The following is a 144,179-nucleotide window of genomic DNA, read 5'->3' as shown; positions in this document are numbered from 1 at the left end:
CGAGGGGAGGCAACTGAGGCAAAGTGGTAACCAAAACGCGAGAAATTGCTCGAACGAGACTAAGCACCCCTTCCCCGAACACACGCAAATCTCAAATTCGAATCCAACTTGAATCCAGCGGGGGAAAGCGACAACCAAAAGGGAAAAGCAATGAAAGCAGACAAAAGGCCGCGTCCGGCACCTAAACTAGTCTTGGACGTCTTCTCACCAGCGCGGAGCTAAGTGCTGCCACTGGGCGTGGGAGGGAGCCCCAGGGCCTGAGGCTGGCACCCCTGAGACTCCGGGGCGTGTACAACCCCACTCATTATTACGTGAGAGTGTCACGGGGCGGCGAGCTTCATAGGAACTGGGCCTTCTTCACAGGTACTGGCCTTGCTTCATATCGCAGATGAGGGCCCCGCCTTGCACCACACTCTAGTGCCATCAACGACGACCGGAAACCAGGACGCCGCCGATGGGGTAGAGCGGTCGCCAGTGGTTCCCCCGACGACCACGGGTCCTCCGCCAGGGGCAGGCCCTGAGGCACCTCCCCAGCAGAGGGCCTACCTCCTGAGAACACCTTGCTCCGAACGCCGCGGTGGTGATGTCAGATCTCGGCCCCTCTCCCGCAGCCCCCTGCGCCCTCCTCCCGAGGGGTAGGAGACTGTGGGAGCGGGGAAGCTGCTTGCTGTGGCGACCTGCACCTCCTGTGATCCATGGTTAGCGTATGCCTGCTCCTGAAGAATTAGCGGTACCCGATAATCGTTGCCTCCAGCGTGGCCAGTGGGACCGTCCCGGGGCTCCTGGAAAGGCTCAGCTTCTGGTGCCTCGTCCCCCCAGCTTGGGCTGAGGCGCGAGCCTTGTTCGCTCTCGTGAGGGTGTCCTTGGTCCATCATGAGGGGCACGTATTCCTCTGGCGCCGTCATCCCGAAGGCCACGCCGTAGTGCTCCGCGTGCCACGCGGTCCTGCCTTACGCGCCCACCGTGGGGTGGCAGCGCGGCTGTCCACTGGGGCCGCGGGTCGCGTCGAGTCCTTCTTCTTCGCGGACCGGGAGCGGGGGCAGCGCCGCCGTCGGTCCGGTGCTGACAGCTTCGCTGGCGTTGGAGTAGCCTTGGAGCCCGCGGGCGCGTGCAGAGCCCCTGCGCGGGCCGCCCTGGGCTTGAGATGGGACCTGGGTGCAGAAGGGGTGAGCCCCCGAGGCGGCGAAGCCCAGGAGGTCTGCCACCCGCTCCAGCAGCACGTCGCGGCTGCCCTCCAGCAGCCTGCACTACATCAGCTCTCGGGCCACCGCGAGCGCGGCCCTCGAGTTCGTCTGCTCCCGGCGAGTGTACGGTGTCGTGGTCGCGGCGTGATTGGAGGCCCTTGCGGCCGACCGCGCCTGCCGTGGTGTGAGAGCTGTCGAAGCCTGTCCGCGTCGCCCGCGGCCCGCAGCGCCCTGCGGACCGCGAGCTGCCTGGGGCACGGGGTCACCTGAGGCGAGCGGCTCTGCGCAGGCGGGCCACGCTGCCCATGGATCTGGGTTGCCCGCCTGGTCGCCGGACATGGTGATGACGACGCGACGGGGCACGAAGCTGTAGAAGGTGGATTCCGGCGCACCCCTACCTGGCGTGCCAAATGTTGGATTTCGGGTTCCGGCAGACCCTTGAGGTTCGAACACTGGGGTGCGCGTGGAGATTTCTCCTCCTACCTACCTGCACCCCTCCACCTCGCTAAGATCTAAGCTATGGAAAGAACAACATGTGAGCACAGGGTTTATACTGGTTCGGGCCACCGTTGTGGTGTAATACCCTACTCCAGTGTGTGGCGTGGTGGATTGCCTCTTGGGCTGATGATGATGAACAATGCAAGGAAGAACGGCCTCGCGAGGGTCTGTTCTTGGCTGGGGGGACGAACTGCTAGGAGGAGTTCAGTCACCCTTCTCTCTCTCTCGAATTTCGATCCCCCCTTCCAACTATGGTGGCTAGTCCTATTTATAGAGGCCTTGGTCCTCTTCCCAAATATCGAGCGGGATGGAGGCCAACAATGGCGGGCAAATTTGAAGGGGGACAGCTAGTACCAGCTATCCTGACAAAAGTAGTCTTCGCTTGCACAAAGTTCTGGTGGTGGCTCCATCTTGGGTTCCACAATGACCTCCGTCTTGCAGTCCTCCTGGTCTTGGTCTTCTTGCACCGAAATGGCAACCTTTGCCTGATGCCTCGGTACTCCGCGGCTGCGCTTGCTCCTTTTGCACCAAAGAGGAAAGGAGGACACTGCGCGGGCTGGCGCCCGCCTGGCGCCCTTGGTCGTCACGGCTTGCGTCACGGGCACCTCATGAGGTACCCTGCCTTGATCTCTCCGCCTCCTTGCGAGCCAGCCTGACGAGGATATGCCTGAGGAAGCTCTGTGTCGCCCGCCCCGCGAGGCTTGGCCCCTCGCGAGGGTCTTGGGTCTGTGTTGATGAAGATGGGCCGTGCTGGGCCCACCTTTGAGCCACGCCGCAGGCCGCAGGCAGGCAAGTCTGGGGACCCCCGTTCCCAGAACGCCGACAGTAGTTTTGCCCCGGTCTTATACTGCCACTGCTGTAAGCTTGCCTGAATGGTGCCTCTCTGCTGAACCAGGCCTGCCTCAACTCTCCTCTGCCATGCGTCGCTACCGCGCCGGGTCACCACTCCAGCCATGAGCCGCAGTTTCCGACGAGTGCCTTGAGGGTCCCTGGATCCATACCACGCCGAGCTGCTGGCGTCTGTGCAGTGTTGCGAATCGCTAAAGATCAGTTACGAAGTACTCCAGTACTCATTCAGCACTGCTTATATAAAGAACAAGTTGACAGGGACACCCAAGTTCGATGCGCTTCTAGAGGGGCATGACTCACTTAAAAATTGGATGGATGCGTGGTTACTTGTTTGGATGTGAAGGCCATCATCAAATCAAATTGTTGTGCAGTCACTTCATCCGGAAAATAAATCAGGTGCTATCTATTCTCAGTATTTTTAGCACGTATTAATACTTCAGAGAAACCAGTTACTTGGTCTATGATATTTTCTCGCAGGACCATTGTTCCTTAAAAAAAGGTGTAGCAAAAAGGGCCGTGAGCAAGTATCATTTTTGCACTAGCACTCATTCTGTGCAAGTTGCCACCCCCGCTACATCAAACACGCCAGCTGACTCGCCCGTCCGCACCACCTTACAATGCCACGGACGACTCGCCCGTCCGCCCTCGTGGCCGGTTCACGTGTCCGCGCCAGCTTACAATGCCGTGGCCAAGTCGCTGTTCAAGCCGGCTTACAGACGTCGCGGCCGACTCACCCGTCCGCACCGGTTTACCACGCCCGACCGGTTCATCCGTGAGAAACTTCAATTTCACCTAGCGATAATCAATTTCATGGCAGATTATTTCCGGCCTGGCACATCAGGTGATATCCATCTAAAATATATTTTATTGGCACATATTATTTTTGTCAAAGAGCAGTTTATCTTTGTCTTGGTCTGCAATATTATTGATGCAGAACAATTGTTCACTACATCAAAACGACGTGGTTAACTCGCCCGTCCGCGATGGTTTACGACACCGCCGCCAGTTCATCTGTTTGAGTTGCCTCTGATGTTGAGGTCATTTTTTCCGTCCATCTCTCGCGGCCTGGTCTACATCAACACACCGGGCCGCACTTGTCTGGATGAGCTGTTTATTGAGTATGAGCAAGTCACTACTTGGGAAGCCCAGATTTCTTTCAACAAATTGGAGGCAAATTATCATATACTATCAACCGCCGTCTGCACTAGATGGCTCAATAGGCAGGCGCACAAGTCGCCGCTGCTACAGTTTGGTTAACTTCAAATCGCCAGTTTGGAAGGAACCATTAGCCGAGTTGCTAACACGGCTCATATGGGATCATTTATAACCCGCCGCAGTCACCTCAATCTTCTGTGGATTCACATCATGCTATCAACATCAGCAAATCTCGCCAGTTTCAACAAATTTAAGAACCCTAGGACGATGGTGGAAAAGATAACCCGGTCCTGGAGGCTACTGTTATATTGATGACAATTTAAAGGCTGTCAGAAAATTTCCGGCTTAGAAAGTATATGACAGTTACATAATCCGGCTCAATGAAGTTATGGGCATCAGAAAGGATTCCGGTTTAAAATCCAGCTCAAGGGAAGTCAGTCTCACTAAAACTCTCAAATATCCGGTTTACAATCCGGTTCAAGGAAAATCTATTCTCCCACAAAGCTCTGAAGCTCTCAAATCCGGTTTAAGAATTTCCGGTTAAAAAAGGAATTAACTTCTCACAAGTTTGAGTTGAAAGGCCGTCAGAAAATTTTCGGCTGAAAATGAAGATTCCGGTTTACAATCCGGTTCAAGGGAAAGATGTTTCCCACAAAGCTTTGAAGCTCTCAATATCCGGTTCAAAATCCCGGTTCAAGAAGAATTTATCTCTTGCAAAAAGTTAAAGGTGGCCGAAGAGGACCTGCTGCCATGATGTGCGGTTCAAACATGGGTATCCTACCTTATTGGCTTATCATATTATTGATCACTTGGGGGCTTGGTCGTATCCGAACCATAGCTACACCTCTTGATCAGCGCAATGCCACAACATCACTTGGGGGCTTGGTCATATCCGAACCATAGCTACACCTCTTGATAGGCGTAATGCCAGAGCATCACTTGGGGGCTTGGTCATATCCGAACCATAGCTACACCTCTTGATAGGCTCAAAGCCAAATCAATCCAGGGCCAAAGAGAGTGTTGTAAAACAACAACTCAAACATAGGCACCCACTGAGCACAGCTCAAAAAGTTACTTGGGGGCTTTTTGTGCAAAGCAACAAAGAGTTTGAAAGGACCCTTGTAATTGGCTATCAAGCCACGGCTTGGAAGCCTAGTGTATTCAACTAAAACCCCGGGTTAACCTGCCTTCATCAAGTAAGCCACTCATGTCCAGGTAATCCTGGTATGACCCGCCGAACGTTTGACAAGTCAATCTTATACAGACCCTGAACTTGTCAAAGTTAAAACCACGATTGGTTAATTGTAGGCCCATCTTAAAAGGCTTTGTCAAATGGTTTAACTCAGTGGCTTGGCAGCCCATGAAAAGCCTCGATTTAGAGCCTGGCAGCTCGTAAAAAGCCTCGCATGTTCTTTTTGAGTTCTATTTGCCAAGTTTTTTCGCCTTTGTTGAGCTTCATAATATCTTCTGATAAACTGGCGTCCTTGACTCGGCTTGGCTTTCAACTACAAGTTGTCAGTACGTGATCAGTTATAATCCGGTGTTCATTTACCCGGTCTGGTTTTGACTAACAAGTTGCCAGTGTTATAAGGAAAATCCGGTGTTTGTTATATCTTGGTACAGTTTATTATCATAATCCGACAAATTAAGGAAGGAGTTCTCAATACTCAAGATTGGGGTTACTACCCTCACTACAAGAGTTGGTTAAACCAACGAGGTGATTCAATGTCATAGGATAAGAATGCATTCGGGTGGCCACCCACCCTGGCTTTCGACGTTAAATCACCACGGCCTATGTTATTTACACTTTGTGCAGGATTTGCAGAATTATGACATATAAATTCAAGCTCATCATCAAAATTGATGCTTCAAAAGGGTTATCCATTTTGGATTTTCTCAAAGGCTATCAGCCGCCGGGTTATAAAAATTCTGGCTTACAATGAATGCACATTAAGTCGCCATCGGCCAAGAGCCGCCGAGTATTGAAACTCCGGATTTACTCATCAACTGGTAAGATATCCATATCTTTCATAGCCAAAATTGGCTGGATTTTCATGATGATATTGAATGATTGAGGTTTTTAAACCGGATTATATTATTCAAATCTTCAAATAGCCAAACATGGCTGGATTTTTATTATTATGATGGTTATCAATAACCAGTATTATGATTAAGATTTTCAAAGTCGCTTCAACGCAATGGTTATTATTTATCAATGGATGTGATTTATTCTACAAAGGAATAGTCCCAAATCGCTACAGGCTTATGACCCGGCACTTGGGGGATACATTATTCAGGTTGAGCTTACATCAAAATATGCAAGTCTCATGTCGCTGCAAGCATGCACCATGACACTTGGGGGCTAATGCAAAGTCATTTTGACTGGCCTTATTCAAGACCCGACTCATCACATTGTAATGAGCCAGCCCTTGGGGGTTACCAATTGCTCCTCTCAAACAAATTCAAGGTACACAAGTCTTAGAACCATTATATTGAAAGGTCCATTTCTCAGTTGGTAAAGCACAAAGCTCTTAACCTTGTGGACGTGGGTTCAAGCCCCATGATGGGGGTTACATTATATGATGTTCTTTTCAAAGAAGTATATATAAAGTACCAGCTCAATATTATCTTACTGAGCTGGCCCTTGGGGGCTACACGTTATTGTTCAAATTTACATGATCATATCTACAAAGTCCCTGCTCATCATTGCATAATGACCCGGCCCTTGGGGGCTACACTGGTTGAAGTTTTCATGAGCATAAAGCAATTACAAGTCCCGGGTTGCTGCAAGCATGACAACCCGGCACTTGGGGGCTACATGTGTGGAATATTCAGTTTATATGATTGAGATGAATAAACCGGATTTCTTCAAGGTTGCAAAATTTATTGGAGCAAGTCTTAAACCATCACTTTGTTCTGCTCAAGACTTGGGGGCTACAGTTAATATGGATATGAGGGAGAAAAATCTTCAAATTATCAGTTTTGAGCAAATCAGGAGGATCAATTACATAAACCGGTGTCAACAATAATTATGACCCGACATCGTATGTTTTATAATTCGTCAGTTTTTGGTAATGATAAACCGGCAAGTTTTACATCTTCAAGTCGGCTGATTATCAGATGAGTATTTTAAGACCAAAACTATTTAACCCGGCGCCTTGGAAGCCGACTCAAGTAGATTATTCTTCACAATATTTTTCTGTGAGGAACCAACATCAGCAAATTGAGTATGAAGCTGGCTTATTGACCTGGATTTTCTAGAAGAATGAAATGACAAGGACTTAAGGATGATTAGGTGCCGGTTTACAAGAGTTCTTAACTCGGAGCACAACCTGTCAAATTGGTACTTGTGTTTATTTTGCAGTATAAGTTTACCATGGATGAATCCAAGCTAAACTTGGGGGCTAATGTCGGGGATATACCCCGCGGCGTAAACCGACCGGAAGTATAACCCGTCAGGACTTGGTGGTATATTTGAAGACCCCGCTGACACTTGGCAATTTACTGGTGGCCCGCCCTTACCTAGCAGTTTACAAGCAACCCGCCTGGTCATTATGACTCACTGGTGACCCGACGGGCGGGTAAGATGGATGACAAGGCCCAAGGCCCAGAAGGCCGGTTCATACTATGGTGGGCCGGTTTAAGAGGAAAGGCATGAAGAATATTTCCCTTACAAGGAGTCAAGACCCGGACTTGTATCCGGTTTGTATTAGAGAAAGACTAGTCCTAATCCTAATAGGACTCCACATGTAACCCGCCCCTTCAACATATATAAGGAGGGGCAGGGCTCCCCAAAGGGGGGAGGCGAGAAGTAAGAAAACAACAATCTTAGGGCTAGACACAAAGAGGAGAGCCGGTTTACGGCGCCTCCCTCATGATGATAATGAGACCTAGCCTCAAACAGCACGTAGGGCTATTACCAGATCATGTTTCCCGGGGCCCGAAGCTGTCTAAATCCCTGTCTTGTGTTGCATCTCTCGACTCCGCTCAACCCCTCTCAAGCTACCACATAGATGCGTTAGCCTCGCGACTAAGTCCTAACAATAAGGACATCTGCCGTGACAATTCCGCGACAAGACCCGTTCCTCCATCGCCGAAGACGGCGACGATGAGGAGGAGAAGAGAGACTCTCCCTCTGATGGAGGGAGGAAGAAGAGGGTGGCCTCCACAATCCTGGAGGCGGAGGCGCCCAAGAAGGGAAAAGGCCCGCGCGCGGGCAGCTCCGCATGGGACGCCGATAGCAGTCCGGGGCGACGCCCCCGTCCCAAGCCTCGGGCCGCATTGTAACTGCTAAGACTCATACATGCCCATAAATCTAACCTCTCCTATTTGTTGTATTGACATGATAAATTATGCTATTGTAGTCCGGCCCACGACAGCTCCCAGCGATCCTCATCAAGAGGCTCGTTGGACTCAAAGGAGATGGCCAGCGAGACACCGCCGGCCGCTTATTCTCCCAACGCCAAGGGAGACGACAAGGTGCTCTCCCAATGGACCTTCCCAGGCCGGGGAGAGGCTCAGGAGGCGCCAGAAGGCGAAGCCTCCATCGTCAAACACTAGGGGGAGCCAATCCCCATGGAGACTGGGGGTGAGGGTCGTATTCAGTTTGGCCCTCAACCGGATTCGATTTCGGGGACCGATATGGCTCCGGAATCTAGCACACAACCTCTTTCGAAAGAAGGGGGTATGCCTATTCCATCGGTGACCCCTGTCCAACTAGGGGCACCAGATAATCTGCTGGAAGCGCTACGAGGCGCTTCCATTGTGGATGAGCATCGTGTTCTTATGGGCACGGTGATTGAGAGGGTTCAGTCCGCCAAGAGCAGACTAACCGAAGCCTGCAACAGCCTGCTGACGGGTTTTGAGGTAAGCGACGCAAAAAGAGAAAATCCCAATATAGACAGTAGCCCCTGATACACTGTCCGGTGTTCGGAAAGAAAGCCGGACAAAGGATCAATCCATTATTGCAGGAAACTAACTAAATTGTTTGTAATGAATACACATGCGTCGCTGTTGGCCGCCGCCTCAAATACTGTCGAGGTCTCCGAACTGAAGCGAAGACTAGAGCAGGCCGAGAAGGAGCTCGGCCAGGTGAGGAGGCAGCTTCAAGAAAAACAAGGTATGTGCTAACCCGTTATGTATTTGAAAAAATGCGTTTGACCGAAGTGTCGTGATATTTATAGAAGTGACGACCAAGGTCGAGGCCCTGAAAACGGCCCTGGTCGAAGCCGAAGGAAAGGCTGTCAAGGAGCAGGCCGCTCGGAATTAGCTCAAGGCCCGGGTCAACGAGGTCCAACAGGAGCTCGAGGACGCGGTGAAGAAGTGTGAGGCCTTGGAGCGCAATGCGTCGGTTCAAGAGACCAAACTCGCCAAGGCTCGTCAGAGTGCGGAAGCAGCTCGGAATGAGGTCCAGAGTGCCCTCTAGGAGATCCAGGAGGCGAGGAAGATTACGGCGGGTAAGGCATTCAATATGCAAAGAAAGAATGTGAAGATGAAATATCATTTACTTACCCGGACTAGGAGTTCTCCAGGGGTTTTTACTGATCTGCCACGCAGTGTGGCTGACGCCGCATAGTTCTTCTGAGCCGAAGAAGGGAGCTCCACGAAGAAGCTATTTTTGTTGCAATATCTCACGCCAGAACATCCGGTGCCCTTCAGCGATCAACTAAAACAGCTGGCCGAGCTGCATAGGGTGGCCAAACTGGCCATGAAGGATTTAATAATCCGATTGTGGCCAGCCGAAGCTATACCCGACAGTTACTTCAGCCTCGTGAAGCGACTGGTGGATTCCTATCCTCGGCTGGACATCGTCAAGTGGTCCGTCTGCATCAAGGGCGCACGTCTGGACTTCTCCTATTGCAAGGTCTGGTGGGCGAAGCTGGACGCTATCAAATTAGCGATCGAGGGGCCGCCGGAGGGCAAGGAGCACCGCACACCCGAGCGATACTTCGGCGATGTCTTGGAGGGGTCCCGCATTGTTGCGGATAATTGGGCGAAAGACACTTTCTTTGAATGAATGTATTCGAGCTCCCTCTACCTTGTATGATAAAACAAAGTGATTATGCAATATAATGCTGGTTATGTTTTTAAATTTTTACTGCTTGTGCGGCCGTGTTGTATGAAATCTGAGGGTTAACTAGTCATCGGCTTCTGCCCCCATGTAGGTAGTATGGAGGTGTTTGGGATGGAATCTAAACAATCTTGATCCAATTAGATGGTCCTTGAAGGAGTTGTTTAGCGCAACGAACCAAGCAACCAGACTATGCGGCAATAACGCCCTCACTTAGCCAGAGGAGTTTGACAATAAAAACATGGACGCAACCCCTAGTTTCCGAACTAGAGTGCTATAAGCGTCTGATCGGGAAGTACCGATCCTTCGCGCAACGCGGAAGAAATCTCCAACGATTTGCAACCTCCAAACAGCTGACCGGCTCTCGCTGCATCATGCCAGTCAGTTTTCGGCTTTCTCTACTGAGGTGCTCCTTTGGATAAACCAGGGCACAATCGCAGTAGTTCTCCCTTTACTACCTTAGCCGATATAGATGAACGTAAGGTAGCAAGCATAGGAGCCGGGCAACCCAACTATTGACCAAAGACATGATTCAGAGCCAATGCATATACTTATAAAAAGTGTTTGGACTTTTGTTGCCGTAGTGTGGGGTGTTATTAAGCCCCTGGCAAACATCAAACATACCTAAGTGTACGGGTGCTACCTGATAAAGTTACCAGAAAAGACAAAACAGAAAAAAGAAGAACAAGTGATAAGCTAGGGCCGTAAAATTTGAGCCGCAAACTGTTCTTATTATAATTTCATTGGTGCGTTAAAGCATGTTTATACAAGTAATGCAATAAGAATAAGGCTAGTTACTATGCCTTGACCAAGGGAGGGCTGCGCGTGGGTCCTGAAAAACAGGTAGAGTGATCGTTAACGAAACCACCTAGAGAAGTCCCCCATATGCCTGTGCTTCTTGCCACCTTGGTGTGTTTGTCCTTCGAGAGGACCGATGACCAGACTACCAAATGGGGCCTGTGGGGTTGAGACCTGAAAGGAGGCAAGTGAAAGTATGTGTGTATCCGATGTTGGTTGAGCCATACTATGGACCACAAGCTAGTTGTGCCTCCGTCGATGCCCATGGGATTTTGAGTGCGTAATTATGTACGCGCGGCACGAATGCCACCACTTGATCGGGGCTGAGACGGAGGCTGGATTGCTAGTCGAGCTCCTGACGAGCCAAGCTCTCCTGTTGCAGAGTAGTTCGGACCCTCTTAACGGTGTCCGTGGGCTCGGCAGCCGAATTAAGGTTCTGCTTGAGAAGGCCCCTCTGCACTTCTGCTGCTAAGGAAGCTGTGTGCTCTTCTGTACAGAGGAGTGTTCCGTATTTCCATTGACCGTTATGACGCCGCGTGGGCCAGGCATCTTGAGCTTGAGATAAGCATAGTGTGGTACTGCGTTGAATCGAGGAAACACAGTTCGTCCGAGCAGTGCGTGATAGCCGTTGCGGAAGGGGACATATCGAAGATTAAATCCTCGCTTCGGAAGTTGTCCGGAGATCCGAAGACAACCTCTAGTGTGATTGAGCCCATACAGCGGGCCTCTACACCTGGTATGACTCCTTTGAAGGTAGTCCTGGTGGGCTTGATCCGTGATGGGTTAATGCCCATTTTTCGCGATGTATCCTGATAGAGCAGATTGAGGCTGCTACCTTCGTCCATAAGGACGCGAGTCAGGTGAAACCCATCAATTATTGGGTCTAGGACCAGTGCGGCTGAGCCACCATGACGGATACTGGTCGGATGATCCCAGCGATCAAAAGTGATCGGGCATGACAACCATGGATTAAATTTTGGGGCGACTGGCTCTATCGTGTAGACGTCCCTGAGCGCACGCTTGCGCTCCCTCTTGGGGATGTGGGTAGCGTATATCATGTTCACCGTTTTGACCTGAGGGGGAAACTTCTTCTGTCCTCCTGTGTTCGGTTGCCGGGGCTCTTCATCGTCATCCTCGCTTTCCGATCCCTTTTCCCAGTTCTCGGTGTTCAATTTTCCAGCCTGTTTAAAAACCCAACAATCTCTATTTGTATGATTGGGTGGTTTGTCTGGGGTGCTGTCGGCGTTCTGGGAATGGGGGTCCCCAGACTTGCCTGCCTGCGGCCCGCGACGTGGAGGAGCCAGTGATACATCTCCAGCGTATCTGTAATTTTTTATTGCTGCATGCTATATTATCTACTATTTTGGACATTATTGGGCTTTATTATCCACTTTTATATTATTTTTGGGACTAACCTATTAACCGGAGGCCCATCCTAGAATTGTTGTTTTTTGCCTGTTTTGGGGTTTCGAAGAAAAGGAATATCAAACGGAGTCCAAACGGAATGAAACCTTCGGGAATGTGATTTTCTCATCGAATACAACTCAGGAGACTTGGACCCTACGTCAAGCCAATTAACAAGAGGCCACGAGGTAGGGGGGCATGCCTACCCCCCCCCCAGGCACGCCCTCCACCCTCGTGGGCCCCCTGTTGCTCCACCGACGTACTTCTTCCTCCTATATATATCCACGTACCCCCAAACGACCAGATACGGAGCCAAAAACCTAATTCCACCGCCGCAACTTTCTGTATCCACGAGATGCCATCTTGGGGCCTGTTCCGGAGCTCCGCCGGAGGGGGCATCGATCACGAAGGGCTTCTACATCATCATCCAAGCCCCTCCGATGAAGTGTGAGTAGTTTACTTCAGACCTACGGGTCCATAGTTAGTAGCTAGATGGCTTCTTCTCTCTTTTTAGATCTCAATACAATGTTCTCCCCCTCTCTCGTGGAGATCTATTCGATGTAATCTTCTTTTTGCGGTGTGTTTGTTGAGACCGATGAATTGTGGGTTTATGATCCAGTCTATCTATGAATAATATTTGAATCTTCTCTGAATTCTTTTATGTATGATTGGTTATCTTTGCAAGTCTCTTCGAATTATCAGTTTGGTTTGGCCTACTACATTGGTTGTTCTTGCCATGTGAGAAGTGCTTAGCTTTGGGTTCGATCTTGCGGTGTCCTTTCCCAGTGACAGAAGGGGCAGCAAGGCACGTATTGTATCGTTGCCATCGAGGATAACAAGATGGGTTTTTTATCATATTGCATGAAACTATCCCTCTACATCATGTCATCTTGCTTAAGGTGTTACTCTGTTTTTAACATAATACTCTAGATGCATGCTGGATAGCGGTCGATGAGTGGAGTAATAGTAGTAGATGCAGGCAGGAGTCGGTCTACTTGTCTCGGACGTGATGCCTATATACATGATCATACCTAGATATGCTCATAACTATGCTCAATTCTGTCAATTTCTCAACAGTAATTTGTTCACCCACCATAGAATACTTATGCTCTTGAGAGAAGCCACTAATGAAACCTATGCCCCTGGGTCTCTTTCTCATTATATCAATCTCCATCACTTTATTATTGCTTTGCTTTTTACTTTGTATTTTACTTTTCACTTTGCATCTCTATATCAAAAATACCAAAAATATTATTTATCATCTCTATCAGATCTCACTTTCGTAGGTGACCATCAAGGGATTGACAACCCTTAAGCGCATTGGTTGCGTTGAGCTATTGTTTTTGTCTAGGTACGAGGGACTCACACGTAGCCTCCTACTGGATTGATACCTTGGTTCTCAAAAACTGAGGGAAATACTTATGCTACTTTGCTGCATCATCCTCTCCTCTTCGGGGAAATCCAACGCAGTGCTCAAGAGGTAGCAAGAAGAATTTCTGGCGCCGTTGCCGGGGAGTCTGTGAAAATGTCAACATACCAAGTACCCATCACAATCCCTATCACCCGCATTACATTATTTGACATTTGCCTCCCGTGTTCCTCTCCCCCCAATTCACCCTTGCCGTTTTATTCGCACTCTCTCTCTCTCTACCCTCCGTCTCTTTCTCTAATTGCCTCTTTTTGCCCGTTTGCCTTCTTGTTTGCTTGTGTGTTAGTTTGCTTGTTTGTCGCGATGGCTCTTCCTAGATTCGGTGATCTTCACCTTAAAAGGTTAGAGGAGAGCGAAAACAACGTCAGGAAGTTTATGGTTTTGCAATTTGAGCATAATAATTTCTTTAGAAATGAGCTTAAGGAACAAAATGGTTTTATGAGTTATATGAATAAAGAGCTCGATGATATGTCTAAAGAATTTTATGGTATAAGATCCAAAATTGCTCGTCCTGAAAAATTAACTGCTGAAATTTCGGATATGCAAGCTACCTTAGTCAATAAGGTGGCCACTAAACCGGATTCCTATGAAAATAATGATGAAGATCTAAAAGTTATTGATGTGTCCCCTATTAAGTCTTTGTTTTCCAATATGAATCTTGATAATTATGGGACTTAATATGATCCACCTTCTCCTAGAAGCCGTTCTAAGAATTTGGAATTTGTTGATCTTGATGCTAAATTTGATAAAAGTGGGATTGAAGAAATTAAAACCCTAGATGTTGCTAAACCCACTATATTGGATTTCAAGGAATTTAATTATGAAAATTGCTCTTTAATTGATTGTATTTCCTTGTTACAATCCGTGCTAAATTCTCCTCACGCTTATAGTCAAAATAAAGCGTTTACTAAACATATCGTTGATGCCTTGATGCAATCTTATGAAGAAAAACTTGAAATGGAAGTTTCTATCCCTAGAAAACTTTATGATGAGTGGGAACCTACCATTAAAATTAAAATTAAATATCATGAGTTTTATACTTTGTGTGATTTGGGTGCTAGTGCCTCTACTATTCCCAAAACTTTGTGTGATTTGCTAGATTTTCATAATTTTGATGATTGCTCTCTAAACTTGCATCTTGCGGATTCCACTATTAAGAAACCTATGGGAAGAATTAATGATGTTCTTATTTTTGCAAATAGGAATTATGTGCCCGTAGATTTTATCGTTCTTGATATAGATTGCAATCCTTCTTGCCCTATTATTCTCGGTAGACCTTTCCTTAGAATGGTTGGTGCAATTATTGATATGAAGGAAGGGAATATTAGATTCCAATTTCCATTAAAAAGGGCATGGAACATTTCCCTAGAAAGAAAAGAAAATTACCATATGAATCTATCATGAGAGCCACTTATGGATTGCCTACCAAAGATGGCAATACCTAGATCTATTATTGCTTGTTATGCCTAGCTAGGGGCGTTAAACGATAGCGCTTGTTGGGAGGCAACCCAATTTTATTTTTATTCCTTGCTTTTTTCTCCTATTTATTAATAAATAAATTATTTAGCCTCTGTTTTGGTTGTGTTTTTTGTGTTTATTTAGTGTTTGTGCCAAGTAGAACCGTTGGGAAGACTTGGGGAAAGTCTTGTTGAACTTGCTGTAAAAAACAGAAACTTTAACGCTCATGAGAACTGCTGTCATTTTTATTTGGAGAGCGCTACTTAGTTAATTATTTTTGAAGATGATTAATAGATAAATTCCTCACGTCCAGAAATTTATTTTAGAATTTTTGGGGTTCCATATCTTGCGCTAGCTACAGATTACTACAGACTGTTCTGTTTTTGACCGATTCTGTTTTTCGTGTGTTGTTTTCTTATTTTAATGAATCTATGGCTAGTAAAATAGTTTATGAACCATAGAGAAGTTGGAATACAGTAGGTATAACACCCATATAAATAAATAATGAGTTCATTACAGTACCTTGAAGTGGTCTTTTTTTTTCTTTCGCTAACGGAGCTCACGAGATTTTCTACTTTAAGTTTTGTGTTGTGAAGTTTTCAAGTTTTGGGTAAAGATTTGATGGATTATGGAACAAGGAGTGGCAAGAGCCTAATCTTGGGGATGCCCATGGCACCCCCAATATAATATAAGGAAACCTAAAAGCCAAAGCTTGGGGATGCCCCGGAAGGCATCCCCTCTTTCTTCTACTTCTATCGGTAACTTTACTTGGAGCTATATTTTTATTCACCACATGATATGTGTTTTTCTTGGAGCGTCTTTTATGATTTGAGTCTTTGATTATTAGTTTAACACAATCATCCTTGCTGTACACACCTTTTGAGAGAGCCATACATAATTTGTAATTTGATAGAATACTCTATGTGCTTCACTTATATCTTTTGAGTTATATAATTTTGCTCTAGTGCTTCACTTAATCTTTTAGAGAACGGTGGTGGATTTGTTTTATAGAAACTATTGATCTCTCATGGTTCACTAAGATTATTTTGAGAGTCTTAATAGCATGGTAATTTTCTTAATAATAAATATGCTTGGTATTCAAGATTTGCAAAACTTTCTTTAGAGTGCGTTGAATACTAAGAAAAAAAACGATGCTTGATAATTGTTTTGAGATATGAGGATGGTGATATTAGAGTCATGCTAGTTGAGTAGTTTAGAATTTGAGAAATGTTTGTGTTAAAGTTTGTGATTCCCGTAGCATGCACGTATGGTGAACCGTTATGTGATGAAGTCGGAGCATGATTTATTTATTGATTGTCTTCCTTATGAGTGGCGGTCGGGGACGAGCGATGGTATTTTCCTACCAATCTATCCCCCTAGGAGCATGCACGTAATACTTTGCTTTGATAACTTCTAGATTTTTTCAATAAGTATATGAGTTCTTTATGACTAATGTTGAGTCCATGGATTATACGCACTTTCGTTCCTTCCACCATTGCTAGTCTCTCTAATACCGCGCACTTTTCGCTGGTATCATACACCCACCAAATACCTTCCTCAAAACAGCCACCATACCTACCTATCATGGCATTTCCATAGCCATTCCGAGATATATTGCCATGCAAATTTCGACCGTTCCGTTCATTATGACATGCTCCATCATTGTCATATTGCTAGCATGATCATGTAGTTCACATCGTATTTGTGGCAAAGCCACCATTCATAATTCTTTCATACATGTCACTCTTGATTCATTGCATATCCCGGTACAGCACCGGAGGCATTCATATAGAGTCATATTTTGTTCTAAGTATTGAATTGTAATTGTTGCGTTGTTAGAAAAATAAAAAGTGTGATGATCATCATTTTTAGAGCATTGTCCCAAGTGAGGAAAGGATGATGGATACTATGATTCCCCCACAAGCCAGGAGAGACTTTGGATGAAAAAAAAGAGGCCATAAAAAAGAGAAGGCCCAAAAAAATGATAGAAAAAGAGAGAAGGGACAATGTTACTATCCTTTTGCCACACTTCTGCTTCAAAGTAGCACCATGATCTTCATGATAGAGAGTCTCTCATTCTGTCACTTTCATAAACTAGTGGGAATATTTCATTATAAAACATGGCTTGTATATTCCAATGATGGGCTTCCTCAAAATGCCCTAGGTCTTCGTGAGCAAGCGAGTTGGATGCACACCCACTTAGTTTCTTTTGTTGAGCTTTCATATACTTATAGCTCTAGTGCATCCGTTGCATGGCAATCCCTACTCACTCACATTGATATCTATTGATGGGCATCTCCATAGCTCGTTGATACGCCTAGTTGATGTGAGACTATCTTCTCCACAACCACCATTCTATTCCACATATAGTGCTATATCCATGGCTCACGCTCATGTATTGCATGAAGATCGAAAAAGTTTTGCAAATGTCAAAAGTATGAAACAATTTCTTGGCTTGTCATCGGGGTTGAGCATGACTTAAATACTTTGTGTGGTGAAGATAGAGCATAGCCAGACTATATGATTTTGTAGGGATAGCTTTCTTTAGCCATGTTATTTTGAGAAGACATAATTGCTTTGTTAGTATGCTTGAAGTATTATTATTTTTATGTCAACATGAACTTTTGTCTTGAATCTTTTGAATCTGAATATTCATACCACAATTAAGAAGATTTACATTGAAATTATGCCAAGTAGCACTCCGCATCAAAAATTCTGTTTTTATCATTTACCTACTCGAGGACGAGCAGGAATTAAACTTGGGGATGCTTGATACGTCTCCAACGTATCTATAATTTTTGATTGCTCCATGCTATATTATCTACTGTTTTGGACATTATTGGGCTTTATTATCCACTTTTATATTATTTTTGGGACTAACCTATTAACCGGAGGCCCAGCCCAGAATTGCTGTTTTTTGCCTGTTTTAGTGTTTCGAAGAAAAGGAATATCAAACGGAGTCCAAACGGAATGAAACCTTCTGGAACGTGATTTTCTCACCGAATACAACTTAGGAGACTTGGATCCTACGTCAAGCCAATTAACAGAAGGCCACGAGGTAGGGGGCGCGCCTGCCCCCCTCCCCCCCCCCCAAGGCATGCCCTCCACCCTCGTGGGCCCCCTGTTGCTCCACCGACATACTTCTTCCTCCTATATATATCCACGTACCCCCAAACGATCAGATACGGAGCCAAAAACTTAATTCCACCACCGCAACTTTCTGTATCCACGAGATCCCATCTTGGGGCCTGTTCCGGAGCTCCGTCGGAGGGGGCATCGATCACGGAGGGCTTCTACATCATCATCCAAGCCCGTCCGATGAAGTGTGAGCAGTTTACTTCAGACCTACGGTTCCATAGTTAGTAGCTAGATGGCTTCTTCTCTCTTTTTGGATCTCAATACAATGTTCTCCCCCTCTCTCGTGGAGATCTATTCGATGTAATCTTCTTTTTGTGGTGTGTTTGTTGAGGCCGATGAATTGTGGGTTTATGATCCAGTCTATCTATGAATAATATTTGAATCTTCTCTGAATTCTTTTATGTATGATTGGTTATCTTTGCAAGTCTCTTCAAATTATCAGTTTGGTTTGGCCTACTAGATTGGTTGTTCTTGCCATGGGAGAAGTGCTTAGCTTTGGGTTCGCTCTTGCGGTGTCCTTTCCCAGCGACAGAAGGGGCAGCAAGGCACGTATTGTATCGTTGCCATCGAGGATAACAAGATGGGGTTTTTATCATATTGCATGAAACTATCCCTCTACATCATGTCATCTTGCTGAAGGCGTTACTCTGTTTTTAACTTAATACTCTAGATGCATGCTGGATAGCGGTCGATGAGTGGAGTAATAGTAGTAGATGCAGGCAGGAGTCGGTGTACTTGTCTCGGACGTGATGCCTATATACATGATCATACCTAGATATTCACATAACTATGCTCAATTCTGTCAATTGCTCAACAGTAATTTGTTCACCCACCGTAGAATACTTATGCTCTTGAGAGAAGCCACTAGTGAAACCTATGGCCCCTGGGTCTCTTTCTCATCATATCAATCTCCATCACTTTATTATTGCTTTGCTTTTTTACTTTGTCTTTTACTATTCACTTTGCATCTACATATAAAAAATACCAAAAATATTATTTATCATCTCTATCAGATCTCACTTTCGTAAGTGACCATGAAGGGATTGACAACCCCTAAGTGCGTTGGTTGCGTTGAGCTATTGTTTTTGTGTAGGTATGAGGGACTCGCGTGTAGCCTCCTACTGGATTGATACGTTGGTTCTCAAAAACTGAGGGAAGTACTTACCCTACTTTGCTGCATCATCCTCTCCTCTTCGGGGAAATCCAATGCAGTGCTCAAGAGGTAGCAGCCAGCAGGCTGTACGGCCCATCTTCACCAACAAGGCACCCAAGACCCTCGCGAGTTGCCAAGCCTCGCGAGGCTGACGACGCAAGACCTCCTCAGGAGTGGCCTAGTCAGGCAGGCTCGTGAGGAGCGGAGATATCAAGGCGAGGCGAACCTCATGAGGCTCTCGTGACGTGAGCCATGACGATCGACACCAGGAGGGCACCAGGCTGGCGCCAGCACGCGCAGCGTCCTTGTTTCCTCTTTGGTGCAAGGGAGGCAAGCGCAGCCGCGGAGTATCGAGGCCTCGGGAAAAGGTTGCCATTTCGGTGCAACAAGACCAAGATCAGGAGGACTGCAAGACAGAGGTCATCGTGGAGCCCAAGAAGGCGTCACCACCAGAAGCTTTGTGCAGCCGAAGACTACTTTTGTCAGGATGGCTCGTACTAGCTGTCCCCCTTCAAATTTTCCCGCCATTGTTGGCTCCCTTCCCGCTCGATATTTGGGAAGAGGACTAGGGCCTCTATAAATAGGACTAGCCACCACCATGGGAGGGGAGATCGAATCCTGGCACTACAAATTCATACGCACAAGAACACCTCAACCTCAAGAGGCAGTTCTTCCCTTGTACTGTTCATCATCAGCCCAAGAGGCAATCCACCACCACCACACTGGAGTAGGGTATTACACCACAACGGTGGCCCGAACCAGTATAAACCCTGTATCTTTCTGTGTTGCGAGTTCGTCGAGTTCGTCCGCAAGATCTTAGCGAGCTAGAGCATAGATTGGTAGAAGGGAAAGACTTCACGCGCACCCCAGTGTTCGAACCTTAAGGGTTAGCTAGAACCCCACATCCGACATTTGGCGCGCCAGGTAGGGGTGCACCGTAGCTTCCTTTCCGTCAGTCCGTCGCTCCGTCGTCTCCATGTCGGACGCCCGCCGTGCTCGAGTTGTGCGTCGGGCTGCACTCGCCGCCAGCGTCGCTCAGACGGCTCCCGTCGGTTGGCCACCTCGCCGTTCTCTGTCCCCTACCACCAACGCTGCCACCGGCCCGGTGGGGAACGAGCAGCAGGCATCCTCGCTGCATCCTTCAGTGGGGTAGGACGGCCGCACCGGTACTCCATCACTCACCCCTGCTGGTTCGTCATCCCACGCGCACCATGCTCCCATGGAAGCACGGGCCGCGCTCATCACGGCGAATGAGCTCCTACGTTACCGCCCCATCGACAACCTCTATGAGGAGTGGCTCGACCGCGTCTCCGAGCTCGTCCGTGCCGCAGGGGGCTCTCCGACGCCGTCCCACTCTCTGCCTCCCCCTCAACCAGCCGCGGGCGACGGGGCTCATAGCGTGCCTCCACCGCCATGTCCCCAAGACATTGCCTTGGCACCAAGGTGCGCACCTTCGCGGCGTGATCCACCGCGCCCGGCGCCCGCGCGTGGATAAAGAAGCTGCCAAGAAATCATGCGCCCACGAGAAGCTGCACCGGCGTTCCCCACGCCACCTCGTCAAGACCGTGTACCGCCTGCAGCAGCGCAGCGCGGACCTCGTCAAGACCAAGCTCCGCCTCAGAAGCGGGCCCCGGTGACCACTGCTGGCTGCCATGCCTTCACCCCCGAACTGTGTAGCGTCGCCTGGCCAGGCAAGTTCAAGCCAGATCTACCTCCTCGATACGACGGCACCGCCGACCCCGCAGAGTTCCTGCAGCTCTATGAGTTGAGCATCGAAGCGGTCAACGATGACAAAAAAGTCATGGCCAATTGGTTTCCCATGGCTCTCAAGGATGGGGCCCGCTCCTGGCTCCTGAACCCGCAACACGGCTCGATCTCCTCCTGGGACGAGATGCGCAACCGCTCGTCACCAACTTCCAGGGCACTCGCGACCGGCCACCGGCCGCGGGCGATCTACGCCGCATCAAGCAGCAGCCAGGAGAGACCCTCCAGAAGTACATCCAGCGCTTCAACAACACCCGCCTCAAGATCCCCAAGGTCACGGACGAAGCCATCATCTCTGCGTTCTCAGATGGCGTCCGTGATGTCAAGATGAAGGAAGAGCTGGCTATCCACGAGGAGATTTGCACATCTCATGAGCTGTTCAACCTGGTGACCAAGTGCGCAAGAGCTGAGGAGGGGCGCCTCTCTCTCCTTGAGCTGCCAGCTGCAGGAGTGGAGGAGAAGAAGGCCAAGGCCAAGGACATGAAGCGCAAAGAGGCAGTAGTGCTCACAGAAGAGCCCGACACCAAGCGAGGCAGAGATCAGCCCGAGTCATCCAAGAACGGCCGTCTGTTCTGCGCCTTCCACAACCTGAACACCCACAACACTAGTGACTGTCAAGAGCTTAGAGCCATATGGGAAGGGCGCTTCGGTCGACGCCCCGAGCGCAACGACCAGGGCTACGTCCGTGGAGGAGGACTTGGAGGCGGACGCTGGGACGACCGTGGCCCACGCCAGGAGTGGCGCGACCGGCCTCGTGAGGACCGCTGGTAGGACCAACCTCGCGAGGATGCCTGGTGGGACCCGCCTCATGAGGATCGCCCCTAGGGCAACGCCGGTCTTCCCTCTTTGCCGCCACCAAGAAGGAACGACGACCACCACCAGGACGAGGGGGCTGGGGGCTTCTAGGAGCCGCGTGCGATCGCTTGCATCTCGGGCGGTGCTCAGGCCCCAGCCTCTCAGCGCATCTTCAAACCGTTTGCTCGCGAGGTGAACGCGGCGCTCCCCAAGCTCGAGGCCATGTGCCCGCTCAGGTGGTCACAATGCGCCATCACCTTCAACTTGGCCGACCAGCTCAAGTGCGTAGCCACCACTGGCGCACTCCCTATGCTGTGCTCCCTAGTCATCAGCAACGTGCAAGTCACCAAGACTCTCATCGATGGCGGCGCAGGGCTCAACGTCTTGTCCGTCGACACATTCGACATCCTCCAAGTGCCCTATGAGCAGCTCCAGCCAACCAAGCCTTTCTCGAGAGTGACTGACGGTTCCACCACACCAATAGGGCAAGTCCGCCTGCCTGTCACCTTCGGGGAGCGCAAGAACTACCGCACCGAGCTCCTCGACTTTGACATCGCGCCCATCCGCCTGCTGTACAATGCCATCCTCGAGTATCCAGCCCTGGCTAAGTTCATGGCAGTCACTCACCATGGCTACAACATACTCAAGATGCCAGGAAGCGGGGGAATCATCATGGTCCCGTGTGAAGAAAGGGATGCGGTGTGCTCCCTTGAGCGCGCCTTCCAAGCCGCAGCAATCGACAACCCTGACAGCAGAAGAGAAGGCCCTCCGGAGACCATCCCCAAGAAGAAGTTGCCGCGTCGTGCAGGACCCCAAGAAGATGGCATCGCGTCAGGAGTCTCATCAGGATCAGCGCCCGCTCCAGGGGCGCCTCCCTCCACCACATAGGAAAGCATGCCCGGCCCCTTCCTCGGGCAGGGCTCGGGGGCTCTCTCCTGGAGAGCCTCAGACGTTGCCAACCTCATGAGGGAGGCGCTTGGGCACCACTTGGAAGCGTGCTTTACGGCACACTTTCCTCAAGAGAGCACAGGGCGAGGAGTGCCCACCACCCAGGAGTTCATCACCAAGACCACCCAAGAGCTACAAGACGCGAGAGCCATGCGCGGTGACGGCCGCTCACCGAGCGCGGCTCACCATCCAGGCGAGGGTGCTGAATTGCGCGTCTGCATCGATATCCCAGGGCTCAACAGGGCTGCATCTCAGGAACGCTTCAGGCCATCACGTGTGGGCTGCTGTGAGGGTCCACCGCACAGCTACGTTTGCATGCCCTTCGGCTTGCTGAGCGTAGCGTCGGCCTATCAGCGCGACGCCCGGCATGTCCTGGCGGCTCAGGAGGCCAGGTCCCATGCTGCTCTGGGGGAGATGGGGACAGTCTTCAGGGAACCTCCCAAGCCCCCAGAGCCTCCCGAGGCTCAGGGTCCCGGTGGTTCATGAGGAGCCATTCCTTCAACGCGTGGCTTCAGCTGCACCAACTCTACTTCGTCTACAGGACCAGGGGACATCTTCCAAGTTCATTTAAGCTGGGAGCGCCCCTCAGGTTGCATTATTCCCAGGCCACATGGGCCCGTCCCTGTGGCATGTATCCCTTTTGCTATGTCTTAGGCTTACCTTGTTGGGGGCGCCCATCGGGCTGCATCATCCCCACGCTGCTCGGGCCAGACCTAGTGGCATGCATCTTCCTTCATTTACCCAAGTCGATGTGCTCTTCATGATTAACCTGACAACTGCTATCACCTGCTCGATCATCACCTCCCTCGGGGCCCCTACACAGGCACGGCGCTGGTGCATGGGTCCGTCCCTACCACGACCGACAAATCTGAGTGGCCGGGCTCTGGCTCGCGGCACGCACCGTACACGTCACCTCACCAGGCCCTCAGTGCCTTCACTTCATCCGGACCAACCAGCGACAGACAGGTGGCAGTAACGGCAAACCATGTTTCTTCTTGTGCCTATCCACAGGGACCCCGCGGGAAGGATAGCGGGTGGCACCACGAGTCTCCTTTTCTCTCGTGCGATTCACTTGTGCATTAAAAGGGGGGCTCCTGAGCATCGCGACTCAGGAGCTCTTACTGGCTCTCCAACCCTCACCCCCTGGCCTTGACCATGGCATCATGACCTGGCATACCAGCGGCGGCTGAGCTTGCTCGAGGGCCGGGACCTGAGGACGTAGAGCACTAAGAAGAGCTCGGGAGAAGGAAAACTCGTACGAACCGACCTAGCTATGTCACGTAAGTTGGCGCGTAGCCCTAGCACAACATCAGGAATCACCGCGAAGTCAGCAAGATAAGTCTCGCCCTCGGATCGACTAAATATTTGGGCCTAGTGGTCGCTCACACTATGCCGCACCCCATTGCGGCCAAGGCATCTTCCTTTCTTTCCTTACCATGGCCGGTTGGGCACTAAGGGGGAACTCCTGAGCATCGCGCCTCAGGGGCTCTTATTGGACCTCGGGCCGCACACCTCCTGGCCTTGACCACGGCATCATGACCTGGCATACCAGCGATGGCTGTAGCCGCCTTGGGACCAGGACCCGTGAGTGTAGAGCAACAAGCTATCGCAAGGAAAGAAAGGGGGGACCGAGCCTTAACGAGACACGCGTTCACCAAATCTTCATAACAAGGAAGATAAGTACAAAGGAATTGCAGATCCTTACATGCCCCCACAGGGTGATTCATGATTCTTCGCAGGAAACAAAAGCTGATGCTAAGGGGAATCCTATCTACATCCTTCCATGGCGGACGCCATCATCAATAGTGGGCCACGGGAGGCTGGCGCCAACCCCATCCAGATTGGCGGCGGCGGCCGGACGCTGCAGCCCTGCTCCGAGCACCACGAGAGCTCGGGGGGGACGTAGATGTCTTCGCTCGTCTCCGGAGTCTCGTAGAGCTTAGGAGAGCTGCTGGACTCCCAAGGGCTGCTGCTGCTGGAGTGGTCGCGAGCGGAGCGCGCATCAGCCTCACGCTCTTCTCCGGAGCAGCACTCCAGGCGGCGGCCCTCGGCGTCGAAGACCTTGAAGAAGAGCGTGGAGGTGCCATCGTGCTCGAAGTGGATCGCGAGGGCGCCCCTCGCACAACAGACTCGACCGATCTCCCCCCAGCCGCGGGTCATGAACATCTTGCCGGTGGGGACCGCTTCGATCTTCGCTCCGGTCACTGGAGCGCTGCAGTCGGTATGCTGCAGCCAGAGCTCGAGAGCCCCCCTCGGTGGCATCACGTCAGAGAAGAACCGCGGGAAGCGGATCCAGGAGCTCGGAGGCATCGGCGCCCACAACACCAACTCGCGCGAGGAGTCCGCGGCGTGGACGGCACGCGTAGCCGTGGCACGACAACACCGGATGCAGCGTGGGCGGCGCTGCTCGTCGCTTTGTCCTCCCGGGCCCTCGGTTTGGGCATACAGGGGTAGCGGGTACCCTGGTGGAGGCCGCTCGCCCAAAGGTCTCATCACCACTTGCATCGCCATTTTGTCACATCGATGGATCGACCTCTTCTTCGGCGGGAGCAGCTCCGGGACATCCCGGGGGGCTTTCCCCTTCTCTTCGACGGAGAACCTTCTGATAGGCGCCATTGGAGCAAGAAGTAGAGCAAGGAGGAAGAAGAAGCAAGCAAGCGAGGAAGAGGTGGGCGACGGGGGCTCCGCCCCCCCTCCATTTATAGCGGAAGAAGGCCAACCAGCACCTCCAATGATCGCAGGTAATGATGGATTCCCTTGAATTTCGTAGGGACTTGTCAAGTCGAGCAGTTGCCGAGGCAACGTGGGGAAGCGGAGACGCCCACGTCCAATCAACCGCCACACGTCAACCGAGGCTGCAGGCTTTGGGGGCCCACAGTGCTCCGAACTTGACCCTTGGCTTCACCGCGAAGCCAAGCCCGCACGCACCTTGGGCCCGGGGGCTACTGTCGGCGTTCTGGGAACGGGGGTCCCCAGACTTGCCTGCCTGCGGCCCACGGTGTGGCGGAGCCAGCAGGCCGTACAGCCCATCTTCACCAACAAGGCACCCAAGACCCTCGCGAGGGGCCAAGCCTCGCAAGGTAGACGTCTCAAGACCTCCTCAGGAGTGGCCTGGTCAGGCAGGCTCACGAGGAGCGGAGATATCAAGGCGAGGCGAACCTCACAAGGCTCTCGTGACGTAGCCATGACGATCGACAACAGGCGGGCGCCAGGCAGGCGCCAACGCGTGCAGCGTCCTTGTTTCCTCTTTGGTGCAAGGGAGGAAAGCGCAGCCGAGGAGTACCGAGGCCTCAGGCAAAGGCTGCCATTTCGTTGCAAGAAGATCAAGACCAGGAGGACTACAAGACGGAGGTCATCGTGGAGCCCAAGATGGCGTAACCACCAGAAGCTTTGTGCAGGCGAAGACTACTTTTATCAGGTTGGCTCATACTAACTGTCCCCCTTAAAATTTGCCCGCCATTGTTGGCTTCCTTCCCGCTCGATATTTGGGAAGAGGACCAGGGCCTCTATACATAGGACTAGCCACCACCATGGGAGGGGAGATCGAATCCTGGCACTACAAGTTCATACGCACAAGAACACCTCAACCTTAGGAGGCAGTTCTTCCCTTGTACTGTTAATCATCAGCCCAAGAGGCAATCCACCACCACCACACTGGAGTAGGGTATTACACCACAACGGTGGCCCGAACAAGTATAAACCCTGTATCTTTCTGTGTTGCGAGTTCATCGAGTTCGTCTGCAAGATATTAGCGAGCTAGAGCATAGATTGGTAGAAGGGAAAGACTTCGCGTGCACCCTAGTGTTCGAACCTTAAGGGTTAGCCAGAACCCCACATCCGACAGGTGCCATGAATCTAGCTCGGACGATCAAGTATGCGGTCCAAGCTGGATGGGCCTGAATTGTTCCCTCGGAATGGCTTCTTCCGTTGACCGGACTTAGAGCCACTGAATCCGGCATTAACCGATGTATCCTCGATGTTGTCACTATTGTTTCGATGCATGTATCTGTTGCATCGAGACTTGTCTTTGTTATTTTTAACTTCAGGGGTGCCGGTATCGCTTGCATTGTTTTTGCTATGGGCCAACCAACTGTCCTCGCCCGCACAAAAGCGGGTCATGAGTGTCATGAGGGCCGCCATGGATTTTGGCATTTCTTGGATGAGGTGGTGAGCGAGCCATTCGTCGCGGATGCTGTGTTTGAAGGCTACTAGGGCTTCAGCATCCGGACAGTCGACGATTTGGTTCTTTTTAGTTAAGAACCTAGTGCAGAATTTCCTGGCGGACTCTCCGGGCTGCTGAACTATATGGCTTAAGTCATCAGCGTCCGGAGGTCGAACATATGTGCCTTGGAAGTTATCGAGGAAAGCCTCTTCCAAGTCCTCCCAGCCGCTAATAGAATTTTCAGGTAGACTGTTGAGCCAATGCCGAGCTGATCCCTTGAGTTTTAAAGGGAGGTATTTGATGGCGTGGAGGTCGTCGCGGCGGGCCATATGAATGTGGAGAATGAAGTCTTCGATCCACACCGCGGGGTCCGTGGTTCCATCGTATGATTCTATATTCACGGGTTTGAACCCTTCTGGGAATTCCTGATCCATGACCTCATCAGTGAAGCAATGAGGGTGTGCGGCGCCTCTATATCGGGCCGTATCGCGACATAGCTCTGATAGAGTCCGTCTGCGATTTTCAACCTGTAAGTGCATCTAGTGCCACCCCTAGTTGGTTTTGGAGTATTGACGACAAACCTAGTTGAGGGACTAATGTGTTTGTGAGAATTGCAGGATAACACAGGTAGAAGTCCCTCATTGATTCGGTTTCCCTACCAGAGATGACCCCTAAAAATGTATGAAGACATTGAAGTCAAAGGTGGTATATGAAGATATTCACATTGAAGACTATGACAAGAGAAGACACCGCATGAAGCCTATGGAGCTCGAAGACTTAGATCTTTCCTAGTTCTTTTTCTTCTGTGTTGAGTCATAGGAACCCCCATACTGTTAAGTGGGGTCCAAGAGAACCAGTCAGAATGACTGAAGTGATGCTTAAACAAAACCTATGTCTTCGAGTGAAGACTTTGAGAGCGAATCTTGTCCAGAGTCGGACAAGTCACATTTGCTTGTAGCCCAAGTAAACTTGTCGTGTGAGTTTGAAATCTGACTGTTGGAACACGTGTCAGTTCCTTAGTGACCCAGGGTCATTTCGGACAAATCAGGTCGGGTTGCCAAGTGGCTATAAATAGCCCACCCCCTACAACCATAAACGGTTGGCTGCTCAGATTCAGAGTACGGCTTTTGTCGTTTGAGAGCAACCCACCTCGAAACCTTTGAGAGAGAATTCCTTGCGAGGATAAAGCCCTAACCACCCAGAGCCAAAGAGAATTAGGCATCACTTAAGTCTTCTTGTCTGTGTGATCTGAAGACTTATTACACTTGAGGACTGTGCATCCTCCAACCAGTTAGGCGTCGCGTTCTGAGCATCCAAGAGACATTGTGGATTGCCGGTGAACTAAGTCTGTGAAGGTTTGGGAGTCTGTAACACCCTCGATGTGACTATATCTCCCACGTGTCGAGGCACAACTTAGAGGCATAATCGCATTGAAGGCATATGTCGCAAGTTAGGCAATCTTCACAAACATCCCATGTAATATAATTAATAACAGGGGAGATAACATAGTTGGCTTACACTTGCCACGTCAATCAAGTACATAAATAACATTACATCATCCAAACACTCATGGCCCGACTACGGCGTCAAAATAAAAGACAACCCAACAAGCGACATGGTCCCAATCAGCCCCAACTGGGCACCACTACTGATCATCAGGAAAAGAAACATAGTAACGTTGAGAGTCCTCGTTGAACTCCCACTTGAGCTCGAGCGCGTCACCTGGAGCGGAATCATCTGGCCCTGCATCTGGTGTAATAGTAATCTGTAAGCCACAGGGACTCAGCAATCTCGCACCCTCGCGATCAAGACTATTTAAGCTTATAGGTAAGGCAAGGTAAAAATATATGTGCAGCTGCAGCAAGCGACTAGCAAATATGGTGGCTAACTTATCCGCAAAAGAGAGCGAGAAGAGGAGGCAAAGCGCAAGTGAGAAACTAGAGAACAACCTGCGCAAGCATTACTCCAACACCGTGTCCACCTCCCGGACTCCGCCGAGAAGAGGCCATCACGGTAACACACTCGGTTGATTCAATTTAATTAAGTTAAGGTTCAAGTTGTCTACAACCGGACATTAACAAATTCCCATCTGCCCATAACTGTGGGCACGGCTTTCGAAAGTTCAAATCCCTGCAGGGGAGTCCCAACTTAGCCCATGACAACCTCTCACGGTCAACGAAGGAATAGACCTCCTCCCGAGATGTTCCGATCAGACTCGATACCTCGGTTCTTCAAGACATTTCGGCAGGTTACAACAAGACCAGCAACACCGCCCGAATGTGCCGACAAATCCCGATAGGAGCTGCACATATCTCTTTCTCAGGGCACACTCAGATTGTCTTAGGTACGGGTAGGCCAGCCCAGAGTTGCCCCTGCTGGCGTGGACCAACACTCAGAGGAGCACTGGCCCGGGGGGTTTAAAATAAGATGACCCTCGGGCTCCGAAAACCCAAGGGAAAAAAAGGCTAGGTGGAAAAAGGTAAAACCAATGTTGGGCATTGCTGCAAAAGCTTTAATCAAGGCGAACTATCAAGGGGTTCCCATTATAACCCAACCGCGTAAGGAACGCAAAATCCGGGAACATAACACCGATATGACGGAAACTAGGGCGGCAAGAGTGGAACAAAACACTAGGCGAGAGGCCGAGCCTTCCACCCTTTACCAAGTATATAGATGCATTAAGATAACATAGCAATATAATGATATCCCAACAAGTAAATAAATGTTCCAACAAGGAACGGTCTCCAATCTTCACCTGCAACTAGCAACGCTATAAGAGGGGCTGAGCAAAGCGGTAACATAGCCAATCAACGGTTTGCTAGGACATGGTGGGTTAGAGGTTTGACATGGCAATTTGGGACGCTTGAAAGCAAGTGGTAGGCATCGTAGCATTGGCATAGCAAAAGAGAGAGCAATCTAGCATAGCAAAGATAGTAGTGATTTTGAGGGTATGATCATCTTGCCTGCACAGTTGTCAGAGTTGACTGGATCCTCGAAAGCAAACTCAACGGGCTCCTCGTTAGCGAACTCGTCTCCCGGATCTACCCAAATAAGACAAACAAGCAACAAGGACACAATCAACCACGTGCAAGGATTAAACAATATGATGCATGATGATATGCTATGCGGGATGCGATGCGGGATGCATATGCAAGATATGACAGGAAATGCATGAACCTGGCCTCAACTTGGGAATCCAAGTGTGCCACTAGAAAGATGAGATGAAATCGCTTGAAAAAGATATAAAGAACGCCGGAATCGGAGTTACGGTTTGGAAATGGCAAGCGATTCAAATATGACACCGGTCTGCGATTTACAGCAAGTAGCCATCTAAATGCAATGAGATGAACATGCTACAGCACCCAAACATGACAACAAAAAAACATGGCAGGGATGCATTCAAGATGCTTAACAAAATTCTAGCACTGAGCTACGGCCAATTCATCCATTAACAGGTTCAAACAAGCATGGCAAAAATGCATATGGCAAACAGATCTCAGACTTAGTGAAGTTAACACTTGTCTGGAATTTCAGATCAGGTAGCACTCTTCGGAGCAACAAAACTACATACTACAGGACCTGAACATGGGAAAGTAAAGCATGGCATGGAGCTACTCAAAGAGCTTAACAAAAGTCCCTTAGTGACCTTTAGCCAAAAGGGACCAGAAAATACCATTGCAAGCATGTGAACATAGCAAAAATATAATTAGTTTTTAGACTTAGTGAAAACTGGCACATGCTGAAACATAACTCAAGTAGGCATGTTTACGAGCTCGATGCACTCACTACGTTGAAGTCATGATAAGATAAGCATACATTCATCAATAATACACAAAATCCAAGCTAGACATGGCAAGAACAATAGCATAGCATGCACGGATCAACTACAACATCATCGGCAAAATTGCAAACAAGTTGACAATCTGCCCAGATTCACAAAGTAGCAAAAGTAGAGCTCGATTGACTCAAGCTAGGGTGCCCCATAATTGCAAACAAAGACATGGCTGGATAGAGAACTACAAGAGTAATAAAACATCCTTACTGATCATCCTCAAAAGAGGCACGTATCACTAGGAAACAACATGAACATATGGCATCATGAACTAAACAGCTCAAGGACTTAGTGGAAATGCTAAGTCCCTGAAAACAGAATTACCAAGTGCCTCACTTGGCAAGCTTGCACTAGTCACCACACACATCACAAAAATACATGGGTTGCACCTCTGGAGATATGACAAAACCTTTAACAAAACATATGTAGAGCATCAGGGCATATCATGCACACATTAATCATGGCAAAAATGACAAATGTGAAAATGGAGTAGCAGATCTGACAATTATCTCAAGTACACCTCTTCTAACAGCATTTCGGGCATCAAGATGAACTCAAATGAAAATGATGCAATGGAATGAAATGATGTACTCTCTGAGGTGAACATTTTGATATGCTATATGCATGAGTCAGAGCTACGGATGCAAAGTTACGAGGTTATGAACATGAGCACTTGGACTAGAAAATTCCGGGGACTTAGAAAAAAACACCACCAGATCTAGGGTTTCGGTGGCACGCGAACCGAGGTGGCTCCGGCGAGGACTGTAGCTCCGGCGAGGTCGGCTCGTCGCCGGGGAGAAGAAAGGGAGGCGAGGTCGGGCTCTCCCCGGCCGGTGCTGACGGCGGCGGCGGCGGGCTTCGAGGAGCGGCGGGGCGGCAACGACCGCGGTGGCCGGAGCGGGCGGAGGGGAGCTCCGGTCGCCAGCGTTGGCGAGGGAGGCGGCGATGCGGCGGCGGGGAGCAGGGAGGCGCGGGGCGGCGGATGGGCTTCAGGGGCCCGATCTAGGCCTCCCGGGCCGGCGGCGGCGACGAAGTGGGGCGGCGGCGCGGACCAGTGAGGAGGCGGCACGTGGCGGCGGCGGGGTCGATCCGGATGTGTCCGGCCCGCGGGAAATTGTCCGGCAGCGCGTGGAGACGAAGGAGACTAGGGTTTCGGGGAGGGGATCCGAGATTTGGAATGGGGGTTCTTTAAATAGGCATAGAGGGGGCTAGGAGAGTCCAAATGAGGTGCGGTTTTCGGCCACGCGATCGTGATCGAACGCTCCAGATGATGGAGCAGGTTTAGGTGGGTTTTGGGCCAAATTGGAAGGGTGTTGGGCTGCAACACACACCAGGCCTTTTCGGTCCCTCGGTTAACCGTTGGAGTATCAAACGAAGTCCAAATGGTACGAAACTTGACAGGCGGTCTACCAGTAGTAAACCAAGGCCGCTTGGCAAGTCTCGGTCCAATCCAGAAATGTTTAATCCCCACACATGAAAGAAAGCTAGAAAAGACCACCGGAGGTGAACGAAGCGCCGGAATGCAAAACGGACAACGGGGAAAATGCTCGAATGCATGAGATGAACACGTATGCAAATGCAATGCACATGATGACATGATATGAGATGCATGACAACGATAACAACACATGGAGACGAAAACCCGAACCCGAGAAAATAAAATAACTTAACGCCGGAAACGGCAAGAGTTGGAGTACAAATTGGGAAAGTTACATCCGGGGTGTTACAACACTCCACCACTATGAAAGGATCTCGTCCCGAGATCTAGGACTGAAAGAACGCCGGGTACTCAGAACGGAGGTGATCCTCGCATTCCCAGGTAGCTTCGCGGTCGGAATGGTGTGACCACTTGACTTTGAGAAATTTGATTGACTTGTTGCGAGTCTTGCGTTCAGTCTCTTCAAGAATAGCTACGGGGTGCTCACGATAGGAGAGATCTTCTTGGAGCTCAATGTCCTCGAAGTTGATGGTGCGGTCAGGAGTCTTGAAGCACTTTCGGAGCTGAGAGACATGGAACACGTCATGAACATTTGCAAAGTTTGAAGGAAGCTCGAGTTGATAGGCGAGGTCGCCTCTCTTGTTGACAAGCTTGAAAGGTCCCTTATCTTGGGGCAAGCTTCCCTTTGATACCAAAGCGACGAGTACCTTTCATAGGAGAGACGTGGAGGTACACATGATCTCCGATCTCGAAAGCCAAATCACGGTGCTTACTATCATAGTAGCACTTCTGACGGGATTGGGCTGCTTTGAGGTTATCACGAATGACTTTGCACATTTCCTCTGCCTCTGTGATTAAGTCATTACCCAAAAGCTGACGTTCACCGGTTTCAGACCAGTTGAGAGGGGTACGGCACTTCCTGCCATACAGAATTTCAAATGAGGCCTTGCCCGAACTTGCTTGAAAATTGTTGTTGTAGGAGAATTAAGCATAAGGAAGACAATCCTCCCACTTCATGCCGAAGGAGATCACACAAGCCCTGAGCATATCTTCAAGAATCTGGTTGACACGCTCGACTTGACCGCTTGTTTGAGGATGGAAAGCTGTGCTGAAGCGGATGTTGGTGCCCATGGCCTTCTGAAAAGAATCCCAAAACTTGGAGGTAAAGATGCTGCCACGGTCTGAAGAGATCACTTGTGGAATACCGTGCAGAGAGACAATACGAGAGGTATAGAGTTCCGCCAATTGAGCTGCAGTGATCGACTCTTTGATGGGCAGAAAGTGAGCCACTTTAGTGAGTTTGTTGATGACAACGAATATAGCATCGTTGCCACGCTTGGACTTTGGAAACCCAGTCACAAAGTCCATTTCAATGTGGTCAAACTTCCATTCTGGAATGGCAAGAGGTTGGAGGAGACCAGCTGGCCTTTGGTGCTCTGCCTTCACTCTTCTGCAGACATCACATTCATTTACGAATTGAGCAATCTCGCGCTTCATTCGAGTCCACCAATAAGCCAGCTTAAGGTCCTGATACATCTTCGTGCTCCCAGGGTGGATGGAGAGGAGAGAATTGTGAGCCTCGTTCATGATCACTTTACGAAGTTCACCTTTGGGTACAACAATACGATCCTCGAAGAAGAGAGTATCCTTGTCATCAAGGCGGTAGCACTTGTACTTGGGTTGACTCTTGGCAATCCCAATCTTCACCTTTTTCACCATAGCATCAAGAAGCTGAGCTTGGCGAATCTGGTCTTCCAAGGTAGGAGAGACTTGAAGGTTGGCGAGGAAACCTTGAGGAACAACTTGCAGATTAAGTTTGCGGAAAGGTTCACAAACCTCGGGTTGATAAGGCTTGAGAATCAGACTGTTGCAGTAAGCTTTCCTGCTCAATGCGTTAGCAATCACATTGGCCTTGCCTGGAGTATACTCGATACTCGGATTATACTCTTGAATCATTTCGACCCATCGAGTTTGCCTGAGGTTGAGATTAGGCTGAGTGAAGATGTACTTGAGACTCTTGTGGTCAGTGAAGATGTCCACTTTTCTTCCCAATAGAAGATGTCTCCAAGTCAAAAGAGCATGCACCACTGCCGCCAACTCAAGATCATGAGTGGGGTAGTTCTTCTCATTAGGCTTCAACTGGCGAGAGGTATAAGCAACAACTTTCTTCTCTTGCATCAATACTGCGCCAAGACCTCAGAGAGAGGCATCACAAAAGACCTCGTACGGTTTGGATTCATCAGGCAGAGTCAGAACTGGAGCAGTGATCAATTTCTCTTTCAAAGTGTTGAAAGCAATGTCACACTCCGGAGACCAAACGTACTTGACGTGCTTCTGGAGAAGATTAGAGAGAGGCTTCGCGATCTTAGAAAAGTTTTCAACGAATCTTCGACAATAGCTTGCGAGACCGAGGAAGCTACGGAGTTGCTTGACGTTCTGAGGAGGTTTCCAATTCACAATTGCAGACACCTTCTCGGGATTCACGGCAATGCCCTTGGATGAGATGATATGACCAAGATAAAGAACCTCATCGAGCCAAAATTCGCACTTGGAGAACTTGGCGTAGAACTTGTGTTCTCTGAGCTTATCAAGCACCAAACGCAAATGCTTGGCATGATCTTCCTTGTTCTTCGAGAAAACCAGAATGTCGTCGAGATAGACCAAAACGAAGTCATTGGTGTAGGCGTTGAAGATGAAGTTCATCATGCGAGAGAACGTCGGAGGAGCGTTGGCGAGGCCAAAAGACATGACAGTGTATTCATATGAACCATAGCTTGTCCTGAAAGCCGTCTTGGGAATATCTTGCTCATGGATTCGAATCTGATGATAACCCATACGGAGATCAAGCTTGGAGAATACTTGGGCACCTTTGAGTTGTTCGAACAGCTCATTGATGTTGGGAAGTGGGTATTTGTTCTTGATGGTCTTCTTGTTCAATGGACGGTAATCAACACAAAGTCGGTCTGTTCCATCCTTCTTCTTCACAAAAAGAACACCACAACCCCATGGAGAAGAACTAGGCCGGATGAGACCCATTTTCTCTTGAATATCGAGTTGCTTCTTCAGCTCCTTCAACTCTTCAGGTCCGAGCTTGTAAGGACGCTTGCACACAGGTTCTGTGTCAGGCTCAAGATCAATAACGAATTCAACTGGCCGGTGCGGAGGCATTCCTGGAAGCTCTTCTGGAAAGACGTCTTGATATTCGCAAACGACTGGAATTTGCGAGATAGAATCGAGTTCACCCTTCTCATTGAGAGAAAACAGACGGATGGTATTATCCCGAGCGGCAAAGACAATTATGTCCTCAGACGAATGAGTCAACTAAATCTGCCTGGCAGCACAATCAAGATGCGCTTTGCGCTTAGAAAGCCAATCCATCCCGAGAATAAGATCAATATCCGAGTCACCAAGAACCGTTGGAGAAGATAGAAATTTGTAGTCACCCAAAGTGATAGTAACATCCGGAGCAATGGAGTCAGCATGCATGCGCCTACCGGGAGAGACAACTGCTAATGGACTAGGCAAAATTTGCAAATCCAAACCATGCTTAGATGAAAACGGTCTCGAGATGAAACAATGCGATGCACCCGTGTCAAAAAGAACCTTTGCAGGAACATCATTAACAGCAAGGTTACCCATGATCACATCTGACGAGTCCTCTGCCTAAGCTGCATTCATCAAATTGACCTTGGCGTGCTTGGGGTTATGCTTTACCACAGCTGAACTTGCCGATCTGACAGGAGGAGGAGGAGGAAGACGCCTCTGGTTGAAGCACTTGTTGGCATAGTGACCCTTCTATTGGCACTTGTTGCACGTGACCTCTGAAAGCGGACGGTGATACGGAGCACTCGATCTTGGAGCTTGAGATGAAGTCTTGTTCTGAAAGCCAGGGTTGGGTGGGTGGGAAGAACCACTGCCACCTTTGCTCTTCTGCTGATACGGCTGACGAAATGGAGGAGGAGGAAGCCAATACTTCTGCTGCTTGGCCACTTGAGTAGAGGAAGAAGGAGTAACATCTCTGACTCGCTTCTTGGAAGCATCACACCTCAACTTAGCGGCCTCTTGCTTCAGTGCCATGTTGTAGAACTCATCGTACCTCAAGGGCTCAAAGAGAACAAGAGCTAGCTGAATTTCTTCTCTGAGACCACCCCTGAACTGATATATCATGCTCTTCTCATCCGGGACGTCCTGCTTGGCAAAGCGGGCAAGCTTCTGAAACAACTTGTTGTAGTCATAGACAGACAAAGAGCCTTGCTTCAGGTTGCGGAATTCCTCAAGCTTACTTTCAACCACGCTCTGAGGGATATGGTGAGCTCAAAAATCTTGACGGAATTCATCCCAAGTGATCACACGTCCACCTCTGGAATCCTTGTACTGCTGGAACCATTCTGCAGCTTGATCTTTGAGTTGGAAGGAAGCGAACTTGACGAAGTCCTCAGGCCTGATGTTACTGCACTCGAAATGCTTGCACAGATCCACAAGCCAATCGTCAGCATCGGTTGCCTCAACACAATTGCTGAAAGTCTTTGGCCCGTTAGCAAGGAACTGGTTGAGTGTAGCAAAGTGATTCTGATTGTTGCCTTGATTCCCTTGGTTGCCTTGATTGCGCTCTTGAAGAATTTGCATGATCAACTGCTTGTTAGCATTGGTTGCGGCCATGACAGCTTGCCATGCCTCCGGAGGAGGTGGAGGTGGTGGCGGTTCAGGATTCGGAGTCATGCGCGTTGGAGGAGCCATCCTGAAGAGGTTGACATCCATTAGCACATCGATAGACAAATATTGCAGCTGAATCCAACGGAATGAAAATTGCAACATATAGTCTTCACATCCGAACAAAATGAACGAATGGATTCCTCTTGAAATGGTCACATATCCCTAAATTGAGAAGCCACTTAGAATTAAGGTAGAGAAATAAATCAACAAGGTACGGATCAAGAACGAATAATCGGTAAGAAATCCCAATCTCAAACCAATATCCGTGGAAGAAGAACTAGAGCTACAAGAATTCCCACCTATGAAACTCCCGAACCTTTTCGGTTATGCAATCAGGTGTTGGGGATACAGGGGAAGCATAATATCTCACCCAATTCTAGCAAATCCTACATCCAGTTGTATCCATCCTTCAACACATAACCAAGAAAACTTCGGAAACCATCTACCTCAACCTTCGAAAAGCATCCGTTATACAAGTTATGGCGATACTCCCGAACTCCCGCCCCAGTACTGGGTGGCGTCGAGGTTATCTCACCAATGAACTGCATAAAAGAGTTTTTCGATGTCGGCGTACTAAACTCAGGTGTACCAGAACTACAACGATAAAATTATGATGACAACACCTCAGAGCTCAACTCCCCGGGACACTTCCACAAAACCCCTGACAGGAAGCACCAAGACAATGTTCTCATCATAAAACCATCGGAACTATTCCAAGATACCCGCATGATCCTAAAAAAATTTAGTGAAATTTGAGAAGAGAAGAGTTAAAACTCTACGTCAGGATGCCTTACCAGAGCGATGAGGAGACTGGGAAGTAAAAAGAATTCCTAAACTCTCCGATATATAATTCCTAAATGACTCAAAACATTTTTCTAGACACAACTCGGCCACTAAAAACAATCAAGCAATGGGGCTCCTAAGGTCGGGGAAGGCTCTGATACCAACTTGTAACACCCTCGATGTGACTATATCTCCCACATGTCGAGGCACGACTTAGAGGCATAATCGCATTGAAGGCATATGTCGCAAGTTAGGCAATCTTCACAAACATCCCATGTAATATAATTAATAACAGGGGAGATAACATAGTTGGCTTACACTCGCCACGTCAATCAAGTACATAAATAACATTACATCATCCAAACACTCATGGCCCGACTACGGCGCCAAAATAAAAGACAACCCAACAAGTGACATGGTCCCGATCACCCCCAACTGGGCACCACTACTGATCATCAGTAAAAGAAACATAGTAACATTGAGAGTCCTCGTCGAACTCCCACTTGAGCTCGAGCGCGTCACCTGGAGCGGAATCATCTGGCCCTGCATCTGGTGTAATAGTAATCTATGAGCCACAGGGACTCAGCAATCTCGCACCCTTGCGATCAAGACTATTTAAGCTTATAGGTAAGGCAAGGTAAAAATATATGTGGAGCTGCAGCAAGCGACTAGCAAATATGGTGGCTAACTTATCCGCAAAAGAGAGCGAGAAGAGGAGGCAAAGCGCGAGCGAGAAACTAGAGAACAACATGCGCAAGCATTACTCCAACACCATGTCCACCTCCCGGACTCATCCGAGAAGAGGCCATCACGGTAACACACTCGGTTGATTCAATTTAATTAAGTTAAGGTTCAAGTTGTCTACAACCGGACATTAACAAATTCCCATCTGCCCATAACCGTGGGCACGGCTTTCGAAAGTTCAAATCCCTGCAGGGGAGTCCCAACTTAGCCCATGACAAGCTCTCACGGTCAACGAAGGAATAGACCTCCTCCCGAGACGTTCCAATCAGACTCGGTACCTCGGTTCTTCAAGACATTTCGGCAGGTTAAAACAAGACCAGCAACATCGCCTGAATGTGCCGACAAATCCCGATGGGAGCTGCACATATCTCTTTCTCAGGGCACACTCAGATTGTCTTAGATATGGGTAGGCCAGCCCAGAGTTTCCCCTGGTGGCCACCAGCAGCTGACAGGTGAACCAACACTCAGAGGAGCACTGGCCCGGGGGGGGGGTTAAAATAAGATGACCCTTGAGTCTGCAGAACCCAAGGGAAAGAAAAGGGGCTAGGTGGCGAATGGTAAAACCAATGTTGGGCATTGCTGGAAAATCTTTAATCAAGGCGAAATATCAACGGGTTCCCATTATAACCAAACCGCGTAAGGAACGCAAAATCCGGGAACATAACACCGATATGACGGAAACTAGGGCGGCAAGAGTGGAACAAAACACTAGGCGAGAGGCCGAGCCTTCCACCCTTTACCAAGTATATAGATGCATTAATATAACATAGCAATATAATGATATCCCAACAAGTAAATAAAAGGTGTTCCAACAAGGAACGGCCTCCAATCTTCACCTGCAACTAGCAACGCTATAAGAGGGGCTGAGCAAAGTGGTAACATAGCCAATCAACGGTTTGCTAGGACAAGGTGGGTTAGAGGTTTGACACGGCAATTGGGAGGCTGACAAGCAAATGGTAGGCATCGTAGCATTGGCATAGCAAAAGAGCGAGCAAACTAGCATAGCAAAGATAGTAGTGATTTCGAGGGTATGATCATCTTGCCTGCACAGTTGTCAGAGTTGACTGGATCCTCGAAAGCAAACTCAACGGGCTCCTCATTAGCGAACTCGTCTCCCGGCTCTACCCAAACAAGACAAACAAGCAACAAGGAAACAACCAACCACGTGCAAGAATCAAACAATATGATGCATGATGATATGCTATGCGGGATGCGATGCGGGATGCATATGCAAGATATGACAGGAAATGCATGAACCTGGCCTCAACTTGGGAATCCAAGTGTGCCACTGGAAAGATGAGATGAAATCACTTGAAAACGATATAAAGAACGCCGGAATCGGAGTTACGGTTTGGAAATGGCAAGCGATTCAAATATGACACCGGTCTGCGATTTACAACAAGTAGCCATCTAAATGCAATGAGATGAACATGCGACAGCACCCAAACATGACAACAAAAAAACATGGCAGGGATGCATTCAAGATGCTTAACAAAAGTCTAGCACTAAGCTACGGCCAATTCATCCATTAACAGGTTCAAACAAGCATGGCAAAAATGCATATGGCAAACAGATCTCAGACTTAGTGAAATTAACACTTGTCTGGAATTTCAGATCAGGTAGCACTCTTCGGAGCAACAAAACTACATTCTACAGGACCTGAACATGGCAAAGTAACGCATGGCATGGAGCTACTAAAAGATCTTAACAAAAGTCCCTTAATGACCTTGAGCCAAAAGGGATCAGAAAATACCATTGCAAGCATGTGAACATAGCAAAAACATAATCAGTTTTCAGACTTAGTGAAAACTGGCACATGCTGAAACATAACTCAAGTAGGCATGTTTACGAGCTCGATGCACTCACTACGGTGCAAGTCATGATAAGATAAGCATACATCCATCAATAATACACAAAATGCAAGCTATACATGGCAAGAACAATTGCATAGCATGCACGAATCAACTACAACATCATCGGCAAAATTGCAAACAAGTTGACAATCTGCCCAGATTCATAAAGTAGCAAAAGTAGAGCTCGATTGACTCAAGCTAGGGTGCTCCATAATTGCAAACAAAGACATGGATGGATAGAAAACTACAAGATTAATAAAACATCCTTACTGATCATCCTCAAAAGAGGCACGGATCACTAGGAAACAACATGAACATATGGCATCATGAACTAAACAGCTCAAGGACTTAGTGGAAATGCTAAGTCCCTGAAAACAGAATTACCAAGTGCCTCACTTGGCAAGCTTGCACTAGTCACCACACACATCACAAAAATACATGGGTTGCACCTCTGGAGAGATGACAAAACCTTTAACAAAACATATGTAGAGCATCAGGGCATATCATGCACACATTAATCATGGCAAAAATGACAAATGTGCAAATGGAGTAGCAGATATGACAATTATCTCAAGTAGCCCTCTTCTAACAGCATTTCGGGCATCAAGATGAACTCAAATGAAAATGATTCAATGGAATGAAATGATGTACTCTCTGAGATGAACATTTTGATATGCTATATGCATGAATCGGAGCTACGGATGCAAAGTTACGAGGTTATGAACATGAGCACTTGGACTAGAAAATTCCGGGGACTTAGAAAAAACACACCACCAGATCTAGGGTTTCGGTGGCACGCGAACCGAGGTGGCTCCGGCGAGGACTGTAGCTCCGGCGAGGTCGGCTCGTCGGCGGGGAGAAGAAAGGGAGGCGAGGCCGGGCTCTCCCCGGCCGGTGCTGACGGCGGCAGCGGCGGCGGGCTTCGAGGAGCGGCGGGGCGGCGACGACCACGTGGCGGGGCGGCGACGACCGCGGTGGCCGGAGCGGGCGGAGGGGAGCTCCGGTCGCCGGCGTTGGCGAGGGAGGCGGCGATGCGGCGGCGGGGAGCAGGGAGGCGCGGGGTGGCGGATGGGCCTCGGGGGCCCAATCTGGGCCTCCCGGGCCGGCGGCCGCGACGAAGTGGGGCGGCGGGGCGGACCAGTGAGGAGGCGACACGTGGCGACGACGGGGTCGATCCGGATGTGTCCAGCCCGCGGGAAATTATCCGGCGGCGCATGGAGACGACGGAGACTAGGGTTTCGGGGAGGGGATCCGAGATTTGGAATGGGGGTTCTTTAAATAGGCATAAAGGGGGCTAGGAGAGTCCAAATGAGGTGCGGTTTTCGGCCACGCGATCGTAATCGAACGCTCTAGATGATGGAGCAGGTTTAGGTGGGTTTTGGGCCAAATTGGAAGGGTGTTGGGCTGCAACACACAAGAGGCCTTTTCGGTCCCTCGGTTAACCGTTGGAGTATCAAACGAAGTCCAAATGGTACGAAACTTGACAGGCGGTCTACCGGTAGTAAACCAAGGCCGCTTGGGAAGTCTCGGTCCAATCCGGAAATGTTTAATCCCCACACACGAAAGAAAGCTAGAAAAGACCACCGGAGGAGAACGAAGTGCCGGAATGCAAAACGGACAACAGAGAAAATGCTCGAATGAATGAGATGAACACGTATGCAAATGCAATGCACATGATGACATGATATGAGATGCATGACAACGATAACAACACATGGAGACGAAAACCCGAACCCGAGAAAATAATATAACTTAACGCCGGAAACGGCAAGAGTTGGAGTACAAATTGGGAAAGTTACATCCGGGGTGTTACAGAGACTACCTTGAAGACTTACCAGAGTGATTGGGCGAGGTCTGTGTGACCTTAGCTCAAGGGGAATACGGTGAGGACTGGGTGTCCTGAGCTGCGTGTTCACGACTGGGTGTCCGGGACTGTGTGTCCTAAGGCTTAAATACCTAGCCGCCCTAACCAGACGTACAGTTGTCACAGCAACTGGAACTGGTCCAACAAATCATTGTCTTCAGCGAGTCACTGGTTTCATCTTCCCTTCCCTTCACTTACTGTTACTCCTTGTGAAGTCATTGTATGTTCGCACTATCTTTTGTCTTCACTGAGTGACTGTGTGTTCTGTGTGGCTTCACAATATCTTCCTTCCTGATCCTTACTACATTGCTGCTATTAGTAATTGTGCTTTCACTCTATTGAATACTTGACTATGGCTTGCCTAGTGTAGTCTACCTTCCGCTGCAGGGTAATAGGTTTATTTCTATCGTTTGTCTTCATAACTTCCACGTTTTGAAGACTTTCATAAAAATCACCTATTCACCCCCCCCTCTAGTCGATATAACGCACTTTCAATTGGTATCAGAGCAAGGTGCTCCCTTGTTCTGTGTGATTCGGTTTATCCACTTGGAGTTTTAGCTATGTCGACTGCAGGGATAATTAAAGTCTCCGCTGCGTGCCCCATCTTCGATGGAACTGAATATCCCTACTGGAAGAATAAGATGCGCATGCATCTTGAAGCCATTGATGTCGACCTATGGTATGTCGTCAAGAACGGCGTTCCCAAGGCTGGAGAAGGTGTCACTGCTGCTGATGTCAAGAAGTTTGTTCAACTGGACTGTACTGTCAAGAATATCATCTGTGGTCATCTGACCAAAGGACAGTTTGGCCGTGTGAGTGCTTTGGAAACATCTAAGCTGGTCTGGGACTGGCTCTCCAAGGTCAATGAAGGCGTCTCAACCTAGAGAGATCAGAGAATCAGTGTCCTTCGCAACCTCTTCAACCGCTTCAAGCGAAATGACAATGAGAATGTCCATCTCACATTTGACCGACTCACTGACATCACAAATGAGCTTCAAGCCCTCGGCGCTACTGAGATCACCAAGCATGAAGTCGTCAAGACACTACTGAGATCACTTGATAGTTCGTTTGACACCCTAGCCCTGATGATTCAAGAACGTCCTGATTTCAAGACACTCGATCCGTCTGACATACTTGAGAGGCTCAACACACATGAGTTTCAGCTTTCTGAGAAAAGATATATCTACGGTCCAAACTATGGGCGAACTCGTGCCTTGAAGGCAAAAGCTGTCTCCTCATCTGAAGAAGAATCTGACAGCAGTTCGGATGATCCTGAAGACATTGGAAGGGAACTTGCTATGCTTGTGAAGAATTTCCAAAAATTCACCAAGAAGAAAGGTTTCAGAAAGTCTTCCCGATCAAGCTCAAGGAATGATGAAGCTTCTGCTCATGACTACAAGAAGAAAACATGTCACAAGTGCAAGAAACCTGGCCACTTCATCTCTGAGTGTCCGCAGTGGGACAATGAGAACAAAAATAAGAAGAAGAGCAAGGAATATGACTCTGACGACAAGCAGAAGAAGAAATACTCAAAGTCTTCTTCCAAGTCTTCCTCAAAGTCTTCATCACACAAGAAGAGCTCATCTGGCAAGGCACGTGCGTTTGTTGGCAAGGAAATGGATTCAGAGGAGGAGTCCGCTTCTGAGGAGGCGGAGGTGGAGTCTGAGGAGGAGTCCGATTCAGGCGTCGCAAGTCTGGCTACAGCATACGTTGCCAAGTCCATCTTCAACACTGAAGACAATGACTTCATCACCGACACCGATGCAAATGACAAGGACTACTACGCTTCTACCTACTGCTTCATGGCACGTGGTGCCAAGGTAAACACACGCACTACTCACTATCAAACATCTAGTGACGATGACTCTGATTGTGGTTCAAAACCCAGCTACAAAACACTTGCTAAAATTGCAACTGAACAACAGAAAGCTATGGAACATATTCAAAAACTGTTAGACAGAAGCGATGATCTGTTAGGTGCTGAAATGACTCGATCTGAGTCCTTAATTGAAGACATAAAAAATCTTCATGTTAAGTATGAGGAACTTGAAAGTCGTCATGAAACGCTCTCAACAACTCATGAAAAGCTTTCCTATGATTATCTTCAAAGGAAGCAAGATCTTGAGAAATTGAGAGCGGCTCATGAAGATCTTCAAAAGGAAAATGAGTCACTTCGCGCCGAACAGATCAGCTCCGCTCAGGAAGGATTTGAACCACCATGTCTTAAATGCATTGAGCGTGATAATGCTATTACTGTTGTTGAATGTTCTACTGCTTCTACTGTTGCAATATCTTCAACTATTGATGTGGGAACTAACCCCTCTGCTGAGGATTCCACTGCTATTGCTAATGAGAATGCTAGGTTGAAGACATTGCTTGAAACAGGGATGTACAAAAGTCTTAAAGGGCATCAGACACTATGTGATGTCCTCAAAAAGCAGATCTTGAACCGAAATCGGAGGAAAGAGGGTGTTGGGTTCGTAAGGAAAATGAATGCTGATGGCTCTTACTGGAAACCTGAGCAGTACCCCAAAACCACATGGGTTTCTGCAAAGGAATTTTCAGCAGATCCATCCACTCTATCTGGGTTCACTTGTGCAAACCCCATTGTCATTGATGAATCCTTTGATGCAAACTATAAACTGTTTAAGAATCAGAATGGTGAAGTGTTTGCCAGGTACATTGGTACTAACTGCAGGAATGGACCGCCTATGAAGAAGATCTGGGTTCCGAAAAAGTGTCTGGAGAATCTTCCTGTGAATGTCATCATGACACCTCACGTGAAGAAGACAAACCTCAGACCAAAGGCTTCATACGGTCCAAAGGCTTCATACAGACAGAGGACTCACCTGAGTCGCACTAACGCAAATGTTTTGCAGGGAAACCATACTCAGGCCTATGAATATGAGAGCGGTTCATCAAACCGCCATGTTCATAAGACCAAGAACGATTCTTCTTATTCTTATGAGTACTATTGTCCACCTGTAAGACTGTTTGCTAGGGCTCTAAAGCCAAAGTTCTCAGATGCTGCACTTAGACTTATTGCTTCTAAGCCACCCTTGAAGATGTGGGTGGCTAAGAAAGCTTAACTCTCTTTTGCAGGGAAAGGTCTCCAACAGAAAACCAAAATCGTCTGACGCTATTGCTGGGGACCTTAAACATCTTGTAGGGCGCAAGATCAAATGCCCGAATGGTCTTACTATGTACTTCGTTCCTGAATCGCTTGCTACTCTCCCTGTTAGTCCTAATCTGGATCTAAGCTTTCATAACCCACTGGTTCATCAAATGTTTTTGCTTCACAAATCTCTTCGTGAAGCCTATCCCCCTAACTGCACTGTAGGGTACGACACCAGCATCTTCAGAATGGATTATTGATAGTGGGTGTACAAATCACATGACTGGCAAAAGAAGCCTTCTTATGGACTCAACCTTAGGTCCATCCGACAAGAGCCACATCACATTTGCTGACACTGGTAAAAGTAAGGTATTGGGTCTAGGTAGAGTTGCAATCTCAAGGGATCAACACATGGATAAAGTCATGCTTGTTGAATCCCTTGGCTTCAAATTAATGTCTATCTCAATGCTTTGCGATTTAAACATGATCGTAATATTTGGAAAATATCGTTGCCTTGTTCTAATGGAATCTGACAAGTCTCTAGTATTTGAAGGGTATCGAAAAGATGATTTGTACGTGGTAGATTTCTCAGCAGGACCACAGCTTGCCGTATGTCTTCTAGCAAAAGCTTCAGAATGCTGGCTCTGGCATCGGAGGCTTGGGCATGCTGGCATGAGGAACCTCGACACCCTGGCAAAGAAGAAGCATGTCATAGGCATCGAGGGCGTCAAGTTCAAGAAAGATCACTTATGCGGTGCCTGTGAGGCAGGAAAGATGACGAGGGCCAAACATCCCTCGAAGACAATCATGACTACTACTCGACCCTTCGAACTGCTTCACATGGATCTTTTCGGTCCCACTCATTACTCAACTCTTACTACTACTGCTTGTCTCTATGGCTTTGTCATTGTTGATGATTATTCTAGATATACCTTGGGCATCACACATGAATTCTCAGCCCCATACACGCCACAGCAGAACGGCGTCGTCGAACGCAAGAATAGAACACTCATTGAGATGGCCAGAACGATGCTAGATGAATACAAGACTCCAAGAAAATTCTGGCCTGAAGCCATTGATACAGCATACCATACAATCAATCGTGTTTATCTTCACAAGCTTCTGAACAAGACATCTTATGAGCTCCTTACTGGCAAGAAGCCAAATGTCAGTTACTTCAGAGTATTTGGCGCCAGGTGCTGGATCAAGGACCCACATCACTCCTCAAAGTTTGCACCAAAAGCACATGAGGGTTTTATGCTTGGATATGGAAAAGATTCGCACTCCTACAGAGTCTTCAATCTCTTTCATTATAAAGTGGTTGAAACAGTGGATGTGCGGTTCGATGAGACCAACGGTTCACAAAGAGAGCACCTGCCAAATGTGCTAGATGAAGTTCCATCCAGTGAATCAATCAAGCTAATAGGAACTGGAGAAATTATACCTTCTGAAGCTCATCCTGAAGAAGAACTTATCATCTCAGCACCTGATCAACCTGAAGATAATGCTCAGCCTGAAGACATTCCTTCTAACAACGACAATGATCAGCAAGAGGAAAATCTTCGCCCTGTACATCCTCGTGTTGCCAATGAAGTGCAGATTGAAAGAATAATTGATAGCATCAATGCACCCGATCCACTCACTCGTTCAAGGGAAACTCAGCTAGCAAATTTCTGTGGGCACTTCGCATTCGTCTCAATAACAGAACCCAAGAAAGTTGAAGAAGCCTTCATGGAACCTGAATGGATTCAAGCTATGCAAGAAGAGCTTCAACAGTTTGAGCTGAATAATGTATGGGAATTGGTCAAGCATCCCGATCCTCGGAAGCACAACATAATAGGCACAAAATGGATATACCGCAACAAACAAGATGAGCACGGTCAAGTTGTCAGAAACAAAGCTCGTCTCGTTGCTCAAGAATATACTCAAGTGGAAGGCATTGACTTCGATGAAACATTTGCTCCTGTGGCTAGACTTGAAGCCATACGCATACTGCTGGCCTATGCAAATCATCACAACATACTTCTTTATCAAATGGATGTGAAGAGCGCCTTTCTCAATGGCAAGATTGAAGAAGAAGTGTATGTTGCACAACCACCTGGCTTTGAAGATCCAAAACATCCTGACATGGTATACAAGCTCAACAAGGCACTGTATGGCCTCAAACAAGCCCCTCGGGCCTGGTATGACACACTCAAATACTTCCTGAAGAGCAAAGGCTTCATACCTGGTTCCCTTGACCCCACTCTCTTCACGAAGACATATGATGGTGAACTGTTTGTGTGCCAAATATATGTGGATGACATTATCTTCGGCTGCACCAATCAGAAGTATAGTGAAGAGTTTGGATATATGATGCAAGAGCAATATCAAATGTCTATGATGGGAGAGCTGAAGTTCTTTCTCGGTCCTCAAATACGACAGAAACGCAACGGCATCTTCATATATCAAGAGAAGTATCTCAAAGATTGCCTGAAGAAGTTCGGTATGCAAGACTGCAAAGGCTTCACGACGCCAATGCCAGCCAAGCATCATCTGGGTCCTGACAACAATGGTAAAGAGTTCGATCAAAAGGTATACCGCTCCATGATTGGTTCTTTACTTTATCTATGTGCATCTAGGCCAGATATTATGCTTAGTGTTTGCATGTGTGCTCGATTCCAAGCGGCACCAAAGGAGTCGCATCACTTAGCTGTGAAGCGAATTCTTCGATATTTGGCTCACACCCCAACTCTAGGATTATGGTATCCAAAGGGCTCAGAGTTTGATCTGGTTGGATTCTCGGATGCTGATTATGCTGGTGATAAGGTGGATTGCAAGTCTACATCATGCACATGTCATTTTGTGGGACGATCACTTGTATGTTGGTCTTCAAAGAAGCAGAACTGTGTATCTCTCTCCACTGCTGAATCTGAATACATTGCTACTGGATCTTGCTGCGCTCAGCTTCTGTGGATGAAGCAAACACTCAAGGACTATGGCATTCATCTGAAGCAAGTGCCACTCTACTGCGACAACGAAAGCGCCATCAAGATTGCCAACAACCCAGTTTAGCACTCGAAGACAAAGCACATTGAAATTCGTCATCACTTTCTCAGAGATCATGTTGTGAAGGAAGATATTGATATCATACACGTCAACACTGAAGAGCAATTGGCAGATATCTTCACCAAGCCCTTGGATGAGAAGAGATTTTGCAAGTTACGGTGTGAGCTAAATATCCTAGAATCCTCAAATGTCCTGTGATCAGGCACACATCCTAACCCTTATGCATATTGATGACTTAGATGTGCAACACACGAAGTAAAGTATATCTTCAATCAATGAAGACATACATTCTAAGTGTGAATACATTAATGTGGAATTTGACTTTGGAGTGCCACGATAATTGTGCGCCGTGTCTGGGTCTAATACTTCCTATACGGTGGGTAACGCCACCACCAAATGTTCTATTTGAAGTGTTTCTCTCATGGAGTTACCTTGCTATGTCTTCACATTTGGTTTGGCTTCAATCTCCACATGTCTTCATGATTATCTTCACTATGTTGATTATATATATACTAGTGTTCTGTCCTCTACAGCATTCACTTATAGCTATGTCTTCTTGTTGAATATTTTGAACTAAGTGAATGTGATCGGACCCTAACCTCTCTGTGCTTTCTATCTCAAACTCTATCTCTCCAAATCATATGCATTCTATTGAAACTGTCGAATGTCTTCTCTGCGTCCTTGTCAGCAGAAGATACAGAGACAAATCTTAAGTCCACTTTCAATGCTCATTCCTCCACATGAAACCCGGAGAAGTAGGAACGACCACCCGACAATCCAGGCGTGCGTGGGACGTGGAACAAACCCCAAAATTCTACATGATGGCCACGTGTTCCTCAGATGCGAATCGCCAGGGGCACCTGTGTAATAACGCAGTGCCGCCCCTGTACCTATAAATACATACTTCACAGCGGTCATTATCTCTTCTTCCACTCTCGCACGAACCCTAGCGCCACCGCTAGCCCTCGACGACGCCGGCGACGAAGCGCTTCGCTGCCGCAACCTCTCCGACGCCGTCTTCACACCGACCGCGGACATCGTCCTCTCCACCGTCGCCGTAGGTGTCCTCCGTTGCCAAGTTAGGGCATGGAAGATCGAACTGCTCGGCCTCCTCTTCCACTCCGTCTAGCAGTTCTTAGTGTGGTAAATAAAACTTCCTTTTTACGGCACCGTTGATCCTATGGCTTTGTCACTTTCTACCACAAGCAGTTTCTATTCACACAAGTTGGATCTCTCTCATACTGCATCTCATAACATGCCTAGTATATTCACTTATGCTTCACAAAGTAGTTAGATTCCTCACTTGTACTGATCTCTGGATTAGTACAAATATGGAACCAACTCCTTATCTATGAGTGAATGTCTTCGCACGATGAGGTCAATGTCTTCTAAACTGATTTATATTCAAAATCTTCTGAGAATGCATATGACCTCTTCCCCTTCCCTCGCACCTTAATGATGTCACAGGTACATGTCCGTGGGAGAATCCCTTGGTTCTCATAGTCTGCATTCATTTGCAGAATTCTTACAACATCATATAGATTCTCCCGAAGCCAGTTCCTGTCTATCTAGCAAGCGAAAGCCCTTGAAGCCTTTGAACGTATTGAAGCCTTTTAGTTTAAAGTTCATGGCTTCAGAGAAATCAGCAAGGAAGGGTGGCAGAAAGCGTCATGGAGAAACATCAAGAGATCTTCCAGATGACCTCTCAGAACTGTACAAGACAGATCCTGAAGAGGATTACAATCAGCGCAAAACACGAATCCAATGGATTCGACGCTATTGGGCAGAACAGTGGTTCAAGTACAGATTCGTGACAAAGGAATATGCTGAAAAGAATGCCATCAAGCGACCATGGGGAGACATCCTCTACAAAAATCTTCAACCCAGGACCAGAGATGAAGCCATTGTACAAGGCTTCTATCCCTGCATGGTCTGTGGACCACAGCCTGCGGATCCTGACCCATCATCCCTGCTATGGTGTCGTGACGACATTCTGTTCAAGCGCAACTTCCAGTTTGCCCAGAACTCGGCGAAGCAAAACAAGAAGACATTGGGACTAGACTTCAACCCTGGTCCTTCTGCTCCAAGGGCTGACGGCACACGTGATGCAGAACCCAATGTCGTCGGTCCTTTCTACAACCTTGAAGGTCTCATCACCCATATCTTGGTTCAAGGGACTGTACTGAATGAGCCTGCAGCTGATGCTGAATCAGATGAAGCGCCTGCAGCGCCGAAGCCAAAGAAGTTGAAGAAGCCTAAAGCTTCAAAGCCTGCCCCTTCACCAAAAATCTCATGGGCGAAGCCACTGGCAACTGCACCTCCTGAAGACAGTGCGCAGTCTGAAGATTTATCAGACATCTCCAAGCCCCAGAAGGTCAAGATGCCTCTGCCACACACCGGCCAAGAGCTAACAGCTGCTGCCATTCTGCGCAATGATGCCATTGATCTGTCAAGTGATGAAGATCTTGCAGATGACGCTCTTGAGAAACTCATCAAGGGCAAAGAAGAAGCAGAAATCTTCAATGATCTGCCTCTCTTTGATGTAACAATCATCCACAACTTCATTGATGAATGGTTTGACACGCCAAACATCAGCTTTGACGATCTGCAACTACCCATTGGCCTCAGTGTCGCCTTCCATGGCGCCATTGCTTCAGAGATAGCCATCGTCCAGCGCATTGTTGAACTGAAGCAGAAGATTGACTTTGAGAAATCTCAGTTCAAGAAGCATATGGCCAAGCTCAGCGTGCAAGACGTGAAGAACTTCAAGATTATGCTGCACGAGCTCAAGGAAGCCTTTCTAAAGAAACGTGCAGAAGCGCAGGGTTCTCGTTAGCGCGTGAAGGTCTTGGCTGATAGGTGTGCAAGCCTACAATGAGGCTGAGAAGCACAAGGCCCTTGGGCGTCCTGGCATCGACCCCAGGATGGCTGCCAAGAAGACGAAGAAGCCCGCTATGGCTGAACCTGAAGCACCAAGGCAAGAAGCAGATCCCCTTGTCTTCCCAACTAGCATGACTGGCCCGAAGCCAAAGGCCAGGTCAACCGCTTCAGAACTGAAGAAGACCAGGACTGCTGAGGCTGAAGCAAGGAAGAGAAAACATCCTGAAGCCTCTGCTACTGCCCCCGCCAAGAAGAAAAGAAAGACCAAGAAGGAACGGGCTGCTCCCACAGAGCCCTTGATTGTTGAACCCATTTCCATGGTTCACCCCGACGCCGATCCACAAGAACGTCAACTGACTTTCCATGAGCCTGCTTTCACAGAGGCTCATGAAGCTGAAGACTTTCCAGGAGCTGATCCCATCGCTGCTGAAGACATTGGTCACCATGACCATGTTGAAGATGATGCAGCCCTTCCTCAGCTAGAAAACCAACAGGTATCATCGCTTGTGCTAATGCACAGCGAACTCATCAGCATTGGTCGTCCACTGACGGCAATTGCACAGGATGCTTCATGGGTAGATTGCCCACAAGAGAATGAAGACTTTGAGGCCCAGCCAACAGCAACTCCACAGGCGTCACCCGCGTTGCGCAGGCTTCGCAAAGGTCCAAGGCCTCAAGTCTCTGTTGAAGACAATCCGGCTGCATCAGCCGCGGAAGAAGAAGTCCCACAAGTTGCCACTCCCCTATCCCACCAAGAAGCGGTTCTCGAGGAGAACGTGATCGTGACCGACCCTCCTACTCGTCAAGTGCAGGATGAAAATCTTGAGGCTGCCACCAGCAACACCACTGAAGCCACTGACGCTGTCCTGGCTGAAGCTAATGTGGAGCCCTCACCAACAAAAAACACCAGAAGTCAGCGAAGCCACTGATCCCGCTGCTTCTGTTCCTGCGTCTACTGCTGGTCCCCAGTTCGACTATCATGTTGAGCACAGGCCTCGGGTACAGAAGCCAATCCCAAGATTGCCAAGGTTCCCAGGTCCTGCATCAGCACCTGGCTCCTTCAATATCAATGGCTTCAGAGCAGACAACACATTCTTCAATAGCTACAGGAACCCCTACTCAAGGGAAAGAATATCATCTGATCGGTTCTGGAGTTATCCGCAGCGAAGCTATTACTCATGCGTTCTTTACAACCAAGGTCACATCTTCCCACACAAGCGCCTTGACATTGAAGCAATAGTTGGTCTGCCCTGTCTGGAAGAAGCTCTGGATTGCTTCAAAGAGGTTGGACTACTGCCGTTCGTCACTGACCAAGAGGTTTGGAATGAAGAGTTGCTGCTCCAATTCTATGCCACACTTCACATCCGCGGGTATAGCAGAGATCCGAAGACTTGGGTCCTGGAGTGGATGACAGGAAACATTCATCACGAATCCAAAGCCTTTGACATCATTGAGCTCACTGGTTTGCCCACTCCTGGCAATCTCTACAAGCATGGCTGTCAGCTTCATAGTGAAGCTATTGAGAGCATCTTTCAGAAGACTGAACCTAATATGAGTCAGATGCTCAGTATGATGAAGCCATTGCCCCAAGATGCTGCTTATCCCATGGAGTTCTTCGTTGAAGACCTTGAGTATCTGCCAAGAACCATTTATCACATCATAAGGCAAACTCTCTAGCCAATCAACAGACATTCTCCCCATGCCAAGCTGGAAGGTGCAATGAAGACTTTGGTCTTCTACATTCTTCATGGAAAATGCTTCAATACACAGGATTTCTTCATTCGCCAACTTGTTGCATCTGGCTCTGATCTATTTGGTTTGAAGTTCTATGCCCCTTGGGTGATGCGGCTGATCAAACTTCACTCCGCTATCTCATATCAGCCCTCTTCCCGCAATCATCGGATCTTTTTGCCTGATGTGGATATGTCTATTGAAGCCATCTATCCTGAGCCTGCCAAGGAACCTCTAAGTCTTCAGAATGCAGAGCATCAAAGTTTTTCTCAGAACGTTGAAGGCGTTGAAGCCGTAACTCGTGTGTATCCTTTGGCTGGCACTACACGTGCACCGCATCCTGCTCTCACTGAAGCCACTGATAGCACAACTGCTCCACGACCCAAGAAGCGCACTCGTGTTCTCAACGACCGAGAGCTTCTTGTGGCACTTCATCAGAAACAGGATAGGCATCATGACTGGCTGAAGCGTCAAATGCAAAGCCTCTTGGTGGATGTTAATCGCATTCGCAATCTTGCCACCAAGAATGCTTTTGTTCCCATGAAACCTCTCGCCGCACATGGAAAGGGCTGACGCTGATGTGTTCTGAAGATGATCTTCAAGAGGATGGCTTCTCTGAGCGATTCAAGTTTGACTCCACACCTCCTCGAAGGGCAGTGCTGCGACAAAATCCATCCCTTGAAGACTATGAGTTCTCTTCCTCTGCTGCAACTGTGAATGCCAGAGTGATCGAGGATGAAGGCAATGCTACTTCACCGCCACCTCCTTCAGCACGCTTCAACTCTACTCCAAGCTCTTCTGCACCACCAAACACCACCAACGACCCTGCTGCTTCACCTACTCTTCATGGGAACGAGTAGATGCTCTATGTCTTAAAACCTTTTTGGTCCTTACTGACAAAAGGGGGAGAAGCATATGAGTTTGATAGTCTTCAAGCGGGTCCATATGGGCGGGTGCTTTATATTTTGCTTCGTGCTTACAACTCTCATTTTGCTACATTTGGTTCTTTGAGTTGTAACACTTAAACTCGATGGTCGTCTGCTACTTATTTGCCACCTTGTGTTGCAATGATAAATTCCGCATGTGCGACGATAAATTCCGCACTTAGATCATTCCGCAGACGTCCATTTTCCATTATGCATGTCATTATCTTCACATACTTTCTCATGCATAGTGGATTGTCATCATAAGTTGAAGTGGATCTCCACAAGTACAACCTGCCATGTGCATTTGCATTCCAAAAGCAAATTACTTATATGCACATCTTCAGGGGGAGCCCTTGCAACTTATGAAGACAATTCCTTATCCTTTAAAATTTCACAGATTATATTCCCCGTTGAAAACTTCAACTAGTTTGTCATCAATCACCAAAAACGGGGAGATTGTAAGTGCATCTAGTGCCACCCCTAGTTGGTTTTGGAGTATTGACGACAAACCTAGTTGAGGGACTAATGTGTTTGTGAGAATTGCAGGATAACACAGGTAGAAGTCCCTCATTGATTCGATTTTCCTACCAGAGATGACCCCTAAAAATGTATGAAGACATTGAAGTCAAAGGTGGTATATGAAGATATTCACATTGAACACTATGACAAGAGAAGACACCGCATGAAGCCTATGGAGCTCGAAGACTTAGATCTTTCGTAGTTCTTTTTCTTCTGTGTTGAGTCATAGGAACCACTGTACTGTTAAGTGGGGTCCAAGAGAACCAGTCAGAATGACTGAAGTGATGCTTAAACAAAACCTATGTCTTCGAGTGAAGACTTTGAGAGCGAATCTTGTCCAGAGTCGGACAAGTCAGCTTTGCTTGTAGCCCAAGTAAAGTTGTTGTGTGAGTTTGAAATCTGACCGTTGGAATAGGTGTCAGTTCCTTAGTGACCCAGGGTCATTTCGGACAAATCAGGTCGGGTTGCCAAGTGGCTATAAATAGCCCACCCCCTACAACCATAAACGGTTGGCTGCTCAGATTCAGAGTATGGCTTTTGTCGTTTGAGAGCAACCCACCTCGAAGCCTTTGAGAGAGAATTCCTTGCGAGGATAAAGCCCTAACCACCCAGAGCCAAAGAGAATTAGGCATCACTTAAGTCTTCTTGTTTGTGTGATCTGAAGACTTATTACACTTGAGGATTGTGCATCCTCCAGCCGGTTAGGCGTCGCGTTCTGAGCATCCAAGAGACATTGTGGATTGCCGGTGAACTAAGTCTGTGAAGGTTTGGGAGTCTACCTTGAAGACTTACCAGAGTGATTGGGCGAGGTCTGTGTGACCTTAGCTCAAGGGGAATACGGTGAGGACTGGGTGTCCTGAGCTGTGTGTTCAGGACTGGGTGTCCGGGACTGTATGTCCTAAGGTTTAAATACCTAGCTGCCCTAACCAGACATACATTTGTCACAGCAACTGGAACTGGTCCAACAAATCATTGTCTTCAGTGAGTCACTGGTTTAATCTTCCCTTCCCTTTACTTACTGTTACTCCTTGTGAAGTCATTGTATGTTCGCACTATATTTTGTCTTCACTGAGTGACTGTGTGTTCTGTGTGGCTTCACAATATCTTCCTACCTGATCCTTACTACATTGCTGCTATTAGTCATTGTGCTTTCACTCTATGAATACTTGACTATGGCTTGCCTAGTGTAGTCTACCTTCCGCTGCAGGGTAATAGGTTTATTTCTATCGTTTGTCTTCATAACTTCCACGTTTTGAAGACTTTCATAAAAATCGCCTATTCACCCCCCCTCTAGTCGATATAACGCACTTTCACAACCCAAGCATGACTAAGTTTGTCATGTCCGAAGAGGTGGCTGTTGTCACATGCCGAGGCACGTCCTCGTGATCCGTAGATTGATCTGGTATCTCCTGCTTTATTGTCCAGGTTTTGCCGGAGGTCATGTGTATGGCCGTGGGCTAATTTACCTTTACCTGTGCGATGAGGCGGGGCGGGCTGGTGTTCGGCGTGAGTTTCCGTTTTTTCCTGACCGTGTGGTGGTCGGTCAGCCACATTGTACGATGGTGGTATGTGTTCCGGCGCCTCCTCGTCAAACTGAGGTAGCAATTTGCGCTTTGGGTAGCTTTTGGTTGGGCGCTTGAGGCCGTATTCTTCGGCTGCTAGGACATCGGTCCATTTATCGTTGAGCAGATATTGGTCAGCTTGAAGCTGTTGTTGCTTCTTTTTCAGGCTCCTTGCAGTGGCTATTAACTGGCGCTTGAAGCGCTCCTGCTCAAGAGGTTCCTCAGGCACGATGAAATCATCGGTGCCGAGGCTTACCTCGTCCTCAGAGAGCGGAAGATAACTTCTATCCTCTGAGTCTTCATGCGTGGCCTGTTTACCAGGGCTGACCTACCCATCTTCTCGTTCGTCTTGTTCATTAGTTGTATCAACGGGGTCTTGGTTGTTTTCGGCACCTTCTGGATAGTTATCTTCTCCTGTGGCGGTGTTGCTGCCATTACTGTGGCATGACTTAGAGTGGCGCCGCTGATGCCGGTGCTTGGATTGTATTTCGAAAGGTTTATCCTCAGCTGGATCTTCCTTGTCATCGCCGCTGTTCTCCTTTGGTGCATCCACCATGTACACATCGTACGAGGAAGTGGTCGTCCAGTGTCCGGTGAACGGCAGGTCTTGGGCCTATTCTTCTCCGGCATCGCCGTCCATACATTCGATGTCATCAGAGCCGTAATCGAGCATGTCGGTTAAGTCTTTGACAGTGGCTATGAAGTGGGTGGCGGGTGGGAAGAAAAATTCTCCACTGTCAGCCCCTAGTTCAGACCGGATATAGTTCGGATGTGAGTCCTTTGTCAAGGACAGGTTTTTTTAATGAGTTTAGCACGTTGCCCAAAGGCGAGTGCTGGAAGATATCTGTGGCGCTAAATTCGAAGATCGATAAACGATCCAGTTCGGCGTCCGCGTGCTCACATTGTTCGGAACTGACGGCTGGAGGCGAGTCCGGAGTTTCGGTGGAACAGGTATCGTATGAATCAAGTCTATGTGCGGCTCCAACGCTGGGGAATCTGTTGCCTCCGTGGCAGGGTTGAGCCTCTGGTCCTTGGATGGCGTAGTCTACTCCAGATTTAACGCCAGAGCAGTTATAGGAGCTATCTCCTGGATGCGGTCTGACGACAGATTTAGGTCATGTTCGTCAAGGTGACCAGGAGCAGTCGCCGCGGTCTCGAATCCGGCGAAGATCAAATCTCCACGGATGTCCGCAACGTAATTCAAGCTCCCAAATCTGACCTGATGGCCAGGGGCATAGCTATCGATCTGTTCTAGGTGGCCAAACGAGTTGGCCCGCAGCATGAAGCCGCCGAACACGAAGATCTGTCCGGGGAGGAAGGTTTCTCCTTGGACAGTGTCACTATCGACGATTGAAGGGGCCATCGAACCTTTCGTGAACGGCATAGTGGAACTCTCAATGAAAGCACCAATGTCAGTGTCAAACCCGGCGGATCTCGGGTAGGGGGTCCTGAACTATGCGTCTAAGGTCGATGGTAACAGGAGACAGGGGACACTATGTTTACCCAGGTTCGGTCCCTCTCTATGGAGGTAATACCCTATGTCCTACTTGATTAATATTGATGAATACGAGTATTACAAGAGTTGATCTACCTCGAGATCGTAATGGCTAAACCCTAGAAGTCTAGCTTGTATGACTATGGTAATGAATATTCCTCTCCGGACTAAGCCCTTCAGTTTATATAGACACCGGGAGGATCTAGGGTTACACAAGGTCGGTTACAAAGAAAGGAATCTACATATTCGGTCTCCAAGCTTGCCTTCCACGCCAAGGAGAGTCCCATACGGACACGAGTGCAGTCTTCGGTCTTCGTGTCTTCACAGCCCATCAGTCCGCCCATGGCTAACAGGCCAGATGCCCGAGGACCCCTTAGTCCAGGACTCCCTCACTCTCCACCCCTTTGTCCGGGGGCTACTGTATTATTACGGACTAGATTTTCATGATCTAGATCCGGATTCTCTCCTCCACGTCTCAGCGTTTATCATCACGTGCGAGGCCTTCCTCTGAATCCCCACACACTTCGGCCTATGGCTCAAGACCTTTAGTGTGAAGCCAAAGGTAGTCGATGGGGAACAGGCTGAGTGTGGCGGTGCTGTAGTAAGCAAGATTACCAACACTCTCTGGCCGAAAGGCTCTTTCATCGAAACTTCCAACCAATGGCAGCGATAGTGGTTTTACATCATGGAACCCCATAGTACCAAAGTGGGCAGCTATACCTGCATTCTGTTTCGGCCCTCCGTTGCAGCTTGCATCATGGATCAATAAGGGGCTGGACTGGGGATCATTTGATGAAGTGCAGACTCTACAGAGCCGCATCCGTACCCTCCTTGAGAAGGACATCGATCTTGTTGATGTGATTCTAGTAATGCTAGTCCGCCAAACTCTGACATGCCAACGTAGGCCTCTCGGCATGTGGGAGTTTAATCTGGAAGGACCACGAACCCTCCAACACTTCTTCTTCATTAAGCACAAAGGTATGTGGAAGTTGTTTTCGGGAAACAAAAACATTGGCCGGACACCACTAAGGAAGCCGGCCTCGACTGCAACTGTCCAGATATCCCGGTAAGCACTTGACTTCCGAACACTTTGTATTTAAGTATGACGTAATACATTACTGAGCAAACTATCTTCTTTCAGGGCTGGATAAAGAAAGCGGAACTAATTAGGTGTTCGGCCCCCCTTCCCGAAGGGTCAGCGGATCCCGTATTAACAAGGATGCTGGTCCCGGCTCCATACCAGATGCCTGTGAAGGAGAGCAAGGCGGATAGTGGGAGGACCAAAGATGGCCTCCATCCCGAATGTACATTAGACATTATGTCCGGGGGAATCAAAAGTCCATCATTCGATGACAAAAATGAAGGGGAAGTCAACGTCTCTTCCCCCCATGGAAAGAGAAGGGCCGCCTCCGAAGATTGGGAGGAAAAGGCTCCTAAGCGAGGCAAGATGCCTTTGTCGGGTGGCTCGGGCTTGGAGGACGACATTGTCGCGTAGTCCCATGACGAGGACAAGCCTCAGGCCAAACCGTAAGTGAACAAGGATGCTTTAAACATGTCCCGTTCCTTTCTTGTAACATCTAGAATATATGTTTTTTGCAGTTAGGCACAAAGTCTTCTTCAACAATCCTCTTCCTCGGGGGACCTTCTCCCGGAGATGATGGAAAGCGAGACGCCTCCACCAGTCTCCTCGCCCAATAGGGCGGACGACTTCGAGGTGTCGTCTCGAAGGGTCTCCCCCAATCAACAAGGGGTGCAAGGGATGACGAAGACACTACCCGAAGGTGATACTTCGGTGGCCCAGGGTCCGGAGACCAACAATGGAGGTCCCGAACAGTCCGGTCGACAGTCGGATGCGAATAAATGGATTCCTTCAAAGGGAGGCCGTACTCCTTCAACGGCTTCCGAAGACCCAGAAGCACCGGATATCTTGACAAACATGCTGCAGCAGGCGTCCGTCTCACAGGAACATCATACCTTGATGGGCAAAGTGGTTGAAAAGGTCCTGTTCGTGAAAAGCGGATTGAATGAGGCCTTTGTGGGCCTGCTAAGAGGCTTCGAGGTTTGTACTGTAACATGTTAGATTGTGTTTTATTCGCAAAATACACCTGTGTATAGATAGTAACCCCTGAGACTCTAATTGGCTTCCCGAGGGAGGCGATCAGAGGGTCAAAAGATATGGCCAGAAAATAATCTGATTAATTGGAACACAGGCTGTGACCTTCCCGGTAACTGCCCGGACTATAGAAGTTATGGATTTGCAACACAAGATTGATGAGGCAGATAATGATATTGTGCTTACCAACATGCGACTTGACAAGGCGCAAGGTATGTTTTTGGGGCAGCCATACTATGCACTTGTTTACAATATAAGGATGATGCGAAGAATTGTGTAATAAGATGTAAGTATCTACAGATGGTGCTGCCGCAGTCGAGATCCTTCGAGCTGAAATAGCCCAGGCCAAGTAGTAGGCCCGGATTAGTAATGCGGCTGCCAAAAAGGCATCTGCCGAGTTAAAGGCCGAACAGGCTGCTTGCCACCAATACGAGGAGAAAATATCCTCGATGACGCGTGAATTAAAGGAGGCCGCTAGCCGCTGCGGATTTCTCGAGAGGGATAATAAGGCCAGAACGGCTGATCTTGACAAGGACTTACGAGAGGCAAGAGAAGCTCGGTCCGAATCTAGAGCGTCCTGGGAGGAGATCCAACAAGCTGGGGAGATCGCGGCTGGTAAGCCCTTTTTATTGCAAACTAAGTTCGGCGATCCGAATTATGCCCCGCTTAATCAAGTGTGGAGTTCTCCAGATGCTTTGTTGGATTTGCTGAAGAGTGCTTATGTTGCGGCGCAGTTTTACCAAGCACAAGAAGGTTATGCAACGGAGAAGCTTTTATGGTCGCAATTTGGTGCGTCAAAGTGCCCATTGTTGCTAAATGAGCAGATGACCCAATGGGCAGAACTACACCGGATATCCGACGCTGCCATGAAAGATGTCATAGTCCGGCTGTGGCCAACCGAGCCAATTCCGGATAGTTATTTTGGTTTGGGGCGGCGACTTGCTGCCACGGTGCCGCGCATCGACGCCGTTAAGCGATCAACGTGCATTGAAGGTGCACGGATGGCCTTTGCCCATGTGAAAACATACTGGACGAAGATGAAGGCCATCGATGTAGCAGCGAAGAGTCCACCCAAGGGCGAGGACCATCACACACCAGAGCATTATTTCGAAGATGTCTTAGAGGCTGCCTGGTTGATAGAGGGTCAGTGCTCGAAAGATATGATATTCGAGTGAGATGTATTGACATTGTGAAAAACGGTATTATGAAATAATAAGGTTTATTTTAGAGTTGCTTAAAAGCTTTGAATCCTCCTGTGCGGCCGTTTTTATATAATCTGAAAGATTTCCAGTCGTCGGCTTCCGCCCCCTCGTAGGAAATACGAGGGTGTTCAGAAAAGCAATTGATCACTCTTAACCCAACGTCTTGGTTGAAAAAGGAGGTGTCAATGCGGTGAACTAGGCAATCAGACTATAGGGCCTTAACACTTTCACTTAGCCATAGGAGTTTTATGGTGGATCTACAATATAGATCCTGTTATGTACGCAGTTATCCCAATGCGGTGCGTTACATGTATGACCCGAAAGAAGGTCCTTCGTATAATACGAGGGAATCTCAAAAGATCCCGTTAAGTCGTCGAGCGGTTGACCAGCTCTCGCCGCATCATGACAGTTAGTTTTCAGCTTTCTCTACTGAGGTGTTTGACCAGATGAACTGGAAACACAATCGCAGTAGTTCTCCCTTTACTACCCTAGCCGATAGAGCGGAACGTAAGGTAGCAAGCACAAGAGCCGGTCAACCCAACTATTGACCCAAGACATGATTCGGAGCTAATGCATATAAGGCCGAGCTCGCGACGCCGAAGTATGCTATGAAGCTGTTCGGACTTTATTAGCAACTTATTTTGTTCCTATGCCAAGCCCCTGGCAAGATATGCCGGGGTGGGTTTGTGAAACAACCAAAAGGAGCAAAATTCGGTTCTTTGTAGAAAAGTGAATATCGGATACTAACTATATTCACTAGAACTTAAGTGACATGCCAATTGTCATTTTATAGATAATAACGCCACAACCCCAGCTATTTGACACGCTAGGGGTCGGCGGCTGAGGAAACAGGCACTTTACAGGCTCGAAAGATAGATAGTGCGGTCTACAAAAAGTTATTTTGGACCTCCTGTCGCACGTCTGCGTCGCCTTTCCCCGATGGAGGGGCTCCTTAATAGGAGTAGCCTTTGGGTGAATTTATGAACCCGGACTCTGATACCGTCCATGAGATGACCAGCCTTTGCGCTACCTGTGGCGAAGGATGATGGAAAAAGAAAGAGTAATTTAGAAAAATGAAAAAGGAAGTAGTTTATGGGAGTACTTGTAGATCCGTCTGTGTTGTGCTTCCATCGATGCCCAGGCTATTTGAGGTGCATAGTTATGCATGCGTGGTACATATTTCGTAGGTATATGAGGCGGACAGCAGAAGCCGAACTGCTAGTCCTTCTCCGAACTTGGTCGCTCCTGTTGAATGGAGACTGGTGGCTTAATGGCCAACAAGGTATGTGGTTTAATGAGACCGCTTTGTACTTTGACTGAGGGCGCCGTAGTGTGATCCTCAGTCCAGAGGGAGTGTTTCTCCTGCTCCCCTGTAGAGTTGTATGTCACGTATACCATGTTCACTGTTTTCACTTCAGGGGGAAATTGCTTCTGACCCCCGGTATTTGGTTGGTGACCCCCTTCATCGTCGCTATCGCCCGGCGGCCTCCTCACTTTGTGTTCGGCGTTGAGCTTGCCGGCCTGCTTGAAGACCCAACAGCTTATGTTGGTATGATTAGCTAGTTTGTCGGGGTGGCCATGAATCTGGCAGGGCTAGTCCAATATCTTGTCTAAATTGGATGGTCCATCTTTATTTGCCTTGAATGGCTTCTTCCGTTGACCGGATTTGGGGCCGCTGAATCCGGCGTTGACCGTTGTGTCATGCATTTTTTCGTTATCACTGTGGCACTTGTTTTTATTGCGTCGTGGTTTACCATTGCTGTCCCAGACTTTGGAAGTGCCTGGATCGCTGGCACTGTTGCTTCTACAAGCGAGCCAGCTGTCTTCTCCCGCACAAAAACGGGTCATCAGAGTGGTAAGGGATGGGATGGATTTTGGTTTTTCTTGACCGAGGTGGCAAGCAAGCCACTCATCCCGGACACTGTGCTTGAAGGCCTCTAGGGCTTCCATGTCCGACAATCGATGATTTGGTTCTTTTTAACTAAGAACCTGGTCCAGAGCTTCCTGGCTGAGTCTCCGGGTTGCTGGACAACGTGACTTAAGTCATCGACATCTGGTGGACGGACATATGTACCTTGGAAGTTGTCGAGGAAAGCCTCTTCCAAGTCCTCCCAGCTGCCAAAAGAATTTTTAGGCAGACTGTTTAGCTAGTGCCGAGCTGGCCCTTTGAGTTTTAAAGGGAGGTATTTGATGGCGTGGAGGTCATCTCCACGAGCCATATGAATGTGGAGAATAAAGTCCTCGATCCACACCGCGGGGTCAGTTGTTCCATCATATGATTCGATATTTATGGGTTTAAACCCTTCTGGGAATTCATGATCCATTACTTCGTCAATGAAGCAAAGAGGGTGTGTGGCGCCTCTTTATTTGGCCGCATCGTGACGTAGCTCCGATGGAGTCCGTCTGCGGTGTTCGGCTCGTGCCTGACTAGGCTTGTCACATCCGAATAGATAGCCATCGACACATCTGAGGTACGTCCTCGCGATCCGTAGATCGATTGGTATGCCCTGCTTTATTGTTCAGGTCCTGCCGGAGGTCATATGTGTGACCACGAGCTATTTTATAATGAGGCGGGGCGGGCTGGTGTTCGGCTTGAGTTGCCGCTTTATCCCAACCACATGGTAGTCGGTCAACCTCGTTGCGTGATGATGGTATGGGCTCCAACGCCTCCTCATCGAACTGAGGTAGCAATTTGCGCTTCGGGTAGCTTTTGGCTGGGCGCTTAAGGCCGTATTATTTGGCTGTCAGGACATCAGTCCATCTATCATTTAACAGGTCTTGATCAGCTTGAAGTTACTGCTGCTTCTTTTTCAGGCTTCTTGCGGTGGCTATTTGCTGGCGCTTGAAGCGCTCCTGCTCGAGAGGTTCTTCAGGCACGATGAAATCCTCGTTGCCGAGGCTCACCTCATCCTCGGAGAGCGGAAGATAATTACTGTCCTCCGAGTCTTCGTTGATGGCCTGTTCGTCAGGGCTAACTTGCCCATCTTCCCGTTCTTCTTGTTCAGGAGTTGCTTCAACGGGGTCTTCATTATCGTCGGCACCGTCAGGAGTATTATCTTCTCCTGTGCCGGTATTGCTATCTTTTGCACGACGTGACTTAGAGCAGCGCTGCTGACATCAGCGCTTAGGCTGTGTCCCAGGAGGTTTGTCCTCGACTGGATCTTCTTTGTCGTCGTTAGATTCTTCAGGCGTATCCACCATATATATGTCATACGAAGTGGCCGTCCAGCGTCCGGTGAACGGCAGGTTTTGGCGATGCTCCTCGTCTGCATCGCCGTTGATACCGTCGATGTCTTCGGAGCCGTAATCGAGCATGTCTTTTAAGTTTTCGACCGTGGCTATAAAGTGGGTGGCGGTGGGGAGCTAAATTCGCTGTCATCAGCTTCTAGTTCGAACCGGATATAGTTCAGCTGTGAATCCCCCACTAAGGATAGATTTTTTAATGAATTCAGCAAATCGCCCAAGGGTGAGTGCCGGAAGATGTCCATGGCGCTGAATTCGGCGATCGATAACTGATCATGCTCGACATGTGCGGACACACATAGTTCGGAACTTTTAACCGGAAACATGCGCGGACGCACACAGTACCACTAGTTGCATGAGTTACTCATTGGTCAACTCAGCTAGCAGCATGTTCCCAAGCTCCCTTGCCACCTGATTACCTGACACTACTTCTGAAGCACTCTTGACACAAGACGAGTTGGCAAGATCAGATGAACTTTGTGAGCTTCAACAACAAGAAGGTACTTGATGGAGTCAAGTTATAGTTGCATGCTTCTTTATATGTAGTCTCACAGTTTGATATGCACTAACACTTCCTATGTTCGTTGTTGGACTAGCACCTAGGCGCAAGAGGAAACAAACATCAGGGATAATGCTCGATAGGTTGACTAAATATAGAGGAGGAAGAATGGAGATCCATTTTGAGGCAGGTTTAAAAAGGCCAGGTGATGCTACAGAGTCAGCCAAGTTAGTATCAGAGGCAGCGGTTGCCGTTAGGTGTCATGTACGTATCCTCCCAACATGGATTTAGTACAGGAATGACAAAGACGAAACCTAGTTCAACACCTTCCTCGACCATTTATGTGTAAGTATGGTTATGTATGGAAACTAGTAATATCGTTTTGCTTTGTCCCATACTTTCTAGGTTGTTGATAATGAGACTCCCATAATTTCCAGCAGATGAGGTTCAAGTTGGATAGCCAAGATGATGCAACCAGACAAGCTTCCACCCATGTTTTCAAGTCTACTCTGCGACAGTATCGGTATAACTTGAGGAAAACTCACTTTGAAGGCAAGGCTAACAGTGAACTTGACCAAACATCTCCAGTGGAAAATATATCGGATCAAGACTGGAGAGGCCTCGTTAAACACTGGTGTGATCCAAAGTATCAGGTACATTATATATATGTGATCAGATCACATGTTGAAGTCCTATTTACGCATGTGCCTCACAAATCTATCTTCTTGTAGGTGAATTGTTCAAAGAACAAGGCCAACCATAGGAAAGTGAAATTCCAACACACGACAAGATCTCGTAGCTATATTGCACATTGGGAGGCTCTTGTAATTAGCTGTTGTTTCACTCTTTTCGTTGTACCATATTATCAGATCTATATTGACTTGTTCCAAATGAAGAGGAAAGCCCGCAAGGACCAAAAAGTACCTGAACCAAATGTTGTGGAAATCTTTAAGGACTGTCACACCAGCAAGACAAAGGGCATGACAACACCAGTCAAAGCCGTTGTTGTAAGTCATTAATCCTCGTGCCTTTTAACTACTACTTACTGTGACTTGTGCCTTAAACTGCATGGTTTGCAGCCAATGTCTATTACTCTTTTCAATTTAATACACAATTGTCTTAGTGTATCATTGCACCTTACAAGGTTTAAAAGAGAGGAGTGATGTTCCTTTGATCTTGATCTGCAATCTAGTTCCGTGCTGGACTTGCCCACACGATGTTACAATTGCATGTTTGTCTATTCTTGGTTATTTTGTGATATGAATGATGTCATACTATGATTACCCTATTATAAACTTTGTCTCTTTATCCTTAGCTATCAATACAATGTAGAGGAATAGACAATACATTAACAATGATATATGGTCATATGTTTGGAACCTGGTTTTATTATGTACTTTGCAGTAAAATACAACTAATATTTTACATGGGTTCACCAGAATAAGTTCTGTATATAGACCAAATCTATTTTGTTTGGTTTTGTTGCCTCCTTAATATCTTCTGTTCTGGAACTACTAATGAAAAAACTCAAAATTTTCAGCAAGCTATGGAAAAAATGGTGGAACCGCCACCTTCTGAAGGTGGCGAGGCAACTATAACCGCAATGTCAGCTCTTGCTGCAGTGGGTCAGTACCTGTCCACTAACAGTGCCAAAAGCATGTTCCTGCGTAATACTGCGTTGGTTGTTAAGGCAATCTTGTCCAAACTGCCTCATGATCAAGATATGCAAGCTCAAAACAATGTTATATCTGCACTCCAGACACAAGTCCATTCCCTAACAGAGACCCTTCGTGAAACAAGGACAGACATTGTTCGATGTCGTCAAGATATGCATGGTTTTGAAACCAGACTATCAGACATTTGCTATGTTGTCCAGGAGCCTAGGGGGAAATGAAGGTGAAGGTTATGGTGCTCCATCGGACAATACAGCATGAAAACGTAATAGCCAGGTCAAATGAACTGAGCTTCTAAACTTCTGGTGGTGCATTTATTTGCCAGACTGTTAACTTTTATGCCAACCTTTTGTTTTATAGTTGTAATTTGTTTTGTTGCGATACAAAATTTGTTCTTAATGGGCAGCCATCGGCTGAAGAAAATAGCAAGCCATTTTTGTATAGTGCAGGATGTTCCCTATATTTGCACTGGTGGCGATCTTTGATGCCCAGTGGATGTAATATGTGCAATCGCCTTAATAGCCTATTGTTAGTTTCGGGCTTATTTATTTCCTAGTCTTCTTTTTTCCCTAGTTTGCTAGTGGTTGCAACAACCATGGGCCATATACGGACCGTGGTAACCTTGACCCTGCTATAGGTCATAGGATCCATGGGCCTCCTATAGGTCGCCAATAAATGGGCCTGCAACAAGGCCGTAGAATTGGTGGTCCTCGGGACGTCGGATAAATGGGTCTACATTGGCCGTAAATAGGCGTAATTGGTATCGGCCCAGCACAGTAACGGGCCGTTAACAGGCCGAAGGACAACAAAGGCTTAATTCTGTCACAGTCATAACGGGTCGTTAATGGGCCAGAATATAGGACGGGCTGGAAACGGCGCAACGGGTTAACAGGCCGACTCTGTCCATGGGCCAAATTTGGCCCATTAGGGGAACAGGCCAGTAACGGGCCGGAAGTAATCGAGGGACGGAAAGGAGCCCAAGAATGTACGGGCCGTCAGTAGGCCGAAAGCTAACATGGGCTGGAAATGGTCCATGTGAATCATGGGCCGTTAATGGGTACAGAGCAATTTACTGTTCATTATGGGCTAGAGTCACCGTGGGCCTCTAAAGGGCCTAAAGATACGAATGGCCTCATATGGGCCGAAAGATGTCGTGGGCCATACATGGGCCGAAAGTGAAATGAGCTGGTGTTATATTCGACGGCCCACATGACGTTATTGGGCCGATTTCGTGTAGGCCCTAACGGGTCGTGAGTTACCAGGCCGTAAAATGGGCTATTTGCGAAGAGACCATTAACAGGCTTTTCATGGGCCAGCCAGTGAACTTTTGACCAAGTCAAACGGGACGGCCTTTGTAAGCTAAATGGGCCAGTGGTGGGCCGTCGCACGTGTCGACATATCATAGGCGCCTATCTGACCCACTGACAAGCTGACACGTGTTTCCTCCGGCCAATTAGAATTTTGCACATGGAAAATTCTCATTGGTCCGGGCTTTTAACGGGTTATTGGACCCAAATTAACAGGACCAGATAGCTTAACAGCGACCCGTTATGGTGGATACCATGTGCCGTTCACCCTTGACGAAAGCACTTCTTTGACGCGTGATTTATCATCATGGAAGTGGATAGTTCCATGATGATAATTTTGGTAATGTCATGGAACACTTCTACGACAGCACATGTATCACTATCTTGATTCTGTCATAAAATTGTCATGGATGTACATGCATGACAGAAAATGTGACCTACTGTGAAAAACATGTATCATCACGGAGGTGTATTTTTTTGTAGTGTAATTGGCTTGAAAGAAGGTCTATCATTTTACTTAACGACATCTTTCCAAAAAAGTGATATGACTTCTGACAACCTATAAGGCATGTCTGTCAACTTAACCTTGAGGTACTTGTTCTCAAATTAACCTCTGGGCCTTACAAGAGTGCTGCGATGTGTTAGCGTTAATTGCAAGATCAGCCAGCAAGCTAGCAGTGAAGTTGCCAACATGCTCAAAGTGCACGCAACATTGAGTAGAAAGAAACATGCCCAGGAAATTAATGTGTGCTTAGGGAGGCCTTTGCTCAAAGAGCAAGTGTATATAAGGTACAGTCGGCAGGCTATAAGGACAAGGAGCGAGAAGCAATACAGGCTGCTGGATATACTATAACTAGGTGTCCCACGGAGGTAACATTCAAAGTTATTCTCACACTATAGAATGGTATAGGAATGTGGATAGATTTGGTTGATTTTATATGTTGAATAGTATAAAATATTATGAGTGCAGATGCTCCACCGCGAGGTTCCTTGCTCCTTCTCGGTCGTCGGGAATCTATGTTCTTCCACTCTTATTTTAGTGAGCTTTGTTCATCCTTTTTCCAACATGCGAGACATCTAGCATCAAGGTGCACATGTCATGCAAGAAAATGGAGATAATCAGATAAGCAGTGCGTAAGTGAGTCGTGCACTTCGACGGCACCTACTATGCAATATTTTTTCTCCTCGATGGCACGTGAATAGTGCATGTACTCAACGACGGAGCACGGGATGGTATCCATGTACATGGTCAGCCCTTTTGGAGAGAGTACTAAATAACTTTGATGTGTCCCGTCAACTCGCAGAACAACGAGAAGCTTGCTTACTACGCCTTCTCCCTCGCCGACGCGTGCGTGGTGGCTCGCGACACGAGGAGAAACTTTTGCTTACAAGTGGTGGATGTGTAGTAGTTCATTTGGTGTTAGATTGCTACAAGTAGTACTACTGTAGTACCATCATTATTGTTCGACTACCGAAACAGGCGAAGAGCTAAGCGCAAGGTCACCTACTAACCTAGTATAGTATACTACTATAGCCAAAGCTGGTCCACCTTTTTAGAGCATGGTTAATTAATATAGGCAGCTCTTGTAGCGGCACATCATTTAGAGCAGGTACTACTCTCTTCCTAGGAACTTAAAATGCAGGAACAGGAAAATTGTGAGGGGGGTGTCTGTCGGATGTGGGGTTCCGGCAAACCCTTAACGTTCGAACACTGGGGTGCGCGCGAAGTCTTTTCCTTCCACCGATCTACGCTCTAACTCGCTAAGATCTCGCGGACAAACTCGACGAACTCGCAACACGGAAAGACACAAGATTTATACTGGTTCGGGCCACCATTGTGGTGTAATACCCTACTCCAGTGTGGTGGTGGTGGATTGCCTCTTAGGCTGATGATGAACAATACAATGGGAAGAACAGCCTCCTGAGGTTGAGGTGTTCTTGTGCTTGGCTAACTTGTGTGGGTGAGAGTGATCTAAAATCCCCCCGTCGTCGTCGTCCTCGTCGTCCGCCTATGGTGGCGGCTAGTCCTACTTATAGAGGCCCTGGTCCTCTTCCCAAATCTTGAGCGGGAAGGGAGCCAACAATGGCGGGCAAATTTCAAGGGGGACAGCTAGTACAAGCTATCCTGACAAAAGTGGTCTTCGCCTGCCAAAGGATCTGGTGGTGACGCCGTCTTGGGCTCCATGATGACCTCCGTCTTGACGTCCTTCTGGTCTCGGTCTTGTTGCACCAAAATGGCAACCTTTGCCTGATGCCTCGGTACTCCTAGAATGCGCTGGTTTCCTTAGCACCAAAGAGGAAACAAGGACGCTGTGTGTGCTGGCGCCCGCCTGGCGCCTGCCTGGTGTTGATCGTCATGGCTCACGTCATGAGAGCCTCGTGAGGTTTGCTTCGCCTTGATATCTCTGCTCCTCGTGAGCCTTCCTGACTAGGCCGCTCTAGAGGAGGTCTTGTGTCGTCCCCCTTGCGAGGCTTGGCCCCTCACGAGGGTCTTGGATGCCTTGTTGATGAAGGGGGGCCGTTCGGCCTGCTAGCTTAGCCACGCCGCGGGCCGCAGGCAGGCAAGTCTGGGGACCCCCGTTCCCAGAACGACAGTACCCCTCGGGCCCAAGGTGCGCTCAGGATTGGCTTCGCGGTGAAGCCAAGGGTCAAGTACGGAGCACCGCGGGCCCCAAAAGTCTGCGGCCTCGGTTGACGCGTGGCAGTTTAATTGGACATGGGCGTCTCTGCTTCCCCACGCTGCCTCGGCAACTGCATGACTTGACAAGTCCCTGCGACATGCAAGGAAAACCATCATTACCTGCGATCGTGGGAGGTTCCAGTTGGCCTTCTCTTGCTATAAATGGGGAGGGGGCGAAGCCCCCGTTGCCCATCTCTTCCTTGCTCGCTTGCTTCTTCCTCCTCGCTCCACTGCTAACTTCTTTTCCCTCGCTTCATTACTAGCACCAATGGCGCATATCAAAAGGTTCTCCGCCGAAGAAAAGGGGAAGGCCCCCCGAGATGTCCTGGAGCAACTTCCGCCGAAGAATAGGTTGATCCATCACCGTGAAGAAGCGGCGATGCAGGTGGTGACGAGGCCTTGGTGTGAGCGGCCTCCCCGAGGGTATCCGCTACCCCTGTATGCCCAAGCTGAGGACTCAGGAAGGTGGAGCAACAAGCAGCATCGCCGGCGCCGCGCCTGGAGTCGCCGCGCCGCGGCGATGCGTGCCGTCGCCCCAGGAATCCACGCCGCGGACTCCTCGCGCGAGCTAGTGATGTGGGCGCCAATGCCCCCAAGCTCTTGGATCCGCTTCCCGCGGTTCTTCTCCGACGTGATGCCGCCGAGGGGGCCTCTCGAGCTCTGGTTGCAGCACGTCGATTGTGGCACTGTGGCAACGGGAGCAGAGATCGAAGCGGTCCCCACTGGCAAGATCTTCATGACTCGCGGCTGGGGTGAGATCGCGTGGGTCTGCCGCGCAAGGGGCGCCCTCGCGATCCATATTGAATACGACGGCGTCTCCACCCTCTTCTTCAAGGTCTTCGATGTCGAGGGCCACCGCCTGGAGTGCTGCTCCGGAGAGGAGCGCGAGGCTGATGCGCGCTCCACTCGCGACCACTCCAGCAACAGCAGCCCTTGGGAGTCCAGCGGCTCTCCCGAGCTCTATGTAACTCCGGAGACGAGCGACGACAGCTACGTGCCCCTGAGCTCTCGCCGCGCTTGGAGCAGTGCTACCGCGTCCCGCCGTCGCTGCCGCTGATCTGTATGAGGTTGGCGCCGGCCTCCCGTGGCCCACTATTGATGATGGCGTCTGCCACGGGGGGTGTAGATAGGGTCCTCCTTAGTTTTAGCTTTTGTTTCCTGTGAAGAATCATGAAGCGCCCCATGGGGTCATGTAAGGGTCTGTAATGTCTTTTGTGCTTATCTTCCCTGTTATGAAGATTAGATGAACGCGCATCCCGTTAAGGCCCGGCCCCCCCTTTCTTTCCGTGCGATAGCGTGTTGCTCTATGCCGACAGGTCCCGGTCCCTAGGCAGGCTATAGCCGTCGTTGGTATGCCAGGTCGCGTGCCGTGGTCAAGGCCAGGAGGTGTGCGGCCCGAGGTCCAGTAAGAGCCCCTGAGGCGCGATGCTCAGGAGGTCCCCCTTAGCGCTCAAGCGGCCATGGTAAGGGAGGAACAGGAGTTGACGTGGCCGCAACGGGATTGCGGCAAGGCGTGAGTATCCATAAGGCCCAGACATTTAGCCGATCCGAGGGCGAGACTTATCTTGTGAACTTCATGGCGATTCCTGGCGTTGCGCTGGGGCTGCGTGCCAACCCGTGCGGCATAGCCAGGCCGGCCCATACAAGTTTCCCTCCTCCCATGCTTTCCTTACTGTTCTGCGTACTCAGGTCCCGGCCCTCGAGCAAGCTCAGCCGCCGCTGGTATGCCAGGTCACGATGCCATGGTCAAGGCCAGGGGGTGAGGGCTGGAGAGCCAGTAAGAGCTCTTGAGTCGTGATGCTCAGGGGCCCCCTTTTAACGCACAAGCGAATTGCATGAGAGAAAAAGAGACTCGTGGTGCCGCCTGCTATCCTCCTCGCAGGGTCCCTGTGAATAGGCACAATAAGAACATGGTTTGCTGTTACGGCCGTCAACCTGCCGTTGGTTGGTCCAGATGAAGTGAAGGCACTGAGGGCCTGGTGAGGTGACGTGCGCAGGGTGTGCCGCGAGCCAGAGCTCGACCGCTTAGATTTGTCGACGTGGCAGGGACGGACCCATGCACCAGCGTCGTGCCTGTGAGGAGGCCACATGGGAGGCGATGATCGAGCAAGTGATAACCGTAGGCAGGTTAAGCAGGGAAAGCAAATCAGCTTGGGTAAATGCAAGAAGATACATGCCACTGGGTCCGGCCCGAGCAGCTTGGGGATGATGTAGCCTAAGGGGCGCCCCCAGCAAGGTAAGCTAAATACATAAGAAAATGGGATACATGCCGTAGGGACGGACCCACACGGCCTGGGAATAATGCAGCCCAAGGGGCGCTCCCAGCTTAACGAGCTTGGAAGATGTCACCTGGTTCTGTAGACGAAGCAGAGTTGGTGCAGCTGAAGGCGTGCGCTGAAGAAAGGACTCCTCATGAGCCACCGGAGCCCTGAGCCTCGGGAGGCTCTGGGGGCTCAGGAGGCTTCCCGAAGACCGTCTCCATTCCCTCCAGGACGACGCGGTGTCTGGCCTCTTGAGCCGCCAGGTCACGCCGCATGGCGTGCTGATAGGCCGACGCCACGCTCGGCATGCCGAGGGGCATGCGAACGTAGCTGTGTGGCGGGCCCAAGCAACGGCCCATGCGTGAAGGCTAGAAGTGCTCCTGAGAGGCGGCCCTCCTAAGCCCTGGGACGTCGATGTAGACACGCAGCTCAGCACCCTCGCTTCGGTGGTGAGTCGCGCCCTGTGAGCGGCTGTCGCCGCGCATGGCTCTTGCGTCTTGCAGTTCCCGCGTGGTCTTGGCGATGAACTCCTGAGCGGTGGGCACCCCTTGCCCTGCGTCCTCCTGAGGAAAACGTGCCATATGGCATGCCTCCAAGTGGCGCCCAAGCGCCTCCCTCGTGAGGTTGGCAAGGCCTGAGGCCCTCCAGAAGAGAGCCCCCGAGCCCTGCCCGAGGAGGGCGTTGGGTGCACCTTCCTATGCGATGGAGGGAGGCGCCCCTCGGACGGACGATGATCCTGACGAGGCTCCCGCCGCGACGCCATCCTCCTGAGGTCCTGCACGGCGCAGCTTCTTCTTCTTGGGGATGGCCTCCGGAGGGCCCTCACTTCTGTTGTCGGGGTCGTCGATTGCTGCAGCTTGGAAGGCGCGCTCGAGGGAGCACACCGCATCCCTTTCTTCACATGGGACTGTGATGACCCCGCCACTTCGAGGCATCTTGAGGACGTTGTAGCCGTGGTGGGTGACCGCCATGAACTTTGCTAGGGCCGGATACCCGAGGATGGCGTTGTACGGCAGGCGAATGTGCGCGACGTCGAAGTCGACGAGCTTGGTGCGATAGTTGTCGCGTGTGCCGAAGGTGACAGGCAAGCGGACCTGCCCTATCGGTGTGGTGGAGCCGTCGGTCACTCCCGAGAAAGGTTTGGTAGGCTGGAGCTGCTCATATGGCACTTGGAGGTTGTCGAAGGTGTCGACGGACAGGACATTGAGCCCTGCACCGCTGTCGATGAGGGTCTTGGTAACCTGCACATTGCTGATGACTGGGGAGCATAATATCGGGAGGACGCCGGCGCTGGCCGCGCACTTGAGCTGATCTACTGAGTCGAAAGTGATGGCGCATTGGAACCACTTGAGCGGGCGCGCGGCCTCAAGCTTGGGGAGCGCCGCGTTCACCTCACGAGCGAACCGTTTGAAGATGCGCTGAGAGGCTGGGGCCTCGGCACCGCCCAAGATGCAGGCGATTGCACGCGGCTCCTGGAAGCCCCCAGCCCCCTCGTCCTGATGATGGTCGTCGTTCCTTCTTGGCGACAGTGGAGGAAGACCGGCGTTGCCTTGGGGGCGATCCTCACGAGGCTGGTCCCTCCAGGGCCCCTCGCGAGGATGGTCCTGCCAGCAGTCCTCACGAGGCCTGTCGCGCCGTTCCTGTCGCGGGCCACGGTTGTCCTAGCGTCCGCCTCCCCATCGTCCTCCACGGCTGTATCCCCGGTCGTTGCGCTCGAGGTGTCAACCGTAGCGTCCCTCGTGTAGGGCTCGGAGGACTTGGCAGTCGCTGGTGTTGTGGGTGTTCAGGTTGTGGAAGGCGCGGAACAGTCGGCTGTTCTTGGATGACTCGGGCTGATCTCTTCCCCGTTTGGTGTCGGGCTCCGCATCTAGCACTACCGCTTCCTTGCGCTTCATGTCCTTGGCCTTGGTGAAAGTGCAACTATCCCTAGGTGGTTTTGGTAATTCATAACAACATATAGCTCATTGAGCTAATGCTATTCCAAGATGATTATTTCAAGAAAGCTCAATGATTGGCATGGCATGGATGTGAAAGTGGAACCCTCAAAATGCTAAGGACAAAGGATTGGCTCAATCTCAAAAGCTCAAAACTCTTCATTTTATATTTTAGTGATCCAAGATCACATTGAGTCTTTAGGAAAAGCCAATACTATCAAGGAGGGATGAGGTGTTGCTTAATGAGCCTCTTGCTTCATGTGCTTAGTGATATGCTCCAAAACCCTCAACTACTTTCCCATATCCACATATGACCTAAACCCTAAGCCAAACTCGGTCCTACCGATTCTTCCTATCCGGCGCCACCGAGTTTCACTTGTCATAAGCCACTGCCAAACCCTAGAAATTCGGTTCTACCGATAGGGATCTCGGTATCACCGAGATGGGATTGCAAACTCTCTGTTTCCCTTTTGTAACTTTTCGGTCTCACCGAAAGAGCGGATCGGTCCCACCGAGATTGCAATGTAAATTCAGTGTTTCCTTTTTGTAACTTTTCGGTCTCACCGAAAGAGCAAATCGGTCCCACCGAGTTTGCCTGACCAACTCTCTGGTTAGCTAATTACCAAATTCGGTCTCACCGAGTTTGTGTAATCGGTCTCACCGAGATTACGTTATGCCCAAACCCTAACCATATCGGTCCCACCGAGTTGCATGTCAGTCCCACCGAAAATCTCTAACGGTCACTAGGTTTACATTTTCGGTCCGACCAAGTTTGTTGATTCGGTCCCACCGAGATTGGAAAACTGTGTGTAACGGTTGGATTTTGTGTGGAGGCTATATATACCCCTCCACCTCCTCTTCATTCAGAGTGAGAGCCATCAGAACACATACACAATTCCAACTCATATGTTCTGAGAGAGAACCACCTACTCATGTGTTGATACCAAGATATTCCATTCCTACCATATGAATCTTGATCTCTAGCCTTCCCCAAGTTTCTTTCCACTCAAATCTTCTTTCCACAAGATCCAAATCCTATGAGAGAGAGTTGAGTGTTGGGGAGACTATCATTTGAAGCACAAGAGCAAGGAGTTCATTACCTACACACCATTTGTTACTTCTTGGAGAGTGGTGTCTCCTAGATTGGCTAGGTGTCACTTGGGATCCTCCGACAAGATTGTGGAGTTGAACTAAGGAGTTTGTAAGGGCAAGGAGATCGCCTACTTCGTGAAGATCTACCGCTAGTGAGGCAAGTCCTGTGTGGGCGATGGCCATGGTGGGATAGACAAGGTTGCTTCTTCGTGGACCCTTTGTGGGTGGTTGCTTCTTCGTGGACCCTTTGTGGGTGGAGCCCTTTGTGGACTCGCGCAACCGTTACCCTTTGTGGGTGGAGCCCTTTGTGGACTCGTGCAACCGTTACCCTTTGTGGGTTGAAGTCTCCATCAACGTGGATGTAGGATAGCAACACCTATCCGAACCACGGGAAAAACATCCATGTCTCCAATTGCGTTTGAATTCTCCAAACCCTTCCCTTTACATTCTTGCAAGTTGCATGCTTTACTTTCCGCTGCCAATATACTCTTTGCATGCTTGCTTGAATTGTGTGATGATTGCTTGACTTGTCCCAAAATAGCTAAAATCTGCCAAGAACTAAAATTGGGAAAAGGTTAAGTTTTTATTTGGTCAAGTGGTCTAATCACCCCCCTCTAGACATACTTTCGATCCTACAAGTGGTATCAGAGCTTTGGTCTCCATTTGCTTTGATCTCCATAGCTTTTGGTGATCATAGCCTTGGTTTCACAACCTAGGAGAGTATGGCGTCTAGCGAGGGAAATTATCACCGTAGAGGTCCTTACTTTGATGGTACTAATTTTGCTAGTTGGAAGCATAAAATGAAAATGCATATTCTTGGACATAACCCCGCCGTTCGGGCTATAGTGTGTGTTGGTTTGCAAGGTGACTTCTTTGATGGGAAAGAACCAAACCGTGAAGCTACCACAGAAGAGTTGAAGATGTTGCAATACAATGCTCAAGCTTGTGATATTCTCTTCAACGGATTGTGCTCCGAAGAATTCAACAAAATCAGCCGTCTTGAGAATGCAAAGGAAATTTGGGACACTTTGATTGATATGCACGAAGGTACCGACTCCGTCAAGGAATCCAAGTTGGATGTGCTTCAAAGTCAACTTGACAAGTTCAAAATGAAGGATGGTGAAGGTGTCGCTGAAATGTACTCTAGGCTTGCTCTCATCACAAATGAGATTGCCGGCTTAGGAAGTGAAGAGATGACCGATAGATTCATCATCAAGAAGATTCTAAGAGCCTTGGATGGAAAATATGATACCGTGTGCACATTCATCCAAATGATGCCCAATTACAAAGATCTCAAGCCAACGGAGGTAATTGGAAGAATTGTTGCTCATGAGATGTCACTTAAGGATAAAGAGGAACTTCACAACAAGTCAAGTGGTGCCTATAAAGCCTCATGTGAAGCCCCCACATCATCAAGTGAGAAACAAGACTTCAATGAAGAATTGAGCTTAATGGTGAAGAACTTCAACAAGTTCTACAAGAGTAGAAGCAAAGATAGAAGCTTCAAGTCAAGGTCCTACAATGACAAAAGATCTTCTAGTCGAGAGCGAAACTGCTACAGTTGTGGAAGACCCGGACACTATTCCAATGAGTGTACGGCTCCCTACAAGAGAAGAGAAGATTCTCCAAAAAGAAGAAGCAAAGAATCACCACCAAGAGAGAGAAGGAGTAGAGATGATCGTTATGAACGAAGATACTCACGGAGAAGCAAGGATTCGGAAAGGAAGGAAAAATCATCAAGGAGCTACACAAGACGAAGACATCAAGCTCATGTTGGTGAATGGGTATCCGGCTCCGACTCCGACAGCCACTCCAAGAGAAGTTATCACTCCGACTCCGAAGATACTCAAGATGAAGGTGTTGTCGGTCTAGCACTTGTGTCAACCAACTCCTACGACATATTTGACTCACCAAATGAAGGAATTGGAAGATGCTTCATGGCCAAAAGTCCTAAGGTAACACACCCCGAGTATGTTGATTTCAATAGTGATGAAGATGACTTGTTAGGTGATGATTTGCTTGTTGACAACTCTAGTGATGAATACTATGATGAAACGTCAATTAATCATGCTAATAAAGATAAAACGAATGACAATGATAAGGAGAAGATTGAGTCTCTAGCTAAAGAACTAAACACTCTTAAGTTAGCTCATGAAACTATCTTCGAAGATCATTGAGAACTTTTAAGAGCTCATGAGAAATTACGCTTTGAAAAGCTCAATCTTGAGCAAGAGCATGAGTTCTTAAAAGCAATCAATGATGATCTCCGCAAGAAAAGTTCTCCTTACATTGCCAAGTATTTACTCTTATCCACTTACATGCCTCAAGTCAAGTCTAGTAACAAGAACAAGAAAGATTCTTTCTCTAGCAGTAACAATGATCATGCTAAATCCAATATTGTTTCTTCTAGTAGTTCTCTTGATTCCACTAATGATTCTCTTAGCCAAGTTACACTTGAGCAAGAAAATAGCTTATTGAAGGGAATTATAGAGAAAGGAGTGTACAAAAGCCTTGCCGGGAGCAAGCAATTCGAGGAAATTGTGCGCAAGCAAGGAATGCACCGGAAGAATCAAGGTGTTAGTTTTGAACGAAAGTTCAATGCCAATGGAGTTGAGTGGGAAGAAGATCAATACCCCAAGACAAAGTTTGTTCCTCAACAAGAGAAGTATGATACTTCTTTCAAGGGGACACAAGCTCAAGATGATCTTCCACCACAAGACTACAAGCAAAAAGGCAAGGACAAGCTTCAAGAGGAAATTGACGCATTTGAAGAAGCTCCTAAGACCTTAGTCAAGTGGATTCCCAAGACTACTTCAAGTTCCACTTCATCAAGTATGACTACAACTCCAAGGATTCCCATCAAGATGATGTGGATCCAAAAGAAAAAGAACTAGAGAGTTCTTGAGGGTGACTCCGCCAACATACTTCACTCTTATCATTTTGGCAAGAACAAGTGCAATCAACTTCCGCATCTTGTACTAGTTCAAGGAGTCACAAACCCTCTTGTTGGTAAGACAAGGGACAAGGTAACCTAAAAGTTTTCATGGACATCATCTTGTGTGTGCATCACTCTATGTCTATGGATATCCTTGTTTGTTCCTTGTGGGACTAACCCATGTAGGTATTGAAAGTGCAACTCACTCAAATGGATAGCTCCAAGTGATCTACATCAACATTGAGAATCCACATCTTCAACATCTACACGAAGTCATCATCGACAAAACCCGAGGTTAGTTCATCCCTCTTAGGGGGGATATCACATCTAGGGGGAGCTTTACTCTAAGACTTGAGCTAAAGCAACTCTAACGATGTGAACACAACAATGCTTTATGTAAAAGTGGTAACCCCACTTGAGCTTAAACGATGAGTATGACCTACGATCAAGTGTTCTCACTTGACTCCTAAGTCAATATACTCATATATAGATGACCTAGTCATCGCAAATTGCTTGATAGATGCTAGAATTGGTTGTGCATGCCTTGTCACATATTTCATTTGCCATCTTATTGTGTGAGCATGCTGGTTGCATATTTTACTCATTCGAGGACATCCACTTGTTGTTTTGATTGTTTGGTTTTATTTCCTTTTGCCAAGTGGATGGACAAGAGTGCCTAAGAACCTCCTCTAGCTATCTATGATTTTCCCGTCTCAAACTCTATTCATGCTGCATCACAAAATTTGATCAAGTCAGATTCGAACCACTCTGTGTGAGGAGCGCTCGGAGTCCCCGATTCGTCATAGACTTAAACTTCCAAAACCTCTTTATGATTCTCGGTCTGACCGATACCCCACTTTCGGTCCTATCGAGATCATTAAGTTGATCTAGGTTTTCGATCTCGGTGCAACCGATTTGAACCTTTCGGTCACACCGAGTTTCAGTAACTGCATGCAGTTATGAATCTCGGTGCCACCGAGTTGTTCCACTCGGTCACACCGACAGGGTCGGGCTATATATAGTCACGGGCAAAAATTTGGAAATTTCTCCAAACCCCTTCGCCCGCGCGATAGCCTGCTCTGCCAACGTGGTCTCCGGATCGTCTCCTCGCTGCCAGCCGCCTCCAGTCGCTGGTCTACGTCGCCGTCAACGGGAATTCTACCCCGCCGTTGCCGCCGTAGCGAGTCTCCGCCGAACTAGGGTATGGACTCGATCTTTGTGCTATTCTCCAATCTGATTCTTAGCACATTGTGATCATCATGATTCTTGCCACGATTGAAACACTCTTATCCAGTCAATGCGCTCGTAGATTAGGTTTGATTTGAAAACTTTAGGGTTAGGTTTCCGCCGAAACCATCTCGGACCCACCGAGTTGAAAAACTCGGTCCCACCGATTTGGCTTATGCCATTGCACAAGTGAGACTCGGTCTGACCGAGAATTACTTATCGGTGTGACCGATTTTGGAACTTTGTGAAACCCTAGCAGTCTCGGTGCCACCGAACTGTGACTCGGTCTGACCGAGTTCACTAGTTTAGGTTCCAAAACTGCTTCGGTATCACCGAGTTTAAAAATCGGTAGATCCGAGATGATTTCAGTGGGAAACTAAAACTAAGTTTTTGGATCATTCTTTTTGCAAAAATCTTTGCATTTTGTGATGCTCATCCACTCTACCTCATCTATAAACTATTCACAGGGTCAGCAGTCAGCTTGTTCATCATGTCAGACCAGAGTGACAGCCAGAATGTGTCAGAACAGCAAGTGCACATGAGTGAGGGCATTAGTCCCTCCAGCTCTTCAGATGATGGCAGCAGAAGTACCCCAAGCAATTTGCCAAAAGCTGCCACTCGACAGAGGAAGAAGAGAACTTCAGATTCTGAAGATGAAGATTATGTGGCAGAGGAAGAGGCCACATCAAAGAGAGTTGAGCCAACTCAAGGCACAAAGCCAGGCTTAAAGATCAAAAGGCCAGCAGGCAGGCAGCCTATGTCAAAGGCTAGAGCTTCAACTGAAAAGCCTGCACCCAAAGAGCCAGTTGCTGCTGAAGGCAAGAAGAGGAAGGAAAGGGTCAAGAAGACCGTAGCCATAGTGCTTGGAAAGGCTTCCATCATGGAAGAGGAAGAGGAAGAAGAGGTTGCTGCACCAGCACCTAAGGCACCCAAGCTAATGGGTGATGCTATAAAATCAGGGGCTACTGCATCTAAGCCCAAGGCTGCATCAAAGGTCAAGACAGCACCAAAGAGAAATACAATGAGCATACCTGCTGCTGAGAAGAACAAGGCCCCAGTGCCTGAAGCTGCTGAAGAAGAGGATGAAGAGCAAGTTCTCAGAAAACTCAAGCCCAAGAGCCCAGACCACAATGATGCTCATCATGTGGCTGAGGATATGAAGCTCAGGAGAGACTCAGGGCTCAGGAAGTGGAGAGAAGCAGATCCGTATGCTTCATGGAGAAGGACTGCTGTGGATTACAGATTTCACACCAAGGAACAGCAAGATTTCTATGAGACAGTACTGCTTGACAAGAAGCCCATTGTTTGTGACATGAGATGGGTCGACTGGACCTACATGAAGGAAAATGAGGAACACTACCCTGGAGTGTATGACAGCTTTAGTGCGTGTGGAGTTGCAGACTTTGTTGGGCAGAAGCTCACAAAGTGGAACGAGGAGCTAATCATGTAGTTCTACTCCACAGCACACTTCTACCCAGATGGAAGGATCACATGGATGTCTGAAGGTACGAGGTACCAATCAACTGTTGAGGAATGGGCAAAGTTGATCAATGCCCCAGAGGAGCAAGCAGATGACTTGGACATTTATGTCAAGAAGAAGATGGACCACAACTCAATGTCCAATATGTACAAGGAGATTCCCAATGAAGCTCTTGATACTTTCAAGTTTGGGTCTGTGCATTATCTTCTGTCAGGGCTGCCAACAATCAATTGGATATTGAGGCACACTCTCTTGCCCAAGTCTGGAGATCACAAGATGATCAGAGGCCATGCAATCAATTTGCTTCATGTATTTGATGTGCCACAGAAGTTCAAGGTGATGAGCCTCATAGTAGAAACAATCAAGAGGACTGCAGCAGACCAGAAGAGGAGCTGTGGATATGCCCCACAAATTCAGGAATTAATCAACTCCAAGATGGGCACGGGCATATACTTGTTGGACAAGGAACACTTGCCCATCCATCCAGATTTTGAGGATAATCAAGTTATTATGACTGAGAATGAGCCATCATCTGCCCAAGCACAAGCAAAGAAGTAGAAGGCAAGGAAGGAGAAAGCTGCCAAGATGCCAACTCAAGAGGAGGCATCTGAGTATTTCTTGAAGACCAAACAAGATCAGCTTGGTTACCTAATTGCATCCACCCTGCGGATTGAGAAAGGACTAGCCACCCTAACTCAGAACCAGGCAAGCCTAGAGAGAATCATGGAACAAAAGTTCTATGACTTGGATGTCAAGGTGATAGAGATTCACACTGCAGTGGAGCAGCTCCAGGATGACATGCAGGAGAGGAGAGGCAGGACTACAACTGATGCCTTTGCCAGAGTGCCACGAGGTCCGAGGTCGTCTACCATGCCAGTTGCTGACACCAGAGCCACCACTTCAGCACCAGCTACAGCCTCAGTTCCACAGGCTCCAGCATCTACTTCAGCTCCAACTCCAACGTCTACTTCAGCGTCTACAGAAGCCTTCGTCCTTGGAGTGATCCGGACTCCACCACCACCTGAAGATCAAGCCTGAGTGTCAATCTAGCACTATGCATTTTCTAGGAACTTTTTGGTAACTTGTTTCCAAAGGGGGAGAAAAATGTATAGATCATAGGCTTCGAGAGAGAGAGTGTTGCTTTTTTCTCTCTTGCTTTATTTGGTGGTTTTTCGAACTTTGTTTGCTTTTGAGTGCTTGAGATACTATGTCATTGCTTGTGAGACATTGATGATCATGTGTTTGATCATAAGCTACACTTAATGCTTGCTTAATGCTATTATCTTATCTATCCTATGTGATCATTCACTATTCTTGGTGATGAGTGCATGTATTTCATTCTTATCATTTTAAGCGCTCCACCAAGATGTATGTGACATGGAAGAGTAACCCATGACTCTAACTCCTTGTGCATTTGCAGTCCAAAGCAAATTTTAAATATGCACAATTTTAGGGGGAGCTCTTACTTATCACATACTTCTCAAAGCGACGATATATTTCATGCTTATTATCATTTGTCAAAGCTTTGATCTATATGTTGTCATCAATTACCAAAAAGGGGGAGATTGAAAGTGCAACTATCCCTAGGTGGTTTTGGTAATTCATAACAACATATAGCTCATTGAGCTAATGCTATTCCAAGATGATTATTTCAGGAAAGCTCAATGATTGGCATGTCATGGATGTGAAAGTGGAACCCTCAAAATGCTAAGGACAAAGGATTGGCTCAAGCTCAAAAGCTCAAGACTCTTCATTTTATATTTTAGTGATCCAAGATCACATTGAGTCTTTAGGAAAAGCCAATACTATCAAGGAGGTATGAGGTGTTGCTTAATGAGCCTCTTGCTTCATGTGCTTAGTGATATGCTCCAAAACCCTCAACTACTTTCCCATATCCACATATGACCTAAACCCTAAGCCAAACTCGGTCCTACCGATTCTTCCTATCCGGCGCCATCGAGTTTCACTTGTCATAAGCCACTGCCAAATCCTAGCAATTCGGTTCTACCGATAGGGATCTCGGTCTCACCGAGATGGGATTGCAAACTCTCTGTTTCCCTTTCGTAACTTTTCGGCCTCACCGAAAGAGCGGATCAGTCCCACCGAGATTGAAATGTAAATTCAGTGTTTCCTTTTTGTAACTTGTCGGTCTCACCGAAAGAGCAAATCGGTCCCACCGAGTTTGCCTGACCAACTCTCTGGTTAGCTAATTACCAAATTCGGTCTCACCGAGTTTGTGTAATCGGTCTCACCGAGATTACGTTATGCCCAAACCCTAACCATATCGGTCCCACCGAGTTGCATGTCAGTCCCACCAAAAATCTCTAACGGTCACTAGGTTTACATTTTTGGTCCGACCGAGTTTGTTGATTCGGTCCCACCGAGATTGGAAAACTGTGTGTAACGGTTGGATTTTGTGTGGAGGCTATATATACCCCTCCACCTCCTCTTCATTCGGAGTGAGAGCCATCAGAACACATACACAATTCCAACTCATATGTTCTGAGAGAGAACCACCTACTCATGTGTTGAGACCAAGATATTCCATTCCTACCATATGAATCTTGATCTCTAGCCTTCCCCAAGTTGCTTTCCACTCAAATCTTCTTTCCACAAGATCCAAATCCTATGAGAGAGAGTTGAGTGTTGGGGAGACTATCATTTGAAGCACAAGAGCAAGGAGTTCATTACCTGCACACCATTTGTTACTTCTTGGAGAGTGGTGTCTCCTAGATTGGCTAGGTGTCACTTGGGAGCCTCCGACAAGATTGTGGAGTTGAACCAAGGAGTTTGTAAGGGCAAGGAGATCGCCTACTTCGTGAAGATCTACCGCTAGTGAGGCAAGTCCTGTGTGGGCGATGGCCATGGTGGGATAGACAAGGTTGCTTCTTCGTGGACCCTTTGTGGGTGGTTGCTTCTTCGTGGACCCTTTGTGGATGGAGCCCTTTGTGGACTCGCGCAACCGTTACCCTTTGTGGGTTGAAGTCTCCATCAACGTGGATGTAGGATAGCACCACCTATCCGAACCATGGGAAAAACATCCGTGTCTCCAATTGTGTTTGAATTCTCCAAACCCTTCCCTTTACATTCTTGCAAGTTGCATGCTTTACTTTCTGCTGCCAATATACTCTTTGCATGCTTGCTTGAATTGTGTGATGATTGCTTGACTTGTCCTAAAATAGCTAAAATCTGCCAAGAACTAAAATTGGGGAAAGGTTAAGTTTTTATTTGGTCAAGTAGTCTAATCACCCCCCCCTCTAGACATACTTTCGATCCTACACTTAGCTTTCTTCTCTTCTGCGCCTGCGGCTGGCAGCTCAAGGAGGGAAAGGCGCCCCTCCTCAGTTCTCGCGCACTTGGTCGCTAGGTTGAATAGCTCCTGAGACGTGCATAGCTCCTCGTGGATGGCAAGTTCTTCCTTCATCTTGACGTCACGGACGCCGTCGGAGAACGCGGAGATGATGGCCTCATCCGTGACCTTGGGAATCTTGAGGCGGGTGTTGTTGAAGCACTGGATGTACTTCTGGAGGGTCTCCCCTGGTTGTTGCTTGATGCGGCGCAGGTTGGTCGCGGCCAGCGGGCGGTCGCGAGTGCCCTGGAAGTTGGTGACGAAGCACTCGCGCATCTCGTCCCAGGAGAAGATCGAGCCGTGCTGCAGGTTCAGGAGCCAGGTGCGGGCCCCATCCTTGAGAGCCATGGGAAACCAGTTCGCCATGACTTTCTCGTCGTTGTTGGCTACTTCGATGCTCAGCTCGTAGAGCTGCAGGAACTCTATGGGGTCGGCGGTGCCGTCATAGCGAGGAGGCAGATCCAGCTTGAACTTGCCTGGCCAGGCAACGCTGCGCAGCTTGGGGGTGAAGGCGCGGCAGCCGGCCGTGGTTACTGGGGCCCGCCTTGGAGGTGGATCTTGGTCTTGTCGAGGTCCGTGCGGCACCGCCGCAAGTGGCGCACGGTCTTGATGAGGCGGCGCGGGAAGTGCGGGTGCAGCTTCACGCGGCCTTGGGATTTCTTGGCAGCTTCTCTCTTCGCGCGCGAGCACCGGTCATGGCAGATCGCGCCGCGGGGCCGCACGCCTTGGAGCCAAGGCGCCGTCTTTGGGATGGGGTGGTGGAGGCGTGCCTCAGCCCTCGTCGCTCATGGCTGGCTGAGGGTGAGGCCGAGAGAGGGACGGCGCCGGGGAGCCCCCTGCGGAGCGGACGAGCTCAGTGACGCGGTCAAGCCACTCCTCATAGAGGTCGTCGACTGGGTGGTAGTGCAGGAGCTCGTTTGTGGCGATGAGTGCGGCCCGCGCCTCCATGGGAGCGCGGTGTGCATGAGACGAAGAGCCGGCTGGGGCCAGCAATGGAGTGGCGGTGCGGCCGTCCTGCCGCACCGAAGGATGCAGCGAAGACGCTTGATGCTCATTCCCGATCGGGCCGGTGGCAGCGTTGGCAGCGGGAGACGGAGAACGATGTGGTGGCCCGCCAATGGGAGCCGTCCGCGCGACGCGGGCGGAGAGGGCAGCCCGACGCTCAGCTCGAGCACGGCGAGCATCCTCCATGGAGATGATGGAGCGACGGAGCGACGAACTGATGGAAGGAAAGCTACGGCGCACCCCTACCTGGCGCGCCAAATGTTGGATGTGGGGTTCTGGCAAACCCTTAAGGTTCGAACACTGGGGTGCGCGTGAAGTCTTTTCCTTCCACCGATCTACGCCCTAACTCGCTAAGATCTTGCGGACGAACTCGACGAACTCGAAACACGGAAAGACACAAGATTTATACTGGTTCGGGCCACCGTTGTGGTGTAATACCCTACTCTAGTGTGGTGGTGATGGATTGCCTCTTGGGCCGATGATGAACAATACAATGGGAAGAACAACCTCCTGAGGTTGAGGTGTTCTTGTGCTTGGCTAACTTGTGTGGGTGAGAGTGATCTAAAATCCCCCCGTCGTCGTCGTCCTCGTCGTCCGCCTATGGTGGCGGCTAGTCCTAATTATAGAGGCCCTGGTCCTCTTCCCAAATCTTGAGCGGGAAGGGAGCCAACAATGGCGGGCAAATTTGAAGGGGGACAGCTATTACAAGCTATCCTGACAAAAGTGGTCTTCGCCTGCCAAAGGCTCTGGTGGTGACGCTGTCTTGGGCTCCACAATGACCTTCGTCTTACCATCCTTCTGGTCTCGGTCTTGTTGCACCAAAATGGCAACCTTTACCTGATGCCTCGGTACTCCTCGCCTGCGCTGGTTTCCTTAGCACCAAAGAGGAAACAAGGACGCTGTGCACGCTGGCGCCCACCTGGTGTTGATCGTCATGGCTCACGTCACGAGAGCCTCATGAGGTTCGCTTCGCCTTGATATCTCCGCTCCTCATGAGCCTGCCTGACTAGGCCGCTCCAGAGGAGGTCTTGTGTCGTCCCCCTCGCGAGGCTTGGCCCCTTGCGAGGGTCTTGGATGCCTTGTTGATGAAGGGGGGCCATACGGCCTGCTAGCTTAGCCACGCCGCGGGCCGCAGGCAGGAAAGTCTGGGGACCCACGTTCCCAGAATGCCGACAGTGTCTCCAACAGTGTTCCTCGGCTCGCACCTAGCATCACGGTGGTCGAACTTGGAGTCATTCGTCTGGTACACGTGGCATCTCAGATCTAGACATAAGGTGACGTACACCGTCAAGGTCCACGATCAAGGGGGTTAGGGTGGACGCGACCTCTCACTGCGTCCTCCATTTGAAGCGGCGCGCCGGCTCAGGGCACCTCCCGCTGCACTCCCAACTGTACCCGCCTCCTCTCTGCATTCAAAAACCTACATTTAAACCCGCGTGGAATGCGAGAAACCCACTCTGGCCACACGCGTCTGTTCAGCAGTAGGACGCCGGCCAAGATCCTCCTTCCACCATTTTGTCCACTCTTTTGGCGGCATCTCACGAGTAGGAAGAGTAGTTCTCCGGCATAAAAGCCCCCACAATCCTTGTTAATCTATGTATATTGTGGGCATGTTATTTGACCCCTCATTTTGTCGCGCCACGACCAGTGTGAGTGTCTACATGCAATACACCATCCTATGATTTGGTGGATGCCAAGCCGGCCCGAAAAGGAGCTATAACTTTTTTTAAAGTTGAAAAATGTTACCGATGAGGAGCCATAATTAAGCTGGAGGCGTCTCTTATTTTCTTTCGAATGGGCAATAAGCTGGAGAGCTGGAAACTGTCTCTAATGGGTTGCCTCTAGTGTTAAGGCCCTCCAGTACGAAACACGGGCAGCCGACTGGGCCGATACAAAAGCCTATCCATCTTAAAGCCCATTTCTTTTTGTTTTTTGCGAGGAGAAGCCCATATTTCTTGAAGAGGGGGCGATCCTAGAAAAACCCTCCTTCCTCCTCGCTTCCACTTATACTGCAGCTTGCTAGACTCTCCCGCTTTCGTCGCCCCCCAATTCCCCCCGCTCCCCATCTTCCTCACTCGTACAGAAAAACCCCGCTCACCTTCTTCCTCACTCGTACAAAAAACGACTGCTCCTCTTCTTCCACTCCTACAGAAAACCCCAGCCATCCTTATTCCCCACTCGCACTGCCACTAGGCTCGTCTCTGGCTACTCTGCTCAAACCCGTGAGCTCGGCGCGATGCCCGCAAGGAAAATGGAGTCGGCTGGCCCCAGCGCCAAGAAGACGCAGCTCCCGCCAGCGGCGACACCGGTTGTAGATCCCACACCCGGTAGCGTGGGGAGAAGCGGCGAGCCCCCGCCCCCCCCCACACACACACACCCAGATATGAGGAACCGGTAGAATCTCCGGTGGACCGCATCAGTGATCTCCCGGATGACATCCTTGAGGAGATCATCTCGCTTCTCCCCACCAATGATTGCTACCACACACAAGCTCTCTCAACGTGGTGGCGCCCTCTATGGCGCACCGCGCCCCTCAATCTCTATTGTCGTCAGATATATGTCCTTCCTGAATTTGATCTCCTCAGGGCCATCGTCTCCTCTCACCAGCAGGGCCCCATTCAACATCTCTGCATCCCGACATGCTACCGGTTGTCCATACCCAGCACGGTGGACGCTTGGCTGACATCCCCTGAATTCGAAAAACTGCAGTAGTTTGAGTTATACCATTATCACGAAAGTTTCATACCACGAACCGAACACCAAGAATTGGTGCCCACACCACCGTTGTCCATCTCGTGTTTTTCCTCCTCTCTCCACACCGCCACCTTCGCCCAGTGCCATCTACTAGATTATCTGGTACAAATTCTTCGACTCCCACTGCTGGAAAAAACTTCCGCTTGTGTTGGTTTATCTGTCGGAGGCCTCACTGCGCAGCATCATCCACTCCAGTTTCCCTGCCCTAGAGCGCCTGCTGATTGTTTTGGGAGTAGAAATCCCTATCAGTTGTCTCCAAATAAAGTCGCCTCATGTTAAAAGCATTGGAATTTATTTTGAAGGACAGCAGCTCATCATCGAAGATGCCCCTTCACTTCAAAGGTTGCTCCTTCATTATTGTTATAAACCTTGGAAAATAAATGTCGTCTCTGCGCCCAAACTGGAGACCTTGGGTGTAATTCATGATCCGTTTAATGATCACAAGAAATTGGTGTTTGGCTCCTCACTTTTTCAGGTACCGTATATTATCATTGTAACACCCTTGATGAGGCTATATCTCCCACATGTCGGAGCACGACTTAGAGGCATAACCGCATTGAAGGCAATGTCGCAAGAGAGGTAATCTTCACACAACCCATGTAATGAATAAGGAAAGGAATACATAGTTGGCTTACAATCGCCACCTCACACAATACATGAATATAACATTACATCATCTAGATACAATCAAGGTCCGACTACGGAACCAAAATAAAAGAAGACTACCCCTAAAGCTACAAATCCCCGATCGTCCCAACTGGGCTCCACTACTGATCAACTGAAATGAAACGACACAATGAACAAGATCTTCATAGAGCTCCTCCCTGAGCTCGGTTGCGTCACCCGCACGGTATCATCAGCACCTGCAAGCTGGTTTTGGAAGTATATGTGAGTCACGGGGACTCAGCAATCTCACACCCTCGCGATCAAGACTATTTAAGCTTGTAGGTAGGGAAAAGGTATATGAGGTGGAGCTGCAGCAAGCACTAGCAAATATGGTGGCTAACATAGGCAAATGAGAGCGAGAAGAGAAGGCAAAGCACGTTCGAGAATCTATGATCAAGAAGTGATCCTAGAACAACCTACGTTCAAGCATAACTCCAACACCGTGTTCACTTCCCGGACTCCGCCAGAAAGAGACCATCACGGCTACACACGCGGTTGATGCATTTCAATTAAGATAACTTTCACGTTTTCTACAACGGGACATTAACAAATTCCCATCTGCCCATAGCCGCGGGCACGGCTTTCAAAAGTTCAAAACCCTGCAGGGGTGTCCCAACTTAGCCCATCACAAGCTCTCACAGTCCATGAAGGATATTCCTTCTCCTAGGAAGACCCGATCAGACTCGGAATCCCGGTTACAAGACATTTCGACAATGGTAAAACAGGACCAGCAAGACCGCCCGATGCACCGACATCCCGATAGGAGCTGGACATATCTCATTCTTAGGGCAACACCGGATGAACACTACGTACAACTAAAACCATCCCTCAAGTTTCCCTGAGGTGGCGCCGCAAGTGGCTCTGTTTCGGACCAACACTTAGAGAAGCACTGGCCCGGGGGGGTTAAAATAAAGATGACCCTTGAGTCTGCAGAACCCAAGGGAAGGTGATAGGTTGTTAGTGCAAATGGTAAAACCAAGGTTGGGCCTTGCTGGAGGAGTTTTATTCAAGGCAAACTATCAAGGGGTTCCTATTATAACCCAACCATGTAAGGAACGCAAAATCAAGGGACATAACACCGGTATGACGGAAACTAGGGCGGCAAGAGTGGAACAAAACACCAGGCATAAGGCCGAGCCTTCCACCCTTTACCAAGTATATAGATGCATTAATTAAATAAGAGATATTGTGATATCCCAACAATAAACATGTTCCAACAAGGAACAAGCTCCAATCTTCACCTGCAACTAACAACGCTATAAGAGGGGCTGAGCAAAGCGGTAACATAGCTTGCAATTTGGGTTTGTTGCACCATTTATACTGTAGGGGTTTCCCTTACAGTCTTTCTGTCAAAAAAAACGGTAAAACAACCAAGTATGATGCATGTACGGTTTAATGAAGCATGGCATGGCAAAGTGCAACAAACAACACTACAAATTAAGTGGAGCTCAATATGCAACGGAGTTGCATATTGAAGAAAACACCACATGACTTATTTAGTTCTCTCTCGTTTATGTACCCAACAAGATTAAATGTTGATTAGCATGGCAAGGGGTGAAGCAAAGTAAAACTACCTATCTAGGCAAGGTTAAATGAGGCAGGAACAACAAACAACAAGTCCGGAAACTCCTCATGTGCATATTTTAAGGTTTGGTACTGTTCTGCCCTAGGCCATATTTTGGAGTTGTTAAACAAGCTAAGTAAAGCCACCATGTTAAACTATGCATTTTTCCACCCCATTTACATATAAAGTTTGTTAGGTTTGGAGCTACGGTTATTTAGTTATGAAATAAAGCATTTTAGCAAGTTATTTGAGCAAATTTAAACAAACAATTTTAAGCATTTTAAACATAGATGAAAGTGGCAAATTATTAATCTACACAAAATTCTAAGCAAGTTTCATATTTGGAGTTTTTACATATGATGCACCGTTTGTGAGTTATTAAATGCATGAAGTGCAAGGGCTTTTCTGCAAAAACTGCTGTCCTCTGGAAAATAGCTAAACTCGCCAGGAAGAAAAAATATGAAACGGGCCGAAACTGGAGGGGCTGGGGGCACTGCTCATAGTGGCCTTGGGCCGGTTGGACGGAGAGGGAGGCCTGCAGGGGAAACTAGCAGCGGGCCGGTGGTTGGGCCTTGGTGCGGCCCATGAGCGCGGGGCCGGTCCAGGGAAGTAGCGACTCGGGCCTCTCCCCCGCACAGGAGGCCATGCGAGGCCGCTGTGAAGACGGTGGCGGCTCGTGACGGGATGGCCGTGCCGGCGAAGGGGATCCGACAGCGACGACGACGGGGCAAGGCGGGGAAGGACGGGAACGAGTGGATCCACGCGTGGGGCGTTCGGGTCCGGTGAGGGACGAGGCCGGGGAGGCCGGCAACGAGCTCGGTGGTGGATCCTGCAAAAATGGCGGCGGCGCAGGTCTTAGAGTAGAGGTAGAGTACGAGAGAAAGGAGGAGAGGAGGAGGCATCGGGGGACATGGTGCGTGGACCTGCGGGTCGATCGCCGAGGCCGGCTGGAAAGGAGAGGGCGGAGGAGGCTGGCGACGTCCTGTTGGTGCTCGTTGGTGGCCAGGTTGCGAGGGCTCTGGGTCGGGAGCTCCTCTCCCGATCCGGAGCTCGAGGCGAGGCAGCTGCGGGGAACGGCGCGATCGGGCCTGGGCGGGCCTCAGATGGGCCCTGAGGGTCGGGGCGAAGTGCGGCACTAGAGAGGCGACGTGGCCTCGCTCGATTGGCCATGGGCGGTGCGGGGTGGCGACGCAACCAATGGGACGCTGCCAAATGGCGCTGGTGAGGTGGCTGGCACCAGATTTGGGGGGGGGGGGGAAGGCGGCTGGTGGGACGGAATTTGAGGAGGGAGGCGGCAGGGTGGTAGGGGAAGGGTTAGGCTGCCAAATTTGGAAGGGGGTTGTCCATATATAGGCAGGGATGGCTAGGGTTTGGGTTTAGGGTGGTTTTGGGAGCCTCCGATCGCGATCTGACGGTCCGGAATGGAGGGGGATTTAGGTGGGCTGCAGGTGGGTTGTGAAAAGAGGTTGGGCTGAGACGAGAGGAGAGGAGTGCAGCCCGGCAACTATTTCCGCAGACCGAAAACGTCCGACGCAAAGACCGGCTACTATTGCTGCTATATTTATCCGTTGGGGCGTCAACCGGACTCTGAATGAGATGAAACTTGGCATGCGGCCAACTGACAACAAAACAACACCGCGCGCCAACTTTCATCCCATTCCGAGAACATTCTCTGGCCACTTATAAAATAACTATTTCGGACGTGTCGCGGGCGCGTGCAAGGGTGGCTGGGCTCAGAACGGACAACGGAAAGAACTGGGAGACCGGGGCAGATGCAAGTTTTGAAAACATGATGATGCAATGCACATGATGACATGACAAGATGCGACACGCAAGCAAATGACAAGGCAACAACAGCGAATAACTGGAAGACACCTGGCACATCGGTCTCGGGGCGTTACAACACTCCACCACTACGAGAGGATCTCGTCCCGAGATCTAGAATGGCACCGGAGGGAAAACGGAAGAGAAAGAGAAGAGGTAATACTAAGTTGCTTCTTTGACAAACGAGTGAAACCAAAGAACCTTGCGAGGTTCAGCAAATTGAAAGAAAGAAAACAACGGCGATGAATGAAGTTGAAAGCACTCCGTTAAGAAAGAGGAATAAGAAAGAACCGATTCGGGTAGCACTCCGGTTGAATAGAGATGAAAGACTCGATAAGACGAAAGAACTTGAGCAGAGGACACAACACTCCGCTTAAACGGATAAGCACGAAAAGAACACGATCCTGACAAAAACAAGAAGATGGGTTGAAAAGAGCAACATCACAATGCCTCCGGAAGAAAAGAAATAGAAGATAGATAATTGAAATAAAAGAATGGAGAAAACATCATCTTCTACCTCAAATGAGCTTGAAAGCATCTTTAGGAGAAAGGTCAAACAGAATTGTTGGAAAACCAACAACGAGAACGATAAGCTTGAAGTAGGCTTATGGAAAACATCTCCAAATCAAGAGGTGAAATTCTGCCACTAACGAAAACAAGATTGGATTGATAAGAACAAGGACAAGAGAAACTATTTCACCGGGAGGATAAAAGAAGAACTTGGATCATTCATAAGCACCATAAATAGCAACAATCCTTAGGGAAGGCTTTAGGTGAAACACGACACAAGATAAGTCCAACGAAGAGGTTGAAGGATTTAAAATACCCCATTCTTAACAACATGTGAATCATGAAACATGAACTCAAATTGTCAAGAATGACATAATACCACCTCCAATGATACGGAAGAAAGAATTGCACTCCGGATTGCAAGATGAAGAATGCTTGAGCTCCCTTGAAAAGAATCTCAATGAACACTTCGAGAAGGAATTAAATCCTTGATGAAACATCATGTAGAGCCTCCATGAAGAACTCCGGTAACAAAACGATGATCAAACGGAAGGAAAGAGAGGTTGAAAAACACAAGGTGAAGACTTGCAATGATTTAGATGGAACTCCATGGTGATATAATTGAGAGAGCTTGGAACTCCAGAAAAGAAAAGATGAAACAATAAAAACTGAGAATTATGATGAACCTCCGGAAAGCATGAATTGAATTTACTCGATGAAACAAGAATAATAATTATATTATGCTTATCCTTCACCAATTTAAATTGATGACAATTAACGGATTGCATACAACTTATTCTGGTAGAAAGGATTAAGAGAGATATTGATAACTTGGTAAGGTCTTCAACGAAACACCGGTAGGATTGAAACAACGAATAAATTGATATGAAAACCAAGGAAGAGAACTCTTGAACGAACCACCGTAAGAATTGAAAACGATCAAAGGAAGATATCAAAGCACCGGGAAGAATTAACAAATGAACGAAGATGTTTGAGAGAATTTAGATACACGTGAATGAAGAGATCCCGAGCTGATTAGAGAAATTTGAATGATGCATCGGTAAGTTTTGGAGAAAGAGAGCTGAAAGCTGAGAATGAATAAATTCTGAGATGATGGGCTTCGGAGAATCAAACTGACAAGACTCCTGAAATGCTCCGGATGGGAGAAAAGAATTGTCACAATCAAAAACAATAATGAGAGGATGGCAACAAGCTAGAACCACGAATCTTGAGAGAACGGGCAAGATTAGGAGGAAAAACTCTTCTTCGATCTTCAAGTGCAGAGAATGACGATGAGAAACCCCACCATGAATTGTTGAGGCACTCTGGAATGAAAATTAGAAAGGTTGAACCAACGATGGAAAGAAATTGCAAGCTCTTGGAGAAAAGCATTTGACTTATGATAATTCATACTTACGTCAAACTTCAAAAGAATTTAGGATAGCTCCGAGAAAATAAGAAGAGTCAGGTAAGATCCTGGGAAAAGACCTGTGGGTTTGGGCCCACTTAAAAGATAAATCGTTGAGTGATTTAAAAGAGAGATTGCACCGGTTGAATCAAATGGCTTGAATGAGATAACACCTCGAAAGAGCTTGAATGAAAGCAGAGTGGAAACACGAATCTTCGAGATATCATGAGCACTCCGGAACAATTGAATAGTGAGAGGTGAATGAATATGAGGTGCACCGGCACGAGAAAGCATTGGGAAAAAGAAAAGACTATGCTCAAAACCAAATCTTGAATTTAATCCACCGGAAAAGAAAAGAATGGAGAATGATGAGCTTTAAGCTCCATAAGAATATTCATGAGAATCCCCGGATACGAACATTGAAAGAAAAGAATGGAGAGACTTCCATCGATAAAATGGATACTTGAATAAGAAATCTGAGTCTTGAAGAAAAAGGGTGGGAGGGTGGGAAAACAAAGGCAATTTGGAACGGATGAGGCAAACACCGTTGAGGAGAACTGATAATTGATCTTGCGAATGTTGAAGTGATCGGATCCACTTGAAGAGAGACACACCGGTTCAGAAGAAATTGAAATGACAAACTCGATGGTCGAGAAGGATTAGTATTCACATAGGAATATGAGAACACCACTTAGGAAAAGGCATGGAATCAACACTTGACATTGAAGCAACTCGAATACCACAACAAAACTAAACAAAGGATTGGCTTGTAGAATAAGCCGGAACAAACATATGATAGAGATTTTGTCCGAAGTTTTTGTGATGGGGCCTACACGGGCTCGATTGTACAGCACCATCATGTAAAAGGTAGTGCACATGACATATGAAGCGTCCCCAAGTCAGCATAGCCAAGGACTCTTTAAGACACAACAAGACCACTGTAAAACCAACCGTGGATAGGCGGACCACTAGACATCAAACCCCAATTTCATATCATACATCTGTCGGAAAGATATCCTAAGAACTACTTGAATTCCCACTTATAAACTCCCAAAAATTTCTGGTTATGCAATCAGGTGTTGGGGATACTGGGGAAGCATAATATCTCACCCAAACTAACAAATCCTACATCCAGTTGTATCCATCCTTCAACACATAACCAAGAAACCTTCGGAAATCATTTACCTCAACCTTCGAAAAAGCATCCGTTATAGAAGTTATGGCAATACTCCCGAACTCCCGCCCCAGTACTGGGTGGCGTCGAGGTTATCTCACCAACAACTGCATAAAAGAGATTTTCAATGTCGGCGAAACTCAGGTATTCCAGAATTGCAACGATAAAATTTTGACGACAACACCTCGGAGCTCAACTCCCCGGGACAATGCCACCAACCCCTAAATGTCAGGAGGCACCAAGAACAATGTTCTCGTCACAAAACCATCGGAATGATTCCAAGATACCCGCGTGATCCTAAAAAAATTTAGTGAAATTTGAGAAGAGAAGAGTCAAAACTCTACGTCAGGATGCCTCACGAGAGCGACGAAGGGACTAAGGAGTAAAAAGAATCCTACTCTCCGATATATATAATCCTAAAAGACTCAGAACATTTTTTCCTAGACTCAACAACGCCAGCGATTCGATCAAGCAGGGGGCTCCTAAGTCGGGGATGGCTCTGATACCAACTTGTAACACCCTCGATGCGGCTATATCTCCCACGTGTCGGAGCACAACTTAGAGGCATAACCGCATTGAAGGCAATGTCGCAAGAGAGGTAATCTTCACACAACCCATGTAATGAATAAGGAAAGGAATACATAGTTGGCTTACAATCGCCACTTCACACAATACATGAATATAACATTACATCATCCAGATACAATCAAGGTCCGACTACGGAACCAAAATAAAAGAAGACTACCCCTAATGCTACAGATCCCCGATCGTCCCAACTGGGCTCCACTACTGATCAACTGAAATGAAATGACACAATGAACAAGATCTTCATAGAGCTCCTCCCTGAGCTCGGTTGCGTCACCTGCACGGTATCATCGGCACCTGCAAGCTGTTTTTGGAAGTATCTGTGAGTCACGGGGACTCAGCAATCTCACACCCTCGCGATCAAGACTATTTAAGCTTATAGGTAGGGAAAAGGTATATGAGGTGGAGCTGCAGCAAGCACTAGCAAATATGGTGGCTAACATACGCAAATGAGAGCGAGAAGAGAAGGCAAACCATTTTCGAGAATCTATGATCAAGAAGTGATCCTAGAGCAACCTACGTTCAAGCATAACTCCAACACCGTGTTCACTTCCCGGACTCTGCCGGAAAGAGACCATCACGGCTACACACGCGGTTGATGCATTTTAATTAAGATAACTTTCAGGTTTTCTACAACCGGACATTAACAAATTCCCATCTGCCCATAACCGCGGGCACGGCTTTCGAAAGTTCAAACCACTGCAGGGGTGTCCCAACTTAGCCCATCACAAGCTCTCACGGTCAATGAAGGATATTCCTTCTCCCAGGAAGACCCGATCAGACTCAGAATCCCGGTTACAAGACATTTCGACAATGGTAAAACAGGACCAGCAAGACCGCCCGATGCGCCGACATCCCGATAGGAGCTGCACATATCTCGTTCTCAGGGCAACACCGGATGAACACTACGTACAGCTAAAACCATCCCTCAAGTTTCCCCGAGGTGGCGCCGCAAGTGGCTCTGTTTCAGACCAACACTTAGAAAAGCACTGGCCCGGGGGGTTAAAATAAATATGACCCTTGAGTCTGCAGAACCCAAGGGAAGGTGATAGGTTGTTAATGCAAATGGTAAAACCAAGGTTGGGCCTTGCTGGAGGACTTTTATTCAAGGCGAACTGTCAAGGGGTTCCCATTATAACCCAACCGCGTAAGGAACACAAAATCAAGGAACATAACACCGGTATGACGGAAACTAGGGCGGCAAGAGTGGAACAAAACACCAGGCATAAGGCCGAGCCTTCCACCCTTTACCAAGTATATAGATTCACTAATTAAATAAGAGATATTGTGATATCCCAACAATAAACATGTTCCAACAAGGAACAAGCTCCAATCTTCACCTGCAACTAACAACGCTATAAGAGGGGCTGAGCAAAGCGGTAACATAGCCAAACAACGGTTTGCTAGGACAAGGTGGGTTAGAGGTTTGACATGGCAATATGGGAGGCATGGTAAAGCATGTGGTAGGTATCACAGCATAGGCATAGCAATAGAGAGAGCAACTAGCAAGCAAAGATAGAAGTGATTTCGAGGGTATGGTCATCTTGCCTGAGATCCCGCAAGGAAGAAGAACGAGTCCATAAAGAAGACAAACGGACGTAGTCGAACGGATCCTCACAAACATGACGTTATCGGAACCAATCCGAAGAAGCGACACCGGAAAGAAGCAAACAACATGGTAAACAACCACCACATAGACATGGCATGATGCACAACCCAAGTATGATGCATGTCCGGTTTAATGAAGCATGGCATGGCAAAGTGCAACAAACAACACTACAAATTAGGTGGAGCTCAATATGCAACGGAGTTGCATATTGAAGAAAACACCACATGGCTTATTTAGTTCTCTCTCGTTTATGTACCCAACAAGATTAAATGTTGATTAGCATGGCAAGGGGTGAAGCAAAGTAAAACCACCTATCTAGGCAAGGTTAAATGAGGCCGGAACAACAAACAACAAGTCCGAAAACTCCTCATGTGCATATTTTAAGGTTGGTACTGTTCTGCCCTAAGCCATATTTTAGAGTTGTTAAACATGCAAAGTAAAGCCACCATGTTAAACTAGGCATTTTTCCACCCCATTTACATATAAAGTTTGTTAGGTTTGGAGCTACGGTTATTTAGTTATGAAATAAAGCATTTTAGCAAGTTATTTGAGCAAATTTAAACAAACAACATTTTAAGCATTTTAAACATAGATGAAACTGGCAAATTATTAATCTACACAAAATTCTAAGCAAGTTTCATATTTGGAGTTTTTACATATGATGCACCGTTTGTGAGTTATTAAATGCATGAAGTGCAAGGGCTTTTCTGCAAAAACTGCTGTCCTCTGGAAAATAGCTAAATTCGCTAGCAAGAAAAAAAATATGAAATGGGCCGAAACTGGAGGGGCTGGGGGCACTGCTCACAGTGGCCTTGGGCCGGTTGGACGGAGAGGGAGGCCGGCAGGGGAAACTAGCAGCGGGCCGATGGTTGGGCCTTGGCGCGGCCCATGAGCGCGGGGCTGGTCCAGGGAAGCAGCGACTCAGACCTCTCCCCCAAACAGGAGGCCGAGCGAGGCTGCTGTGAAGACGGTGACGGCTCGCGACGGGACGGCCATGCCGGCGAAGGGGATCCGACAGCGACGACGACGGGGCAAGGCGGGGAAGGACGGGAACGAGTGGATCCGCGCGTGGGGAGTTCGGATCCGGTGACGGACGAGGCCGGGGAGGCCGGCAACGAGCTCGGTGGTGGATCCTGCAAAAATGGCAGCGGCGCAGGTCTTAGAGTAGAGGTGGAGTACGGGAGAAAGGAGGAGAGGAGGAGGCATCGGGGGAGATGCTGCGTGGACCTGCGGGTCGGTCGCCGAGGCCGGCTGGAAAGGAGAGCGTGGAGGAGGCCGGCGACGTCCTGTTGGTGCTCGTCGATGGCGAGGTTGTGAGGGCTCTAGGTCGGGAGCTCCTCTCCTGATCCGGAGCTCGGGGGCGAGGCAGCTGCGGGTGTCGGATTTCGGGTTCCGGCAGACCCTTGAGGTTCGAACACTGGGGTGCGCGTGGAGATTTCGCCTTCTACCTACCTGCACCCCTCCGCCTCGCTAAGAGACACAGGGTTTATACTGGTTCGGGCCACCATTGTGGTGTAATACCCTACTCCAGTGTGTGGTATGGTGGATTGCCTCTTGGGCTGATGATGATGATGAGCAATACAAGGAAGAACAGCCTCGCGAGGGTCTGTTCTTGGCTGAGGGGATGAACTGCTAGGAGGAGTTCGGTCACCCTTCTCTCTCTCTCTTCTTGATTCTCTCTCTGATTTCGATCCCTTTCCGATTCTGTTTCTGATCTCTCTCCCTTCTCCTCTGGGGGTGGCTAGTCCTATTTATAGGCAAAGGCCCTGGGCCTCTTCCCAAATATTGAACGGGAAGGGCGCCAACAATTGGCCATTTTGAAGGGGAACATCTGGTACACTTATCCTGACTAAAGTTGGTCCTCGCCTGCCAAAGGCTCTGGTGGTGACGCTGGCTTGGGCTCCACAATGACTTCCTCCCTACCGTTGGACCGGTCTTGGTCTCGTTGCACCGAAATGGGTGCCTTTGCTTGATGCTCTCACCTGCGCTTGCTCTCTTTGCACCAAAGAGGAAAGGAGGACACTACGCGGGCTGGCGCCCGCCTGGCACCCTTGGTCGTCATGGCTTGCGTCACGGGCACCTCGTGAGGTACCCCGCCTTGATCTCTCCGCCTCCTCGCGAGCCAGCCTGGTGAGGCCGTGCCCGAGGAAGCTCCGTGTCATCCACCCCGCGAGGCTTGGCCCCTCACGAGGGTCTTGGGTCTGTGTTGATGAAGATGGGCCGTGCTGGGCCCCCCTTTGAGCCACGCCGCAGGCCACAGGCAGGCTAGTCTGGGGACCCCCGTTCCCAGAATGCCGACAGTAGCCCACGGGCCCAAGGCGCGCCCGAACTTGGCCGTGCAAGGAGGCGAAAGGGCAAGAGCGAAGCGCCGCGGGCCCTAACAGCCTGCGGCCTTGGGCGCCGCATGGCGGTTGATTGGACGTGAGCGCCTCAGCAACCGCGCGAGTTGATAAAGGAGCGGCATCTGCCTAGGCTTTGCTTTTTGCTTTCTCCGGTTGCTGCTCAGATCCCCTTTCTTGCGCCTCTCCTTCCTTCCTCCAAAATCTCCAGATCTACTTCGACCGCGTGACCTAGGAAGCCATGGCGCCTCGTCAGTCCCCGGCCGGAGCTTGGTACTCGTCTGCCCTGGACTCGCCGAACGTGTCGGAGGCGAGCCTCGCCCGGTTGCGCCGGATGGAGGCGGCGCGGGGCATCGACGGGGCGAAGGTGTTCAAGGCCGGCTCCGCCACCCCTGAGGGCCAAGGGAGCACCTTCTATCCGTTCTTCGTAAGCGCCATTGCTGCTGGCCTAGTGCCTCCCTTCTCCGAGTTCTTCTTCTTTGTCCTCCGCCATTATAAGCAACAGGCTCTGCATCTCCACCCCAACTCCGTCCTTCTCATGGCAATATTCGCCTATTACTGCGAGGCTCACGTAGGGGTGCAGCCCTCAGTGGCCTTGCTGCGCCACTACTTCTACCTCTGGACCTCTCGCGGTACTGCTTCCACGTGCGCGAGCTTCATCGCGTATGGTGGCGCCATTGCCATTTCGAACCCCGGGAAAAGGATTGAGGGCTTCGGGAGCAAGTGGGTCTTGGCAGCTGCTGGGCGCATCCACCCTCGGCTGACCTTGCCCACGGAGCAACCCACGAGCTCCAGCGATTAGGGTCGAGCGGAGCTCGTAGACCCCCGCGCGAAGCTGGTGTTGGAGAAGATGGACGCGGATCTGAGGCCGGCCAACATGGCGGCGGCGAAGCTGACCGGCGCGTCGCTGCTGAGGGATTTCCTGGAGCACCAGCTGGAGGCCCATCCAATGTGGAGGCCCCATCCGAGCCCCGCGGCCTTGGCCGACGTAGATCTGGCTGCGGTCCTCCAACCTCTGGTCGGGGGCGATGTGGCGAGGTTGGAGGGCACTCTGTCGGTGTACTAGAGTAGGGGTACCCTAGTATCCCGAACTTGTGCACGGGCAGTCGCAGCATCCCGCGGCAAGGCTTGCCGGGTAACCGCCAAGGTCCTCCGTGGTTCCTTTGCAGCCATTCAAGGACAAAGTATCCAAGCCAAGGAGACAAGACCCCGGCAAGAGGAGCTTGCTGGGAAGGCCAACCAAGGCATCTCAAGGAACTTGCCGCGACTCGCCACGCGTCCCGGCAAGGCCCGGTGAGCGACAAGCTCCCGGACGCGACAAGACAACGACCGCGGCAAGGCGCTTGCCGCGGCAAGCCACCACTCTGTGTCCGCGCTCCAGCACATCCACCAACGTGTCGCTCTGGGACCCTTCCAGGCGTACGTGGCGGGAGGCTGTGCAGCCAGCGGTGCGCGGTGGTAAGCGGCGCTGACAAGATTGCCATCGTGGCGAGCGGTGGCGTCCCTGACGGTCCTTTTTGCACTATTTAGGCGACGCAGACGGGCATTTAATGCCCTGGTCCCCTGCCGTCAAGGTTAGGTATGATACACTGTAGCAGGTAGCTGTACCAACCGCAACACCTTTCCATTTTTACCCTTGTCTACGTTGCCACCTGTCGGTGACCCCTTGAGCATATAAAAGGAGGCCCATGCGCAACGTGGAGGAGGGGGGAGGAAGAGAACACTCACGCTCGGTCTCATTAGCTGCTGGGGTGTACTGTACCACTCCGCGCTCCCGAGCAAGAACTCAATACAAACCACAAAGCAGGAGTAGGGTTTTACGCATCCGTGCAGCCCGAACCTGGGTAAACTGCTCGTGTGCTTTGCCCGATCCGCTCTTCGTGCGACCCTCGCCCCCACCGAACCGAAAGGGACTCGGTCTGGCGGTCCCATAGGTGCTCGTGGATTAGTCCCCCGACATCCTTGGCGCGCCAGGTAGGGGGTGTCGAGGTTGTGTGAACCAGATTCGGCGTTCACATGAGCTAGATCTTCATCATCTTCATCGACATGCCGCCGAAGAAGAAGGCTTCGGAGGCGGCTGCTCCGTCCGCGCCGAACCCACCACCGCCGGAGCAAACGGCTGATGGGGTAGACGCCGGCGGAAGAACGGGCGTCGACGAGGGAGCTCACGGTGCTGCCAGGTCCAAGGACAAGGCTGCGCTGCCCATCGGCGGTGTAGCTGGCTCCCACAACGACCGGGCGCACTCCAAGACCTCGGCGTCCGTACATGCACCGCGCCCATCTCAGGAGGCGCGGGACCGGCAGCGTCATGGTACTCACGGTACCATGCGTTTGCTGGACCAAGATCGAGCTGGTGGATCTCGGAGTGCTCAAGACCAGCATGCACGCCAACATGCTGGCACGAGCGAGGCACGGTCGCCTGGACGGGATACTGCTCCTTCTAACATAGTTAGAAGTCCGAGCATATCCCGCTCCTCGCACCGTTCGCCACCGCCACCCGCCACTACAGCAGAAGCTTTGGCACGAGCTCAACTGCTCCTGGACTACCCTCCAACGGCAGACAAGATCGACGACTGGAGGGCCACCATTCAGAGTCTCATCGGCTTCGCCAACGGTGACACTCAACGGCAGCCGAGCACTTCGCAGCCGCGGCAAGTCAGCCAGGCACGAGCCGGTGGCGACAAGACCGGTGGGGGTGCAACCACTGTGCACTCTCCGCCCCGAAGGCCAAGATCGCCGACTCGCCGGATCCACCTCGACAGCGACTCCACCGCGTCATCAGATCCACGAGCTCGTCGCGATCAGCGCCAAGTTCTTCACGAACGACAGCAAGAAGACGCTCGTACTCGCATCGAGCGTCGAAGAGAAGCGCGACGTCAATCGGACCAGCGCGCTGGGCCCTCTATCGACATGCATGCGCCAGGGGAACCGGGCGACTTGCCGTACGCGGTAGGTTGCCCTGCGTTTACTCGTGAGCTACGGCAAGTCCAGTGGCCCAGCACGAAGAATTTCAAGCCAGACATACCAGAGAAGTACGAGGGCAAGTCGCATCCGTCGGAGTTCCTCAGCATCTACACCATCGCGGTGCAGGCTGCCGGGGGGCGGGACGACAAGATCCTTGCCAACTATTTCCCGCTGGTGCTCAAGCCCAACGTCAGGTCCTGGCTCATGCACTTGCCGGACAACTCCATATCCTCCTGGGCAGACCTATGCCATCAGTTTCTCGGCGCCTTTACAGGCGGCCACAAACCTCATGGCCAAGAGAGTGACCTTCATCTGCTCGCCCAGAAGGAAGGAGAGCCCCTGCGCAAGTACATTCAGAGATTCAGCCGTGTACAGCACAACATCCCAGATGTCCACCCTGCCGCGGTCATCAGCGCGTTCCATCAGAACGTGCGTAACCGCAGGATGCGGGAGGAGATGGCGATGTGCAAGATCAGAGACGTCAGTGAGCTGTATGCCCTGGCCGACAAGTGTGCACGTGCTGAGGAAGGGAGGAAACTCCCCGGAGAGAATACAGGAGCAGGAGGATCTGACAGCGAGGATGCTGCCCCGGCAAAGAAAAACCGGCGGCGGAACAATAGGAATAAGAAAGGCAAAGGTGTGCTAGTCATTGAGCAGTCCGGCAACGAAGGTGGCGCCAAGAAAGCCAAAGCTGGTAGCTCCGGCAAGGAGATTGCCGCATGCACCAACTGCCAGACTGTGGCGGTCGCCGACAAGCAGGACGGCACCGACAAGCAGTACTGCAAGATCCACTGCACCAAGGGCCATGACCTCCAGAGCTGCAAGAAGGTCGAGCAGCTTGTCCAGCAGCAAAAGGCTGAATACGAGCAACGCGACAAGGAGAGGGCCCAAGGAAGCGCTGGAGAATCCGGCAAGAAGCGCGTCGGCCGGGGAGGACGCCGCGGCAAGGAGACAGACCTCCCCGCGGCCACGACAAGGATGAAGATGACGACGACGACGAAGACATGGATGGTGTCGAGACCAGTGAGTAGGAGTTCCAGAAAGCCACAGAGGTCTTGTGCGTTGACGGCGGTGCTTCTCTGCATACTTCGCACCGCCAACTCAAGCAGTGGGTGCGGGAAGTCAATGCGGCGGAACCACCTGTCGAGTCACGCAAGCTTCTGAAATGGTCCAGCAGCCTATCATCTTTGATATTGAGGACCACCCTGATCGCACAACTGCGGTCGGGTGCTTGCCGATGTTGGTTTCACCAACTATCCGCAACCTCAAGGTCACTAAGATGCTAGTTGACGACGGGGCCGGCTTGAACCTGATCTCCTCCGCTGTACTCCAGAAACTCCAGATCCCTGACAGCGAGCTTGAAGAGACCGGCACATTCCAAGGAATCAACCCGGGAAGGAGCAAGCCGAAGGGGGAGGTCACGTTGCAAGTAACATTTGGCAACGAGGTGAACTTCAGGACTGAGAGGGTCACTTTTGACGTTGCCGATTTTCCATTGCCTTACAATGGGATACTCGGCCGTCCAGCACTCGCCAAGTTCATGGCAGCCTCTCACTACGCATACAACATGCTGAAGATTCCAGGCCCGATAAGCGTCATCTCTGTCCCTGGCGACAAGAAGGAATTTCTTATCTGCGCCGACAAGATCTACCGGGAAGCGGCAGCCGCAACAGATCGCAAGTCACCTGACGTTGAAGCTCCCGGGGGGAAGAAGAAGACCAAGTCCGGCAAGAGTTTTGATGCCCACTCCGGTAAGCACACCTCTTCGGAGTGCTGCGCTGCCGTCGAGGACGCACCATCGAGCTCCACCGGCAAGTGTAAGAAGACAATGGCAGCTCCGCCAGAGACCAAGAAGGTGTCCGCCAAGGAGGACGGCACTAGTGGTACCTTCACCATCAGTGCCACTCTCGACCCTAAATAGGAAAGCGCGCTCATTGCTTTCCTGCGGGCGAACGTCGACGTGTTTGCGTGGCAACCGTCTGACATCCCTGGTGTACCCAGGAAAGTAATTGAGCACCATCTTGCCGTTTGTCCTCATGCGCGGCCCGTCAAGCAGAAGGTCAGGAAGCAAGTAGTGGAGCACCAAGAATTCATCGCAGAAGAGATCAAGAAGTTGGAAGCAGCAGGCCTTGTCAGAGGAGTGCTCCATCCTACGTGGTTGGCCAATCTTGTAGTCGTGCGCAAGGTGAACGGGAAATGGAGACTTTGTATCGACTTTACCGATGTTAACAAAGCTTGTCCCAAAGACCCATTTCCTTTGCTGCGCATTGACCAGATTGTTGACTCCACGGCCGGATGTGACTTGCTTTCATTTCTTGACGCATATTCAGAATACCATCAGATCTTCATGGCAGAAGAGGATGAGGAGAAGACCGCATTCATCACTCCATGTGGCACGTACTGTTTCATACGGATGCCTTTCGGTTTAAAAATGCTGGTTCAACATTTGCAAGGGTAGTCCATGTCGCTCTTGAGCCACAAATACACAGAAATGTGGAAGCCTACATGGATGACATAGTGGTCAAGAGCAAGGACAAGGCAACTCTGATTCAAGATTTAGACGAGACCTTTGCAAATCTGCGCAAGATCAGCCTCAAGCTCAACCCCGAGAAGTGTGTGTTTGGAGTCCCCTCCGGCAAGCTTCTCGGGTTCTTCGTGTCTCAGCGGGGAATCGAAGCCAATCCCGACAAGATCAAGGCCATTGAGCAGATTGAAGCACCAAAGCGCGTCAAGGATGTACAAAGACTTGCCGGTTGCGTGGCTGCTCTCAGTAGGTTTATCTCTAGGTCTGTTGAGCGCGCCCTGCCGTTTTTCAAAATATTGAAAAAGGCAGGTCCAATGAAATGGACTCCGGAAGCGGAGGCTGCGCTGCAAGACTTGAAGAGATACCTGTCCTCCACTCCAACACTTGTCGCACCTAAGCCACAAGAAAAGTTGCTGCTGTATATAGCGGCAACCAATCAAGTGGTTAGTGCTGCGTTAGTAGCAGAGAGGGAGGAAGATGACGAGACAGCAACCACGGCAGGCGCATCCAGCGACAAGCAGGGGGCTTCCCCGACAAGCTCTGGTCCCGACAAGGATGGATCTGCTCCACTCCAACACTTGCCGCACCCACCGGAGAGCACCTCAAGTACGTAGTCCAGATGCACTTTCCCAAGGAGCAAGCAACAAACAATACTGCAGAGTATGAAGGCTTGCTTGCCGGTCTCAGGATCGCGGCAGACCTTGGGATCAAGAAGCTCATTGTCAGGGGTGACTCGTAGCTTGTCGTCTGCCAAGTGATCAAGAGCTATCAGAGTACGTTGATGGAAGCCTACGTCGACGAAGTAAGAAAGCTAGAAGAGCACTTTGACGGCCTAACGATGGAGCATGTTCCAAGAGCTCAGAACGCCATTGCCGATGGCCTATCAAAGTGCGCCGCACTTAAGTTACCTATGGAACCAGGGATCTTTGTGCTCAAGCTGACTCAACCGTCTGTAACGCCACCAACTGGACAGAACAAGAAGAGGAAGTTGATTTTTGGTGACTATTTTCCGGCAGAGCTTCCCGAAGCCGCCGCCAAGAAGGTCCCCAAGATCAACGCCAAGAGCGCTGAGGAGCAGTCTACTCCGGCAAGCCCTAGGGTTTGTTCCGTTGAAGCACAAACTCCCGACAAGTTTTGCTCTGGCAAGCTTGCCGGGGAACGTCAAGCTCCGGCAGAGCCACAGGTTCTCGCCGTAGAAGCGGATGTTCCCGCAGCAGCAGATTTGCCTTTAGTCCTTGTTGTCGAGCCACAAGCTCCAGCATGGACACAGCAGATTGTCCGTTTCCTTCAGACAGGAGAACTTCCCGAAGAGCAAGAAGAAGCGGAAAGAGTAGCCCGGCAGTCAAGTATGTACCAGTTAGTCGACAACACACTGTACAGAAGAAGACTCAACGGTGTGAAATTGAAGTGTATTCACCGGGAAGACGGACAAAAGCTGATGGCAGAGATACATGGAGGCATATGTGGTCACCACATTGGCGCAAGAGCACTTGCCGGCAAAGCATTCCGGCAAGGTTTCTTTTGGCCGACAGCCCTCCAGGATGCAACTGCACAAGTAACCAAGTGTGAAGCGTGCCAGTTCCATTCCAAGCAGATACACCAACCAGCTCAAGCTCTCCAGACGATCCCTTTATCCTGGCCATTTGCGGTCTGGGGGCTCGACATCCTTGGCCCGTTTCCCCGAGCAGTCGGGGGCTTTGAGTACTTGTACGTTGCAATCGACAAGTTCACAAAGTGGCCGGAAGTGGAAGCAGTGAGGAAGGTGACAGCACAGTCAGCAGTCAAGTTCTTCAGGTCGATTGTTTGCCGCTTTGGGATCCCTAACAGGATAATCACCGACAACGGTACGTAATTCACGAGCCGCACCTTCATGCAGTACGTCCAAGATCTTGGCACCAAGGTCTGCTTCGCTTCTGTTGCTCACCCGAGAAGCAACGGTCAAGCGGAGAGGGCAAATGCTGAAGTGCTGCGTGGGCTCAAGACCAGGACTTTCGACAGGCTGCACAAGTGCGGAAGAAACTGGATCGAGGAACTGCCGGTGGTTCTTTGGTCGATCAGGACGATGACAAATCGAGCCACTGGCCAGACACCTTTCGCTCTAGTCTATGGAGCAGAGGCAGTTCTCCCCACGGAACTCGTATACGGGTCCCCTCGAGTGCTCGCTTATGATGAGCTTGAGCAAGAGCAGCTGCGACAAGATGACGCGCTACTCCTTGAGGAAGACCGTCTTCAGGCTGTTGTACGAGCTGCTCGCTACCAGCAAGCTTTGCGCCGCTATCATAGCCGCAAAGTTAACGCCAGAACTCTCGAGGAAGGCGACCTTGTTATTCGGCGTGTTCAGTCCGCCAAGAATTCCAACAAGTTGACGCCGAAGTGGGAAGGCCCTTACCGGGTGAAACGAGTCACTAGGCCTGGCGCTGTCCGCCTTGAGACCGAAGATAGCATTCCGGTGAGCAATTCCTGGAACATTGAGCATCTTCGTAAGTTTTACCCGTAAGGCGCGGTTGCCGGAACCTGTTCCGGCAACCACCTTTTGTACAAGTCTTGCCGCTGTTGCATGTAATCCTTTGTACAAAGCCGGGCGCAGACCCCGTGCATAAGTAAAGCTCATATGCTCCGCACATCTTGTCAATTTCATGCTTTCTATTTTTTGCATATGTGATCTGACACTTTGTGCAGCACCTACTCCCGGTAAGCAATAACGAGCCGTAAGGCTCCATATCTTTATTTTCTCCTCTTTCTTTTTTCTCAAGGAAAGGAAGGTTCCCTCGCCCACAAGTTTGCCGGGGGGGAAAGGAGAAGATAATGGTATGGACCAGGCGTCGTTCAAGAAAGTTTCGCCTTACCGGGAAGCAAACAACAGAAAAGCTAAGTTGCCAAAGTTTGAGCAATCAGTTTTTTTAAATTTTTAAGTTATCTCCCTTGAACGACCGCACTTTGTATGGAAAACCTGTGCGCGGAGGAACCAACTCGTAGCTAGTTGCGCCTTTACTTTGTTTCGAGTCCGCTCAACAACTTAAGTGAGTTGTGACTAGTTGCGACAAGGTTTCTTGTCGGTAGCGGCACCGCCAGCAGGCTGCTGACGTCCCGCACTCAGCGCTCGCGGCTAAGGTGCCTGCACCGGCAAGTTCCCTAAAAGCATAGGGCAAAAACATACAAAGGGAGGAATCAAGTAAAGGGAATAACATTGCAATCATTACCCGGAATAGAGTTATATTACAAGGTAGCTTGTCGCGGCTCTAACAGATTGTTCTCATAACATGACCAGCAGCGACAAGAAAAGAAGAAAATGGGCGGCCTAGTCTACGCGATCGCCCTCAATCCTCTTGATCCCGCTCACCTTATCCACAATGGGTGCGACAAGGGTCTTGAGCGCCTCCAAATCAGCATCCGGTGGCAGGGTCTTGAGGACGTTGGTGAGGTTGAGGCCCGGGTTGCAGAAGGCCACCTTCACCAACACCTTTTGAAGAGCTCCCGCGCAGATCTTGCGCGACTCGTCGGCCAGCTGCTTTCGGATCTTCTCCCGGAGCCGCTGGAGGGCCGTCACCACGCCTTTGAAGAACAAGGTGAGCTTGGCGCTGGGTTGGAGGTTCTCATCAGAGGGATACCCGAGATCCTCCACCCCCAGCTGCGCCAGCTCCCTGTCGATATCTGCGGCAGCATTCACGAGACCCTCCGTCCAGTGCTCCACTTTCTCCCTAAAAGCATTCTGGGCGGCGGCGGCGGCACTCGCCAGCAGCGCCTTGTCGCCCTTGATCTCCTCCTTCAAGGCCATCTCCTGCTCCCTGGCGCCGTCCAGCGTCTTGGTTAAAGTGGTCAGCTTCAACTCAAGATCTGCGTTGGAGTCCTCGGCGGCGCTAAGCTCTTTGCCCTTCTCGGTGAGACGAACCTGCAGCTCTGAGTTGTTGTGGGCGTCCTTCTCCCGCTCACGCTTGAGCACGGCAAGCTCTTCACCACTCGCCTTGAGATTGGCCTCCAGCTGTGCCACCTTCGTCTCCAGCTCCTTCTTGGCGGCCTCGGCAACTGCAGCAGCATCCTCTGCTTGCTTAAGGGCTCCGCCGAATTTTTGCTCACGCGTGGCAAGCTCCTCCTCGTGGCTGTCGAGGTTAACTTTCCGCTACACCAGCTCGCCCTCCTGCGCAGACAGCTTCTCAGCGGCAAGCCGCTGTTGCTCTTCAACTTCGGCCTTCTCGAGGAAGAAGGCCTTCTGCTCTTCAGCGAGTTGCTCCCGCTCCTCTGCTAGGGACCGGAGAGCTTCCTGGTTGAGACCCCAAAGCTCCTCCGCGCGCTTCTCGATGTCCGCTCCCGCCTTCACAACAAGCGCCTCACAGGATTCCAGCTTGGCTTGCCGCGCGCGATAGAGCGACAACAGCTTCCGCAGCAGCCGCTCCTCCTCAAGCTCGCCGCTGCTGCTGCTCGGCGCATCAACTAGCGTCAGCCCAGCGGAGGCGAGCACCTCTCCATCAAAGCTCTCTCCCTCGACCGGCGCCCTGGAGCTTGACGCCCAGGGGAGGTTGATGAAGACGCCATCGCCGGCCTTCAAGTAGACGCCTGGCTGGGGCTCTTCGGAGCCTGGCGCTGCGGCAGCGGCGGACGGGTCAGCGGTCGACGTAGCGCCTGGCGCTCCTGCGGCCTCAGGGCCGTCAGTGCGATCGCCAGACCCCTCGCCAGCTGCTCCGGCGGCAGCTTTGGCGGCCTCGTCGCCGGCGGGATCATCAGCGCCGGCTGCTTCTTCAGTGGCAGCGGCGTCGTCGGCAGGAACCTCGGTCTCCATCGGCTCCGCAGCAGATGGGTCTGATGGCCGGAAAAGTGAGAAAAGTCAAGCAAATACCCAAAAAGAAGAAGAACCCAAGGGAAGCTTTGAAGAGAAGAGTACCTGTACTGGGTTCGGCAGTCGTAGTCTCCGCCGCCGGGGGGACGCTGGTGCTGTCCCTTGCCGGAGAACTCTCCCTTGCCGGAGGACTCTCCCTTGGCATTTCGGGGGCGGCCTCCGGGCGCTCCTGGTGGGGCTGCTCTGCTCCTACACAAACCAACAGTCAGATGTCAGCAAAGAAAGAGTATCCATGCGCGCCTAACAGCGGAAAGCGAACCATATACTTACGCTGGGGGCTGCTCTGGAGAACAGTTGCCGGGTCCGACAAGGTTGTCTCGGACGCACCCCCTGCTGTCGCGGTGGGTTCGTCCTCGAGGACAATCACCGGGACCTTGGCTCTCTTCGCTGCTCTCTGGGCCAAAGTCCTAAAAAGGAATAAGTTCAGAGTAAAGCAAATGAGATACAAGACAAAACAGCAAGAATTGAAGAACTACAAGTACAACAAGAGAATCTTACTCTTCTTCTTCCTCGTCGGAGCTGAACGCGGAGAAGTCGAAGTCCGGCTCACGTCCGGCGCGAGGAGGCGGAGGAGTAGTTTCCCTTGGCCGCTTGGCGGGAACAGTGGCGGTGGTCTGAGACGACCTCGCTCCGGCTGCCGCCGCGGCGTGAGAAGCGGCAGGAGCAGAAGCGGTGGTCCGGGTGGACCCCGCTCCAGTTGCCGCAACAGCGTGAGGTGCTCCCGCAGCAACAGTGCTTGCCGCGGTGGAGCGTGTCGCGCGGCGCGGCGACTGTTCACTCGCCCGCCGCCCCGCTATGTCCCCGGCCTTGTGGAGACGCCTTCTTGGTGGGGATGGAGGCTCTGCTTGCGGCGAGCTACCTGAAGATGAGGAGGAAGAGGAGTCGATCTCCAGCGAGCCGCTCGTATCCTCGGCGGGCTCGCTCGACTCGACGTCATGCCCGGCAAGCTCTTTCTCGCCGACGAACTCCTCTCGCTCGGCACGGCTTGCCGCCTCTGCTGCCTCTGCCTCCTCCACGGTGAATCCAAATTCGCCTGCGGCTGCGGCTGCCGCCGCCTCTTCCAGCCTAGTGGTGATGCTTGTCATCTCCGCATCGGTGGTGTCGCGGGTGAGGCTATTCTTTTCGTTGGAGCGGACCGGCACTTCTACCAAGCCGTCAAAGAACTCCTGCACGACGTCGTCTGCAGGCTCTTGCCAAGTTGGGACAATTCCATGCGAATCGCACAGCGGCATCATTGCACGGATGCGGTCGAGCGCGGAGTTGTTGCACAGCGGAACGACACCCTTCGGCAACCTGAACACTTCGGGATGTTGAGGGTCGTACTTGAACAGCTCCTGGAGCATCGCGTTAAGCTCCAGAATAGTGAAGTTGAAGTTGAGGCCCGGACGCAGCCTCATGATATCCGCCGCATTCTTGAATTCCCAGGTGGGTCTCCTCCGTTCCTGCAGGGGGGCGATGCGGCGGCGAAGAAAATCTGCGCCAACAGCGCCTACAGTGAGCCCGGCAAGCCTGAGGCACTCGATCCGGGTGACGGCAATCTTAAGCCTATCGTCTTCCGGGGCCACGTCACTCCAATAGCTGCCACGTGCTACTGGGGCTTGGCGCCGGGCGGTAAACGGCTGCGGGTTCTCCTCGACAATCCAGCACCAATCTGCTCTCCATTCCTCCCACTTGCCGCGGAACTCTCCCTCCAGATAAGTGTCCTTCTTGCCGGCCCTCGAGATCCAGGCGATTCCGCCGGATAAAGGCTCTCCTCTCTCGACTCGGGGCATAAAGAAGTGGCGAAAAAGGGCTACATTGGGATAGACTCCGACAAAGTTTTCGCAGAGATGTGCGAAAACTGCCATGGTCAGAACAGCATTGGGGGTGAAGTCAAGGAGACGGAACCCGTAGGTGTTCATAATATCGCAGAAAAACTCAGAGAAGGGCGGGCAGAGCCCGCAGTAGAAGAACAAGGCGAAGAAAGGATATCCGTTTGGAGCCATTTTCCAAGTGGTGGCTGGAAGTACCTTCGTGCGCGGATGCGCTCGCGTCTCCGTCGACCAGAAGAGGTAGTAATTCTCCCTCAGCTCCCTCGCGGCGAGCTTGGGGGGGAAGATTGCCCGCTCCTTTCGCAGCGCCGCAAGCCGCTGCGCCTCGGTCGACTTCACAACCTTCCCTTTGTCAGCTCTCGGAGCCATGGCGGAAGTGGTGGAGGAGGTCGACGGCGTTGGTGGTGCTGGTGGCGATGGGGGGCGGGGCGCTGCTCTCTTTCAGCTTTGGGAAGACGAGGGAGCGGCGGAGGTTTCCGAGATTGGAGTAGCAACCGGCGAATGGGCGAACTACCCCTGTTTCCCATGCTTATAAAGAGGGAGGGGGCGGACGTTCCGCCTTTCCGAATAAAGAAACCACCCACAATCTATCCCACGACGCCGCATTCAACGCGTGCCGTTCGGGGAGGGCGCGGTGGATACGGGGAGAGATACGGCGTAACCCAGGCCGCGCGTGCCCGTGCCCTGTTTTGGGCCTGGCCCAACAGCGGTTCGGCGGGGGCGAGGGTCGCACGAAGAGCGGATTGAGGTGAAGCACACGAGCAGTTTACCCAGGTTCGGGCCGCACGGATGAGTAAAACCCTACTCCTGCTTTGTGGTTTGTATTGAGTTCTTGCTCGGGAGCGCGGAGTGCTACAGTACACCCCAGCAGCTAACGAGACCGAGCGTGAGTGTTCTCTTCCTCCCCCCTCCTCTACGTTGCGCATGGGCCTCCTTTTATATGCTCAAGGGGTCACCGACAGGTGGCAACGTAGACAAGGGTAAAAATGGAAAGGTGTTGCGGTTGGTACAGCTACCTGCTACAGTGTATCATACCTAACCCTGACGGCAGGGGACCAGGGCATTAAATGCCTGTCTGCATCGCCTAAATAGTGCAAAAGGGACCGTCAGGGATGCCACCGCTCGCCACGATGGCAATCTTGTCAGCGCCGCTTACCACCGCGCACCGCTGGCTGCACAGCCTCCCGCCACGTACGCCTGGAAGGGTCCCAGAGCGACACATTGGTGGATGTGCTGGAGCGCGGACACAGAGTGGTGGCTTGCCGCGGCAAGCGCCTTGCCGCGGTCGTTGTCTTGTCGCATCCGGGAGCTTGTCGCTCACCGGGCCTTGCCGGGACGCATGGCGCGTCGCGGCAAGTTCCTTGAGATGCCTTGGTTGGCCTTCCCGGCAAGCTCCTCTTGCCGGGGTCTTGTCTCCTTGGCTTGGATACTTTGTCCTTGAATGGCTCCAAAGGAACCACGGAGGACCTTGGCGGTTACCCGGCAAGCCTTGCCGCGGGATGCTGCGACTGCCCGTGCACAAGTTCAGGATACTAGGGTACCCCTACTCTAGTACACCGACAGGAGCCCCCGGGCCTGGGCCATACACGCTCCTACGCCCTTGTTCCTCCACGACGACTGGGAGCAGGTAGTGGAGTCCATGCCCGTCTTCAACGGGGACGGTCCCGTGCCCATGGAAACTCCCGGGGAATCGGTGGACGTGTCCTCCGATGACTCCAGCAAAGAGGAGGAAGGAGGGGAGCGGGAAAAAGGGCCTGACTCCGAGGCGACTGACGGAGAGTCAAGGGCTCCCCTCCCCCGGCGCAGGTCCCGCGCTCTCCGCCTCTTCCCGAGCGATGACGACGAGGATGATGATGAGCAGGATGGTGGGAGCTTGCCCCCGATCCCGAAGAAGGACAGGACCGGGCTGCTCTCCCACGGTCTGCCCCGGCCCTGAGGCGGACCGCAGACGCACCTTCCACTTCCAAGCTTCCCGAGGATGACCCTTCCAGCCGGCTTTCAGGCTTCAAATTTGGCCGGAGGCTGCCTGAGCTCACTGGCGACGACCCGTAAGCGCTTGATTCTTGTCTGTATTTCTTGTTCTGCTGCTGAGGCTTGACGTCCACATCTCTTGGACAGGCTGGCGCCCACAGCAAAAAAGCCGAAGGGAGCTCCTGAGGTTCCATCCGCGGCAGCGCCTCTGCCCGCGAAGGAAGGTGACCGCGACGCGCGGGCTTCTCCTGCCCAGTCGTCCTCGCGAGGCCTGGCTGAGCCGACCGGGGCGAGCTCAGCCTCATGGCCCAAGTGACTCCCGAGGTGCCTTTGCCTGCTGCCGCCACTACAGCCGTTGGGGCGCAGCAGGCTCCGCCTCAGGATGCTATGGTCGTGCTGCCGCCTTCTCCTCCTACTCCACCGACTGCTGTCTCTCCGACTCCTCCTACCGTTCTGGATCGTGCTGCTGCTGAGCTGGACCGGCTGCGGTAGGATCTTCTTGGCGCCGACCCTCGCTTGGTGGCCGGGCGCTTCGAGCTGGCTTCAGGATGGGTTCGCTCCGACGCTTCGATTCGGGCAGCGCCGGTCCAGGCCTCGACGGCTTGCGATGAGGAGAGGCAGGCCGTCCTTGAGGCGAAGGCCGCTCGTGAAGCAGCCCTGGGGGAGGTGGTCGACGTCCGTGTTCGCTGCAAGGCGCTGGAGGACGAGCTGCAAGGCCTGCGGGACCAGCTCGCAAAGGAGGCCCGCCTTCGCCAAGAGCAGGAAGAAGGCGTGAAGGCTCGCGAGGCGGTCGTCAAGGAGAGGGAGGTCAAGCTCAGGAGGCGCCGTGACTGCCTAGGCGCGCTGGAGCAGGAGTTGGGGGCGAGGAAGGTCGAGCTGGACGACGAGGCCCAGGTTCTTGCCGAGGACCGTGCGGCCTTCGCGAAGATGGAGGTGAAGGCTCGCTCCTCGCTGAGGACGCTTTACGACAGCGGCCTGGAGAGCCCGCTGGCTGGCGCCGAGGACGGCCCCGCCAAGCTGCTTCCCTTCCTGGTTCGAGCTATTGAAGATGTCGCCCTTGGCCTTGGCCCCACGGCCGAGGCCGAGGCGCGTGTCCTGTCTTCTGCAGCGCTGACGCGGGTCCTCACCCACATCTACCTTCGCGATCCCGGCGTCGACCTCGACAGCCTGCTGGAGCCAGTAAGCGGCGAGCGTGCCGCTGCCGCTGCCGAGGCCGTGAAGGGTCGCGCGGAGGCTCTGCTGGGGAAGTTTCGGGCCTTCAGCACCAAGCCGAAGCAAGGCGCTGCCGGCCCCGCTGCTCCATGAGGCGAACCCACTCCGCACTGCTCCACCACCGACGAGTGACTCCGTTGTGGCTCCTGTCCTGCCTTTAATTCCTGCACATGTATCATGCCTCGGGGAGGCGTTTAAACTTGCGTTTGGCATTGAGATAATAGTGTGGACTGTAATATTTGCTTTTGAATTCCTTGAAATTTACGCTTTTCCTTCCTACTTGCTTATGTTCTACGCCGGCAGAGCCCGGCCCCGCGCATACCTCAGCCGCCGTTAGCCCCGACCGGAAACCAGGACGGGACCAAGGAGTGAGGGGCTACGTGACAAGTTAGGCTCCTGAGTCGCGATGCTCAGGAGTCCCCCTTTGCGCATGAATAGCATGTAGGGAGGTGTGATGTGGGTGGATCTACCGTTCTATGTCTGCAGAGCCCGGCCGCGCGCATACCTCAACCGCCGTTAGCCTTTCGGAACTAAGGAGTGAGGGGCTACGTGACCAGTTAGGCTCCTGAGTCGCGATGCTCAGGAGTCCCCCTTGACGCACGAACAGCAAGTAGGGAGGTGTGATGTGGGTGGATCTACCGTTCTACGTCTGCAGAGCCCGACCGCGTCCATACCTCAACCGCCATTAGCCTTTCGGAACTAAGGAGTGAGGGGCTACGTGACCAGTTAGGCTCCTGGGTCACGATGCTCAGGACTCCCACTTGACGCTCAAATGGCCTTCGTACCTTGGCTCCGCTCGGGGAGAGACGCACGACGAACCAGGCCCGGGGGGGTTGGCTGGGCGGCGTGCGTCTGGGCATGACCCAGGCGCAGCCCCCGTGCCCAGCCCCCTCGCGCGGCACTCCTGAGGGAAGGCGTTACGATGAAGCTAGACACTGGGCTCTGGGCTCCCTGAGGTTGATGCGGCCCGGGGGCCATCCTCAGTTGTTTATCACCAGCGCGGAGCATAGCGCTTCCGTATGTGTACGGGCATAGCCGCTCCTCGGCAGTGTCGTCAGCCAGCGCGGAGCATGGTGCTTCCACTGGTGCGTGGGAGGGGGCTCCCCTCCGGGAGGAGCCCCCGGGGCGTGTACAGCCCCGCCCTGACACGTGGCTGCCACGGTAGGGCCTGGCGAGGTGTATCTGGGCACCCGTGAGCCAGCGCGGGACTCACGGGGCCCTACCTCTAGGCGGGTTGCGCCTGGCACTGGGCCTTATCTTGTGATGTGTACCTGCAAATTTGGTTAGATGCCGGCACTCTACGTCCTCGGGTCCCGGCCCTCGAGCTGGTCTCAGCCGTCGCTGGTATGCCAGGTCGCGATGCCGTGGACAAGGCCAGAGGGTGAGGGCTGGAGAGCCAGTAAGAGCCCTGAGTCACGATGCTCAGGTACCCCCCCCCCTTTAACGTGCAAGTGGTCGGCATGGAGAAGAAGAGGTGTCGTGGACCGGCATCAAATAATCAAGCATGGTGGGTCGAACGCATAGCCGGAAATAAACGAAAAAGGGATACATGCCGCTGGGTCTGGCCTGAGCGACTTGGGGATGATGCAGCCCGAGGGGCGCCCCCAACAAAGTAAGCTAACAACATGAAATAAAAGGGATACATGCCGCAGGGACGGACCCACGTGGCCTGGGAATAATGCAGCCCTGGGGGGCGCTCCCAGCTGGAAATGAAACTTGAAAGATGTCACCTGATGATGTTGAGGACGAAGGAGTGTTGGTGTAGCAGACTCGGTGGGCTGCGGAAGCCGATCCTCATGAGCCCCCAGGCCCAGGGGCCTCGGGAGGCTCCGGAGGCGCTGGTGGCTCCTCGCGGACCATCTCCATCTCCGCGAGGGCTGTGGAACGCCTGGCCTCTTGAGCCTCCATCATACCCCTCATGAGGCGCTGGTACGCGGCAGCCGCGTTCGGCAAGCCGTAAGGTATGCGAACGTAGTTGTGGGGTGGACCTTCGCAGCGCCCCACTCGCAAGGGCCAGAGGCGCTCTAGAGAGGCAACTCGATTGAGCCCTGGTATGTCGATGCAGACGCGCAGCCCACCATCCTCGCCTAGATGGGGAGCCACAGCTGGTAGGCGGCGGCCGCCTTTCATGACTCTTGACTCTTGTAGCTCCTGAATGGCCTTGCTGATGAACTCCTGAGGGTCTATCTCTCCTTGCCTTACTCCTTCTTGAGGGAAACGTGCTTCGAAACACGCCTCCATGTGGTGCCCAAGCGCCTCCCTCGTGACCTAAGCCAGGTCGGTGGCCCTCCAGGGGAGAGCCCCCGAGCCCTGCCTGAGGAGGGCGCTGGGCACGCTTTCCTATGCGATGGAAGGAGGTTCCCCCTGGGCAGGCGCGGGCCCTGAGGGGCCGGGCCGGATGATGTCTTCTTCTTGGGGGTGGTCTCGGGAAGCCTCCTGCTTCCGCGATCCGGGTCTTCCAGTGATGCGGCCTGAAAGGCTCGTTCCAGGGAACACACCGCATCCTTCTCTTCACAGGGCACCGTGATGACTCCGCCACTTCCTGGCATCTTGAGGATGTTGTAGCCGTGGTGAGTTACGGCCATGAACTTGGCCAGCACTGGGTACCCAAGGATGGCGTTGTACGGCAGGCGAATGTGAGTGACGTCGAAGTCGATGAGCTCGGTGCGGTAGTTGTCGCGTGCCCCGAAGGTGACAGGGAGGCGGACCTGCCCAATCAGGACCGTGGAGCCGTCGGTGACTCCGGAGGAAGGCTTGGTTGGCTGAAGCTGGCTGTAGAGCACTTGGAGATTGTTGAATGTTTCCACGGACAGGACGTTGAGCCCTGCCCCGCCATCGATGAGGGTCCTGGTGACCACCACGTTGGTGATGATTGGGGAACAAAGCATCGGGAGGACTCCGGCTGTAGCCGCACACTTGAGCTGATCTGCTGAGCTGAACATGATGGCGCACGCCGACCACCTGAGAGGGCGCGTGGCTTCGAGCTTGGGGAGGACTGCATTCACTTCGCAGGCGAACTGCTTGAAGATGCATTGAGAGGCTGGAGCTTGAGCCCCACCCAGGATGCAGGCGATCGCGCGCGGCTCCTGGAAGCCCCCAGCCCCCTCGTCCTGATGGCGGTCCTCGTTTCTCCTTGGCTGCGGCGGCAGCGAAGGGAGGCCTGCGTTGCCTTGCGGGCGATCCTCACGAGGCTGATCCATCCAGTCTCCCTCACGAGGCGGGTCTTGCCAGCGATCCTCGCGAGGTCGATTGCGCCACCCTTGGCGCGGGCAGCGGTCTTCCCAGCGTCCTGCGTTCCTTCCTCCTCCTCGACCGTAGCCCCGGTCACCGCGGTCGGGGCGACGGCCGATCCTTCCTTCTCGCACGGCTCGGAGCTCTTGACATTCATTGGTGTTGTGGGTGTGGAGGTCGTGGTACACACAGTACCGACTGCCCTTGGAAGGTTCGAGCTGATCTCTGCCCCGCTTGGTGTCTGGTTCTGCCGCGAGCACGGCAGCCCCCTTGCGCTTCACATCCTTGGCCTTGGGCTTCTTCTCTTCTGGGTCTGCGGCAGGCAGCTCGAGGAGGGAGAGTCACCCTTCCTCAGCCCTGGCACACTTGGTTGCCAAGTTGAACAACTCCAAGGAAGTGCACAGGTCTTCATGCATCGCCAGCTCCTCCTTCATCTTGACATCGCGCACGCCATCGGAGAGGGCTGAGATGATGGCCTCCTCGGTCACCTTGGGAATCTTGAGGCATGCGTTGTTGAAGCATTGGATGTACTTCTGCAGGGTCTCTCCGGGTTGTTGCTTGATGTGGCGCATGTCGCTCACGGCGGGTGGCCGGTCGCGAGTACCTTGGAAGTTGGCGATGAAGCGGGTGCGCATCTCGTCCCAGGAGGAGATCATGCCTGGAGCCAGGTTCAGGAGCCAGGTGCGGGCCCCATCCTTGAGCGCCATGGGAAACCAGTTCGCCATGACCTTCTCGTCTCCGTCGGCAGCTTCGATGCCCAGCTCATAGAGCTGGAGGAACTCCGCAAGGTCGGCCGTGCCATCATAACGAGGAGGCAGGTCCGGCTTGAACTTGCCGGACCACGTGACGCTGCGTAGCTCGGTGGTGAAGGCACGGCAGCCTGCTGTGGCCACGGGAGGCCTTGGGTGGCGGAGAGCTTGGTCTTGCATGTCCCCACGCGCCGCAGCTGGGAGCAACACGGGGTCTTGACGTGCGGGAGCAGGAGCATGGTCGCGACGTGCTGGAGCAGGGAGCGCCCGGGCAGCTTCTTGCGGGCCAGGGACTTCTTGGCAGCTCTGCTCTTGCCGCGCTGGCACCTGACGGAGCAGGTTCCGCCCAGGGGCCACGTGCCTTGGAGCCATGGCGCCTTCTTGAGGAGGAGGCGGCTGGGGCGCCGCCGGAGCTTCGTCGCCCGTGCGGGGCGGGGTGCGGTGTAGCGGAACGGACGGCGCAGGAGAGCCCCCTGCGGCGCAGACGAGCTCGGCGATGCAGTCGAGCCATTCTTCGTAGACGTCGTCGACGGGACAGTAGCGCAGGAGCTCGTTTGCCGCGATGAGCGCAGCTCGAGCCTCCATGGGTGCGCGGAGCGCGCGGGACGAAGAACCAGCTGGGGTGAGCGAGGGAGTAGTGGTGCGGCCGTCTTGCCGCACGGACGGATGCTGAGACGATGCTTCCTGCTCGTCCCCCGCCGCGCCGGTGGCGGCGTTGATCGCAGGTGACGGGGAACGGCGAGGACGCCCGCCGACAGGAGCCGTCTGGGCGTCGCGGGAAGCGAGAGCGGCCCGGCACTCGGCGCGGGCCCGACGAGCGTCAGACATGGACACGATGGTCGGAGGAGAACAGGGTGGTGGAAGACGAATTCCGGCGCACCCCTACCTGGCGCAGCAAATGTCGGATTTGGGTTCTGGCAGACCCTTGAGGTTCGAACACTGGGGTGCGCGCGGAGATTTCGCCTTCTACCTACCTGCACCCCTCCGCCTCGCTAAGATCTAAGCTATGGAAAGAACAGCACAAGAGACAGAGGGTTTATACTGGTTCGGGCCACCATTGTGGTGTAATACCCTACTCCAGTGTGTGGTATGGTGGATTGCCTCTTGGGCTGATGATGATGATCAATACAAGGAAGAACAGCCTCGCGAGGGTCTGTTCTTGGCTGAGGGGATGAACTGATAGGAGGAGTTTGGTCACCCTTCTCTCTCTCTTCTTGATTCTCTCTCTGATTTCGATCCCTTTCCGATTCTATTTCCGATCTCTCTCCCTTCTCCTCTGGGGTGGCTAGTCCTATTTATAGGCAAAGGCCCTGGGCCTCTTCCCAAATATTGAGCGGGAAGGGCGCCAACAATTGGCCATTTTAAAGGGGAACATCTGGTACACTTATCCTGACTAAAGTTGGTCCTCGCCTGCCAAAGGCTCTGGTGGTGACGCTAGCTTGGGCTCCACAATGACTTCCTCCCTGCCGTTGGACTGGTCTTGGTCTCGTTGCACCGAAACGGGTGCCTTTGCTTGATGATCTCACCTGCGCTTGCTCCCTTTGCACCAAAGAGGAAAGGAGGACACTACGCGGGTTGGCGCCCGCCTGGCACCCTTGGTCGTCATGGCTTGCGTCACGGGCACCTCGTGAGGTACCCCGCCTTGATCTCTCCGCCTCCTCGCGAGCCAGCCTGATGAGGCCGTGCCTGAGGAAGCTCCGTGTCGTCCGCCCCCTGAGGCTTGGCCCCTCGCGAGGGTCTTGGGTCTGTGCTGATGAAGATGGGCGTCAAACAGACTCCGAATGCGATGAAACTTGGCATGCGGCCTACTGACAACAAAACAACACCGCGTGCCAACTTTCATCCAATTCCGAGAACATTTTCCGGCCACTTATTAAATAACTATTTCGGACGTGCCGCAGGCGCGTGCAAGGGTGGCTGGGCTCAGAACGGACAACGAAAAGAACTGGGAGACCGGGACAGATGCAAGTTTTGAAAACATGATGATGCAATGCACATGATGACATGACAAGATGCGACACGCAAGCAAATGACAAGGCAACAACAGCGAATAACTGGAAGACACCTGGCACATCAGTCTCGGGGCGTTACAATCATCTACACATTTGTAATCATAAGCTGCATTTTTCATTTGTGCGCATAAGTTTTATATCATCTTGGAGTACACTTTTGGGTACTAATATTATGTTATATGCTCAATGAAGAGTTCATCCATGGATAGCCTATCAATGATGCTGGATTCTGTCAAGATCTTATATATCAGAATGTTTAGTTATGATCTGAACATTATTATTGGCTTGCTGCGATGCTTTCGATCTCGGAGAATTTATATATAATGGTGATGATTTCATGCACATTGAAATACCGTATATATTGTACTAGAATTAACCGTTCAACTGTTGCTCTTTCGACATACTCTTTTTCAGACCATAACTGTTTTCAAATCTTCATGTCTACTTAGGCACTGTGACCACATGGAGAAAAACGTATAACCAATCGGTGGCGTAATAACCACCTGGATTTTCTCAGTTCTCATGACATTCGTTTGAGGACAATAACGATGGATGGATATGCATCCAATCAGGCAAACCGAAGCTTTGTCACATTCTTCCTGTTGAATGTGAGGTTACTATTGTCCATGAGGCTTAAGTTTTACAGCAAGAGATTTCTCACGGACGGACACGTTGAACAGCAAAAAAATTAGTTTCAAGTGGACAAATGGACTTCTAAACGTGCTCGGGTTCTATTTACAACAAATTGTAGTCATCCTCCAATAATTTTTTTTGCACAGGATGTTGATTTTATGTATCAGACCAATCCATTTGTTTGTGACTGCGAAAAAGAGTGTTTGGGTTAGATGTTACTGCCATGTTCAATCTGGGTTTTGTCTAAATTTGACAAACAATTAATCCTTGGGCTTTTTGTATCGTTTGTAAGCTTGAGTTGCATGTTGTTGCCCTCGTACTCCCCTCCACCTGCCACTACACTGCTGCATCTTCCACGGCTCATGTTCGTTCCTGTCCGAGGCCTCGCCGTCGTTCTCTGCCTTGGTTCGCTCGCTGTGCCCACCGCCGTCTGGCATTGTCAACATGGTCAACAACCGAGAGGAATCAGGAGATGACTGTACGTGGAGAGGCTGACAGTAGGGACCCACCAGGGTCATTGCATTATGCAAGCAGGTGCCTCGTTATTACAAGCCAAAAAAATACTTCCTCCTAATTGTTTGACAACTAGGTCCCACGCCATTGTCAATGTAGTCAATAAACGAGAAAGTTACACAACGAGCGGATAACACCAGGGACCCAGCAGCTCGCCCAGTTGTTTTTTAGTTTCAGAGACAGAGCTCAATTGTGCGTTGTGTGGGGGTTGTGGCCCGTCTAGTCCACGCTTATGCTTTTATTTAAGCACATGTCGAGCCCAGTTGATATCTTTTTTCTTTCTAAAAATGGCTAGCCCAGTTCTTTTATTTGGAGAATACTCAACCGAGGCCTACTTGCTTTTCTCATCCCTGTTGGGCTGCAAATCTTTCAAGACGAGGAGGGATGTAAGTAGTAAGAAATGGACTTCCCCATAAAATGGACTATAAGTTGTAAGAAATGGGCTGTATATTTTTAAACCAAAGCCAACCGGCAATTACATTAAAATATCGTTTTTTTCTGGATTTCTCTACTCTTATAAAAAGCAGAGTTGGTGATGATGGTGTGACTGCCATCCTGCAATATAGGTCGTCCAATCTATATCTAACGGATAGGAAGGAAACTATGACAATTTACCCGCACTCCTCTCCACATTTGCAGACACGGCCTTCCCTCATTTATCTTTTTCTCCCACAAGATAAACTACTCATACGAATGCATCTTCATGTTCCGTGCAACACACGGGCATCTTGCTAGTTAAGATTTTAAATTTCATTCATTTTTTGTGGAGATTTTTTTTCTTTTTTATATAATTTTTTAAAAATTATTTTTAACGTGACTCGAAATTTAGTGATTAAAGGAGTACGGACCCCACCGAAATATGCAAAATTTCGTTAAATTTTTTAGTAGTGCCCAGAATGTATGGTCTGTAATGCTAATAAAAAGAATATGGGCTTCAAAATATCCTTAATAATTAGCAAATGGGTTGTAAATTATTCAAAATAATGGCTAATGGGTTGTATGTTGTTTTCCACAGATTTGGAGGCTGACTTCTGGGCCTACTAGGTTTACGATGACGCTGTCCTAAAAAAAGTTTGACGCGTACGCAAGGCTTTGTCAACTTAGTCAACATAGAGCAGTGACTGTTAGATGTCCATCCAACGGCCTCCGTGCTTCTTCAATCTCTGATCTTCCTGCTCCAGCTGCCCAAACCAGCGCTGGCGGGACTGCCTGCTCCCTCCTCCCGTGGTCGGCTATGCTGTCACCAGGCCATCCCTCTACCCACCTGCAAATCCTGTTATTTTCTGGTGACGTCAGTCTCACCCTGCAGCCGACCAGTCAGTGCTCGTACTCCCCTCAACGTGGGCATCCGCTGATGTGGCTTCACCGGCTCTGGTTCATTCCCTTCCTGGGCCTCGCCCTTGTCCATCATGTCTGTGCTCTCGGCACGGCATGGTCAACATGGTCAACAAACAACAACCATCGGAAGAGGCTGACAGTAGGGAACCACACAAGAAAGTGCCTCCTTATTACGCACAAAATAATGATTCCTCCACCTGCAGCTGAGCCCACTGAAAGGGCCTCTGTATTTCGCGAAACAAACGTTCCTCCTGTTGATAACTCGGACCCACCAGCTATATCTTCGCACGCAAGGAAGTGCCTCCTTATTACGCACAAAAAATGAATACCCCCTACTAGCTGGGACCCACCATAGTGGGAGGCTGACTTGTGGGCCTACTAATTTTACGCGGACGGAGGGCTTTGTCAACTTAGTCAATATGAACGATTCTAGCTCCAGTGACCGTACGATGTCCATCCAACGGCCGTAGTGCTTTTTCAACCTCTGGTCTTCTTACTCTAGCCCCCAAACCAGCACCGGTAGTGCCACCTGCTCCTGCCTCCCATGGCCGGCTGTGCTACCGCGAAGGCCTCACCGCCCCCTACTAGTCCCACCACTGGTCAGGCCATCCCTCTACTCACCCACACCCCTTGTTATTCTACGGCAATGGCAGCCTCACACCGCAGCCGAACCAGTCAACCCTCGTACTCCTCTCCACGTGGGTATCCACTGCCGTGTCTTCCCCGGCTCCGTGTCGTCCCCTTCCTAGGCCTCACCTTCATCCACCGCCTTGGTGCTCTCGGTGCGGCATGGTCAATGTGGTCAAAGAACAACTTCCATCGGAAGAGTACTCTACATGGAGAGACTGACAACTGGATCCACAACCGCAGCAAGGAAGTGCCTCCTTATTATGCGCAAAATAATGATTCCTCCATCTGATAGCAGGGACCCATCGGACGGGTCATCATATTTCACGACAAAAAGTTACCCCCCTGACTATTGGGACCCACCAGCTACATCTTCACACGCAAGGAAGTGCATCCATATTACGGGCAGAAAACGTTTCCTGCCTGACTACTGGGACCCACCAGCTACATCTTCGCACGCAAGGAAGTGCCTCCTTATCCTCCCTGATAGTCGGGACCCACCTGGTCGAAGCGTACGTAGCGTTGTCATTCTGGTCGTGAACGTGTACGTACATACTAGTAGATCGGTTTGTCTGCAGGCTGCAGCGATGAACCGTGGCCGAGTAAGGAAGGGAACGTGTCGTAGTAGAGGCGCGCATGTATCATGTCACGCAGTCCCGTCAATACCATGTACACGTATGCACAACTAGAGTGCAAGAAAGTAAATACGGCCACATACGTACATACGGGCGGGTCTCGAACGCCTAGTCGCGCATACGTAGGGCCAGGGCTCGTGTACATGGAGAGGCAGCGATGGCGTCCTATTCATCGGCAGCCAACCGGCTGGGTCAGAACGGAGGAAACAACGTCAAGTTCACCCGGAGCCAAGTGACAGGGTCGGAATGTGTCCTATTCATCGGGAGGCAACAAACTGGGTCGGAATGGGTCATGTTCAATGGGAGCCTACTGCCTTGGATGGAACAACCGGAACGGGGTCTGGCGGTAATGCCCCGGACACACCCGCCGGTGGTCGTTACTCCTGGCGGGATCTAAACTAGCCCCACAGATCAATACTAGTCTTTTCTGCGAACTTTGTCCTCACTCGTGCGCACCCGGGAGCAATTGTCGGCGTTCTGGGAACGGGGGTCCCCAGACTTGCCTGCCAGCGGCTCACGACGTGGCTCCTCAAGCGGCCTGGTACAACCCATCTTCACCAGCAAACACTCAAGACCTACCTGGCGAGGCAGACGACACAAGACCTCCTCAGGGGCAGCCTCGCTAGGCTGGCTCGCGAGGAGCGGAGAGATCAAGGCGAGGGGAAACTCATGCGGTTCCCGTGACGTGAGCCATTACGACCAAGGCCAGGCAGGTGCCAGGCGGGTGCCAGCGGGCGCAGAGCACCAGTTGCCTCTTTGGTGCTAAAGGAGCAGGCGCAGGCGAGGAGTCCCAGGGCATCAGGCAAAGGTTTCCATATCAGTACAACAAGACCAAGACCAGTAGGATGGCAGGACGGAAGTCATCGCGGAGCCCACGACGGCGTCACCACCAGAGCCTTTGGCAGGCAAAGACCACCTTTTGTCAGGATAGCTTGTACTAGCTATCCCCCTTCGAATTGGCCGTTGTGGGATCCCTTCCCACCTAATATTTAGGAAGAGGACCATGGCCTATATAAATAGGGCTAGCCACCACCATAGGAGGGGATCGGATCCATTCCACCCTCATACGCACCAGCTCATCGAGCTTAAGAACACCTCTCCTCAGGAGGCTGTTCTTCCCTTGTACTTGTTCATCCTCAGCCTACAAGGCAATCCACCACACCACACTGGAGTAGGGTATTATACCACATCAGTGGCCCGATCCAGTATAAACTCTTGTGTTCTGGTTTGACGAGATGAGTTTTGAGATTGTAGTGAGTGAGTGAGCTAGGGGGAAGGAGAGACCTTCATGCGCACCCCAGAGTTTGAACCTTAAGGGTTTCGCTGGAACCTGAAATCCGACAGCAACTTCCCAGTCGGTCACCCATCCTGAAACTACGCCAAGATGAGCATGCTTAACTTTGGAGTTCTTTCTGAATGGGCTCCTGAAAAAGAAGGAATTCCTTATTGATATGAGTAGTCTATCATCCCTAATAAGCCAGGCTATCACATAGACCCCCACTTAGAGGAACCGACGTCCACGTCGGGCCACAGGAACGTTCCCTCTTGGCACATATGTTTGTGCATCCAGTCTGGTACATGTGCCATGCCGTGTGCCACGATGGGTCACAAACATCATGAACAACATGACCGCACACCTGTCCGCAAACATCCGTGTAACCGCGAGGGTCGGCTCTGATACCAACTTGTAACGCCCCGGACACACCCGCCGGTGGTCGTTACTCCTGGCGAGATCTAGACTGGCCCCACAAATCAATACTAGTCTTTTTTGCGCACTTTGTCCTCCCTCGTGCACACCCAGGAGCAACTTCCCGGTTGGTCACCCATGCTGAAACTACGCCAAGCTGAGCACGCTTAACTTTGGAGTTCTTTCCGAATGGACTCCCGGAAAAGAAGGAATTCCTTATTGATATGAGTAGTCTATCACCCCTAATAAGCCAGTCTATCACACTAGCGTACCGCAAATCGGAGGAAAACGACCTTGTGTTCGACCGCGTATGGTCAAAACAGGGTCATGTTCATTGGGAAGGGTCTGGCGTACCATAAAATGGAGAAAACGGACTTCTCTTCGACCTCCTACGGTCAAAATGGGGTCTTGTTGATCGGGAGGGGTATGGCGTACCACAAAATGGAGGAAACGGACTTGTGTTGGAACGCTACGGTTGAAACGGGGGTGTTATTCATCGGGAGGGGTCTGGCATACCGCAAAATGGGACTCCACGGGCTACTGCTCATCCACTGTCTACTGCCTCGTTCCAGCCTCCACGGGCTACTGTTCATCCACCGTCGACCTCCTCCAGCCTCCACCTTCGACTATTCATCCATGGCGTCTCCCTCCTGCCTCCGCTAGCTATTGTTCATCCACGGGCTCTTGTTCATCCAGCCTCCACCGCTCCTCCACCGGCTATTGTTCGACCAACCCTCTCCACGCGGTCCTGTTCAACCACCCCTCTATGAGCTACTGTTCATCCAGCCCTCCACCGGCTACTAATCAACCAGCCCTCCACGGGGTCCTGTTCATCTAGCCCTCCACGGGGTCCTATTCATCCACCCCCAACCGGCTCGCTCGATCGGGGTCCTGTTCATCCAGTGGCAAAGGCCTCTACTACCACGGGTCCTGTTCATCCAACCCCCACTGGGAACTGTTCATCCAACCCCCCGACAACGCTCACTGTTCATCAAGAGGCACCAGGTTCAATCGGCTTCAGTTAGCAGCAGTAGCGAAGGAATTGCTCGATCGGCTTCAGTCAACAGCCAGGCATCGATCGATCGCTCGGGTTCAGTAATGCGTAGCCTGTAGTGCAATCGCTCGGGTTCAGTAGGCAAACGCCTCACTCGGGTTCAATTAGAGCCCAACGCCTCGCACCCATGCGCGTATGTGTACGAGAGAAATGTGCATCGCTCGGCCCTGACCACCCACCGTAACCGGGAACTCCCCGATATTTTCCTCGCCCTCACTTCTACCATGGTTTTTGTCATGGACGGCCCAAAGAATGTCATGCAGCTGTGTCTCCGGCCTGCCCAGGACGAAAAGCCCATTTTATGTCATGATTTTTTGTCATAGAAGTAGGAGCCCACCACATCTACGATGATACTGGGTTTTGTCACAATTATCGTCATAGAAGTGTCATAAGCATGACAGAAAAAAAATCGTCTAGCCCAAAATGTCACGGATGTGACTTTTTTTGTAGCGAATAGGAAAAGAGATGCCCTTTGATTCACATCATATGATTTTTTTCCATTGAGTCTAGGCTAATGTTTTTTTCCGATGAAATGTGGAGGATAGGAAGAATTCCTCCATAGGAATAGGATTCCATTCGTACAAACCAAAGTGCTCTAAAGGAATTTTTCTATAGAAATCTTATCCTATGAAATTCCTACAAGATTCCTCTAAACCAATGGAGGCCTTAATGGCATTTTCATATTGTCAATGTAGTGCCAATTATAACACAATATATGTTGTTGTTAATCATATGCCACTGCAAATAACTGTCACTGTTTAAATAACCGTATTTCATATTTGTGCAAACAGGGATGTCTGTCTCCATATCGTTTCTATCTATGCAATCAAAAGTACACACCTCGGTTTTAGTAGAACTGCACAAAATGAGATGGCTATTCCTAGTTGTCATCGTCTAACCTCCCATCTTCTAGGTATTCCTACATTGGTAGTAACTAGGTAGAATGACCAACGCAACCTAAAAGAAGCTAAGTCGTATGTTTACTTCCTGATTGCAGTGGAGGGACGAGCGAAAACAACTGCATCCTAGTCGCGAATGCACTTTCTCCCAGTTCATGGATGGACAGAGGACTAGCTAGCATGGCTGCACGGAGGTCTTTGGGACAGGTGTGCGGATAAGAGGCATTGTGGTCTGCTTATTTTTGCAAATAGCGGTGCTTAAATTTAGTGGAACTGCCCAGGAAGTTCAGATGGTCAGTACACTGCATGGTTCAGTTCAGCATTCCAACAGAGAACACAATTATAATTGTTTATTCTGGAATGAGAGAACCTAACCCTAGATGGTGGAACAAGAAAAACTAGAGTGAACTCTAGGAAATTAAAGCCTGCCTAGGGAGGCCCTTCGGTCAGAGAAGCCTTGCTTGATTTTTCCTCATTTGTAAACCTTCTCACAACTTTGTCTTTTGCTGTGAACTAATAAATGTCTGTTATGTTCTATTAAACATTGAGATGTATCAAATTGCTTAACTTATGCTTTTCAAGTATTTTATGAAGCCGAGTTTAATCTGAATGTTCCACATGAACGCTGGACTAGCATGTGAAAGTTTGGAATTTACATTGTGGCCTCAGTTAATTGGTCGATAGCCGACGTTTCTAGTGTTGAAGCGAGCTGAGCCAATGTGTCGTGTTTTGCATAACTGCTTACAAGTGGGGTAGCACCAACAGTGTTTACAAGTACTTAACTAGCCTTATGTACCCTATGTATACGTCGGCGCACAGTTCTCAAACAAGTACTCTATTTCATCAAACACAAACTTCTCGTATGATAAACAGTGACAACTTATGTCTTACCATGCCATATTACATGAAAAAACTAGTGAGGACGCATCTGTTTCGGCAACAATTATGATGGTTGTCACATGATTCACGGGAACAAAAAAGTAGCAGTAGCGGATTCACACAGAGTACTAGCCCTAGAGGGCTCGATGATAGGCAAGGTTCGGATAATTAGACACAATCCAAACTACTTTTAAACACTAGCTGGGCCAACTATTTCATGCCTCGATCTAATTTGGGATGGACACAAGATGGATCTTGCCATGAACATCATCGAGGACGTCCGACGACAGCCCAATCCTATGAACCATCCTGAAGATAACCTTGTGGCCTTGCCACTCATAAGCTTGTTTGTGGAGGCATGCCACGTCATCTTCCTGCGTAAGCTTGACAAGAACAATATGCCTCACAAACAAAGGAGTAGCTTTGAACTTCTTGTGCTTCAGTACACCCTGGACAACACGCCTGACAACAGTGTGGCTGGAATACATCTCAACTTTAGTATAAGTGCAAATGGCTTCCAGGATCCAACAGCCTAAGAACTTAGTTTTCCCAGTGCGTATATTCAAGTCATCCACCTCATAACGAGTGACATGTACAACCACACAATCCTTGTCTGGATCAAGGCTATAATTGAAACAAAAACAAATTCTGAATTATTCTCCAATATGAGAAACACAAGTTATTTAAACCACTATGTAGAGTCAAAAGTATGCATGACAGTGAAGGTAGCATGGCATCGAAGCTAATAAAATTTTGCATTATTTATCACCACATACTTAGATGAAAAACCACAATCGAGATCGGCAAATAAGAAAATCACCTTGGGCAGCTCAGCGGGGGGGCACATCCTCGAAGGGGGAAAACTGCTCCTGCAGGGCCACGGGGGCTGTAACCTCAAACCGGGGGTTGACCATCTCAGTAGTGGCAGTGGGCGTATTTGGGGTCGTCTCGATGGCAGCCTCCATCTTCTTGGAGCTCTCTGTCTCGTGGGGATCAGCCTCTCCCGTCTGCTCCAACATCAGCAGATCTTTACATGGTTCTCCTTGGTCCATCATGAAACTGACGAATGCTAGGAGACAACTAAAAGGAAAACATAATCGCAATGACAATGAAACAAAAAAGAGAGTGAGGATTGGTTACTGCTTTGCAAAATTTCTTTTTTCTGAAAGAAAATATACCAACATCACAGATCTGCTTAGCTTCCCTTTGTTGGGAGAGAAGAACAATGGCAGATGCGAGTGTTGGCTTTCTTGAAGACGGCGAGGGAGAAGGGGATTCAACAGAGGGTGAAATGATGGTTGCTTTGTCCGTCAAACTTAGAATGCGGGGAGGTGGGGTTTTGTGACATGATGGCCCATTACTGCCGCGCTACAACCAGGGTGACTCTCCACCTGCATACAGCCTTCTAATTTGGTGGATGGCATTTGGGCCCACGCGCTGCATGGCCCGCATGTCGGTGAACCAAAGTAAACGACATTCAGTAGTGGGAGACGTTTTGATGACCTCGGAGGAGCCAGAAACGGTAGTGTATCCACTGTACTGGTAGTAATTGTTTTTCTAGGTAGCTGTAGAGTGTCTCCACTTTACCAGTAGTAATTGTTTCTCTGGGCGAAAGACAAAACAGCCCATCCACCCTAGTAAATGATAAAATCAATTCAAAAGCCCATATATTTACTTAATGACAGGCGCTACCCAGCACACCCCCCCCCAAAAAAAACCTGGGTGCTCTTATTCCTCCTCACTCCCACCCACCTGACGTCACACTAGTACAGCGAGGTGCTAAACAAACGGTTTTAAACCCCTTTCCATGACGGCATTTGGAACCGTCGCCAAGTGAGTGTGGGCGATAGGGGGTCCTTCCCACACGACCCAGAAACCATTGGAATGCCCTCCTGGCACACACACGCTCGGTAAAATGAGGTTGTGTGCGACCAGCGAGCACTCAAATACAGAAATACGTATAGTAGTGCTCAAAAAATACAATTATACAGGTGAAAACATTTCCGGTCGTAAGTACATCCCACACAGTCAGCCAGCACTAAACGTTTCCGTTTGTATATACATCCAAAACAGTCGCTCCAAGGAAAGCGTTTCTGTTCGCAAGTACATCACACACAATTTTCCTGGTTAAATCGTTTGTGATAGTCACACATGGTGCCTAGAAGAAACTGTGTGTCAAGGGATGTCCATCACACACAGTTTTTTGTGTGGTAAACGTTTGCGCCAGGTGGCCTAACGCAAACAGTTTTCATGAGGATGTCGTGTGTGATTGTTCATTAATCTAACATGGTTTATTCCTAGAAACTGTGTGCGTTATTGAATGCATCGCACACTGTGTTTTCTCAATAACCATTTGCAATAGAAAACCAATTATCAGGCTAATTATCCGATTATTCATAATACATTTATTAATCTAATTGACATTTCATATTAATCACACAATATATTTCATTTTCATAATTGAAATACATCAGAGTACAACATCATATAGCTTCAGCACTCAGCTACCCCATTACACAACTACACCAGGACCAAGTTTCACATGCAACGTCTATAACCTTTTGAATTAGCATCATAGACGATAGACAGATGTATCTCATCTAGAAAACTGCTGAAGCAGAAGGCGAATATTGAGCCTTCATTGATGTTGAAGGACTTTGTAACTTTAGGCCTGTGCCTGTGGATGATTGACCGTCCATCCTTCATCCTCTTCAGGAACACTTCAATATTGAACCGTGGGTGTTGTATGAATACCTTCCTCTCCTCCTGACCATACAGGTGGTTTGAGAGGTAATCATTAGTGAACTGCTTTGGAAAGGCCTGAAAACAAGGATGTGCATAAATATCTTCTCTATATTGGAAATTGGGCAAAGGAATAAAAAGGCAAGGTATAATAGTTAGTACCATCGTGTAGTGAACTGATGTCTTAGTCATTGTGCAGACAAAGATCTTGTTGTTTTTTGTCGCTAATTTCTTTATCCTAACAATCTTTCTGAGTTTCTTGACTTGACTAATATTCATGGACAACTCATTTCCCCATATGCAAAAAGGGTCGAACAGTGGGTCAAAACCTCTGACAGCAGGACCTACATGTGCAATACCAAATTGTTAAAAACCTAAATATTAGAATGGTTCCTGCAATTACCCTATAATGTGCTATTAGACAACAGACCATGCACGTGCTAACCTCGATTGTAAACCTCAGTGCTTCCCATTGTTTCCCTCCAACACATATAAAGTAGTTAGTCATCAGGTTAAGTAAGAGTTCGCATGCTATCAGTAAAATATGTTGATGAACAATAAGCACATTGCAGATTCATCAGATTAATTCAAGCCACATGGAAAACCCATTTATCGAAACCAAGCATGATTAAGAACTAGAAAATATAGCACTTCTATATGTTTCTCATGTATTAAGTGCAGCCAAATTTGATTTATTCCTCACATGCGCAACAATACAAAATTCTACCCACGACAATTGGACATCGCATTGCAAAACTGAACCAAGTAGTTAGCTAAACACCACAACAAATGAACCAAACATTAATTGAGCACCACATTGCACAATATAACATACTCCTAATAGAAGATCAGACAGTTAACCAAACCAAGCATGCTTAACAACATGGAAATATAGCAATTGTATTTTTTGTCATGTATTTACTACAGCCAAATTCAATTTATTCCTCACATGGTATACAATAAAAGAATGCACCCACAACTATTGAACATCACATTGCAGAATTGAACCAAACAAAACAGTTAACTAAACACCATAACAAATGAACCAAACGTCAACTGAGCACCACATTGCACAATATAACATACCAATAGAAGATCAGACAGTTAACCAAACCAAGCATGCTTAACAACATGGAAATACAACAATTGTATTTGTTTCTCATGTATTTAGTATAGCCAAATTAGATTTATTTCTCACATGGTATACAATAAAAGAATGCACCCACAACAATTGAACGTCGCATTGCAGAATTGAACCAAACAGCCAACCGCGTCGCGTCGTCGGCGCGCGAGGCACCGACGGTGGCCTCGGCGGCGAGGTGCTCCTCCAAGATCTTGGAGTCGACACGAATGGAAGCCATCGCGACCTCATCCATGCATGTGGCCGCGATTTGCTTCTCCGCTGCCAAATGTTCCTTGGGATCCTGGCTATACTGCGCGCACCATGGCTTAGGGTGGCGCTTATTTGGTGGAGGGGTCGGTGATTTGGGTGGAAGGTGTCGCGCCGGCGGTCAGGGCATGTGGAATGTCGAAGGATAAGGAGGATGGGGTCGGTGTGGATTACCTGCCTGGATAGGCAAGGCCGAGCAGCATGGAGGAGGGTCGTTGGCGAGGACGCGGCGCTGAAAACAAGGAGTGAAGATTTCAACTTGGAAAGGAAGGAAGAAACAGGGGAAATGTGGCTTTTGGTAAGGGGGAGGGCGGGGAGGTAGATATTTCCGCAGAAGCCGAAAATTTGGAATCGCTTCAGTGAAAAAACTGGCGTGCAAAGTGTCATCAGACACAGTCCCTTATTCAGAACTGTGTATGATATGTGAACATCACAAATGATTCAGATAGCTTAACCTGTGTGTGTTGAGTTTGAACGTCAAAAATTTTGGTTCAAATTTCCCTGGTTACAGTGGTGATCCACGTCATTGCATAATTTGTGCACACAAAGGAACCTAACTTCTTAATCAAGCAAGTTCAGCAATTAAACAGAGCTAGCTGACCTAAACATTAAACTAACAAATTAAAGACTGCAGCTCTTAATTAAACAAAACAAAGAGTACTACTACGGCTGGTGCTCGTCGATATCCGCCGCCGCCTCCATGTCCAGCTCGCGCCCGACGGTCTCCTGGGGAAGGGCCTCCATGGCATCAATTGCACCATACTCGGCAAGCATCTCGCCACCCGTGTCCGCCATATCTTCGGAATAGGCCGCCACGAGCTGAGCGTGGGTGGCCGCGATCTAGGCTCTGGCGGGCTCTGTTGTGGCAAGGTATGCCACGCAGGAATGGACGGCTGCTCGAACTCTCTCGACGATTGCCAACTCTTCGGTCGTGGGTTGCCGACCGTTGTCGGAGAAGCTTTGTTTGATTTGTGTGGTGACCGCCACGAGCTGGGCGTGGATAGTCTCGGCATGATAGTGAGCTGCCTCCACCAGGGCTAAGGCCACCGCTGTGAAACGGATAGCTGTTGTGCCGCTCTCGCAAGTTGCTATCGTTGAGGCAGATGCTGCTACCGCCACCTGAGAAGCAACAGCAACCATTTGGGCTGCCTTGGCCGCCCAGACGCAGACTGCGGTCGCCATCATGAAGCTTGTTAGCACACGCCTAGCGGTTGCGGCCGCGCTCTCGCCAGAGTGGGCTGCCGAAGGTTCCCTCACGACGTGGGTCCACGTCCCCATCTTTCACCGGTGACGAATGAACAGTGAAATGATATTTGGGGAGTGAGCTAGTGTGCTTGACACGCTGACTTTGGACTGTAGCCGACGCACCTTCTCGCATAAGCCATAGGCGTAATATACACTAACGGTGCTCCAAGATATTTTGTGCTACATCTCACACGGTTGGTGATAATAAACTGTGTGTGATCTACTTGCTTTATCGTCTTGATTTGAATTACATAATGGGGTCACAACTACAAAGGATGGTGTTTGAATTGCTAGAACTTTTATCTGCAGTGCACATGCAACTATATGTGTGTCGTAAAAAAGGAATTATTCAGGGTTTGTTTGGATGTTTTTATACATTAACTTGGTTTTGTAGGCATTTCAGGTGCATAATTCTAATTTGAACTACATGCACATGCTCCAGTGCATATAAACGGGTTGAAAATGAAATATGTGTCCTTGGTTGCATGCTTAGGTCCCATGCAAGAAATGGGAATGAATGTCACACACCCTGCCACTATCACTTGGCCGCAAACATTGAGATACCTGGTTTTTAAATTCTAGTAAATCCAAAACTCGTTTGAAATTCATGAAACTTGGCATGCTATCATGGAGTGGCATCAACATGCCGTGGTAAAAAAATTATCCCATTTGGGGCAGGTTTGGGTATAAGCTTCTCACAAACCAGAGCTTCTCACAACAAGCGTGATGGTTTCAGTAGGAAATGTGCCACCTTTGGGGACGAAATGATATATGTTGCCTCTTATTGCGTTCAAAAAAATTCGAGTGACAACATAGAACAACAGGAGTGTTGTGTTCAATTTTGGAATTTTCCGGGGTTCGTTTGGACATTTTTATACATTAACTGGGTTTTCCAGGCATATTATGTGCATAATTCAAATTTGAACTACATGCACATTCTCCAGTGCATATAAACTGGTTGAAAAATCAAATATGTGTCCTTGGTTGCATGCTTAGGTTCCATGCAAGAAATGGGAATGAATTTCAAACACCCTGCCACCGTCACTCGGCCGCAAACATTGAGATACCAGGTTTTTAAATTCTAGTAAATCTAACACTCGTCTGAAATTCATGAAACTTGGCATGCTATCATGGAGCGGCATCAACATGCCGTGATAAAAAATTTGTCTCATTTGGGGCAGGTTTGGGTATAAGTTCTCACAAACCAGAGTTTCTCACAACAAGCGTGATGGTTTCGGTAGGGAACGTGCCACCTTTGGGGATGAAACGATATCCGTTGCCTCTTATTGCTTTCAAAAAAATTCGAGTGTCAACATAGAACAACAGGAGTGTTGTGTTTAATTTTGGAAATTTTCGAGGTTCGTTTGGACATTTTTATACATTAACTAGGGTTCCCAGGCGTTTTATGCGCATAATTCAAATTTGAACTACATGCACATTCTCCAATGCATATAAACTGGTTGAAAATTCAAATCTTTGTCCTTGGTTGCATGCTTAGGTCCCATGCAAGAATTGGGAATGAATTTCAAACACGTTGCCACTGTCACTCGGCCGCAAACATTGAGATACCTGGTTTTTAAATTCTAGTAAATCCAAAACTCGTCTGAAATTCATGAAACTTGGCATGCTATCATGGAGCGGCATCAACATGTCGTGGTAAAAAATTTGTCCCATTTGGGGCAGGTTTGGGTATAAGCTTCTCACAAACCAGAGCTTCTTGCGACAAGCATGATCGTTTCGATAGGATAAAGTGCTACCTTTGGGGACGAAACGATATCTGTTGCATCTTATTGCTTTAAAAAAATTCGAGTGTCAACATAGACCAACAGGAGTGTTGTGTTTAATTTTGGAATTTTTCAGGGTTCGTTTCGACATTTTTATACATTAACTAGGTTTCCCATGCATTTTATGTGCATAATTCAAATTTGAACTACATGCACATTCTTCAGTGCATATAAACTGGTTGAAAAATCAAATATGTGTCCTTGGTTGCATGCTTAGGTCCCATGCAAGAAATGGAAATTATCGGTGTACAAAAGTAGGGGCCTTTCTGTACCTCTTTACTTGTGCACGTGTAGTCGTAGCCACACCTGCGGCTGGGCTAGGAATGGCAGAGGAAGCAAAGGTACAAGACTGCCAATGGCAGTACTCAAGCCAGAGGCACGAAGAACAAAGGGGCAATATGGACCTCCCCCGACAAGACCCTTACCGGGGCGGCCTATATGGCCCCGGCAAGAGCCTTGCCGGGGCAACTTGCCCAACACCAGCAAGACCGCCACCCTTGAGCCTGAGAGTTGTGACGCCATCGACAATGTCAAGACCAAGGCTCGGTAGTGCCTGCATGGTGGCATGCAAATCTTTGTGAAAACCAAAGGCCTGCAAGCCTAGATGAGAACCAGAAGACGAAGACCCCCGGCAAGATCTTGCCGGGGACGACCGAAGACCCCCGGCAAGACCCTTGCCGGGGACGACCAAAGACCCCCGGGAAGGCCCTTGCCGGGGACACCCACGAGATCCCGGCAAGGCGCTTGCCGGGGGCGTCTGCGGGGTCGAGGCCAGGCCCACACTTGCCAGAGTTTCGCTGCTCCACGCCCGTTCCGACGTGGCGGCCAGCCCGCCAACTAGGCGAGCGCCTGCGTGGCAGCATGCAACTTCTAGGCCAACTAGCCAAGCACCTGCGTGGTGGCATGCAGATCTTCGTGAAGACCCTGCCACCGCACCATCTCAACAGCCAGGCAGGCAGCGTGGCGCTGCATGCCTCATCAGCTTGGATGCGCGTCAGAGCAAGGTGGGGCGACGACGGACGGGACGAGCTTCTTTGCCGTCCCCGGTAAAGCAAGAGGGCATGTCAACAGCACATTAAATGTGTTTGTCCTGCGGTGCCAGGCGATAGACTTGTACACTATACATACTTTCCACCTCCTGTGTGCCACTGTGGCAACCCCTTTGGCATATAAAAGGAGGCCCGAGGCGTACTGAGGAGGGATTCAGACTTTTTGTACTAGGCATGCACCGCGGCTAGTTCAAGAGCTCAAGAACACTAAATACACACAAAGCAGGACTAGGGTTTTACGCATTATTTGTGGCCCGAATCTGGGTAAAAATCCCCCCGCGTTGATCTTCTAGACCTGCTCTTTGCACAGCCCCACGCCCCGCCAACCGTAGAAGGGACTCCCCGAGGGATCCCATAGGTGTCGTTCCCGATTCCCTGACATCTTTGGCACGCCAGGTAGGGGGTAGTTGAGGCTGTGGAAATCTGGTTTCGAAGTCAACTCATCGACTCCATCGTCGCGATGGCTCGAGAGAAGAAGGTGATGTCGATCAGCCACGCTGTGGTGCCATCAGCTAGGCGAGGCGGTGATGTCCGCAGCCGCAACAACCATCTGCATGGTGACGGGAAAGCTAAGTCACGCAGAACCTTGAGCGAATTCCTTTTTGTAGGGTTATCTTCCTCGGAGAATTTTGCTTCGTGTATGGAAAACCTGCACGCAAGGGAACCCTTCCGCTATTGGCAATGCCATTGTTCTGTTTCGAGTCTGCTCAACAGTTCAAGCGGTTGTGCTAAGAACGGCAAGGTGGCTTGTTCGGCAGCAAGCGCCCCCGGCAGGCTCCTAAGGATCCGTTCCTCAAAGCGCCATAGCATGGGTTTACATGCCGGCAAACCTATCCAACTAGGTGTAGGGTGTGTACATACAAGGAAAGATCGAACAGGAAGATAGCATGCTTCATTTCAAAGTACTGCAGAGTTATATTACATTAGTGATTGCCGCGGTTCTAACTTAAGATAAATTGTCTTGGGCATGAACTCGCGGCGGCAAGGAGAAACGGGGTGGCTAGTCCCAGCGCTGGCCCTCCACCCTCATGACTCCATTGCCACAGCTGATGATGGGCTTGATACGCTCTTTGAGCGCCGCGAGGTTCGTGTCCTCTGGCAAGCTCTCAAGCGCATTGGCAAATTTGATGCTAGGGTTCTAGAACGCCACCTTGGTGAGCACCTTGGTCAGGGCACCCCGACAAAGCCTCTGGGACTCATTGGCCAAATAGGTCGCTTGATTGGAGCGGAGCTGCTCGAGGGCGTCAAGGATGCGCTCGAAGAACAAGGTCAGCCTGGTATTGGGGCTTGTGTTAGCCTCCTGGGAGAACCTGACGTCTGGCATGCCCATGACGGCTAGCTGCGCGGTGAGCTTCTCTGCAACGCCGATGAGACGGTTGATCCAGAGATTCACGCCGCCCACATACTCCTTATGGGTGGTGGCGTCATCACTCCGCAGCCGCTTTTCGGTCTCGAGGGCCTTGTTCAGGGTCGCCTCCCAGGTCGTGACCTCTGAAAGCGTCCCCTCCAAGGTGCCCAATTGCAGCATCTTGATCTGGTTGGAGACGGTGACCTACAAATCCGCCAGAGTGCGGATGGCCGTGTCCCTCTCCTCCGTCAGCTCCAAGACCTTCTTCTTCAGCTCCTCCCACTCCAACTCCAGCTTCTCCACCTTGCCGGCGTGGCCCAGGGCAAGGCCATTGAGTGCCTCCTTGTGCCTCTGCGCCAGCTTCCGGGTCTGCTGCGCGACAATCTTTCCGATCTCCTCGTCCTTGCCGCGGAGTGTGGTGGCAAGCGCCTTCTCATGCGCAACAAGGTCTTCCTCCTGGGTGTCCAGAAGAGCTTGCTGCTGCTGTCGGGCAGCTGCTTTGTTGGCGTCCTGTTCCTTCGTCGCTTCTTGGGCCTTCTCGATGTCGGCCTGCTTCAGGATGAGCTCTCGCTTGCGCTCATCCAGCTCACCCTGGGCAGTCCTCAGTTCTTCCCGGGTCTCGCCAAACCAGACCTGTGTCTGAGTGACGCGCTCCTCAAAATCCTCCTCCACTCTGTCCACCACCGCCATCCTGGATTTCACTGTCTTGGCGGGCACGGTGGAGCGCCTCGAGCTTCTGAAAGTTGGCGCTCATGGCTCTGAGAAGCTGCTCCTCTTCGGAACCGCCACCGCTGGCGCTCGGTTCGTCAACAACCTGGAGCCCGGCGGTGGTGAGCGACTCATCATAAAACACCTCCCCTTCGGCTGGCGCTCTGGCGCTCGCTGTCCCTGGGAGGCGGATGAATAGGTCGTCGACCACCTTCAAGTAGTTGCCCGAGGCGGGGGCTGTAGGGGAGGAAGGTTGGTCGTCAGTCATCCCCTTCCCGGCATGCTCCTTGGCGGCCTCCTCGGCGGCACCCTTGTCGGCCTCCCTAGTAGGCCCCTTGCCGGCCTCCTCGGCAGTAGACTTGGCGGCTTCGTCAGCCACGATCCTGGTGGCCTCTGCTTCGGCATCCTTGGCGACCTCCTTGATGACGGTGTCGACGTCCACTTGGTCCGTCGAAGGAGGGTCTGGGAACCAGAAAGGAGGATGAAGCAGGGCCAAAATCAAAGTTTAGAACAAAGAAATAAGAGAGGACGTTGCATGGCAGAGATAGCAAGGGACGGGAGGCAGGCCACTCACCTGTGCCGAGCTAAGCAGAAGTGGTTCCCTCCCTGCCAATGTTCATTGCCGGGATGGAGCCACCAGTTCCCATGCTTGCCTCCTCCTCCTCCATGCGCGTGGGCTCGTCAAAAGGTTCCCTAGCCGGTGATGCCCCTCTAGGTGGCATGGTTGACGGGAGCGGCATGTCGGGGGTGGCCCTTAGTGGCTCCTCTTGTTGCCGCTCTACTCCTACAAACCCGGCAAGGTCAGCACCAAGGATTCACGCCACAACGCCCATCGGTGAGGAGTGAGTAATGAACTCACGCTGGGGGCTGAAGCGGGAGCTGCGTTGAGGGCTATTGTCCAGGCTGATCTCCACCAAGACCGGCGTGCGCGAGTGCTCGTCGAGGGCTTGACGCCCGTCAAAGCCCTGGCCCTCTTCGCTGCCCTCTAGGCCAGCATCTCCGTGTCGCTACAAGGATAAGATCAAGTCAAGGAAGATGGCATGGGCTAAGCGTCAGAAATGATGAAGGGCGAGATGCTTACTCGTCCTCCTCTGCTGGCCTCCTCTTCCTCTTCGGGCTAAAGGACCCAAGGTCGAAGTCGGCCTCCGGGGTGGCGTCCGTGGAGGAAGGGGAAGGTGAAGGCATCCTGTGCCGCTTGGATGAGGAAGAAGCGGTGGTCATGGCCTTCTTCACTGCCGCAGCCCTCGTCTCGCGTGCGGGCTGCGCCTGGGCCTGTTGCCGCTGTGTGGTCCTGCCAGGCCGGACCGGCTCGCCGGAGCTAGCCTGCCGCAGGACACGTTTTCTCTCCGGGGCCGGGGGTCATCCGCCTCGGTCTCCTCTTCGGCTGACTCCTCGACCACGTCTTCAACATGGGGGACCGCAGCGCCGGCGCCGCTGGACCCCCCGGCAGCTCCCGTCCACTTGGCGAACTTTCTCTCCTCTGCGGCCACGTCGGCCTCATCCTCCACGGTGCCGGGGCTACCAACCTCCTCGGCAAGCGCTGCCTCCTCCGCCCGGGCAGCAATGTACGCTAGATCCTCCTCGGTGGTGTCACGGATGAGCTGCGGCTCGTCGTGAACGTACCTCTCCGACAAGTTGTCAAAGAATTCCTGCACCAGCTCTGGTTCTGGCTCGGCCCAAGTTGGGTCGAGGTTGTGCACATTGAAGACCGGCATCATGGCGATGATGGTGGTCTGGCAAGAGTTGTTGCTCAGTGGGACCACCTCCGCCGGCAACCCGAATAGAGACTTGCCGGCCTTGCCAGCCTTGCCCGTCTTCTCGGCCTTTCCGACCTCGTCAACCTTGAGCTGAAAATGCCTCTGGCAGAGGTGGGCGTGCTGCAGCACCGTGAAGTTGTGATTCAGACCGAGGCAGAGCCTCATGATGGCGACCGCATTCCTGAAGTCCCAGGCCGGCCTCCCCTTATTATGCAACGGGGCAATCCGGCAACGGGTGAAATAGGTCCCGATCATCTCGAGAGTGAGCCCGGCTGATGTGAGGCGATGGATCCTGGTGGTGGCGACTGTGAGCTTCTTGTCATTGGCATCGACATCGCCCCAGTCCTTCCTGCGGACCGGTGGCTTTCGACAGACCCGGCAGAACTCATGTGGATCCTCCTCCACAATCCAGCACTACCGGCCCCGCCACTCTTCCCACCTCTCCTTCTGGGCACACTCCAAGTATGTTCCCCTGCTCTAGGTCCTCGGGATCCAGGTGATGCAGCCAGAGATGGCGCCCCCTGGCTGGATACGAGGGGTGAAGTAGTGCCGGAAGAGCGCCATGCTGTGGTGCACTCTGGCGAAGCCCTCGCAGAGATGTGCAAAGAAGGCCATGCATGCCATGGCGTTCGGCACAAAATTCAGAAGGTGGAAGCCAAGCGCGTCGACTGTCGAGGTGAAGAGGGCGCACTGCCTCTGCATCTCCACCAACTCACTCACCGACGCCTCCTTCCCCCCGGCGTCCTCGGCCGCTCCCTTGCCCTTGCTCGTCTTAGGCGCCATGGTGGCTGAGGGGGGTGAGGGATCAAGGGAAATGGGGGCACGGCAGCGGCGAGCAGAGGCGAGAGCTTCGATTTGCGCTTGAGGAAGAAAGGAACAGCAGTTCTGAGATTGGAAAGGGCGCACAGGGTAAATGAGCAGCGCCCATGTGGTTTCATCTTTTTTATGGGGAAGACGATGGCCGTCTCTTTACTATTCACTGCAAGGTGACGCAAGCGTGCTGCAACCGTTCCACGCACGACCCCCACGTCACGCATTCAATGCGGGTCGTGGGGAAGCGCAACTGGCAAGAGAGTTACCACATGTAAAACTCTGCCACGCGAGCCCGCGCACCATTCTGGGCCTGGCCCAACAACGCTTTGTGCTTATGTGTGACCTAGGCTTGGGGGCTCCTGTCGGTGTACAAAACTAGGGGCCTTTTTGTACCCCTTTACTTGTGCACGGGCAGTCGTAGCCACACCTGTGGCCACACTTAGCAGGGCAGAGGAAGCGAAGCTACAAGACTGCCAGAGGCGCAAAGAGCAAAGGGGTAAGATGGACCTCCCCCGGCAAGACCCTTGCCGGGACGGCCTACATGGCCCCGGCAAGACCCTTGCCGGGGCAACTTGCCCAACACCATCAAGACCGCCACCCTTAAGCCTGCGAGTTATGACGCCATCGACAACGTCAATACCAAGGCTCGGGAGTGCCTGCATGGTGGCATGCAGATCTTTGTGAAAAACAAAGGCCTGCAAGCCTAGATGAGAACCAGAAGACGAAGACCCCCGGCAAGATCTTGCCGGGGATGACCAAAGACCCCTGGCAAGACCCTTGCCGGGGACGCTTGCAAGACCTCGGCAAGGCCCTTGCCGGGGACGCCCACAGGATCCTGGCAAGGCGATTACCAGGGGCGTCTGCGGGGCCGAGGCCAGGCCCACACTTGTGACAGTTTCGCTGCCCCGCGCCCGTTCCGACGTGGTGGCTAGCCCGCCAACTAGGCGAGCGCCTGCGTGGCAGCATGCAGCTTCTAGGCCAACTAGCCAAGCACATGCGTGGTGGCATGCAGATCTTCCTGAAGACCCTGCCACTGCACCAGCTCAGCAACCAGCCAGCCAGCGTGGCGCTGCATGCATCATCATCTTGGATGCGTGTAAGAGCAAGGCGAGGCGGCGATGGACGGGACGAGCTTCTTTGTCGTCCCGGATAAAGCAAGAGGGCATGTCGGCAACGCATTAAATGTGTTTTTTCCTACAGTGCCAAGCAATAGACTTGTACACTGTACATACTTTCCACCTCTTGTGTGCCACTGTGGCAACCCCTTTGGCATATAAAAGGAGGCCCGAGGCATACTAAGGAGGGATTCGGACTTTTTGGACTAGGCATGCACTGTAGCTAGTTCAAGAGCTCAAGAACACTAAATACACACAAAGCAGGACTAGGGTTTTACGCATCGTTTGCGGCCCGAACCTGGGTAAAAATCCCCCAGCGTTGATCTTCTAGACCCGCTGTTTGTGCAGCCCCATGCCCTGCCAACTGTAGAAGGGACTCTCCGAGGGATCCCATAGGTGTCGTTCCTGATTCCCCGAGAGGAATGAATTTCAAACACCCTGCCACCGTCACTCGGCCGCAAACATTGGGATACTTGGTTTTTAAGTTCTAGTAAATCCAAAACTCGTCTGAAATTCATGAAACTTGGCATGCTATCATGGAGCGGCATCAACATGCCGTGGTAAAAAAATTCCCATTTGGGGTAGGTTTGGGTATAAGCTTCTCACAAACCTTAGCTTCTCACAACAAGCGTGATGGTTTCGGTAGGGAACGTGCCACCTTTGGGGACGAAACAATATCCATTGCCTCGTATTGCTTTCAAAAAATTCGAGTGTCAACATAGAACAACAGGAGTGTTGTGTTCAATTTTGGAATTTTTCGGGGTTCGTTTGGACATTTTTATACATTAATTGGGTTTTCTACGCATTTTATGTGCATAATTTAAATTTGAACTACATGCACATTCTCCAGTGCATATAAACTGGTTGAAAAATCAAATATGTGTCCTTGGTTGCATGCTTAGGTCCCATGCAAGAAA

This window comes from Triticum urartu, chromosome 5A (genome assembly GCF_056163025.1).
Source record: "Triticum urartu cultivar PI428250 chromosome 5A, HENAU_Tu73, whole genome shotgun sequence".
Classification (NCBI taxonomy): Eukaryota; Viridiplantae; Streptophyta; class Magnoliopsida; order Poales; family Poaceae; genus Triticum; species Triticum urartu.
Note: the sequence above shows the minus strand (reverse complement) of the source record.